The 142,740-nt window shown below is 41.1% G+C and overlaps 4 protein-coding genes and 22 non-coding genes across 31 annotated transcripts in view; all 26 read left to right on the forward strand.

Annotated features, from left to right (window-relative positions):
• Positions 1-12,963: 12,963 nt before the first annotated feature.
• carm1l (coactivator-associated arginine methyltransferase 1, like) lies at positions 12,964-31,489 on the forward strand. Of its 4 annotated transcripts, none has more exons than XR_004021343.1 (15): positions 12,964-13,074; positions 17,354-17,480; positions 18,543-18,668; positions 18,762-18,916; positions 18,990-19,094; positions 19,883-19,993; positions 21,452-21,629; positions 21,791-21,881; positions 23,373-23,454; positions 25,679-25,764; positions 26,240-26,329; positions 26,508-26,645; positions 27,219-27,308; positions 27,910-27,984; positions 31,446-31,489. XR_004021343.1 is itself a non-coding variant. In XM_030753233.1 (14 exons), exons 1-14 carry the CDS (start codon positions 12,964-12,966, stop codon positions 27,414-27,416), a joined length of 1,506 nt encoding a protein of 501 aa, XP_030609093.1. In that variant the 3' UTR covers positions 27,417-27,556. The 4 variants fall into 4 exon arrangements, 2 of the variants coding, with proteins under 2 accessions (XP_030609093.1, XP_030609104.1); XR_004021344.1 differs by having other exon boundaries at positions 12,964-13,062; XM_030753233.1 differs by lacking the exons at positions 27,910-27,984; positions 31,446-31,489 and adding an exon at positions 27,401-27,556.
• Positions 31,490-47,079: 15,590 nt separating this feature from the next.
• On the forward strand, positions 47,080-47,151 carry trnat-agu (transfer RNA threonine (anticodon AGU)). Its single transcript has one exon. It is a non-coding gene; the product is annotated as a tRNA-Thr (tRNA).
• A 798-nt stretch (positions 47,152-47,949) lies between these two features.
• trnat-cgu (transfer RNA threonine (anticodon CGU)) lies at positions 47,950-48,021 on the forward strand. Its single transcript has one exon. It is a non-coding gene; the product is annotated as a tRNA-Thr (tRNA).
• Positions 48,022-48,572: 551 nt separating this feature from the next.
• On the forward strand, positions 48,573-48,644 carry trnat-agu (transfer RNA threonine (anticodon AGU)). Its single transcript has one exon. It is a non-coding gene; the product is annotated as a tRNA-Thr (tRNA).
• An 805-nt stretch (positions 48,645-49,449) lies between these two features.
• Positions 49,450-49,521, forward strand: trnat-ugu (transfer RNA threonine (anticodon UGU)). The gene has a single exon. It is a non-coding gene; the product is annotated as a tRNA-Thr (tRNA).
• Positions 49,522-49,942: 421 nt separating this feature from the next.
• Positions 49,943-50,014, forward strand: trnat-agu (transfer RNA threonine (anticodon AGU)). Its single transcript has one exon. It is a non-coding gene; the product is annotated as a tRNA-Thr (tRNA).
• An 818-nt stretch (positions 50,015-50,832) lies between these two features.
• On the forward strand, positions 50,833-50,904 carry trnat-agu (transfer RNA threonine (anticodon AGU)). Its single transcript has one exon. It is a non-coding gene; the product is annotated as a tRNA-Thr (tRNA).
• A 1,198-nt stretch (positions 50,905-52,102) lies between these two features.
• trnat-agu (transfer RNA threonine (anticodon AGU)) lies at positions 52,103-52,174 on the forward strand. Its single transcript has one exon. It is a non-coding gene; the product is annotated as a tRNA-Thr (tRNA).
• Positions 52,175-52,596: 422 nt separating this feature from the next.
• On the forward strand, positions 52,597-52,668 carry trnat-agu (transfer RNA threonine (anticodon AGU)). Its single transcript has one exon. It is a non-coding gene; the product is annotated as a tRNA-Thr (tRNA).
• Positions 52,669-53,466: 798 nt separating this feature from the next.
• trnat-cgu (transfer RNA threonine (anticodon CGU)) lies at positions 53,467-53,538 on the forward strand. The gene has a single exon. It is a non-coding gene; the product is annotated as a tRNA-Thr (tRNA).
• A 551-nt stretch (positions 53,539-54,089) lies between these two features.
• trnat-agu (transfer RNA threonine (anticodon AGU)) lies at positions 54,090-54,161 on the forward strand. The gene has a single exon. It is a non-coding gene; the product is annotated as a tRNA-Thr (tRNA).
• Positions 54,162-54,966: 805 nt separating this feature from the next.
• Positions 54,967-55,038, forward strand: trnat-ugu (transfer RNA threonine (anticodon UGU)). Its single transcript has one exon. It is a non-coding gene; the product is annotated as a tRNA-Thr (tRNA).
• Positions 55,039-55,459: 421 nt separating this feature from the next.
• Positions 55,460-55,531, forward strand: trnat-agu (transfer RNA threonine (anticodon AGU)). Its single transcript has one exon. It is a non-coding gene; the product is annotated as a tRNA-Thr (tRNA).
• Positions 55,532-56,349: 818 nt separating this feature from the next.
• trnat-agu (transfer RNA threonine (anticodon AGU)) lies at positions 56,350-56,421 on the forward strand. Its single transcript has one exon. It is a non-coding gene; the product is annotated as a tRNA-Thr (tRNA).
• A 422-nt stretch (positions 56,422-56,843) lies between these two features.
• On the forward strand, positions 56,844-56,915 carry trnat-agu (transfer RNA threonine (anticodon AGU)). Its single transcript has one exon. It is a non-coding gene; the product is annotated as a tRNA-Thr (tRNA).
• A 798-nt stretch (positions 56,916-57,713) lies between these two features.
• On the forward strand, positions 57,714-57,785 carry trnat-cgu (transfer RNA threonine (anticodon CGU)). The gene has a single exon. It is a non-coding gene; the product is annotated as a tRNA-Thr (tRNA).
• Positions 57,786-58,336: 551 nt separating this feature from the next.
• trnat-agu (transfer RNA threonine (anticodon AGU)) lies at positions 58,337-58,408 on the forward strand. Its single transcript has one exon. It is a non-coding gene; the product is annotated as a tRNA-Thr (tRNA).
• Positions 58,409-59,213: 805 nt separating this feature from the next.
• trnat-ugu (transfer RNA threonine (anticodon UGU)) lies at positions 59,214-59,285 on the forward strand. Its single transcript has one exon. It is a non-coding gene; the product is annotated as a tRNA-Thr (tRNA).
• A 421-nt stretch (positions 59,286-59,706) lies between these two features.
• On the forward strand, positions 59,707-59,778 carry trnat-agu (transfer RNA threonine (anticodon AGU)). The gene has a single exon. It is a non-coding gene; the product is annotated as a tRNA-Thr (tRNA).
• An 818-nt stretch (positions 59,779-60,596) lies between these two features.
• Positions 60,597-60,668, forward strand: trnat-agu (transfer RNA threonine (anticodon AGU)). Its single transcript has one exon. It is a non-coding gene; the product is annotated as a tRNA-Thr (tRNA).
• Positions 60,669-61,090: 422 nt separating this feature from the next.
• trnat-agu (transfer RNA threonine (anticodon AGU)) lies at positions 61,091-61,162 on the forward strand. The gene has a single exon. It is a non-coding gene; the product is annotated as a tRNA-Thr (tRNA).
• Positions 61,163-61,980: 818 nt separating this feature from the next.
• On the forward strand, positions 61,981-62,052 carry trnat-ugu (transfer RNA threonine (anticodon UGU)). The gene has a single exon. It is a non-coding gene; the product is annotated as a tRNA-Thr (tRNA).
• Positions 62,053-62,474: 422 nt separating this feature from the next.
• trnat-agu (transfer RNA threonine (anticodon AGU)) lies at positions 62,475-62,546 on the forward strand. Its single transcript has one exon. It is a non-coding gene; the product is annotated as a tRNA-Thr (tRNA).
• A 12,323-nt stretch (positions 62,547-74,869) lies between these two features.
• Positions 74,870-84,240, forward strand: cnot9 (CCR4-NOT transcription complex subunit 9). The gene is made up of 8 exons (XM_030751418.1): positions 74,870-75,001; positions 78,461-78,640; positions 78,847-78,962; positions 80,261-80,370; positions 80,530-80,639; positions 80,812-80,910; positions 81,000-81,091; positions 83,373-84,240. The coding sequence occupies exons 1-8, from the start codon at positions 74,984-74,986 to the stop codon at positions 83,539-83,541; spliced, it is 894 nt and encodes a 297-aa protein (XP_030607278.1). The 5' UTR covers positions 74,870-74,983; the 3' UTR covers positions 83,542-84,240.
• Positions 84,241-89,107: 4,867 nt separating this feature from the next.
• Positions 89,108-133,019, forward strand: plcd4a (phospholipase C, delta 4a). Of its 2 annotated transcripts, XM_030748973.1 has the most exons (17): positions 89,108-89,202; positions 91,125-91,172; positions 91,408-91,566; positions 92,066-92,294; positions 96,703-96,832; positions 96,983-97,214; positions 97,378-97,579; positions 98,816-98,960; positions 106,940-107,092; positions 114,213-114,362; positions 117,727-117,753; positions 124,324-124,480; positions 124,603-124,719; positions 127,840-128,018; positions 128,124-128,256; positions 128,372-128,521; positions 131,914-133,019. In XM_030748973.1, the coding sequence occupies exons 2-17, from the start codon at positions 91,148-91,150 to the stop codon at positions 132,003-132,005; spliced, it is 2,280 nt and encodes a 759-aa protein (XP_030604833.1). In that variant the 5' UTR covers positions 89,108-89,202; positions 91,125-91,147; the 3' UTR covers positions 132,006-133,019. The 2 variants fall into 2 exon arrangements, with proteins under 2 accessions (XP_030604833.1, XP_030604825.1); XM_030748965.1 differs by lacking the exon at positions 117,727-117,753 and having other exon boundaries at positions 114,213-114,380.
• An 8,693-nt stretch (positions 133,020-141,712) lies between these two features.
• The window catches only part of slx9 (SLX9 ribosome biogenesis factor), a 10,226-nt gene continuing 9,198 nt past the window's right edge, over positions 141,713-142,740 (forward strand). Inside the window, exon 1 of one of the 2 annotated variants that reach the window (XM_030751640.1) lies at positions 141,713-142,191. In XM_030751640.1, the coding sequence (XP_030607500.1) occupies positions 142,015-142,191 (177 nt within the window). In that variant the 5' untranslated portion in view covers positions 141,713-142,014. The remainder of the gene's footprint in view (positions 142,192-142,740) is intronic. The other variant, XM_030751646.1, reaches the window with a different exon arrangement.

The following is a 142,740-nucleotide window of genomic DNA, read 5'->3' on the forward strand; positions in this document are numbered from 1 at the left end:
CTGAGCTACAGTCACCCCAGGCTGTAGCTCAGTAGGTAGAGTTAGTCTGCCTAAACAGTTCAAAGTCTGACTTGCTCTTGTGCTTCAAGTTTGATGCTGTAAAAACCAGCAGTAGTCACCATCATGTTTGCGTTATAATGCCCCTGGTACCTGGTTTCATTTCAGAGGTATCTTGATGGAACCTTTCTCCATGTTCATCGCTCACATCACCAAATTGGGTGGAAAGAATTCAAGATGAGAGTGAAGGACGTGAATTTTAAGTGACATTCTGCAGCCCATGTTTGAATGATATGAGCATCTCGTCAACTAGTTCTTCATAGTTTGTGGTTGCCCAAGAAATTCTGTCCCACCTGAACAAATGATTCCCGTGCTCCTAGTTCAAGGGTCTGAGCTTAGAAGGAAAGTCTTTGTCTCTAATAAGCTCACAGACTCGGGGTCCATCAAAGATCCCAACTTTAAGCTTGGCATCACTTTGGACTGCCCCAGAAACACTATTCATCACTTGATGTAGGATTAAAACTTTATTATCTATTGACAGATCAAAACAGTCACTATAAGAACTTGCAAATTTCTGGCATTGTTGATCCTCAATATTGGCAGTTAAACTTTAGTTGATTGAATTTTAATGACCATATTTGGATTCAGCCCCAAAATCACCCAAATTATTGCCAAATTCTGTTCAATTTCAAAATTAGAAAATCTTAGCACACTCTACATTCGTGTGAGAAGCACAAGATCAGCAATACATTAGCTAAATATTAACATGTGCATAACTCAAGAACCAGATGTGCTAGAGAAATTCTGATTATAGATTTGGAATCAGCATACCTGAAACACCTTATGTCAGGTATTTTTCTCCAGGTAGCAAAATCATTGTTGACTAGTGTTATGTATGGAAGGCGTGTATGAGTAAAAATTTCTGGATGTGATGTTGGATCATAAAATCTGCTGGAAGCTTCGTGTTAGTCATGTGAAAGCAAAAAATAGCAAAGAGCATCACACATTCTAAATGAGCAATCATTGCATATTTTATACTGTTGAATGGTGTAATCTTTCTTGAATTACTGTGTGGTGATATGGTTTAACACATACAGCACACTACAGCCACTGTCAAGAAAAAAAGAGCAATAAGAATAGTTAATAAGGTTGGATATCTGGAGCACACAAACCTTTTACTTTTAAGGTCAAATATGTTGAAATTTATAGATCTAAAAACTAAAACTGGTCAAATAAAGTACAAAACAAGAAATAATATGTTACTGGAAAATATTTTTAAAAATGTTCACATACAGAGAAGGGGGTTATGAGCTGAGAAAAGAGCTCAATTTAAAAAAAACAAAGTTGTGCAGAGAATCTGTGGAATAATTTGGACGAGAATTTGAAAAGATGAACTAATATAAATCAGTTTAAAAGATTATATAAAATAACATAAAGCACTATATGAATGAAGTAGGTTGTTAAATATTTACATGGTTATACTATACATAAAAATTGGATAACTGATTATTATGGCATACTATAAAAAGCAATACATATATAGGTACAGTTAAATAATTATTGATCACTTCATAAGATAATATAACAAGGGACTGTGTATTAGATAGGCACATATGTATATTTCAGATTCTATAATCAGAACAAATAAACGATAATTGATAAGCAGCTGCTTCCTCATTGTCTTTTTTGAACAGGAAATTGTAAAAAGAAATCTCACCAATTGCATGTGAAATAGATTTTTTTGTGTATTACTTATATGTTCAAAAGAAAGAATTGATTGATTGATTGAGTGATTATTTCTTCCTATTTAGGTGGAGTAGGAGCCAAATATGGGCTTGGTCTATGTGTTTGTGTATGTGTGTGTGTGTGTGTGTGCGCATGCATTGGCACCAGGACTGTAGTGATGTGTCGTTGATAAAAGAGCCGGCTCTAAGCGCCGATGCTTGGTAGTGAATCAGAAGAGGCGACTCCCCAATTTCTCATTAGCTCTGCTCACAAACCTGAGGACAGAGGCAGAACTGATGGGCACACTATGTAGCCAGTCACACAAGGGGACATGGGATTAACCATTATGTTAAAGCAGAGGGGGAGATAAATGCTCCACCGTGTGTGGGTGTAATCCAGGTACAGACAGCAAGACGGCGGGAGACAGTGGTGCAAAAACACAGGAATATGAGTAATACACGTAAAAGAAGCAGCATTTGGCTGCAATTTAAGGAAATTGGAAATAGCAGAGCAGAGTGCTGTCATTGCAAATTACAGTTAATAATTATAATAATAATAATGCATTAGTCTTATATAGCGCTTTTCTAGACACCCAAAGATGCTTTACAATTTCATGCACTATTCATTCACACCTCAATCATACCTGGTGGTGGTAAGCTACTAATGTAGCTACAGCTGCCCTGGGGCAGTCTGAGCAGGTTCCACCACAAACCTGCACCAACACATAAGAACTGTCCATCCCTTGGTGCAGTTGGAGGAGAGAGGGCAAGCTAGGTCTCTGTCTACTGACCCCGTAGAGTCTGGTCCTGAACAAACAACTGTTGTGGCATCCACCGCCCTCCTCCTACTACAACACAAAGCAACATAAGTCAGTGTGTTTGTTTGTCCTGTGTTCCATTAAAGGTTCATTTAAAATGTTAAACAAAAGTAAGAATAACAGGACAAATACACAAAATAAAGCAATTATAAAGTTTATCATAAAAGTACTGAAGGCAAAAGGGCTTCTCAGCACACAAACCATTTGTTTGGCTAAAATATGAGGCTGCAAATGATAACAAGCAAAGAGCCATCTGGGAGCCTAAAGAGCCAGCTCTTCTTTGGGAGCTGAGCCTAAAGAGCTAAAGAACTAAAGAACTTCCCATCACTACTGGATTGGGGATTTGTCACGGTGGGCATGTTTTTTGTGTACTCACTTGTTCATGTGTTAGCGGCTGGAGTAATGGTGTGGGTTGAGCTATGGAGGGAAATTTTTTGTTGACCATTTGTATATATATATAGGCATTGTGTCTCTGTCTGAGTTTTAATATGTGTATTTGTATGGACGTTTTATTTTAGCTCCTTCATTATTACGAGACAAATAAATGAAACACGGCCTTAAAGGTAATCATGAATGTTTTGTGTGACCATCAGCAATTTTCTCCCATGTTTAGCCCACGGCAGCTCATTGATTTTGCTTGTCATTATTGAGCTGCAATAGGTAGTCATGACGCTAATTAAATATTGAATGAATCTAATTAAATATTGTGAAACTATCTGCAAATAAAGGTCTGTGTGCAGAAATGGCTGTTTTTGCATTGTATTTCAAAGGACATATTAGTTATTGAAAGTCCACACAAACAAACTGATGATTTCACACACAAATTACAATTTTATAAAAGTAATTATCTTTTGCTGCATTTGTAACCAGTTCCTCAGCTGCCACATCCAGTGATGATCATAATCATGAACCTAATATGCCTCCATGAATCAGTGGATTTATGTTTAATTATCTAATGAACACATCAACAATAAGATTAAACTATATCAAATAAATGGCAAGTTTTTTTTGTTTAACAATTAACCTGCATCCATGTACATTATTGTCAACAGGAAGAAAGAATCTAAATCTGGAAGACTGTGAATGCATGTTTGTGTCTTTCCACTGAAAGGCTCCCCTACGAGTCTCTGCTGAACCAGAGCAGAACCATGAAAGTTATTGGACCACATGATGGGCTTAACCTCGAGAAGTCATCCTGTTATCCTGTTACTATTTCACTTACTTGAATTAGTTAAAGCAAGTGATTAACAGTAGTTAATTTGTTCTGCATGCCACTTAAAGCTCATTTGAGAATGTCCTTTACTTGATTGTTATTCTGAAGACCTGATGGCCCTTTGAAATGATAAGCATATTTTTTATGTTCATCCAGCTATTCAGTGTCTATCTGTTGAGTGTCCATCATTCTTGCTATGTATATTTCAATCAGATGCTGCACAGGACACCCCTACTGACGTGGAAGATGCATGACATGTGTTATAGCGGACAGAATAAGCCACTATCTCTCAAACATGCTAACAGTGCTGTCCCCTTGTAATATGGTCCAGTCAGAGACATGAGACGATGTCACATCAGGTTAGAACTTTATTTTCTGTTGCCACACAACAACCAAAAGGTAACATTCAAATATTTCCTTTAACTAGTCAACATCTATTCAGCATGCATCATGGTCACACAACAAATTATCCTAACCCTATGGGCAGTGAAGGAAAACAAGGAGAGATGAGCACAGAATCATTACAAGGGGGAGAAATCTGTCATTTGATGGTCAACACTGCCCTCTGCTGGACAAAAGAATTCAATCGCGTGTCCCTCTGACATAGGTTAACATAGAGGTTGTTGTTGGCATCAACAGGTGTAAATATTACAGTTAATATTAGTTTTCCACAATAACAATCACCAGCAATTCTAGCATACTTGTATATGCAACAACATAGCTGCTCTTACACTAACAGTAGTAACAAGCATCAAACATGGCTAAATCTACATGGAACAAAAAACAACAAGCACAATCCTCACAAGGTGAAGTTACTAGTCCCATGAACGCACACAGGCCAGCCGTAGTCCAATTCTATCTGAAAGTCCAATAACCAGCATGCAGCCACGACTCCGTCAGGCTGAGCCCACTACCTTGACAGTTCTGATCCTGGAAAGGTTTCTGTGATCAGTTCCACAGGCCATAGTGCACGAGGAAGTGGGGATCAACAATCATAACTTTGCCCACGAGAATGTCAGGAGTCTCTGCTTGCCATTTGTGTCTGGTCTGCAGGCTCGGAAGATAATATGTATAAAATGCTTCCAGAAATGTTCAGTCGATACCTGGCTGTGACGCCATCTTCGCTTACTCAATATGTCAGATTCAGGATAGACAACCTGGGGAAGCGCTGCACCTGGCTGCCCCAATCAACAGAGAGTTTGGAGTGACTGGGGCCACGTCAGCCACACCTGAGGATACGTAACCCAAGGGCTTTGAATTCAGAATCCCTTCAACTTCTCTGAAGACAGTCTGCAGAACCACTTCTGTTACAGTCTGTGCACATAAAGTTGTCTGTAGGGCCTGCTTCAAGGAGTGAATCTCTCTCTCCCAGCACCCACCAAAATGGGGGGGCTGGTGGGTTGAAAGAAAACCTCACCTGCTGAGCAGCAAGCTGTGCCTGTAGTTCAGGCTGCAGGGCATTCAAAGCTTCCTTCAACTCTCTCTCCCCACCTCTGAAGTTAGTACCTTGATAAGAAAGCAGTTCAAATGGTTTTCCCCTGCTTGCTATGAATTGACAGAATGACATAAATAAGGAGTCTATGTCTATGGTGGAGAAGAAGTCAAGGTGGACTGCTCTCATGGTGAGGCATTTAAATATGATGCCCCATCGCTTCTCATTTCTTCAGCCAACTTTAATAATGTACAGACCAAAACAGTCCACACCTGTTGAGTAGAATGGAGTTGGATGAAGCCGGAGTCTTGCAAGGGGCAAGTCTGCTATCTTAGGTATCTCTGGTTTGCTTCTTCACTCCCTACAATTAAGACACCCTCGTTGGTGTTGCTTAACTCCCCTGCAATATCCAGTACTGCCGGCTTCAGCAAACACTCGTTCTGCTCTGGGGTGGCATAAGGTTTCATCCATATCCCTAATAATTAACTGAGTGATCTTGTGTTTAGGATCAAGCACAACTGGATGAATAGTGGCTTGTTCGAAGGTGGAGACTGTGACAAAGATGACCCCTATGCAGATGTGTCCTTTAGTTGTATCCAGAGCCAGAGTAATCAGATGGCTGGATTTCAGAAGTGGGTTTCCTTTTCCAAGCAGGCCAGGTCAGAGGGAAAAACAGTCTCACTGCAATTGTCGTAGCAGCATATTTTCTGCCCTTTGATAATCATCTGCAGTAAGAGTGGCATCTGCTGGCTCACTCAGAACTTGTTTCATCAACAAGGAGCTCCTTGAATGTATGGAACTGCTCTGGATCAGGGAAAAGGCTGTTTTGCATGGCATGATGACATGTAGACAGAGGAAGGGCTTCCGTAGCTCCTTGTCATTAACAAGATGTAAGATGTGGTTTCTCAGTCCTCTGATCTGGAGACTCACGAAGGAATGGCGGACCTTGGCACCAGCGACCTTGTTTACCTAATTCAGACACGTCTTCCCTTTGTAATGTCATCTGCTGGGTTGTCAGGTTGGTAGTAAGTACCTTTGCTAACTTTGCCCCTGTCAATACTGCACATAGTTCCAAGCGAGGTATGGTCTGTTGCTTCCGGGGATACTACTCTGGAATGTGCGTCAACACAGAATGACTGCATCACAGTCTCACAGACATCCTCCCCTGGATGGGAATGGCTGTGGACTAGCACATGTTTCTGTAGAGCAAAAACAGTGCCGCATGGGCAGCATGTGGAGCCAAAAGGGAAATCAAAATATTCTTCTGAGCTGCAAGGGTAGCCCCAGGATGGTTCATGATAGTCCCTTCCTAAAAAGGGGAACCCATCAGGCGAGTAATCACCATGCCTCCTTCTAAAGTGTCAGGTGCAGGTGCTGATCTTCTCCCTGATGTGTAGGTGATCCCTTGAGAACAAATAGGGTACCTTTCAGTAGAGTGACTGTGGGCTGAAGCGTTGGCTTGGCAGTAATCTGGATGCGGTGCTAAGATGAATACAGCTGACTAGAAGGTTCCTTCAGAGGCACGTGATGTGGCACTCTGGGATTTGAATCCAGGACTGTGTGTCCCTTCCCTTCTCTGGTAGAAGCTGCATACTGTTCCTCACCACCATCAGAATCTGCTCTGTTGTGGTTGCCAGGACTGGTAGACCTGCCAAGCCTATCCAGCTGTGCAGACTGGTCTCTCAGCTCCAGTGGTGGAGTAGGCAATGCATTGTAGGCACTCTGCAGCAGATTAATAGCTGAAAAAATTAATAACTGAGATGTTTTTAATTAATAACTGAGATGTTTCACCTGTTCACATGTTGTCTCCTTTGCAGCTTGGCTGTGAAGCACCTCCATCCTCTCTTCACTTTTCTCTGACAGCTCCTCATTATGTAGCCTCAGCTGGAGCATGGCTTGAAGATAGTTGTGGGTGGGGCTGTGGCACCTGGGAAGGGAGCTCAGGACTGAATTGTAAATGGGGAGAGTTGGTGTCATAATCCACCTCCTCTGTTCAGTGATGGTCATTCACAGTGGACATAAGTGTCTTCTTTAAGTCCTCTTTCAAACAATCTGTCTTCCTGGTCAAAAATGTGAACGTTGGCATGCTCAAAAGAGTGACCTTTGACCTTCAGATGCAGATGTACATCTGAGTCTTGTCCTGTCGAGGTGGCTCTTCTATGTTGTGCCATTCATTTGTGAAGTGGCTGTTTGGTTTCTCCAGTGCAGAGATCTGAGCACTCCTCGCTGCGCTGCACAGCATACACTATGCTGCTTAGCTTAAGATTGGGAGATTTATCCTTGGAATGAACCAGTTTTTGTCTTGGAGTGCTACTGGGTCTGAAGTAGACTGGGATGTTATACTTGAAAAAAAATTCTTCTGAGTTTCCCTGACAAGCCTGCCACATAAACGATGACAATGTTGTTTCAGCCTAATATGATTAATAATTAGAAGCTGCAAAAGAAAAAGCAGATAATTAAGATGATAAAATAATTCATTCGTTCATTCATCAGCTGCTGAAAAGGGCTCGTAAAATATTTAGAGTTGTGACACACTATGTTTTTAACGTATGAGCGGATGTTGTTACGCTTGTAGCACTGGTTAAGACAACTAAACTTCCCAGGAGCAGCAACAGCTGCAGCCGAGGGTGGTGGCGATGGGAGGAAAAAGGGGAGCACACCGTGTAGCCGACCACTGAGGATGTAAACCCAAATTTTATATTTATTAATATTTTTTTTTAATTCTCTTAACAAATGAGTTTTTTCTTTTTTAATTCCCACTGAGTTTCTGGTGTAAATATATCACAAGCAACAGAAGAATACAAGTTCACTGTAAGCAAAACCTCAGACTGCGTCAAACGTCATGTCCATGTCACAACATATGGCATCCACAGCAGTATAGGTTGGGCATAAAGTTAAGGAAAGTTTTCATTGTGCAGAAGTTGCTCAGTGGAGGATGGTGTTTGCTCAGATTTAAATACGTATTGGTCAATGTGAAAATGTGAAAACGACTGTTGTGATTTGTCAGAGTTAGCCCATGAAAATTTATTAAGTGTTAGCATTTTTAAGAAGGAAAACACATTTAGTTTGTTGTCATTATTAAATATTTATTTTTGGATTAACTGAAGATACAGTGTAACCCTACACCAGATTCTAGCTTTGTTTGACAGTGTGAAGACCAAACCTGTTAACACTATTCACAGAATAGCATTATCAAGATGTGGTGATAACCAAATTGGCCAGCAGATGTCACTGTGGAAATGGGTTTCAGAGTGTTTTGAAACTTCAATACAGTTTGGCAGAATTGCTTCGAACATTTCAGTGTTTTCCAAAGCCTCACTTTAACCATCACTAATATGCAGAGCAGGGCAGGCACAAACTAGGAAGATGGAGCTGAGCTACACACAGCCAGACAAGGAACAGAATATCACCATAAACCTAACCCAGAAAACCACAGCTTTACCAGAGGGTATAAATATCAAGAAACCAACATGGAAATATCTCTAAAAAGATATGAAACTGCAAAAACTACAGTCAACTAAGATTGAACAGTAACATTAAATAATAAAAACTGAAAGTCCAAAACTGAAAATGCTGGGTCACAGATTCAGGATCATGATAGCAAGGTGGAAGGTGGTCCCCCATGGTAATTGGAACACTCGGGACTCTGACCCCCAATGGCAATGGCTCCGATGCATTTTCCAGATTCTCTCAGCTTCACTTTTTTTTGTTTTTTCACCTATAGACAGCTCTCTGGTTTTCATGTTGGTTACTCCTCTAACTATAATGCACACAGTCTGAAGTGAGGAACTGTGCTAAGTCCCTATTTCCAAACTTCCCTCAACTCAATTAATCAAATCTGGATGATCTTCTCAAACTAGACCCCAAACAGTGATCACTTGTCTCTAAAATTTATAATATTATTTTAACTTATGATGCTCATCACACTACAAGGATTAAAGACACCTGGGAGCAAGAGCTGGGTCTGACTCTGGCTGATGACTGGTGGGATTTGGCCATAAGCACTATTCACAAGACCTCCATATGTGTTAGTCTGATGCTTATTTAGTTCAAAGTTCTTTTTAGATGCCATTATTCTAAAACTAAATTGCCAAGGATATTCCCAGGCTCTGTGAATATTTGTGACTGGTGTAGTGCCTCTCCCTGTCACCTCACACATATGTTCTTCTCCTGTCAAATTCTAGTAAATTTCTGGCAGGCTTATTTTGATACAATGTCCAAAGTGCTCTCTGAATCTATTGATGTCTCTCCACATGTAGCAATCTTTGGTCTCCCTATTAATTATTCCCAGTATTCAGTCTCACAATTGGAGGTCATCCTATTTACCTTTCTAATAGCTAGACGCCACTTGCTTTTGCACTGGAAGGTTGAAAGGAACTCTTAATGCTTCAGCATTTCACAATATTTTCGACAATTTCATGCTTCCAGCTTGACTGCACACCAGTGTGCAAAGCAGGTCCTTAAAGACAGGAATGAGCAACTTTGACTGGCCTTCACAAATTCCTGACCTCAACCTAGATAGAACAACTTTGGGATGAATTAGAGTGGAGACTGTGACCCAGGCCTTCTCATCTGACCTCACAAATGTGCTTCTGGAAGAATGGTCAAAATTTCCCATAAACACACCCCTAAAACCTTGTGAAAAGCCTTTCCAGAGGAGCTGAAGATGTTATGACTGCAACGGGTTGGCCAACATCATATTAAACCCTGGCACTGTAGCCAGGCTGACAGAGGGTCAGCGCTCTCTTGAGCTGAGTATTCCTATAAGTTTAACTAGTAATGACTTCATTAATTTCTTCACAATCAAATTTTAAATATTAAAGAAAAATATTATAACTAGCTCAAAGACATATCTTTATGTACAGCTATTTTCAGTACTACTGATATTTATTTAGACTCTTTCTCTCGAATTGATCTTCCTGATTTTACTTCTATGGTTACTTCCCCCAAACCATTAACATGTCTATAAGACCCAATTCCTTCAAAAGTGCTTAAAGAAGTCCTACCATTAATTAATGTTTCATTATTAAATATGAGCAGTCTATCCCTATTAACTGGCTATCTACCACAGGCTTTTAAGGTGGCAGTAATTAAACCATTACTTAAGAAGCCATCACTTGACCCAGCTGCCTTAGCTAATTATAGGCCAATCTCCAACCTTCCTTTTCTCTCAAAGACTCTTGAAAGAGTAGTTGTAAAACAGCTAACTGATCATCTGCAGAGGAACGGTTTATTTGAAGAGTTTCAGTCAGGTTCAGAATTCATCACAGTACAGAAACAGCAATTAGTGAAGGTTACAAATGATCTTCTTACAGCCTCTGACAGTGGACTCATCTCTGTTCTTGTCCTGTTGGACCTCAGTGCAGCTTTTGATACTGTTGACCATAACATTTTATTACAGAGATTAGAGCTTGCTATAGGTATTAAAGGTACTGCACTGCAGTGGTTTGAATCATATTTATCTCATAGACTCCAATTTGTTCATGTAAATGGGGAGTCTTCTTCACACACTAAGGTTAATTATGGAGTTCCACAGGGTTCTGTGCTAGGACCAATTTTATTTACATTATACATGCTTCCCTTAGGCAGTATTATTAGAAAGCACTGCATCAATTTTCATTGTTATGCAGATGATACTCAGCTTTACCTATCAATGAGCAGATGACACACATCAATTAGTTAAACTGCAGGAATGTCTTAAAGATATTAAGGCCTGGATGACCTCTAATTTCCTGCTTCTAAATTCAGATCAAACTGAAGTTCTTGTTCTCGGCCCCACAAATCTTAGAAACATGGTGTCTAACCAGATACTTACTCTGGATGGCATTACTTTGGCCTCCAGTAACACTGTGAGAAATCTTGGAGTCATTTTTGACCAGGATATGTCCTTCAATGCACATATTAAACAGATATGTAGGACCGCTTTTTTGTATTTGTGCAATATTTCTAAAATTAGAAACATCCTTTCTCAGAGTGATGCTGAAAAGCTCATTCATGCATTTATTACTTCTAGGCTGGATTACTGTAATTCATTATTATCAGGCTGTCCTAAAAGCTCCCTGAAAAGCCTTCAGCTGATCCAAAATGCTGCAGCTAGAGTACTGACAGGGACTAGAAAGAGAGAGCATATTTCTCCATATTGGCTTCTCTTCATTGGCTCCCTGTTAAATCTAGACTAGAATTTAAAATCCTTCTCCTCACATACAAGGTCTTGAATAATCAGGCACCATCTTATCTCAAAGACCTTATAGTACCATATCACCCCAACAGAGCACTTCTCTCTCAGACTGCTGTTTTTACTTAGTTCCTAGGGTAGGTAAAAGTCGAATGGGAGGCAGAGTCTTCAGTTTTCAGGCCCCTCTTCTGTGAAACCAACTCTTAGTTTGGATTCAGGAGACAGACACCCTCTGTACTTTTAAGATTAGGCTTAAAACTTTCCTTTTTGATCAAGCTTATAGTTAGGGCTGGATCAGGTGACCCTGAATCCTCCCTTAGTTATCTTGCAATAGGCCTAGGCTGCTGGGGGAGTATTTCTTTTTCACTCACCTTTCACTCTCTGTGTTTATACACCACCCTGCATTTAATCTCTGTTGCTCTTCCACAGTGTGTCTTTTGTCCTGTCTCTCTCCCCTCAGCCCCAACCGGTCATGGTAGATGACTGCCCCTCCCTGAGCCTGGTTCTCCAGAGGTTTCTTCCTGTTAAAAGGCAGTTTTTCCTTCCCTCTTTTGGCAAGTGCTTGCTCATAGTGGGTCATTTTGATTGTTGGTTTTTTCTGTATTAATGTACCTTACAATATAAAGCACCTTGATACAACTGTTGTGATTGGTGCTATATAAATAAAATGGAATTGAATTGAATGGATGGATGAGAGGAAGATAAAGTGCTTGAAGTGTCTGGAAAAAGTACTGTATGGTTAAAAATGTAGCTTTTACCTTACCAATATAAAGCGCCTTAAGGCGACTGTTTGTTGTGATTTGGAAGTATGTAAATAAAACTGAACTGAACTGAGTTAAAAATGCAATAATAATGACTAATGCTGACATAATTTTACGGAGCGCAGAATAACACATTCACAGTACTTGTCTTGCCCAACCAACAGTACAAACCTTAAATGGTTGAACAGCAATCTAAATGATTACCATAATTAAGAGAACAATCAGCAATTCGCCCACTTTAAGAAATCCTGTAGATGGGTTGGTGGAAGTGTGAATGATCTTCAGCTCCAGGTCAGAAAAACAAAATGATTCTCTTTAGCAAAATAACTGCATATTCAGCTCAGATGCAAGGGTGTTGGTTCTGAGGTCTCAAATTAAGTTTTAACTGAGACAGAAAAGATGATTTAACATCTCTGTCTAAAAATAACACTCAAAAACCAAGGCTCTTTCCATACCCACACTTCCTGTAGAAAGTGGAATACTATATGCAATATTCCAAAACATGTATCTGCTTTGAAGCCTCTCAGTATATCAGAACCTTATGTAATTGCCATAATTGGATAGTCTTTCTTATCATGTATGACTATTCTATGGGACAAAATGTAAACTGGCAAACCAACTTCCACTTGTGAATTGGCTTGATGTCAATAGAGATGTTCTAAATCCAGAACTAAATGCAATAAATGTTGTGTTTAGTTCTAGATTCTAAGTAATTTCAGTTCTTTGCTGTGCTCTCTGTATTCATTTCTTCATGACTCCTCCCCCTTTCCTCCATTCCCTCTGTGCCACCTCCTCCCCTTTTCTACTTTCTTCCTACAGAGCAGCTTTCTTTTACACTGAAGAATGGAGGAGAGGACTGAGAATTCGCTGGCTTTCCCTGTCAGGGTCTTCAGTCTGCAGGAGGAGATGAGAGCTGAAGCGCACATGGATACACATGAAGAGGTGATACTAGAGGTGACAGAGGGCACACTCATATTACTGTTCTAATTCTTTCACACTCAGTGATATTGGGCTGTCCCTGCAAGTCTGCATGAATGCAATCTGCTATTGCTTTTGAGGTGCAAACAAACAGGCTACTAGCCTTGAGCGTGTAGATCAACTATGTATCAGGGGTATAATAATTTTGGATTTTACATTATAGTTTAGTTTTATTTTGTTATCTTTTTTTCTCTAATTCAGTTAGTTTTAATTAGTTTTTAGAGTGGTTTTGCTCATTTTTATTAGTTTTTATTTTATTTTATACAATACAGCTTTCAAGATTGTGTGTGTTTGTATTTGTGTATGTGTCACACAGTCGTGTGGACATCCCAGCCTCAATGAACCATTTATCAGTGCATCCTCCCGCTTGTGGTGTTCCTGTGTATTAACTAGCCAGCAGTTATTTTTTTGGCTGAAAAACATTCCGTTATGGTTGCTACATATCCAGATGCTGGCTCTCTGTTGGAGCTGCTCAGAGACGCTAGCTTGTTAGATACTCACTATTGAGCCTGAATTAGTCTTCATCGCTGGGTCTTTGCAGGGGGGCTAAGTGCATCCATCCATCCATCCATCCATCCATCCATTCACTTCCGCTTATCCTGATACACAAGTGGCCAGTGTCTATTGTGTGTTGATTACCTTGTGGCTGTGTCCCAGTGTTTATCTGTGGTCCCAGCCGACAGAAACAAAAAATGCTGGGACTTTTGGTTTCTCGCTCTTTGTGGTTAGTTCATTTTTTTCAACTGTAAACATAATTGTCCCTCTAGTTTTTTGTTGTTGTTTTTTTTCACTTTCTTCATTCCTTGCCATCCATTCTGACAGTTTTCAGCAATCTCCCTCCAGGAATTTGTGATTCCTTATATTGATGCTTTTATTATCATTCCTGATAGTTTTCTCTCACTCATGAATTCAAAAACTGTGGCAAAAATAGCCACAAATCCACAAGATGATAAGTGGTAAATGGACTCATTTTATATAGTGCTTTTCTGCTCTAGCTTAGCACTCAAAAGTCTTGAGGACCCGGCAGTGCTGAACAGGCCAATCACAATCATCTCAGGCTGCATAGACCCGCCGTGTAGTTACATTTCTTGTGAAGCGCAGGTCAGGTTATGTCATAGGTTACTGCATAGGTTGAGTGGGGTTTCTGTTTAGCTGGCACTCCCAGCTAAAACTGTTACAGTGGAAAAAGTGATATATATAGCTTGTAAATAAACTGAAAAACATAAAAGGATATTTTATCTATAAGTTCAATTGTTTTAGTTAGTTTGTAAACACACAATAAGTTTCAGTTATTTTTTTTTTCCTTTTAATTACCATTTTTATTCATTTCAGTTAAAGAAAATGTTTTTCAATTTCAGTTTTCATTGTTTAGTTTGTTTTTGTTAACGATAATAATCTTGCTGTGTATCACTCTAAAATATTGATTTTCTGTTCACTATCTTTTAAGAATTAGTGTGGTCCAGTTACACTAGAACTGGAATAAAAATCAGTGGCAACAAGTCCTAAATTTTTAGTTTAAATCATCATCAGTATGTATGAAGGAGGTCTGGAAAAAGGCACATCAGTGAATGTCTAGCATCATTTGTTTAAGACGGCGGAGGCTCTCTAATCTTTTGTGGTTGCATTAAAGCCAGAGATATTGGGGAGCTTGTCAAAACTGATGGAATTATAAACGCAGCATATTGGATGGTTTTCCAGATGTTATTGCATCCAGCATGCAATACCATCTGGAAAGCACCTGCTTAGCAACAGTTTCATTTTTTATCATGATAATGATCCCAAATCCAGTAAAACTATACCCATATAGAAAAACACACAATGGAACAGTATCATTCAGGGATTGAAGCAGTGTAGGATTATCTCAAGAAAGAACAGAACAAAAAGCAACCAGCATCCAAAGAGCTTTGGAATGTCCCTCAAGAAGCCTGGGGAACTATTTCTGAGGGCTGCTTAAGGAAATTACAAGAAAGCTTGGTTAATACTATAGTCAAACTGTCAAGCGGTGGCTCGAGACTTTTGCACAGTACTGTTTGCACAGCATTTCTGAACACACAAGAAGATGAGCTACAGCTGCAAAAGACCACACCGGGCACCACCCCTGTCAGCTGAGAACAAGACACTGTTAGACTCCTCTCCAAAAGCACTGGAACAGTGAGGCCAGTCTCCTTTATTTTCATCCATTCATCCATTGTCTTCCACTTATCCTTATGGGGAGGGGGGGGTATCCCAGCTGTCACAGGGCGAGATGCAGGGTATACCTGTACAGGTCACCAGCTCGCAGGGCTAACACAGAGAGACAGACACCATTCACATTCAAACCTATCGGCAATTTAGAATCACTAGTTAACCTAACCCCAGTAACTGCATGTCTTTGGACTGTGGGACGAAACCAGCCAAGGTGGACTCGAACCCAGACCTTCTAGATGTCATTCTAGCTGTGAGGCAGCAGTGGTAACCACCACTCCAGTGTGCTGAAAACATTTGGGCTTGACATTAAAAAATTAATATAAGACAAAAGATCAACAGTTCAGCTTTTATTTCCAGGTATTTACATCTGGATCTGACACACAGTTCAGAGGATTGCACCTTTTGTCTGAACCTACCCACTTTTCTTGTGCACAAAGTATTGGAACATATGACTGACAGGTGTGTTTTTGTTGCCCAAGTGTGTCCTATTACATTAATTATTCAAACAATAAATATCACTGAATATTTATCCTCAGTTTCAGACTTGGGTTTAGGGTTAGGGTGCAGATTGTGCACTTACAGAGTACAGAGACAAGACTCAGAAATTCTGGGACAAAGTTTTATGGACTGATCATCATCATCATCATCATCATCAAGCTTTATTTATCAGGCACTTTAAAAAGCCACAGCAAATACAAAGTGCTGTACACCAAATAAATAAAAATATTAAGAGAAGAAAACAAACAATTAAAAATAAATAATTAAAAAAAAAAAAAAGTAAAACATTAAAATAGATAAGATCAGTGTCTCATGCTGGGTTAAAGGCCAGAGAGTATAAATAAGTTTTAAGATGAGTTTTAAAAATAGACAGTGAAGGCAATTCATTCCTCAACTTAGGGGCAATAATGGAAAAAGCTCGGTCCCCTCTGAGCTTCCGCTTAGATCTCTGTAACAGCATCTGATCAGATGACCTGAGATCTCAGACTGGAGTGTAGGAGCAAAGCAGTTCAGAAAGGTAAGGAGGAGCAAGGCCTTTTAAGGATTTAAAAACAAATACAAGGACCTTAAAATGGATTCTAAAGTGCACAGGCAGCCAGTGGAGTGAAGCCAGGACAGGTGTAATATGCTGTCCTTTACGCGTTCCAGTCAGGAGACGTGCAGCGGCATTTTGAACCAACTGGAGACATGAAAGAGAAGACTGGCTGACTCCAACATAAAGTGCGTTACAGTAATCAAGCCGAGATGTAATAAAGGCATGTATCACTGTTTCTAGATGCTGCCTAGAAAGGATAGGTTTTACCTTCTTCAGTTCCTTAAGCGAAAGAAGCTAGACTTCACTACTGCACCGATTTGACTTTCCAATTTAAAATCACCGTCCATTATAAAGCCCAGATTTGTGATTATGGACTTAACATATGAGGCCAAAGGGCCCAAGTCAACCTGGGGCGGAGGCTCACAAGAGCTACTGGGTCTAAGCACCAACACTACAGTCTTTTTTTCATTCAAATGTAGAAAAGACTGATGAGACAAAAACTCTGGCTTTGGCCACAGAAAAATCAAAAATAAATATAGGGGTCCCCTAGGGAAAAAATGCCATGGGCTCTTTGTGGGCACGCCCTCTCGGGGCCTGTGTGGGATAAGCATGGGTTTGCCATGCCCACATAGCCCCACAGTTTACCCACATCTGCACACTGTAAGCCCACATGGGCATCTTTGCTGGGTTCATGCTCTTATGGGTGGCATCAGAATGACCAGCTAAACCTCCAAATTGGTTGTTAAATAGAAAAATATCATTCTCCCAGTCAATTGCTTTTCACAGTACTTGTGTGCCAAGCATATCAATTTGGACGTGGAAATTCCCATCGAGTGGAACTTGCAATGGTTGAAGCTTTATCCAGTGAAAAGAGGCAAAAAAAAGGTTTTATGTTTTCCTCCATGCAAGATAGACATTGTTCATTTCTGTTCAGTTATCAAATTCTACACTGTAACTGGTAATACAATTTATTTGCAAGAGAACTTAAAATTTAGAAGACAACGTTGAACATTTTGCTCTGGTTATGTTCTGAAGGGGGACCAGGGTCCGGGAGAGGTGAGCAGAGGGCAGCATGTGAGTGTATTAGGACAGAAAAGCGACCAGGAGCTCACTCTTCTTCTCACCACTGGACTAGAGGTTCAGCAGGTAACTGTGCAGGATGGTAAGTAATGAAGGAAAACAAATACATTCACACTATGCTTGTTTAGAAGGTTTGTAGCAAATTGGGAATGCTGATGAGGTGGCTAGGAGACCTTGATCCTTGTCACAGATCTTTCCTAAGTCACATTCAAAGTTGCATCCTAAGACACAATTTTCCTCAATGATGTCATGTGTTTTGGAGCCTTTCAGTCTCACTCAGCCAGGGCTGATCATACTCGGTCTTTTGTTTCAGAAGCATCATTTGAATAATTTTTCTTGATCCAAAGTTACCTGGAAGCCCTTGCTGCATCCTCCGTGGTGAACTTAATGGTTTCATTTTTGTAGCCCCATTGATGTCAAGAAGAGTACAAACCTTGTGCAGTGAATGACCAACAAATCCTCTGCACCACACTTCAGTTAGCTGAAATCCATCCTCTCCTGATCCACAAGGTCCTGGTGTTTGGACTGTTTTCATTCAGTCCCTGATTCTGTATGGCCGTAGTAAGGAACTGTCAGCTCTCTAAAAAGCACATGCTTTGAAGAGGTTGATTGCAGCACCATGTCTGGTCTCAGTGCAGTTGCCATGACATGGTCCTTAAATGACTCACACCTGTGACCTAGGGTGTACTCACTATGAGTCAAAGCTTTTCCAGGGCAAAGAGTATACTGGGGAATAATTTTTATCTCAGATATGGAGGTATGGAGAAACATACGCTGCTTATATCAGTAGGTTTTAGGTTCCAGGTATCAATCCACAAGATCTCCTTTTAAAGTCCATCCTCCTATCTTGTCCTGTTGCTATGTACCCATTATTCTGCTAAATGTAGTGGAAGTACAAACATCAACTGCAAATAATCAGCATTCTGTACTTGGAATAACTATTTAGTAGATATTTTTCACTTCTGCAGCTTGTTCTGAAAACTAGGGTATGAAGCCTGTGCTAGTCCACCACTGTCACAACTAAGCAAGAATACAACAAGGAATCAAAAACAGACAATGTGGAGAAAAAAATCTTAAAGCTTTGATTGCAGTGTAAGTGCCTCAAACTCAAAATGTCAACTTCATGTGTGACATGTGTTTTCAGCCAACAGAACATTGGTTTTCCAGTTTACCGTTTCAGAGGAGATGGACTGCTGCCAGGTCGGAGGTCAGTCCTTCTTGGTCACCAACAGCAACTTGAGCCTTCTGTTGCAGTTCAAAACTCCAACTGGTTTGTTGAGTATATTCTTAAACAATACTTCTTACCAGGATGGGGAGTTCTGATGTGTAGAACACTGAAAGAAACTTGTCTTTGACTCCTTAGATATGAAGAACTTCCAGAGGTTATTGAAAACAAGGGCTGATAAAGAGAATAGGAAAGGTTGGATTGAAGTACATGAGAAAGGAAACGAGGATGCAGAGAGAGGGCCGGCAATGTTTGAAAAAAGGAATAAAAAGAACCCTGCACAGTGCTACCAGGTAACTGAACCAAGAATTTTATCCTTAAAATTTGAAACTCCAAGTACAATTTAATTGTTACATGTATTTGTAGTTCCACAGCTGTCTGACCCAGCAGCGCAGTCTGCTTCAGGACTACTTGAGGAATGCCACCTATCAGAAAGCCATTTTAGTCAATGAGGCTGACTTCAGAGACAAGGTGGGCTTCTTTACATGGATAGTATTATAGCTCGTTGTTATGACCATGAAAAGTATAACCATAAAACCTACTCTTAAGCAGGACCCAAGCGAAAACAGCTCAAAGTTAACAGGTTTTATTGGCACAAAAAGTGTTTCACAAAAAGTGTTTCACAAAACAAATGTTAAACAGGATGGACTCAAAAAGGAGTCTCTGGTAAGCTGGAAGAGAGGAGATGAGGGTTAGACCCAGCACAAAGTTTGAGTAAACATGTGAGCAGGATGACTGGTTCAGGATTGAATTGTGAGCTCTTATTTGGGAGTGATGTGAGGTGAGCTGCAGGAGGAGCCTCTGGTCAGGGTCTGAGGGTGAGTCTGATCTTGCTGGGATGTTTTTTTTAGAGACACAACTTGCGCTCTAACACAGAAGCAGAGTTGTTCCAATCTAGAAGTGGTTCCACGCATTTCTATCGTAAAAAGACTGGGACTGTTGCAAAAATAATGGCTACAGTTGAATCGGCTTCAACCAACACTTTGATTTCTGACACTTTCATTTTGTCTTTTCACTTTTGCGCTGATATTTTCACAGATGATTTACTTGAAATCTGCTGAGTCAAAAAATGAGACAACTTTACTGGACTGCTTTACTATTTTGAAAGTGATTATCTTTTAGAACAAAGCTGCAGGTCATCTGGACTTAAAGAAATCTGGGGATATTGTAACAAAATTACAGGCGTATTGTTTTTTAAATTTTTATTAGAAGCTGCCAGCAGCCTGACTGGGTCTCTGCTTCTTTTCTTTTCTTTGTAGGTGGTTCTGGATGTGGGCTGTGGTTCTGGTATTCTGTCTTTTTTTGCAGTGCAGGCAGGGGCTTCCAAAGTGTATGCTGTAGAGGCCAGCCCCATGGCCAAGTATACACAGGTCAGTGCGTTTAATTGCTGTATAGTTTATTTTTTCCATCACATTGTTGGTCTTAAAACTGTGTAAGATTAGCTGTCTGTGTACGTTCAAAAACATTTCTTGCAATAATGAAGCCATGGTTTAGCATTCTCTGACTAAACTACAAGCAAAATTTGAATTTTTTGAGTAAGGACAAAAAAAACAAAAAAAAACAGCAAAAAAACAGAGTTTGGAAAACAATGTATGTGTATCTTGGCTTTGCTAAAGCTTTAAGAGAGACACACACACACACACACACACACACACACACACACACACACACACACACACACACACACACACACACACAGGGTACATACATAAGATGCAGAGCGTGGCATTCTGGGGAGTTAATGGATTGCGGCAACATCTGGCCCAGAATTTAGTAGGGTAGGGGCTCCAGGATGCTGATGCACACAGTACAGGCTTAGACCAATACTAGGAATTACTGATTGAAGAAATATTCAGTACAACTGTCATGTAAAAGTTTTAAAAGGTAAACACACAGCAGCAGTAGGAACAACCATTCATGAAACTCTTATGGTTAAATATTTGATAAAAACTTTAACCACTGTCTTAGAAATGCAGGTTCCCTTGCTGCTTAAAATGTGACTTAACTTGCTTAAACTGATTAATTTGTTCAAAGTTATCTTATTGATGGCGTGGTGACGCAGTGGTTCAAACTCCAGCAGGAGACTCTCTATGTGGAGTTTGTGCATTTTCTCTTTGTGTCTGAAGCTTGTTCCAGAGTATTTGGAGAGATTTTCTCCAAATACTCTGGCTTCCTCTCACAGTCCAAAGACATCCGTGTTAGGTTAATTGGCAATTCTAAATTGGCCATGCATGTGAGATTAGATAAGTGCTTAAAATATGCAGACACAAACATTGTGTGAATGCAGAGTTAAATGTGGCTTGTAGTCTAAAGTACTTTGCACTCAAAGTGCTTTGACTACAAGCTTCAGACTACCAGGAAAGCAGTCTATGACTGCCAGTCCATTACACATACAAATGAGTTTCAAGTTAGACAAACTTAAGAAAACAATGTCTCATGAACATAAGATGGAAAACTGCTCCTTGTTATGCTTATTCTCAGTTTAAAGAACGGGTTTTTCAGATTTCCCAAATATTTTATAACAGAATCCTCACTTGCTCCCAGTTACGCCAGGATCAGTGATAAGTTCATGGGGACAGGATCTCAATTAAGTAGCAGATTTCATGATGGTTAAAATGTTTAATTATTATGAAAAGAATTAATCATGAGTGGCATTACAAACATGAGACAAATGGAAAAAGTGGCCTATATGCTAATATGCTAGTTTCTAGAGTTGTGGACTGCACAGTACAGAATGTAGTACAGTGTCCTGGTGTATGGTGGGAAACTGATATTGTTTAATAGCTGCGTAGTTTACAGTGAGGAAATATTTTCTGTCTCCTGGTCAGATCCTGGTCCAGAGTAACCAGCTCTCTGAGCAGATCAGGATCTTAGAGGGGGAGGTGGAGCAAGTCAGTATTCCTGACATGGTGGATGTCATCGTCTCTGAGCCAATGGGCTATCTGCTAGTTAATGAGCGGCTCATGGAGAGCTTCTTGTTTGCCAGGAGATGGCTGAAACCCAATGGTAGGAATCTAGATAAACTGTTCCTGTGAACATTTGCACCTGGGGCTGCCCTCAGTTCATGCAGTGGAATAAAAGCTGTCTTTGATTTTTAATGTAACTGTAACTTTCACTTACTCATTTTCTTTGCCTCTCTACCATCCTCTGCTTCTCTTGATCTCCAGGTCTGATGTTTCCCTCCTACGGAGACATTCATGTGGCTCCTTTCAGTGATGAGCAGCTGTACTTTGAATACTACGCACGGGCCAGTTTCTGGTCTCTCTCTTACAAACATATGCACAGACATAAATCCATGCCTGAGAACGCAAACGCACTGCCTCTTTTTCTCTCTCTCACATGCACATCCACACATGTGTACACACACATTTGACATCAGTGAGGCATATTTCCTGTTGGGTGTAAAAATTCAGTCCAGTCCTGACAGGCCAAAGAAGGATTTGACCGTTATGGACAGGTTTCTGTAGACCTTTAAGTGTCGTTGAGGCATTTTTAAAGAAAATTGAAAAACTTTTGTTTCGTTTTGTTTTTTAAATCTTACTCTCTGAAACACAACTGGACTCCAGTTTTTTTAAACCAAAAACCATAAACAGTTGTGTACTGGTAAAGGTAGGAACATTACTAATGCCCTACACCAGTCATCTTACCAAAGAACTGATCTTAAAAGTACAAACAACAGGAAGATCGAGACATTAGAGTTCAGGACTCCACTGTGCTCACTTCCATGAACTTAAGAAAAAGTTTGTGGCTATTTCTGCAGACTTTCTGTAGTGCTTTAAAGATGCTGTACAAAGAGAAAGAATCACTTTCATGTTGGGATGCTGCGCCTTTTTGAGTATTTAGTTTTATAACATTTTTAATTCCTTTATTTGATGTGACAGTGTAAAAGTTAACAGGAAAATATGGGAATGATGTGCAAATGATATCAATGGTCCTGCCTACCAAGGATTATACAGGGGACTCTCTGCTCTGAGTACCTGCCCCATGTGGTATACACCCCTAATTACTTGGCTCTCAGGCCTGGCACATCATGTTTTACAGTGCCCACATGGCAGGGCTCCTAACCTAATTTAAAATAAAGCTCTCATGAAGACGGCAGAAAGTGCAGAAAAATGGGACAAAAGACAAAAACAAAGTAGATTTGAAAATAATTTGTGGCTTTGTTTTAGATCCGCTTGTCTTCATTACTTCCACACCTTTGATTCATATTCCTGTAATTCCTGATTCCTGGAAACCACTTCTGTTCTGGAGTTTGCATGTGCATGCATGCATACTGGCGTGTGTGTGTGTGTGTGTGTGTGTGTGTGTGTGTGTGTGTGTGTGTGTGTGTGTGTGTGTTGTATGCTCCGTTCCCCTCACTGCTTCACCACTATGTGCAGGTCGAGCTCAGTCAGCAATGAGGAATGAATCTCCATCAGTTAATAGTTTATTTTTTCCTCACTTTTAAGCAGTAATAATAAATAAATTTCACAATATGAATCTTTTTTAATTCAACATTACTTTTCATTGTTCTGCATGTGTGTAACAAGAACTATTGTTAAAGATTTCGCTCAAACAATTTTAGGAGTTGAGGGTACAAATTATGGTACTATGTCACAATCTGTGTTTGATCTAATAGTTTGAGAAATAGTGCAGGATGTGCGTGACTAACTGAAGCAGCATCCTGACAGCACTGAGAGAGTGAGGGGTAAGATGACCAGCATTAACCAGACATTGCTTTATATCTGCTCTTTACATTTTTCTCCTCAGGCATCAGAGGAGCTTCTATGGTGTGAACCTGAGTGCTCTTCACAGTGCTGCAGTGGAAGAATTTTTCAGGCAGCCTATAGTGGTACGGTACTCTGTATGATACAAAACACTTACTGTGGCTCAAGTTACACTGTTGTGTAACATGAAGCACGGCTGTTATATGGAAATACTGGAATAACATACATTTTCAGAATAGTGTACTGATTTTCATTCTGGCTCACTGCAGCCGGATCAGTGCTTCCTGACAGGTCGTACTCTGTTCCACATTAGCAATCTATAATAGGTGTTATGATCTGGATCGGTGAAAGATTAAAGAAGAAAAACAAAGTAATTTGGTCAAGAAACACACTGAACAAAATCCTGCTCTGTGGCATGCACACGTGTTAAATAGCATTTATATAGCACTGATCACTCAAACCACTTTAGACTAAAAGTTATATTTTTAACCATACATTGATACAATACTTTTTTCTAGACACTTCAAGCACTTTATCTACCTCTCATCCATCCATTTAGAATTCAGTTCAATTTTATTTTATTTATAAAGCACCAAATAACAACAAGGTGCTTTATATTGTGAGGCTAAGACCATACAGTAATACAACCCCCTCCCCCCAACAATCAGACAGCCCCCTATGATAAAGCACTTGGTGACAGTGGGAAGCAAAAACTCCTTTTAACAGGAAGAAACCTCAGACAGAACCAGGCTCAGGGAGGGGGGGTCATCTGCTGTGACCAGCTGGTGTTGAGGGGTGAGAGACAGGACAAAAGACATGCTGTGGAAGAGAGACAGAGATTAATAATAATTAATAATTAAATGCAGAGTGGGATATAAACAGAGTAAAAAGAGGTGAATGAAGAAGAAACACAAAGTACGTCGTGGAGTCCCTCAGCAGCCTCGGCCTACTACACTGTAACTAAGGGAGGGTTCAGGGTCACCTGACGCCACTGTAAGTATAAGCTTATCAAAACGGAAAGATTTAAGCCTAATCTTAAAAGTAGAGACTGTTTCTGTCTCCTGAATCCAAACTGGGAGCTGGTTCTACAGAAGGACCCTTAAATGACTGCAGATCAATCCCCAGTTCTTCAGAATGACTGTCTTTGTCGTCATCCTATAAGGAAACATAGGGTGTTTATCTTGTTGTGTTTCTGAGACCTCATTGAACTGCTGAATAATATGTTGTAGCCTTCACAGTCCCTTAATCTCAGCACAGTTGAGCACTCTCTGCCACCATCATCAAAACAGGAACATTCAATTCAATTCAATTTTATTTATATAGCGCCAAATCACAACAACCAGTCGCCTCAAGGCGCTTTGTATTGTGGGTAAAGACCCTACAATAATACAGAGAAAACCCAACAGTCAAAATGACCCCCTATGAGCAACACTTGGCGACAGTGGAAAGGAAAAACTCCCTTTTAACAGGAAGAAACCTCCAGCAGAACCAGGCTCAGGGGGGGGGCGGGTCATCTGCCGCGACCGGTTGGGCTGAGGGGAGAGAAAGACATGCTGTGGAAGAGAGCCAGAGATTAATATCAATTAATGATTAAATGCAGAGTGGAGTATAAACAAAGTAAATAAGGTGAATGAGAAGAAACAGTGCATTATGTGAACCCCCCAGCAGACTAGGCCTATAGCAGCATAACTAAGGGATGGTTCAGGGTCACCTGATCCAGCCCTAACTATGAACTTGATCATAAAGGAAAGTTTTAAGCCTAATCTTAAAAATAGAGAGGGTGTCTGTCTCCTGAATCCAAGCTGGGAGCTGGTTCCACAGAAGAGGGGCCTGAAAGCTGAAGGCTCTGCCTCCCATTCTACTCTTAAGTATCCTAGGAACCACAAGTAAGCCAGCAGTCTGAGAGCGAAGTGCTCTATTGGGGTGATATGGTACTATGAGGTCTTTGAGATAAGATGGGGCCTGATTATTCAAGACCTTGTATGTGAGGAGAAGGATTTTAAATTCTATTCTAGATTTAACAGGGAGCCAATGAAGAGAAGCCAATATGGGAGAAATCTGCTCTCTCTTTCTAGTCCCTGTCAGTACTCTAGCTAACATGAGGGAATGTCTTTTTGAAGTATGCTTTTAGAAACTTAGAGTTAGAGCTCTAGAGATGAGGAAAGTTAGTGCAAAGGAGCCCTCAAAGGAAACGATGGGCCGACACCTTACTGGGACATTTGGTTGTCTTTTCCTTTAATTTGTCATTACTCTGTGTGTGTGATAATTGGCATTATCTGCTTAGGTTTCTCTTCCCTAAATGTTGTACTGTGATCAAAAGATTGTAATAAATGTAAATGTCTTTTCCAGGATGCATTTGATGTTCAGGTCCTCATGGCCAGTTCTGTCAAGCACTGTATCAATTTCATGGAGGCTAAAGAAGAGGATTTACTCAGGTCACACACACACTAATGCCTCATCAGAAACACTGTATCTACACATCATCTATACAAACATTGTGTCATATTATTGATGTTTCAGGATATAGTTGGACTATAGCTGTAGGCAGTTAGAAGATTAAAAACAGACAAGTGATTATATGAATAAAATAATCTTGATGAGTATGTAAAACAAAACAATAAACACTTTAAAACTAGTTGGTTTTGTTATAGGGTTTTATAAATGATAACTTTACCATTTGAAGGTTTTTGAATGTTTGAAGTTAAATTATTCACTTCTTTTACCTTTTGTTTTATACTTAATTATGTTATAAGTATGTTCTTACTTAATAATATTTTACATTTTCACCTTGGAAAGTTATACAAAAAATATTACAGCCCACTGTTTGAAAGTCTATTCCCAACAGCTTTGAGAAAAGCACAATAACATTTGAATGAACATATAATGAAACATGCAATGCTCTGGTTGCAGAATAGAGATTCCCTTTGTGTTCACCCTGCTCCAGTCTGGTCTGGTACATGGACTTGCCTTTTGGTTCGATGTGGCATATCTGGGGTCCAAGTAAGTAATCCTTTGCCTTCTTTCTAAGAGTTAATTGAGCCATGATTTTCAGTGCAGAGTGAAAATCAATCAGCAGGAAAACCTGGATTTTGGAAACACAGACAGAAAGGTTGCATCATATAGACCGGTCACTTAAAGTTGTTGAGTATGGATCTCTTCTCTCTCACTCTCTTTGTAGGTCCACAGTATGGCTCTCTACTGCCCCCACAGAGCCTCTGACCCGCTGGTCCCAGGTCAGGTGTCTACTTCAGACACCACTCTTTGCCAAGCTTGGACAGACTTTGTCTGGAACAGTCCAGCTGGCTGCTAACAATAGGTACAGCTGTGCTGTCCATAAGGCTTTATTACCTGCAAGACATAGAGGGGATAGCCTGAATACCCTGCTTTACTTTCACATTAGCTGGATCTATGTAATTTGATTGATCAGAAACCTCTCCAAAATTTAAATAAATGGAACACAATTTTAACCATAACTTAGGATTTATATATTTTATAAAGATTTAGATTTAGTTTATATTCAGCTCATTTGTTGCACAGTTTGTTGCTGTTTTATCAAATTGCTGTCATCATTTTCAGCCTGTCAGTCAATTAACACATAGAAACTGTCAATAAAAAACTATAAAGCTGCAAACAATTATCTTCAATATCAATGTGTCAAAAAACACATTAATGTACTCAAGTTTGTGTTTTTCTCCAATCAACACCGTCAAAAAAGTTCATACAGAAAAACACAGAAAAATACATATCCAGCAAATTCACAGTGCATTATCACTTAAAAATATACATTACCAAATAGTTGTCACTGACTAACTTCCTTCGGGATCAATACAAACTTCTTTTTTTAGGTTACAATTTGTTAATGTACCAACTTTTATCTTTCTCACTCCAGACAAAGCTATGACATCCACATCACAGCTACAGTGGACCAATCAGGCTTCAGATCTGGGAACATCCTGGATCTCAAGAATCCTTACTTCAGGTCATTTCTCTCTACTCTATGATACATACACGCTGATTATTTGGTAACTGTTTTGTCCATAAAATTATTATTTGTTTTTGTTTTTATTTCAGAAGTTTCCCAAGCTGAAATCTTCAAAATTCATTTTGCTCAACTAACAGGCTGAAATTAAACATGGTTAAGATGGTCAAAGTGAAAAGCAGTTCATAATAAAAAATCTGATGCCATAAAAGACTTTTCATCAAAAATTAGTTAATTTTCTGTCACTCAACTACGTCGTTAGGTTTTATTTGTAGATTTTTAGGAATTTCATGTATATTTATATATCATTTTTTATAAAAATTATAGGCTAAAATCTGATAAATATAGTGGAGTAAAGGATTTTTTTTAAGTAATGTACAATTGCCCAAAATTTGTACCTACACAAATTAAATATCTTTGTGGAATGCCACTTCTGTGTGGAGCTGTTTTAAGGTTAATACGAGCCAAGACTCTTGATTTTTTTCTAACCATGTATTTTTTGTTACTATAGTCATAAATAGATGAGCCACTGTTCATCTGTGTAGTAAAGGAAATTCAATTAAAACAAAAGGTTTAGATACACAACTGCCACTCTGTACAGGATACCTTCCTGGTCCCACAGCTGAGAGCGCAACACTTCTGCTGAACTGGAGAAAGGCCAGAGCAGTACACTGAGGTAAACCTGAAACTGGTGCACTGCATGTTCTAACCCTGTTATTGCAGGATCAAAAATGCAGTTTCCATATAGCAGGCAGAGAGCACTGCTTCTTAAAATGGGGTGAACAGAGCAGCTTTAATCACAAATAAATCTATGCTTGTCAGGTCAGAGATTCTGATCATAACTGCAGCTCACAGCAGACAGCACAGGACATGTGACAAATGAAATCAAAATTATCAGTTGAAAAACAACATTGATATAATGTATTTCATAATATTGGTACAAGTTTGGAACCTTGCTGATTGTTTCTCATCAGTTTTCTGTGCGTATTGCTGAGCTGGCAGAAACGGTTTGTGTTCTATAAATCAAGTTCAACAGGGTTTCTTTGCATTGGCAAAACCTAAACTCTCAGGTACAAAGATGCTGCTTATCAACAACTGTCAACCCAGGCTTTCTGCTTCAGGCTCCATGTGTGCTCGCACATAAAAATGGGCATTTGCCACATCATTTGACTCTTGTTCTGCTTAAAATCGATCAACTGAGCACCGCCTATTTCAGTCAGAGACATTATCAGAGGATAGAGATCTGTAAAGAACATCAAAATATAACAGTAAAATGGAAAACCAGTGCTCCAACTACGACGAGACAAATTTTTAATCCTGTGAATTCATTCATCACAAGCAAACCGAGCAGTAAAATAAATACAATAAGTTGAATTTATATATTTATGTTACCTCTCAGTGCTGTTGATGCTGCAGTTTATTTCTGACAATCTTTCCCCCATCTCCTGTCTCCATAGACCGTTGTGGCAAAAAAGTAAAAAAAAAAAGCTCTAACTTGAAACATTTCAATGTAAAAGTGTGCTCAGTTTGCTGCTTTAGTTTGTCACCAGCTCATTTTGTTGATAGGTATTCTTGGTGATAAATACCCAACAATGTAACTGATCAGTTTTCACATCTATGTTCTAGTCACTGCAGTTCCAGCAGGCTGGGAAACTTCTCAGATATCAGATTATCTGGGCTTCACTGAGTGGTATTAGTAAGACATGACTCAGTGTTTTTCCCCATTAGACAATCTATATAGCATTTAAGCATAAATAAAACATTAGTCAAAATGTGCCGATTCAAGCCTACTTTAAATGTAACTGGACAAAAGTGTTCAGTATAAGTTACTGGTCATCTGAACAGGTACATAGAAACCAATGGCGTGGCTGTAGCTCAGGAGGTTGAGGAGATCACCTACCAATTGTAAGGCTGGTGGTTCAATTCCTGGTTGCTCCAGTCTGTGTGCCAAAGTGTTCTCCAGTGTAATTGTCAGAATGTGTGCGAGTGTTAGCTAGAAAGCACTTAAGCACAGAAAGAAGTGCTTGTATGAAGATGACAGCAAATGAGCCATAATGTATAAAGTGCTCAAAGTACAGTGTATCCCAAAAGTGAGTACACCCCTCACATGTCTGCACATATTTAAGTATACCTTTTCATGGGACAACACTGACAAAATGACACTTTGACACAATGAACAGTAGTCTGTGTGCAGCTTATATAACAGTCTTCATGTAGAGCAACAATTCATCTTTAAGATCCTCACAGAGTTCTTTGCCATGTTGGAACTTTCAGTGAGCAGTATGAGAGAGTGTGAGAGCTGTACTACAAAACTGAACACACCTGCTCCCTATGCACACCTGAGACCGAGTAACACTAACGAGTCACATGACATTTTGGAGGGGAAATGACAAGCAGTGCTCAATTTGGACATTTACGGGTGTAGTCTCTTAGGGGTGTACTCACTGTTGTTGCTGCTGGTTTAGACATTAATGGCTGTATATTGAGTTATTTTGAGGGAAGAATAAATTTACACTGTTATATAAGCTGCACACAGACTACTTTTCATCAAAGTGTCATTTTGTCAGTGTTGTCCCATGAAAAGGTGTACTTAAATATCTGCAGAAATGTCAGGGGTGTACTCACTTTTGTGATACACTGTAGAGTAGAAACGCACTAAATAACCAGTTCATTTATCACCTTTAAAATTTCAGTGGATTCGACATCAACACCTACTGACGATTCAATTCTCTGGAAAAACAGTGCTGCTTCTTCTGGGATCACTATATGTGGACAGGAAAATGGCAAAAAGTTTTAAAATCAGTGCACCTGCTTGTATTTGTTATCTTAACAAATTTTCAAGTGAGCTAAGCTGACTATGAATGATGTTTTTATGTTTATATGTATTCTTTACTGGGTCTCACACTGTTAAACATCACCAGGGTTGCTGAAAGAAAAGGGTAAAACAGTCTTAAGCAGATCTAAACATTAATTTTATGTAATATGCAAATGTGATCTCTCAGATCTGAGTGCTATGATACTGATAAGTCTGTTGACACAGTTTAGAGCTTATTACTACAGTAACTCTTTTCCAGTCTTACTAACCAAAGCTTTTAAAGCACACCTACATTCATACAGTGCTTTAAATAACATAGTTTTCCTTTAAAACACATACTGCTGCTTTCAGCATGTATTATGTGTTTAACTGCCTCATGTCTAATATGTCCATGTTTGTGATTGGTCAGATGCTGCCAGTTCCACTCCTTCCATGTGAACATATTTGTATAGCTAGATTGCTTTGTGTGACCACTTAGCCTGATTGCTAATGTTAAGGTAAGTGAGTCAAGATAAGAAATTAAAAAAAAAAAATTTCCTTGTATCTTAAACTTGGGTTGAAGTAAAGGCCCGTGGTTAGGTCTGCAGCATGTCCTTAATGTCCATGACATTAAGGAGAGTGGGACAGGTATCAGTGCAATCTAAAGAGCATAGACTTATTAGGAAATATGTGATTTAGGGATTTTGGCCTGCTTTTGGGTATGTTGGACATGCTGTTTTCATCATAGTAAATAAGCCAATTGTAATTATATATGACAATTATGCAGCATATAGAGTTGTTGAGCCTCAATATAGTAATATCAAATACAGGTGGTCAGCAATCGGTCCCAGTGCTACAAAAAGTGCACTAAATATGTTATTACACTGTTATACCACAGAATGGCGTGGTGGCACCCCATGATCACAAATGAGACATAAAAGCAAGGTGACACAGGTAACAAGGCACAAGAGGAAGGAACACAGATGGAGGACTTCAACTACAGCACAAAGAACAGAGACCAGGACTAAATAAATTCAACTGGAGAACAAACCGGAAACAATGAAACATCAAACAGAGGAAACCAACCAGGAATTACCAGAAAAAGGCAAAAAGTCAAACTCCAAAAACACAATGAACTGGGAATCAGCCAGCGACCTTAACCCTACAAACTCAATCGTGTCCTCAGAGACAGAGCGTACTTCAAATGTCTCGCTGTTTGCAGACTTAAGGCAACAATTACGTAATAACTCTATATTATCTGTGAAGCGTAATTTCATTTTTTTTTTCAGAAACCATTTGAATTTTTCTGAAATATTAACTATCCCTCTATTTCTTTTCCACAGAAACCTGACAAGGAATCAGTCGATGACAAACCTACATACACCACAGCTCTGAAAAACATCAGAGTTGAAGCTCTGAAAGTAAAAGTTCTGTTTAATAAAATAAGTCAGTTTTAAAGGTGACGTATAGATATCTGTAATCTGCACGCACGCATTCATAGATTTGGCTAAAAACTTGCATTACATATTGAAGCACCAGCAGCTTTCTGTATTTCCATTTAATTTGCTGTGAATTTTTTCACCCACTGAATTCATGGGATTCGTTTCCTCTTTCGTACAGATGTGCTGCATGTTTGTATTAACAGTCTGCATTTTCTGGAATGACACCAGACATGAAATTTAAAAGTCTTTGAATTTATATCATCAAATGTAAATACAATACCATACACACAAGTTTTAACATGTAAAATTTATTTGGTAAACTGTAGAAGATGCTCACAATGAGTGCAGATCAAAAGTAATGGTTTCAGCATAAACATGAAACAATAAATGTCCTGCAATGATCTAAAACACTTTTTTTGTATTATTTAACATTATGGTGTATAAGCAGAGTAAAAAGAAGTGAATGAAAAGTAATATTCAGTGCATCGTGGGAACCCCCAGCAGCCTGAGCCTATAGCAGCATAACTAAGGGAGAGTCACCTGATCCAGTCGTGACTACAAGCTTTATCAAAAAAAAAAAAAAAAGGAAAGTTTTAAGCCTAATCTTAAAAACAGAGCGCGTGTCTGTCTCCCAAATCCAAACTGGGAGCTCATTCTGGGAGCTGGAGCCAATGAAGAGAAGCCAATATGGGAGAAATCTGCTCTCTCTTTCTAGTCCCTGTCAGTACTCTAGCTGCAGCATTTTGGATCAGCTGAAGGCTTTTCAGGGAGCTTTTAGGACAGCCTGATAATAATGAATTACAATAGTTCAGCCTAGAAGTAATAAATGCATGAATTAGCTTTTCAGCATCACTCTGAGAAAGGATGTTTCTAATTTTAGAAATATTGCACAAATGCAAAAAAGCGGTTCTACATATTTGTGTAATTTGTGCATTGAAGGACATATCCTGGTGATTTCTCACAGTGTTACTGGAGGCTAAAGTAATGCCATCTTTTCTGTCTGTTTTTCCCTAGTTTTGCGTTAGGCTAGGGTCAGTGTCACTACTGGTAGCATGAGGCAATCAATACCTGGACCCCACAGAGGTGCACAAGTAGTCCAGCTCCTCTAAGATTGCACATGTTGATGCGCAATCTTACACGAGAAGGTTTGCTGTGTCTCAAGAGCATGGAGAAGATTCCAGGGGACAGGCAGTTACTTTAGGAGAGCCAGACAGGACTGGAGAAGGCCCTTAACCCATCAGCAGGACTGTATCTGCTCCTTCGTGCAAGGAGGAACATGATGAATGCTGCCAGAGCCCTAAAAAATAACCTCCAGCAGACCACCAGTTTGAAAGTCTGACCAAGACAGGTGGCCTGAGGGCCTGATATCCTCTAGTACAGCCATTCCCAAAGTCAGGAGTGCTGCGGCTCACAAAACAGAAAATCTCATGGGGCCCTTCTAATCTTAAATCTTAAACACAAGCTGTTGGCTATAAATTGCTAATGTTATCCAGTCATATGTAAACTGTTTAGGCCAGTGTGTGACCCGCCTACCACTGGGACACTTTAATACAAGATGTGTAAATTTAAATTAGAATAATTAGTAATAACACAAACTAACCACCGTCTGTTACAAGTTTTAATTTACTTTAAATGTAAATAAATACATTTATATAGTTATGTAATTGTACATATGTGAATAATTTTTGTCTGTATTTTTACTACTATGTGCAGCCCACCTGCACTACCTTTGCACCCCACCAGGGTGCCCTGGCCCACACTTTGGGAATCACTACTCTAGTGGGTCCTGTGCTCACTGGCTGCCCCCATGGAGCCCAGTTTGCATTTGCCAAAGAATACTGGAATTTGCAGGTCCACCACTGCGCAGGTTGACTCTGAGAGCCTATGACAGATATTCAAGAAGTTTATTGTCATGTACACCGCAAAACACTGTGGTTATGCTGAGCAATGAAATTCTTACTTGCGACTGCTTTACAAACAATTGAAATAAGCAACTAAGTTAAAATAAAATTTAAGAACTAGTATATTAGGAAAGTAAAAGTAGAAAATAAAAATAAATAAATAATAAAGCAAGTGCAATATATACAGATATATACAGATGAAAGAAAGGCAGGTAATCACAGTTTGGTAATCAGTCAGTGGTTCAGTAGCCTGATGGCCTGTGGATAGAAACTGTTTTTTAGTCTGGTTGTTCTTGCTTTTACACTCCTGTAACGTCTGCCAGACGGCAGGAGTGTGAACAGTGTGTGCTGTGGGTGGGTACGGTCCTTGATGATGTTGTGTGCCCTCTTTATTACCCGGGTATTATAAGTGTCCTGTAGTGATGGGAAGGCAGCTCCACAGATGAATTGTGCTGTTTTGATGACACGCTGGAGAGCCTTCCTGTCCTGACTTGGCAAAGTTTCTGGGGAAAACCTGGTCTTGTTAGGAGAGACGGCATCCATCCCACTTTGGATGGAGCAGCTCTCATTTCTAGAAATCTGGCCAAATTTATTAACCCTCCTAAAAACTGACTACCCAGGGTTGAGACCAGGAAGCAGAGTTGCAGTCTTACACGCCTCTCTGCAGCTTCTCTCCTCCTGCCATCCCCCCAAAACCCCATCCCCATAGAGTCGGTGCCTGCTCCCAGACCACCAAACACCAAAGCTAAAATCAGCAAAAAGCTATTTAAGCATAAAAATTCAAAAACAATAAATAATACAGCTTCATCAACTGCACCAAAAAATAAAACAATTAAATGTGGATTATTAAACATTAGGTCTCTCTCTTCCAAGTCCCTATTAGTAAATGATTTAATAATTGATCAACATATTGATTTATTCTGCCTTACAGAAACCTGGTTACAGCAGGATGAATATGTTAGTTTAAATGAATCAACACCCCCGAGTCACAGTAACTGTCAGAATGCTCGAAGCACAGGTCGAGGAGGAGGATTAGCTGCAATCTTCAATTCCAGTTTATTAATTAATCAAAGACCCAGACAAAGTTTTCATTCTTTTGAAAGCCTGACTCTTAGTCTTGTCCATCCTAATTGGGAAAATCAAAAACCTGTTTTATTTGTTATTATCTATCGTCCACCTGGTCCTTACTCAGAGTTTCTGTCTGATTTCTCAGACTTTTTATCTGATTTAGTGCTCAGTTCAGATAAAATAATTATAGTGGGTGATTTTAACATCCATGTAGATGCTGAGAATGACAGCCTCAACACTGCATTTAATCTATTGTTAGATTCAATTGGCTTCTCTCAAAATGTAAAGGAGCCCACCCACCACTTTAATCATACTCTGGATCTTGTCCTGACATATGGCATAGAAACTGAAGACTTAACAGTATTCCCTGAAAGCCCCCTCCTGTCTGATCATTTCTTAGTAACATTTACATTTACTTTAATGGATTACACAGCAGCGGGGAATAAGTTTTATTACAGTAGAAGTCTTTCTGAAAGTGCTGTAACTAAGTTTAAGGATCTAATTCCTTCATTGTTATGCTCTTCAGTGCCATGTGCCAACACAGTGCAGAGCAGCTACCTAAACTCTGCTCCCAGTGAGGTTGATTATCTCGTCAATAATTTTACATCCTCACTGCGTATAACTTTGGATACTGTGGCTCCTCTGAAAAGGAAAGCTTCAAATCAGAAGTGCCTGACTCCGTGGTATAATTCACAAACGCACAGTTTAAAGCAGATAACCCGAAAGCTAGAGAGGGAATGGCGTCTCACTAAATTAGAAGATGCTCATTTAGCCTGGAAAAAAAGTTTGTTGCTCTATAAAAAAGCCCTCCGTAAAGCTAGGACATCTTACTATTCATCATTAATTGAAGAAAATAAGAACAACCCCAGGTTTCTTTTCAGCACTGTAGCCAGGCTGACAAAGAGTCAGAGCTCTGTAGAGCCGAGTATTCCTTTCATGTTAACTAGTAGTGACTTCATGGATTTCTTTACAAATAAAATTTTAGACATTCGAGAAAAAATTATTCATAACCATCTCAAAGATTATTCTTCATGTTCGGCTGCTTTCAGCACTGCTGGTATTTGTTTAGACTCTTTTGCTCCAGTTGATCTTTCAGAGTTAACTTCAATAGTTACTTCCTCCAAACCAGCAACATGTTTGTTAGATCCCATTCCTACTAGACTGTTCAAAGAAGTCTTTCCAATTATTGATGCTTCAATCTTAAAAATGATCAATCAGTCTTGAGTAGTTGGCTATGTACCACAGACCTTCAAGGTGGCTGTAATTAAACCTCTGCTTAAAAAGCCATCACTTGACCCAGTTGTCTTAGCTAATTATAGGCCAATCTCCAACCTTCCTTTTCTCTCAAAGATTCTTGAAAGAGTAGTTGTAAAACAGCTAACTGATCATCTGCAGAGGAACGGTTTATATGAAGAGTTTCAGTCAGGATTCAGAATTCATCACAGTACAGAAACAGCATTAGTGAAGGTTACAAATGATCTTCTTAGAGCCTCTGACAGTGGACTCATCTCTGTTCTTGTCCTGTTGGACCTCAGTGCAGCTTTGATACTGTTGACCATAACATTCTATTACAGAGATTAGAGCATACTATAGGTATTAAAGGTACTGCACTGCAGTGGTTTGAATCATATTTATCTCATAGACTCCAATTTGTTCATGTAAATGGGGAGTCTTCTTCACACACTAAGGTTAATTATGGAGTTCCACAGGGTTCTGTGCTAGGACCAATTTTATTTACATTATACATGCTTCCCTTAGGCAGTATTATTAGAAAGCACTGCATCAATTTTCATTGTTATGCAGATGATACTCAGCTTTACCTATCAATGAAGCCAGATGACACACATCAATTAGTTAAACTGCAGGAATGTCTTAAAGACATTAAGGCCTGGATGACCTCTAATTTCCTGCTTCTAAATTCAGATAAAACTGAAATTCTTGTTCTCGGCCCCACAAATCTTAGAAACATGGTGTCTAACTAGATACTTACTCTGGATGGCATTACTTTGGCCTCCAGTAACACTGTGAGAAATCTTGGAGTCATTTTTGACCAGGATATGTCCTTCAATGCACATATTAAACAAATATGTAGGACCGCTTTTTTGCATTTGCGCAATATTTCTAAAATTAGAAACATCCTTTCTCAGAGTGATGCTGAAAAGCTCATTCATGCATTTATTACTTCTAGGCTGGATTATTGTAATTCATTATTATCAGGCTGTCCTAAAAGCTTCCTTAAAAGCCTTCAGCTGATCCAAAATGCTGCAGCTAGAGTACTGACAGGGACTAGAAAGAGAGAGCATATTTCTCCCATATTGGCTTCTCTTCATTGGCTCCCTGTTAAATCTAGAATAGAATTTAAAATTCTTCTCCTCACATACAAGGTCTTGAATAATCAGGCACCATCTTATCTCAAAGACCTCATAGTACCATATCGCCCCAACAGAGCACTTCGCTCTCAGACTGCTGGCTTACTTGTGGTTCCTAGGATACTTAAGAGGAGAATGGGAGGCAGAGCCTTCAGCTTTCAGGCGCCTCTTCTGTGGAACCAGCTCCCAGCTTGGATTCAGGAGACAGACACCCTCTCTATTTTTTAGATTAGGCTTAAAACTTTCCTTTATGATAAAGCTTATAGTTAGGGCTGGATCAGGTGACCCTGAACCATCCCTTAGTTATGCTGCTATAGGCCTAGTCTGCTGGGGGGTTCACATAATGCACTGTTTCTCATTCACCTTATTTACGTTGTTTATACTCCACTCTGCATTTAATCATTAATTGATATTAATCTCTGGCTCTCTTCCACAGCATGTCTTTCTCTCCCCTCAGCCCAACCGGTCGCGGCAGATGACTGCCCCTCCCTGAGCCTGGTTCTGCTGGAGGTTTCTTCCTGTTAAAAGGGAGTTTTTCCTTTCCACTGTCGCCAAGTGCTTGCTCATAGGGGGTCGTTTTGACTGTTGGGTTTTTTCTGTATTATTGTAGGGTCTTTACCCACAATACAAAGCGCCTTGAGGCGACAGTTTGTTGTGATTTGGCGCTATATAAATAAAATTGAATTGAATTGAATTGAATTGAATTGAATTGAATTGAATTGACTGGTGCAGTTTCCATACCACACCGTGATGGAGTTTGTCAGGATGCTCTCCACAGTGCATCTGTAAAAGTTGCTGAGGAGCTTAGGGGATAATCCGAATTTACTCAGTTTCCTTAAGAAGAAGAGTCTCTGCTGAGCTTTCTTGACAGTCTGTGTTGTGTTGTAGGTCCAGGTGAGGTCTTCACTGATGTGGGTGCCAAGGAATTTGAAAGTCTTCACTCTCTCCACCTGAGTCCCGTTGATGAATAATGGAGCATGCTGGTCTCTTCTCTTCCTCGGGTCAATAATCATCTCCTTAGTCTTCTCTGTATTTAAGGAGAGATTATTTTCCTGGCACCAGGACACCAGCTGGGCCACCTCTTCCCTGTAAGCTGCTTCCTCTCCCCCAGTAATCAGCCCAATGACGGTGGTGTCGTCAGCAAACTTGACGATGGAGGTGTTGCTTTGGGAGGGGATGCAGTCGTAGGTGAAGAGGGTGTACAGGAGAGGACTAAGCACACAGCCTTGTGGGGTCCCAGTGCTCACTGTCTTTGTTTCTGATGTCCTGGTACCAACTCTGACTGCCTGAGGTCTGTCTGTAAGGAAGTCCAAGACCCAGCGGCAGAGGGAGGGTGGTATTCCGAGGGTGAACAGCTTTTCAACCAGCCTGCTTGGGATGACAGTGTTGAAAGCTGAACTGTAGTCTATGAAAGGATCTGGAGACGCCGTGGAGAACGTTATGCTGCCTGTAACGTCGTTCAGTATCACTAGTTTGGTGGTGGGCAGTGATGGTCAGAGGAGGCATATCCATGGAGGGACACACAGACCTCTACAGGTTACACTGTTAAAAGAAAACATCAGTAATAATGCCATAGCCTTATAAAGCGCTTTTCAAGGTACTCAAAGCGCTTTACAATTCCGTGCACCATTCATTCACACCTCAATCATACTTGGTGGTGGTAAGCTACTAATGTAGCCACAGCTACATATATTTACATATATATATATGCGAGTGCGCACACACACTCGCATATAAACATACATGCAATATGTACTATTAACCATTAATAAATTAATAAATACTAAAAAAAAAATATGGCATTACAGTTTAGGATGTGGAGTGATGGTAGAGACCCATGGTGCCACAGCAGTGACTTGGGCAAATGACAGCAGCAGTAAGTATGTGAAACAGCAACATGGATGTATGCAGAATTGTGCAAGAGCAGTCCAGCTACACAGCCTCACCTGCTCTTGATGCTGCACAGCCTCCTGCCTGAGGGGAGAGGAACAAAGAGTGTGTGTGCTGGTGTGTGTGGGCTCCTTCAGCATGCAGGTGGCCCTTTTCCAGCATCTGGAGGTGTAAATGTCTGTGGTGGTGGAAAGCTGACTCCAACAGTCCTCTGTTCGGCCTTCACCACCCTCTGCAGAACTTTCTTCTCTGCTGCAGAGCAGCTTCTGTGCCACACAGTGATACAGGAGCCCAGGACGCTCTCCACCACACATCTGTAGAATGAGGAGAGGACTGAGCTTCTGAGTCCAGTGTGCCTCAGCCTCCTGAGGAAGTAGAGGACCACTTCCACCAACGTGCAGGGAGAGGAGTGGGTATCTGATCCTTCTGAAGTCTACGATCATCTCATTTGTTTTTGTCACACTGATGCAGAGATTGTTCTCTATGCATCACTGTTGGATACATCATTGTTAGCGATGTATCCGACCACTGCTGTGTCATTTGCAAACTTCACAATATGACAGCCTGGGTGTTTTGCTGAGCAGTCATATGTGAGCAGGGTGAACAGGAGAGGGCTCAGCGCACAGCCCTAGGGGGAGCCAGTTCTGAGGATAATGGAGGAGGAGGAGACGTCGTGGATCCTCACAGATTCCAGCCTGTTTGTCAGGAAGTCTGGGACCCAGTTGCAGAGGGAGGAGCTCAGTCCAAGTGTGAACAGTTTGTGCACCAGGTTCTGTGGAATGATGGTGTTGAAGACTGATATGAAGTCCACAAAGAATATGGACATAGGAGTCCTTTCAATCCAGGTGAGTGAGGACGGTATGAACCACAAAGGAGATGGCGTCCAGTTCTGGACCAGTTCTTCCGTTATGCATATCGGTGTGGGTCCACAGTGACATTGATGGTGTCCTTGATGGGCCAGCAGATTTGCAAGGATGTAGAAAGAGGTATTTGTAAAAACAATGAAATTAATGAATAATATGGCAAAACATTGTCGTAATACATTTAGAAGTTATTAGTTCGGTTTTATAATGTAATTTTATGTTTAAAAATGTTGTCCATAATTAATGTAATAAAATACCACCCATAAAAAAATCAAAATATTGTTGTTAAACTAGTAATTGGCTTTCTAAATATTCTACTGTACTCAGCTGTACAATCAACATTCATTAGCATTATGTTGTATAATAATGAAATATTACTGCTGTAATATGGCTCCAGTAATAGAACACTACTTGGGTTCAGATCAGACATGAGATTACTTCCAATCAGGCCCCTCCAGGTCACACTGTCATTGCCCACATGAGCACTGTAGTCTCCCAGTAGGATGATGCAGTCCTTGAGCACCCTGCCCAGTGACTCCAAGGAGGCTGGGTACTCTGAATAGGACAACAGTTATTAATTACAATATTTATATATTTTTAATGTTACAAACTTTTTAGGTATATGTAAAAGTATATTGATAGTATTTTTAATGACTCAAGTCTGTAATTACACAGGCATGGAACATATACTGCTTATACTCAGTACATTTGTGGATATATTAAGAATATCATAGAATGTGCATTTCTATTTTTATTACTTTCCTGTAATTTTACAATTTTTGGTAAAATAAAATACAGCATCTGTGAAATTACCATAATTATACCTTTTGAGAGTTTATTACAGTATTTCTGAACTGCTAACTCACATTTCATGAGTCCACCACCCATTTTCCCAAAACCTTAAACACAAATCCAAAAACTCAAGCTAAGTTCCTAAAATCCCAGACTTTCCCATCAAAAATCAAGTAATCACTGCAAAAAGCAGTTACCTGTGTGCAAATAATAAATCTATTCAAAGACCATCTGTTACACACTACATCAAATAATTTAAGACACAGCATCCAGGGCATGTAGTCAACAGAAAATATTTATTTCAAGTGTGTACAGTGAACACTGCCATAGTCAGAGTGACATGACAGTGCTGAATGTAGACAAAAAAAAAATGTAAATTAAAAAAATGAACTAAAATAACATACAACAGAAAGCACATCACCGTACAGCACATTCATTCTGCACCATCATGTCTGTGTGCGTGGTCCAGCCAGAGGACCTCATCCACATCACATCCAATGGGGGAACCCCGCCTTGAGTGCCAAATCCAGACTTTACAGGACTCTACAATAACAAGCCTGTTCCATTGCTTCCAGTATATTCTCCCTGGTGCAGGACTGTCGGTCAAACACCTTCCACCTCCACGCAGAGAAAAACTCCTTTATTGGATTGAGGAAAGGGCTGTAAGGTGGATGGAACATGTTCATGTAGTGCTGGTTGTTTGTGAGTCATCTGGACGGCACGGTGAAAGTTCACATTGTCCCAAACTATGACCTATAGAGGAGGCACTGCTTGCTGATCCAGCTGTTCATGCGCTGTATACCACCCAGGAATGTGAGGAGGTGTCCAGTGTTGTATGGCCCCAGGTTAGCATGATGGTGGAGGACCCCCCCCCAGTTAACAATGGCTTCACAGTGGGTGACATTGCCACCCCACTGACCAAGGACTTCCACATGTTGCGTGAAAAGGGTGCTGCTGCCACCCACATGTGGCTGTTGTTCAATTCTGGGAAAGGGGGAGTGCACTTACGAATGTATGTTGCCAGTGGACAGTGCACTGTAATAAACATCACAGTACCTGCAGTGTGGCAGACTGTGTGTCAAATGCTGTACAGCATGAACAGTGAATGTCCTGATGATGCTGCCACAGAGAATCTGCTCAGATTCGGTTGGACCCTTTGTCCTGCTTCCCTCATGGTCATCCTGTGGACGAAGACAATGTGTACAATGGTTGCCCATATCTCATCAGTGATGATGGTTCTTGGTTGTCCTCATCACCTTCCTCTTCGTCCGGTACCTCTCACACGCACTCTTCCTCCTCTGCCTCTCTGTGTGTGTCTGTCCATTGCAGATGCACACGTGCCACCGACACACTAAACTGACTTTTCCTGCCCAGTTGGTCTGCTCACATCATTGGACACGTGTGTTCAATTGTGAGTTGCTGTATACAACAGATGACAGCAGTGTTGGAGTTGTGTTCACATTTTGGTGCCAGTGTTTATGGTTTTACAATGCAGGTGTGAATGACTGAGAATGTGTTTGCTGTTTTGCAATAGAGAGTGATTGAGTTGCACTGGATGTGTCTAAGTGCCTGAACTGTATTTGCAGTTTGGTCAAAAGAGTGTGTGATTCGGGATATTCAAACCAAAGGCGAGAGGACAGTCCCCTGTGGTGCACCAGTACTGCTGATCACAGTCAGTCCCTGAGCCTGTGGTCTGCCGTTGAGGTAATTCATAACGATGATCAGTGAAGCAGTTTTATACCAGAACAGCCCGTTGGAAACTAACATTGCCCCAGACAACAACGTACCTGGGGTGGCTGTGGCTCAGGAGGTAGAGCAGGTCAGCTACTAATTGGAAGGTTGGTAGTTTGATTCCTGGCTGCTCCAGTTTGCATGCCAAAGTATCCTTGGACAAGATACTGAACCCCAAGTTGCATCTCCAGTTCAACCATCAGAGTATGAATGTTGGATAGTAAGCACTTATCTGTAGAAGGGAGTGCCTGAATGAATGGGTATGGTGCTAAACTAATCAATTTACCTGGACTGCTCTGGCTTAGTTGATGTCTATGAATGATATAGTCCAGTGCAGATAAACTCACAGAATGGTTATTGGCAAATGTGACATTGTCTGTAATGATGTATTTGTTGGAGGTGTATGCTGTTGTCTGCTCTGCCCATGTTCATGATTTCCTGTTTCTGCTCTGGGGTGAGCAGCCGTCTCCTTCCTTTAGTACAGGGTAGTCTTGCAGTTCTGCAGAAACATTATGTGAATGTTTATTAGTGTAAAGTAAAATTCTACTGTAAATGATGATCTGGCACTACACTGCAGTATACAGTTGTGGTGTATACAGTTCAGTAGTATGGCATAGGTAATAGGTTTACTTACCTATTCTTATTCCAAAAGGTCCGTATAATATTTGCTACAGTATAACAGCTCTGGACCCTCTGCTCAACTCATCTAATTAGTAATAGTTGCTGGTGGTGGAGCTGGTGCTGTGCTCGTCCTCTTCTTTGTCCTCTTTCTCCTCCATTTGCCTCCATTGTTGTGCGAACCAAGATGTGTAACCTGTGACCTCTTTTATGGGGCTCAGGTTCTGATTTGTGATTTGTGAATGTGTCAAATCTTTCCGACCAGCTGCTTCACCAAAAGCCGGATCACATGAAGCCCCGTTTTACCGCTCGTATAGGAGTGCTGACATCTGCTGGACATTTGCAGAACAAATGCTGTACAGCAAATGTCCAGAGCCCGTTATGTTACTGTTATGTTACATGTTGGCTGGGGGATCTTTTAGCATAATTATGCAATTATGTCAAAATCTTGATTTGAGGTATTGTAAAACCAGATTAATAAATAAATCTATGCTGATTGTGGTACTGTATATCGGAAGTATAAATAGATCAGTAGTGGTATACCAATAAAGTACTGCATATAAACTGTGTCTGTGTGTTTGTAGATAAACAGTTACAGGAAGAACTTTGTTTGAGGTGTTTGTGGTGGGAATTCACTGATTTTTATTCACAAGTAAAGGAAATTTTGACAGTGTTGGGGCTCAGGCGATTCCTTCTTTTGAATATATATATGAAACTGATGAAGTGCTGATGCAGGTGAGGATACAGGTGCTTGTGATTATGTTGCTATAACAGTGGACTCACTTCAGATCATGCAGAACACTTCCTCTATTTCCCACGTCTTTTTCAGCAACTCCAATCAGATAATCGGCAATGATCGGGCCCTCGCCCCAGGTGCATTCCCACTAGGTGGCGCAATGACTTTCATTAAATATTATCACATGTATGTGTTCAGGGGTGGACCCTCATCCTACTGAAGACGTTTGGTCCAGACTGGACTATGTAGGTGTGAATGACAGCCAATTAAAATTATTTATTTATTGATTTATTGAAATTCCATGTGGCTTAACAGCCACCACCTGCACCCCCCCAATATGTAAATTTTCACCAGACCTGACATGTGTGCAAAATTTCATGAGTTTTTGAGCACGTTTAGGCCCTCAGAAAAGCAATTAATTTGCCTGAATATTCAAAAGCAAATTTTCTGTGTGTGTGTGTATGTGTGTATGTGTATATTTTAAGGCAGCTTTGGTCTTTGTAGTAGTTTTTGTCCCTATTTGAAGTAGTTTTGTGTCTCATTTGTGTGTATTTTTTTCAGTGGCCATTTTGTAGTTGTGTTTTGCTTTGAAGTAGATTTTAGTATCGAGATGTCTTTTTAGTATTTTTGTGTCTATCTTAGGTCTTTTTGTGTCTCGTTGAAATGACAGTGTTAAGTGTCTTTGGCTGTTTTGTATCTTATTGTCATCATCTTTTGTGGTGCTGTACTCGTTCTGTTGCCATTTTTACTGCTCATCAGTTTTACTCTCTTTGCATTTCTTTTCATCCGTCTCTCTCTCACCCTTTTTCATTTTTTAGGTTTGCTGTTTTTTGTGGTAATTTTACATCTTTTAAGTGCTGTTTTTATCTCTTTGCTGTTAAATCATTTTTTCAATAAGTAACGCACTGCTCCACAAAGAAGCTCAAGGAAGAAAGTTACAGTACATGGAGATCTGGCTGACATGTTTTAATCTGTGGCTGGAACAACAGACTCATTTACTGACCACTGGACCAGATTCTGTAAAGCAGACTCAGAACATCAGGAGATGTTAGAATTCTTTCAGAGGGCTTTCTCTTTAATACTGAATGCATCAAACTAAGTCATGTTTGACTGACATACACTATGTGGATGATACATCACACATGCATCTCTTTTTACTGTACTATATCCCCAGTTACACCACTCAGTCTACTGCTTGTGCCCCGGGCAGATCAGACTAAAGCAGTGGTTTGTCATCATGCTGCTAAATATACAGTATATTGCTGTAAATGAGTGCCTGAGTTCATTTCACTCCTGTTTATTTTGAGCTGTTCTCCATCTCCTGATGCAGCCTGCAGGCTCAAACACATTCACACTGCTCTATTGTGGGTGGTTGTAGCTCAGGCGCAAGTGTTGGAGTGTGAATGTTAGACAATAAAATCCATCAGCTGGTTACACATGGAACTGCTTGTAGGAATGAGCAAATGTAAATGTGTTGTATAAGAGCTCAGAAAGAGTAGAAAGGCGCTGTATAAGAACTTGTCCATTTATTGGCTTTTTCTTGGTGATGGCCGGTCCTGGGCTCGAGCAGGTGGCACCCAGCTGCACTGGAAAGTAACAGTGATGGTCTGAAAATCTTGTGATTGTTTCAAGCAGTTTGTTTACTTAAGCCTTATCATAGAGCATTTATTTTTGGACTGTTTATTATTATATTTAATTTAATAACACTAAAAGGCAGGCTGAGATAATTCTTCATATCTGCCAACTCAAGCTTTTGCATATTCAGTATCTGATCTGAGTGTTTCAACCCCTTAACTGGCGGTGCCAAGATCACCAAAAACTCCTGAAAAAGCATACCCAAATTAAATCAGCTGCTGTTCCTGAACTCTTTGGAGTACATGCAAAAGCTTGATCTCTTTGTAAAGAAGACAAGCTATATTTTTCATTTCTGCAGTCAAAAATGCTGTAACTGTAATGAGATTGTAGCTATTAAGTTTGGAACACAGAAAAATTAGACAATTTTTACCTCGCCTGGATTTTTCCTGTTAGTTTTTATCTAATTAAACACTGAGTGTAGAAGGTATGGATTGGAAAATATAATGAAGCTGTAGAATCAAGTCTTTTTACCATGTATTTCAAATTTTATCAAGATAGCACAAAAACCTACTGTTTTGTAAAGGTTTTTGTGTGTTGATCTCAGGTGTGGTCTTGCTTGTGCCATTTGGAGATGGCCAAGTGCCACATGTGAGCAGCCTTTGTTATCCAAACTTCAAATGTCTGTAACTCATCAATGCTTCAACATAAGGTCATCAATGAGGGCTCTAATCAAAGATACTACCCTGAGGAATCCTCTGATATACACAAAGTTACTGATAGTACAAATTAATTACAATTATAGACATATAAATCAGAGGTTGCCCTAATTTGAAAAAGAAGAAAATGTTAGGCCTTCATTCACAAACCCCCCAGTCTATTTTCAGTGATTCCTTCACACACCCAAAATAAATAAATTATATATTGATCAAAAGTTACAGTAAATGTAAACACTACATATACACATAAAATAAAAAACCACAATCCTCCCAACAGTCCTTCTCTGATACACAACTTACAGCCCCCCCCCACCCCCACAAACAAAGCGTACACAAAGCCCACCACAAAGCATCAAGCTTTCTGTAAAACTTTAGACACTTAACTGGTCAAAAAGAAGCTCTGAGCCTTTGTCCTCCTCATCCTCATTACATCTAAACAGCATATAATACGACGATGAGCTGAGAATAAAACGTAACACGTACCGAGGTTCGCCGTTGGAGTACAGCTGTTCGTTCGGGAGATTCCGTAAAACCGGTCGAATCAGCGATTAAATCCTCTAATAAACAATAATCCACTCTCGTGAGTCATTTCGTCACTTCGTTGAATAAATATAGTCTGGTTTTGGTGCATTCCGACAATCCGTTGGCGAGAAAAAGATTTGTAAACACTGTTTACGCACGACTACAAACACACTCTCACTTCCTGCTCAGTTTCACGCACGGAGGACGCACTGGTTACGCAGGGAGTTTATGGTTTCATATGAAAACCCACCCCATAGCGCGATATACCCACGTGTCAGGAATTTTATTGGCTATACATCTGTGGTTTCGGATTTTGGGTCAGAGTCGACCAATCAGAACGATTGGACAAGATTTTGGGGCAGGTCCAGAAAAGTCACATGACACTGTCTGTTTATTATTGGCTCTGGAGAACCCATTTCATAACATGATTGGACAAATGAGGTGTCAATCCAATTCTGAGGGTCTAATCTGTCATATAAAAGCATCGTAAGGGCAAACGGTAGCGTTACTGTGACGCTATGAGGCTTCAAAGTCGGAAATCGCTACAGAGGGCCCGAGAGCGGGCCCTTGCCAGTTAAAAGGTTAAAGGATGCTTTCAGAGCCAGTGTACAAAAAAGAAACAAACAACAACAAAACAAAGACTTTTATAAAGGATGCAGAGGTGCCTTAAAGCTGCTTAACATCTTGTTCTAATGGACATCAGTTTGACTGCTGTTTGCAATGAAACAACCCCCCATTTTTTCACTTTAAGCAAGGCATGGTGGCCAAGCGGCAAGGCGTTGGTCTAGTAAACCAAAGATCGTGGGTTCAAGTCCCATCCGTGCCTTCAGCGTGACCTTGGATGGTAGGTGCTTAAGTCACTGCTCAAAAGTGTTAAGGCTGCCTCCTTTCTAATCAGTTGTTAGTGTCACTCCACCTTCCATGTGTCTGTTGTAGGACTGTCTTGCTTGAGGCTCCTCTGCAACTCCACACGGTGATCTGGGGGTGGTGCTCCTCTTGTTTGTGACATGAGGGTGTCCTCCAGCTATTGAGGGATCACACTCCTCAGCCTGTTGCAAGAGTATGGGGTGTCTGGTCCATTGTTGTGGTGACGGCTGAAGGCATTGGGAAATTGACAGACTGGTTGGGGCTGGGTCTGCTCTGATGCATTAGGTGTGTATGTGACCATAGATGTCTAGCAACATTAAGAACAGAATTGGACTCATTTCAAAGGAGGGCAATGGTCTTGTAAGCCAAATGTCTTGGGCTCAGTGACCATCCATGACTTTAATGTCAACTGGAGACAATGTGTGGAAAGGCCATTTCAATGTGTAGTCATGGCCTGTCCAAACAGATGCAAGCAATTGTGGGGTCTAGAAGGGGAAACCAGCTAGCTTAAACATGCATTCTTTCTAATGACTAGCAGAGGTCACTCTTCATTCTCTCTTTCTATTACCACTGGTCAGTTTAAACACTGATTGTGACATGTGCCTTTGCTACTTTTAAGAGACGGAGATGGCTAGCAGCACTGACAGGATCAAAGATGATGATGTCATGGAATGTGAGAGATCTCAAAGACTGGAACTGTAAAGTGATTTGAGCCGAGTCGATGTGATTTCTGTATCTGCCTTGGATGTCCAAGTTTGGCGTGGTGGCCAAGTGGTAAGGCGTTGGTCTCGTAAACCAAAGATCATGGGTTCAAACCCCATCCATGCCTTTAGTGTGAGTTTTGTGTTACTTCTGAAAGTTGCCTTTCGTCTTTTTGTGGTCTCTGACAATAGACTTATCTCTGTGCCTGTCCTGCTACACCTCAGTGCAGCATTTGTTACTGTAGACCATAACAATTTACTACAGAGATTAGAGCTTGCCCTTGTTATTAAAGGTACTATGCTGCAGTGCTTTGAATCAAGTGTATTCCAATTTGTTCATGTAAATGGGAGGCCTCTTCACACATTAAGAGGAATGATGGGTTCCGAGCTGCCACCAAGTTACATAATCCATGCCTCCCTTAGGCAGTATCATTAGAAAGTAAAGCATACACTTTCATTGCCTTTGCTACCTGAAGCACATGTGTTTTTACCGAAATTACGTTTCTTTTAAAGGATGCTTTCAGAGCCAGTGTACAAAAAAGAAACAAACAACAACAAAACATAGACTTTTATAAAGGATGCAGAGGTGCCTTAAAGCTGCTTAACATCTTGTTCTAATGGACATCAGTTTGACTGCTGTTTGCAACGAAACAACCCCCCATTTTTTCACTTTAAGCAAGGCATGGTGGCCAAGCGGCAAGGCGTTGGTCTAGTAAACCAAAGATCGTGGGTTCAAGTCCCATCCGTGCCTTCAGCGTGATCTTGGATGGTAGTTGCTTAAGTCACTGCTCAAAAGTGTTAAGGCTGCCTCCTTTCTAATCAGTTGTTAGCGTCACTCCACCTTCCATGTGTCTGTTGTAGGACTGTCTTGCTTGAGGCTCCTCTGCAACTCCACACGGTGATCTGAGGGTGGTGCGACTCAAGACCGGAGGGTGTCCTCCAGCTATTGAGGGATCACACTCCTCAGCCTGTTGCAAGAGTATGGGGTGTCTGGTCCATTGTTGCGGTGACGGCTGAAGGCATTGGGAAATTGACAGACTGATTGGGGCTGGGTCTGCTCTGATGCATTAGGTGTGTATGTGACCAGAGATGTCTAGCAACATTAAGAACAGAATTGGACTCATTTCAAAGGAGGGCAATGGTCTTGTAAGCCAAATGTCTTGGGCTCAGTGACCATCCATGACTTTAATGTCAACTGGAGACAATGTGTGGAAAGGCCATTTCAATGTGTAGTCATGGCCTGTCCAAACAGATGCAAGCAATTGTGGGGTCTAGAAGGGGAAACCAGCTAGCTTAAACATGCATTCTTTCTAATGACTAGCAGAGGTCACTCTTCATTCTTTCTTTCTATTCCCACTGATCAGTTTAAACACTGATTGTGACATGTGCCTTTGCTACTTTTAAGAGACGGAGATGGCTAGCAGCACTGACAGGATCAAAGATGATGATGTCATGGAATGTGAGAGATCTCAAAGACTGGAACTGTAAAGTGATTTGAGCCGAGTCGATGTGATTTCTGTATCTGCGTCACAGCCCCGGTTTTTCAGCTTAAGCAAGGCATGGTGGCCAAGCGGCAAGGCGTTGGTCTTGTAAACCAAAGATCATGGGTTCAAATCCCATCCGTGCCTTCAGCGTGATCTTGGAATGCTTTGCGTTTGCGAAGGGCAAGCACTAAAACCTTAAGCCAGTACTCAAAAGTATTAAGCTTGGCATCTTTCTAATCATTTGTTAGCTGAGGCATGCATGCTTTTACTGAAATTGAGTTGCTTTTAAAGGATGCTTTCAGAGTCAGTATGCAAAAAAAGAAACAAACTACAACAAAACATAGACGGTTATAAAAGATGCAGAGGTGCTATAAAACTGCTTAAAATCTTATTCTAATGGACATCAGAGTTTGACTGCTGTTTGCAACGAACAAAACAACAACAAAACAAAGACTTTTATAAAGGATGCAGAGGTGCCTTAAAGCTGCTTAACATCTTGTTCTAATGGACATCAGTTTGACTGCTGTTTGCAACGAAACAACCCCCATTTTTTCACTTTAAACAAGGCATGGTGGCCAAGCGGCAAGGCGTTGGTCTAGTAAACCAAAGATCATGGGTTCAAGTCCCATCCGTGCCTTCAGCGTGACCTTGGATGGTAGGTGCTTAAGTCACTGCTCAAAAGTGTTAAGGCTGCCTCCTTTCTAATCAGTTGTTAGTGTCACTCCACCTTCCATGTGTCTGTTGTAGGACTGTCTTGCTTGAGGCTCCTCTGCAACTCCACACGGTGATCTGGGGGTGGTGCTCCTCTTGTTTGCGACTCAAGACCGGAGGGTGTCCTCCAGCTATTGAGGGATCACACTCCTCAGCCTGTTGCAAGAGTATGGGGTGTCTGGTCCATTGTTGCGGTGACGGCTGAAGGCATTGGGAAATTGACAGACTGGTTGGGGCTGGGTCTGCTCTGATGCATTAGGTGTGTATGTGACCAGAGATGTCTAGCAACATTAAGAACAGAATTGGACTCATTTCAAAGGAGGGCAATGGTCTTGTAAGCCAAATGTCTTGGGCTCAGTGACCATCCATGACTTTAATGTCAACTGGAGACAATGTGTGGAAAGGCCATTTCAATGTGTAGTCATGGCCTGTCCAAACAGATGCAAGCAATTGTGGGGTCTAGAAGGGGAAACCAGCTAGCTTAAACATGCATTCTTTCTAATGACTAGCAGAGGTCACTCTTCATTCTCTCTTTCTATTCCCACTGATCAGTTTAAACACTGATTGTGACATGTGCCTTTGCTACTTTTAAGAGACGGAGATGGCTAGCAGCACTGACAGGATCAAAGATGATGATGTCATGGAATGTGAGAGATCTCAAAGACTGGAACTGTAAAGTGATTTGAGCCGAGTCGATGTGATTTCTGTATCTGCGTCACAGCCCCAGTTTTTCAGCTTAAGCAAGGCATGGTGGCCAAGCGGCAAGGCGTTGGTCTAGTAAACCAAAGATCATGGGTTCAAATCCCATCCGTGCCTTCAGCGTGATCTTGGAATGCTTTGCGTTTGCGAAGGGCAAGCACTAAAACCTTAAGCCAGTATTCAAAAGTATTAAGCTTGGCATCTTTCTAATCATTTGTTAGCTGAGGCATGCATGCTTTTACCTGAAATTACGAATTACGTTTCTTTTAAAGGATGCTTTCAGAGCCAGTGTACAAAAAAGAAACAAACAACAACAAAACATAGACTTTTATAAAGGATGCAGAGGTGCCTTAAAGCTGCTTAACATCTTGTTCTAATGGACATCAGTTTGACTGCTGTTTGCAACGAAACAACCCCCCATTTTTTCACTTTAAGCAAGGCATGGTGGCCACGCGGCAAGGCGTTGGTCTAGTAAACCAAAGATCGTGGGTTCAAGTCCCATCCGTGCCTTCAGCGTGATCTTGGATGGTAGTTGCTTAAGTCACTGCTCAAAAGTGTTAAGGCTGCCTCCTTTCTAATCAGTTGTTAGCGTCACTCCACCTTCCATGTGTCTGTTGTAGGACTGTCTTGCTTGAGGCTCCTCTGCAACTCCACACGGTGATCTGAGGGTGGTGCGACTCAAGACCGGAGGGTGTCCTCCAGCTATTGAGGGATCACACTCCTCAGCCTGTTGCAAGAGTATGGGGTGTCTGGTCCATTGTTGCGGTGACAGCTGAAGGCATTGGGAAATTGACAGACTGGTTGGGGCTGGGTCTGCTCTGATGCATTAGGTGTGTATGTGACCAGAGATGTCTAGCAACATTAAGAACAGAATTGGACTCATTTCAAAGGAGGGCAATGGTCTTGTAAGCCAAATGTCTTGGGCTCAGTGACCATCCATGACTTTAATGTCAACTGGAGACAATGTGTGGAAAGGCCATTTCAATGTGTAGTCATGGCCTGTCCAAACAGATGCAAGCAATTGTGGGGTCTAGAAGGGGAAACCAGCTAGCTTAAACATGCATTCTTTCTAATGACTAGCAGAGGTCACTCTTCATTCTCTCTTTCTATTACCACTGGTCAGTTTAAACACTGATTGTGACATGTGCCTTTGCTACTTTTAAGAGACGGAGATGGCTAGCAGCACTGACAGGATCAAAGATGATGATGTCATGGAATGTGAGAGATCTCAAAGACTGGAACTGTAAAGTGATTTGAGCCGAGTCGATGTGATTTCTGTATCTGCGTCACAGCCCCGGTTTTTCAGCTTAAGCAAGGCATGGTGGCCAAGCGGCAAGGCGTTGGTCTAGTAAACCAAAGATCATGGGTTCAAATCCCATCCGTGCCTTCAGCGTGATCTTGGAATGCTTTGCGTTTGCGAAGGGCAAGCACTAAAACCTTAAGCCAGTATTCAAAAGTATTAAGCTTGGCATCTTTCTAATCATTTGTTAGCTGAGGCATGCATGCTTTTACTGAAATTGAGTTGCTTTTAAAGGATGCTTTCAGAGTCAGTGTGCAAAAAAAGAAACAAACTACAACAAAACATAGACGGTTATAAAAGATGCAGAGGTGCTATAAAACTGCTTAAAATCTAATTCTAATGGACATCAGAGTTTGACTGCTGTTTGCAACGAACAAAACAACAACAAAACATAGACTTTTATAAAGGATGCAGAGGTGCCTTAAAGCTGCTTAACATCTTGTTCTAATGGACATCAGTTTGACTGCTGTTTGCAACGAAACAACCCCCCATTTTTTCACTTTAAGCAAGGCATGGTGGCCAAGCGGCAAGGCGTTGGTCTAGTAAACCAAAGATCGTGGGTTCAAGTCCCATCCGTGCCTTCAGCGTGATCTTGGATGGTAGGTGCTTAAGTCACTGCTCAAAAGTGTTAAGGCTGCCTCCTTTCTAATCAGTTGTTAGTGTCACTCCACCTTCCATGTGTCTGTTGTAGGACTGTCTTGCTTGAGGCTCCTCTGCAACTCCACACGGTGATCTGGGGGTGGTGCTCCTCTTGTTTGTGACATGAGGGTGTCCTCCAGCTATTGAGGGATCACACTCCTCAGCCTGTTGCAAGAGTATGGGGTGTCTGGTCCATTGTTGCGGTGACGGCTGAAGGCATTGGGAAATTGACAGACTGGTTGGGGCTGGGTCTGCTCTGATGCATTAGGTGTGTATGTGACCAGAGATGTCTAGCAACATTAAGAACAGAATTGGACTCATTTCAAAGGAGGGCAATGGTCTTGTAAGCCAAATGTCTTGGGCTCAGTGACCATCCATGACTTTAATGTCAACTGGAGACAATGTGTGGAAAGGCCATTTCAATGTGTAGTCATGGCCTGTCCAAACAGATGCAAGCAATTGTGGGGTCTAGAAGGGGAAACCAGCTAGCTTAAACATGCATTCTTTCTAATGACTAGCAGAGGTCACTCTTCATTCTCTCTTTCTATTACCACTGGTCAGTTTAAACACTGATTGTGACATGTGCCTTTGCTACTTTTAAGAGACGGAGATGGCTAGCAGCACTGACAGGATCAAAGATGATGATGTCATGGAATGTGAGAGATCTCAAAGACTGGAACTGTAAAGTGATTTGAGCCGAGTCGATGTGATTTCTGTATCTGCCTTGGATGTCCAAGTTTGGCGTGGTGGCCAAGTGGTAAGGCGTTGGTCTCGTAAACCAAAGATCATGGGTTCAAACCCCATCCATGCCTTTAGTGTGAGTTTTGTGTTACTTCTGAAAGTTGCCTTTCGTCTTTTTGTGGTCTCTGACAATAGACTTATCTCTGTGCCTGTCCTGCTACACCTCAGTGCAGCATTTGTTACTGTAGACCATAACAATTTACTACAGAGATTAGAGCTTGCCCTTGTTATTAAAGGTACTATGCTGCAGTGCTTTGAATCAAGTGTATTCCAATTTGTTCATGTAAATGGGAGGCCTCTTCACACATTAAGAGGAATGATGGGTTCCGAGCTGCCACCAAGTTACATAATCCATGCCTCCCTTAGGCAGTATCATTAGAAAGTAAAGCATACACTTTCATTGCCTTTGCTACCTGAAGCACATGTGTTTTTACCGAAATTACGTTTCTTTTAAAGGATGCTTTCAGAGCCAGTGTACAAAAAAGAAACAAACAACAACAAAACATAGACTTTTATAAAGGATGCAGAGGTGCCTTAAAGCTGCTTAACATCTTGTTCTAATGGACATCAGTTTGACTGCTGTTTGCAACGAAACAACCCCCCATTTTTTCACTTTAAGCAAGGCATGGTGGCCAAGCGGCAAGGCGTTGGTCTAGTAAACCAAAGATCGTGGGTTCAAGTCCCATCCGTGCCTTCAGCGTGATCTTGGATGGTAGTTGCTTAAGTCACTGCTCAAAAGTGTTAAGGCTGCCTCCTTTCTAATCAGTTGTTAGCGTCACTCCACCTTCCATGTGTCTGTTGTAGGACTGTCTTGCTTGAGGCTCCTCTGCAACTCCACACGGTGATCTGAGGGTGGTGCGACTCAAGACCGGAGGGTGTCCTCCAGCTATTGAGGGATCACACTCCTCAGCCTGTTGCAAGAGTATGGGGTGTCTGGTCCATTGTTGCGGTGACGGCTGAAGGCATTGGGAAATTGACAGACTGGTTGGGGCTGGGTCTGCTCTGATGCATTAGGTGTGTATGTGACCAGAGATGTCTAGCAACATTAAGAACAGAATTGGACTCATTTCAAAGGAGGGCAATGGTCTTGTAAGCCAAATGTCTTGGGCTCAGTGACCATCCATGACTTTAATGTCAACTGGAGACAATGTGTGGAAAGGCCATTTCAATGTGTAGTCATGGCCTGTCCAAACAGATGCAAGCAATTGTGGGGTCTAGAAGGGGAAACCAGCTAGCTTAAACATGCATTCTTTCTAATGACTAGCAGAGGTCACTCTTCATTCTTTCTTTCTATTCCCACTGATCAGTTTAAACACTGATTGTGACATGTGCCTTTGCTACTTTTAAGAGACGGAGATGGCTAGCAGCACTGACAGGATCAAAGATGATGATGTCATGGAATGTGAGAGATCTCAAAGACTGGAACTGTAAAGTGATTTGAGCCGAGTCGATGTGATTTCTGTATCTGCGTCACAGCCCCGGTTTTTCAGCTTAAGCAAGGCATGGTGGCCAAGCGGCAAGGCGTTGGTCTTGTAAACCAAAGATCATGGGTTCAAATCCCATCCGTGCCTTCAGCGTGATCTTGGAATGCTTTGCGTTTGCGAAGGGCAAGCACTAAAACCTTAAGCCAGTATTCAAAAGTATTAAGCTTGGCATCTTTCTAATCATTTGTTAGCTGAGGCATGCATGCTTTTACTGAAATTGAGTTGCTTTTAAAGGATGCTTTCAGAGTCAGTGTGCAAAAAAAGAAACAAACTACAACAAAACATAGACGGTTATAAAAGATGCAGAGGTGCTATAAAACTGCTTAAAATCTTATTCTAATGGACATCAGAGTTTGACTGCTGTTTGCAACGAACAAAACAACAACAAAACAAAGACTTTTATAAAGGATGCAGAGGTGCCTTAAAGCTGCTTAACATCTTGTTCTAATGGACATCAGTTTGACTGCTGTTTGCAACGAAACAACCCCCATTTTTTCACTTTAAACAAGGCATGGTGGCCAAGCGGCAAGGCGTTGGTCTAGTAAACCAAAGATCATGGGTTCAAGTCCCATCCGTGCCTTCAGCGTGACCTTGGATGGTAGGTGCTTAAGTCACTGCTCAAAAGTGTTAAGGCTGCCTCCTTTCTAATCAGTTGTTAGTGTCACTCCACTTTCCATGTGTCTGTTGTAGGACTGTCTTGCTTGAGGCTCCTCTGCAACTCCACACGGTGATCTGGGGGTGGTGCTCCTCTTGTTTGCGACTCAAGACCGGAGGGTGTCCTCCAGCTATTGAGGGATCACACTCCTCAGCCTGTTGCAAGAGTATGGGGTGTCTGGTCCATTGTTGCGGTGACGGCTGAAGGCATTGGGAAATTGACAGACTGATTGGGGCTGGGTCTGCTCTGATGCATTAGGTGTGTATGTGACCAGAGATGTCTAGCAACATTAAGAACAGAATTGGACTCATTTCAAAGGAGGGCAATGGTCTTGTAAGCCAAATGTCTTGGGCTCAGTGACCATCCATGACGTTAATGTCAACTGGAGACAATGTGTGGAAAGGCCATTTCAATGTGTAGTCATGGCCTGTCCAAACAGATGCAAGCAATTGTGGGGTCTAGAAGGGGAAACCAGCTAGCTTAAACATGCATTCTTTCTAATGACTAGCAGAGGTCACTCTTCATTCTCTCTTTCTATTCCCACTGGTCAGTTTAAACACTGATTGTGACATGTGCCTTTGCTACTTTTAAGAGACGGAGATGGCTAGCAGCACTGACAGGATCAAAGATGATGATGTCATGGAATGTGAGAGATCTCAAAGACTGGAACTGTAAAGTGATTTGAGCCGAGTCGATGTGATTTCTGTATCTGCGTCACAGCCCCGGTTTTTCAGCTTAAGCAAGGCATGGTGGCCAAGCGGCAAGGCGTTGGTCTAGTAAACCAAAGATCATGGGTTCAAATCCCATCCGTGCCTTCAGCGTGATCTTGGAATGCTTTGCGTTTGCGAAGGGCAAGCACTAAAACCTTAAGCCAGTATTCAAAAGTATTAAGCTTGGCATCTTTCTAATCATTTGTTAGCTGAGGCATGCATGCTTTTACTGAAATTGAGTTGCTTTTAAAGGATGCTTTCAGAGTCAGTGTGCAAAAAAAGAAACAAACTACAACAAAACATAGACGGTTATAAAAGATGCAGAGGTGCTATAAAACTGCTTAAAATCTAATTCTAATGGACATCAGAGTTTGACTGCTGTTTGCAACGAACAAAACAACAACAAAACATAGACTTTTATAAAGGATGCAGAGGTGCCTTAAAGCTGCTTAACATCTTGTTCTAATGGACATCAGTTTGACTGCTGTTTGCAACGAAACAACCCCCCATTTTTTCAGTTTAAGCAAGGCATGGTGGCCAAGCGGCAAGGCGTTGGTCTAGTAAACCAAAGATCGTGGGTTCAAGTCCCATCCGTGCCTTCAGCGTGATCTTGGATGGTAGTTGCTTAAGTCACTGCTCAAAAGTGTTAAGGCTGCCTCCTTTCTAATCAGTTGTTAGTGTCACTCCACCTTCCATGTGTCTGTTGTAGGACTGTCTTGCTTGAGGCTCCTCTGCAACTCCACATGGTGATCTGGGGGTGGTGCTCCTCTTGTTTGTGACATGAGGGTGTCCTCCAGCTATTGAGGGATCACACTCCTCAGCCTGTTGCAAGAGTATGGGGTGTCTGGTCCATTGTTGCGGTGACGGCTGAAGGCATTGGGAAATTGACAGACTGATTGGGGCTGGGTCTGCTCTGATGCATTAGGTGTGTATGTGACCAGAGATGTCTAGCAACATTAAGAACAGAATTGGACTCATTTCAAAGGAGGGCAATGGTCTTGTAAGCCAAATGTCTTGGGCTCAGTGACCATCCATGACGTTAATGTCAACTGGAGACAATGTGTGGAAAGGCCATTTCAATGTGTAGTCATGGCCTGTCCAAACAGATGCAAGCAATTGTGGGGTCTAGAAGGGGAAACCAGCTAGCTTAAACATGCATTCTTTCTAATGACTAGCAGAGGTCACTCTTCATTCTCTCTTTCTATTCCCACTGGTCAGTTTAAACACTGATTGTGACATGTGCCTTTGCTACTTTTAAGAGACGGAGATGGCTAGCAGCACTGACAGGATCAAAGATGATGATGTCATGGAATGTGAGAGATCTCAAAGACTGGAACTGTAAAGTGATTTGAGCCGAGTCGATGTGATTTCTGTATCTGCCTTGGATGTCCAAGTTTGGCGTGGTGGCCAAGTGGTAAGGCCTTGGTCTCGTAAACCAAAGATCATGGGTTCAAACCCCATCCATGCCTTTAGTGTGAGTTTTGTGTTACTTCTGAAAGTTGCCTTTCGTCTTTTTGTGGTCTCTGACAATAGACTTATCTCTGTGCCTGTCCTGCTACACCTCAGTGCAGCATTTGTTACTGTAGACCATAACAATTTACTACAGAGATTAGAGCTTGCCCTTGTTATTAAAGGTACTATGCTGCAGTGCTTTGAATCAAGTGTATTCCAATTTGTTCATGTAAATGGGAGGCCTCTTCACACATTAAGAGGAATGATGGGTTCCGAGCTGCCACCAAGTTACATAATCCATGCCTCCCTTAGGCAGTATCATTAGAAAGTAAAGCATACACTTTCATTGCCTTTGCTACCTGAAGCACATGTGTTTTTACCGAAATTACGTTTCTTTTAAAGGATGCTTTCAGAGCCAGTGTACAAAAAAGAAACAAACAACAACAAAACATAGACTTTTATAAAGGATGCAGAGGTGCCTTAAAGCTGCTTAACATCTTGTTCTAATGGACATCAGTTTGACTGCTGTTTGCAACGAAACAACCCCCCATTTTTTCACTTTAAGCAAGGCATGGTGGCCAAGCGGCAAGGCGTTGGTCTAGTAAACCAAAGATCGTGGGTTCAAGTCCCATCCGTGCCTTCAGCGTGATCTTGGATGGTAGTTGCTTAAGTCACTGCTCAAAAGTGTTAAGGCTGCCTCCTTTCTAATCAGTTGTTAGCGTCACTCCACCTTCCATGTGTCTGTTGTAGGACTGTCTTGCTTGAGGCTCCTCTGCAACTCCACACGGTGATCTGAGGGTGGTGCGACTCAAGACCGGAGGGTGTCCTCCAGCTATTGAGGGATCACACTCCTCAGCCTGTTGCAAGAGTATGGGGGGTCTGGTCCATTGTTGCGGTGACGGCTGAAGGCATTGGGAAATTGACAGACTGATTGGGGCTGGGTCTGCTCTGATGCATTAGGTGTGTATGTGACCAGAGATGTCTAGCAACATTAAGAACAGAATTGGACTCATTTCAAAGGAGGGCAATGGTCTTGTAAGCCAAATGTCTTGGGCTCAGTGACCATCCATGACTTTAATGTCAACTGGAGACAATGTGTGGAAAGGCCATTTCAATGTGTAGTCATGGCCTGTCCAAACAGATGCAAGCAATTGTGGGGTCTAGAAGGGGAAACCAGCTAGCTTAAACATGCATTCTTTCTAATGACTAGCAGAGGTCACTCTTCATTCTTTCTTTCTATTCCCACTGATCAGTTTAAACACTGATTGTGACATGTGCCTTTGCTACTTTTAAGAGACGGAGATGGCTAGCAGCACTGACAGGATCAAAGATGATGATGTCATGGAATGTGAGAGATCTCAAAGACTGGAACTGTAAAGTGATTTGAGCCGAGTCGATGTGATTTCTGTATCTGCGTCACAGCCCCGGTTTTTCCGCTTAAGCAAGGCATGGTGGCCAAGCGGCAAGGCGTTGGTCTTGTAAACCAAAGATCATGGGTTCAAATCCCATCCGTGCCTTCAGCGTGATCTTGGAATGCTTTGCGTTTGCGAAGGGCAAGCACTAAAACCTTAAGCCAGTATTCAAAAGTATTAAGCTTGGCATCTTTCTAATCATTTGTTAGCTGAGGCATGCATGCTTTTACTGAAATTGAGTTGCTTTTAAAGGATGCTTTCAGAGTCAGTGTGCAAAAAAAGAAACAAACTACAACAAAACATAGACGGTTATAAAAGATGCAGAGGTGCTATAAAACTGCTTAAAATCTTATTCTAATGGACATCAGAGTTTGACTGCTGTTTGCAACGAACAAAACAACAACAAAACAAAGACTTTTATAAAGGATGCAGAGGTGCCTTAAAGCTGCTTAACATCTTGTTCTAATGGACATCAGTTTGACTGCTGTTTGCAACGAAACAACCCCCATTTTTTCACTTTAAACAAGGCATGGTGGCCAAGCGGCAAGGCGTTGGTCTAGTAAACCAAAGATCATGGGTTCAAGTCCCATCCGTGCCTTCAGCGTGACCTTGGATGGTAGGTGCTTAAGTCACTGCTCAAAAGTGTTAAGGCTGCCTCCTTTCTAATCAGTTGTTAGTGTCACTCCACTTTCCATGTGTCTGTTGTAGGACTGTCTTGCTTGAGGCTCCTCTGCAACTCCACACGTTGATCTGGGGGTGGTGCTCCTCTTGTTTGCGACTCAAGACCGGAGGGTGTCCTCCAGCTATTGAGGGATCACACTCCTCAGCCTGTTGCAAGAGTATGGGGTGTCTGGTCCATTGTTGCGGTGACGGCTGAAGGCATTGGGAAATTGACAGACTGATTGGGGCTGGGTCTGCTCTGATGCATTAGGTGTGTATGTGACCAGAGATGTCTAGCAACATTAAGAACAGAATTGGACTCATTTCAAAGGAGGGCAATGGTCTTGTAAGCCAAATGTCTTGGGCTCAGTGACCATCCATGACGTTAATGTCAACTGGAGACAATGTGTGGAAAGGCCATTTCAATGTGTAGTCATGGCCTGTCCAAACAGATGCAAGCAATTGTGGGGTCTAGAAGGGGAAACCAGCTAGCTTAAACATGCATTCTTTCTAATGACTAGCAGAGGTCACTCTTCATTCTCTCTTTCTATTCCCACTGGTCAGTTTAAACACTGATTGTGACATGTGCCTTTGCTACTTTTAAGAGACGGAGATGGCTAGCAGCACTGACAGGATCAAAGATGATGATGTCATGGAATGTGAGAGATCTCAAAGACTGGAACTGTAAAGTGATTTGAGCCGAGTCGATGTGATTTCTGTATCTGCGTCACAGCCCCGGTTTTTCAGCTTAAGCAAGGCATGGTGGCCAAGCGGCAAGGCGTTGGTCTAGTAAACCAAAGATCATGGGTTCAAATCCCATCCGTGCCTTCAGCGTGATCTTGGAATGCTTTGCGTTTGCGAAGGGCAAGCACTAAAACCTTAAGCCAGTATTCAAAAGTATTAAGCTTGGCATCTTTCTAATCATTTGTTAGCTGAGGCATGCATGCTTTTACTGAAATTGAGTTGCTTTTAAAGGATGCTTTCAGAGTCAGTGTGCAAAAAAAGAAACAAACTACAACAAAACATAGACGGTTATAAAAGATGCAGAGGTGCTATAAAACTGCTTAAAATCTTATTCTAATGGACATCAGAGTTTGACTGCTGTTTGCAACGAACAAAACAACAACAAAACAAAGACTTTTATAAAGGATGCAGAGGTGCCTTAAAGCTGCTTAACATCTTGTTCTAATGGACATCAGTTTGACTGCTGTTTGCAACGAAACAACCCCCCATTTTTTCACTTTAAACAAGGCATGGTGGCCAAGCGGCAAGGCGTTGGTCTAGTAAACCAAAGATCATGGGTTCAAGTCCCATCCGTGCCTTCAGCGTGACCTTGGATGGTAGGTGCTTAAGTCACTGCTCAAAAGTGTTAAGGCTGCCTCCTTTCTAATCAGTTGTTAGTGTCACTCCACTTTCCATGTGTCTGTTGTAGGACTGTCTTGCTTGAGGCTCCTCTGCAACTCCACACGTTGATCTGGGGGTGGTGCTCCTCTTGTTTGCGACTCAAGACCGGAGGGTGTCCTCCAGCTATTGAGGGATCACACTCCTCAGCCTGTTGCAAGAGTATGGGGTGTCTGGTCCATTGTTGCGGTGACGGCTGAAGGCATTGGGAAATTGACAGACTGATTGGGGCTGGGTCTGCTCTGATGCATTAGGTGTGTATGTGACCAGAGATGTCTAGCAACATTAAGAACAGAATTGGACTCATTTCAAAGGAGGGCAATGGTCTTGTAAGCCAAATGTCTTGGGCTCAGTGACCATCCATGACTTTAATGTCAACTGGAGACAATGTGTGGAAAGGCCATTTCAATGTGTAGTCATGGCCTGTCCAAGCAGATGCAAGCAATTGTGGGGTCTAGAAGGGGAAACCAGCTAGCTTAAACATGCATTCTTTCTAATGACTAGCAGAGGTCACTCTTCATTCTTTCTTTCTATTCCCACTGATCAGTTTAAACACTGATTGTGACATGTGCCTTTGCTACTTTTAAGAGACGGAGATGGCTAGCAGCACTGACAGGATCAAAGATGATGATGTCATGGAATGTGAGAGATCTCAAAGACTGGAACTGTAAAGTGATTTGAGCCGAGTCGATGTGATTTCTGTATCTGCGTCACAGCCCCAGTTTTTCAGCTTAAGCAAGGCATGGTGGCCAAGCGGCAAGGCGTTGGTCTTGTAAACCAAAGATCATGGGTTCAAATCCCATCCGTGCCTTCAGCGTGATCTTGGAATGCTTTGCGCTTGTGAAGGGCAAGCACTAAAACCTTAAGCCAGTACTCAAAAGTATTAAGCTTGGCATCTTTCTAATCATTTGTTAGCTGAGGCATGCATGCTTTTACTGAAATTGAGTTGCTTTTAAAGGATGCTTTCAGAGTCAGTGTGCAAAAAAAGAAACAAACTACAACAAAACATAGACGGTTATAAAAGATGCAGAGGTGCTATAAAACTGCCTAAAATCTTATTCTAATGGACATCAGAGTTTGACTGCTGTTTGCAACGAACAAAACAACAACAAAACATAGACTTTTATAAAGGATGCAGAGGTGCCTTAAAGCTGCTTAACATCTTGTTCTAATGGACATCAGTGTGACTGCTGTTTGCAACGAAACAACCCCCCATTTTTTCACTTTAAGCAAGGCATGGTGGCCAAGCGGCAAGGCGTTGGTCTAGTAAACCAAAGATCATGGGTTCAAGTCCCATCCGTGCCTTCAGCGTGACCTTGGATGGTAGGTGCTTAAGTCACTGCTCAAAAGTGTTAAGGCTGCCTCCTTTCTAATCAGTTGTTAGTGTCACTCCACTTTCCATGTGTCTGTTGTAGGACTGTCTTGCTTGAGGCTCCTCTGCAACTCCACACGGTGATCTGAGGGTGGTGCTCCTCTTGTTTGCGACTGGAGGGTGTCCTCCAGCTATTGAAGGATCACACTCCTTAGGCTGTTGCGAGAGTATGGGGTGTCTGGCCCATTTTTGCGGTGACGGCTGAAGGCATTGGGAAATTGACAGACTGGTTGGGGCTGGGTCTGCTCTGATGCATTAGGTGTGTATGTGACCAGAAACGTCTAGCAACATTAAGAACAGAATTGGACTCATTTCAAAGGAGGGCAATGGTCTTGTAAGCCAAATGTCTTGGGCTCAGTGACCATCCATGACTTTAAAAACAGTGGCTAAGTGTGTAGTAGTGTGCTGTGTGGGTACATCTCAGTTTTGTTTACCTTTGTGCAGAGGTAGTCTCTCCTGGTTGCTCCGCCCATTTGTCAAGTACTCACCTGAAGCAGCTTACTCATTACTGATTACTCACCTGTTCCTCATGTGTGCTGATCAAGATGGGCTACTTAAGGCTGAAGGAGCCTCTCAGTTGTCACAGGATTGTTGTATCAGCATAAGGTGTGACTGGTGGCTCCAGTCATGGCTGTTTGTTTCCTTGTGGATGAAGTTCTCGTCTCTGCACAGACCTTGCCTGCCTCGGACCTTTTATAGCAGTCGGTGTCAGTTTGTGTGAGTCCACGAAACACATCAGCAGCCCTCATCCTGCTAACCATTCCCATGCATTTCTTCACTGAACAAACCAAGGTCAGTTTTGACTAAAAGCTGGTTCTGTCTGATCGACTGTTCAACAGTCTTTGTTCTTGGAAAATTCCATCACGGGCATGATGAGAACTGATCTCAAATGGAATATAAGGTAAAGTTGGATGGTTATAGGATGGTTAAAGATATTTGTCTGTTCCTGGTTACTTTTCCTTGCCTGTGGCAGAAACTAAAGCTCAGAGCTCAAAGAAAGTAAACTTCAGAGATGGGAATTTAAGTCAGTTTTACTGATCTAACACCAAATCACAACTCTGTTGCTCAAAGAATGTGACTAAACTCACTAGTGTGCTTAATAATATGATGGTGGGAGTTGTTGGTGTGGCTTTGCCATATGTCCACAAGTTGAACTACAAACATGCACCTTTGACCCTTTGCCTGGTATGTTTTCACTTTTCTGTGTTCTGTGGTGCTATGTGGACCTAGACAACCCAATGAAAAATAACACATTACTAAGGTTTCAAAGAGCGAGCCTATTAATATGTTGAAACGAAATGACTGGAATGCTCCTTATGATCCTGCACATGTTTTCATGTTCTGCTGTGGAGGTGGTCCACTTTAAATCTCACCTTCATTAAGACTTTTAACATCACTTCATACTGATCTTTTCAATAAAGCTAAGCATCTTCACATGTTATAATGTGCTTCATACAAATTAACTTCACAAGAAGCAGCTTTTCAAATATCAGTGTAACATTCAGAGGTCACCTGTAGGTTCAATATAAATGCTTAAAACCTGTTTTTATTATGGCATATTTACACATCACAGGACTGCATTATCTCCTTTCCTTAAATAAAGATGCTGCAGAGTTTACTATGCAAAAGCAGGTATTAAAGGAAGCACTGGGTCACTTTTTCCCTAATATTGGGTGAATTTGAGCAGCTTTTATTATGACTGCAACACTTGCAATATGTCGACTGTCAAACCTTTTAAATAAGGAAGATTGTGCAGTGAAGGTGGACAGACCACCAGCTGTAGTGACACACAAACAGATGGTCAAACTTTCTGCTAACACAATTGCTCATACAAGGTTTAAAGCAAAGCAGGATGTTTTAAGCAGTACAAAAATCTAATGATGGGTCCATTGATTTGTGATGAAATAAGGTGTATGCATGATTTAATAATTTTATTACCGCATGAGGTAAAAGGAAAACAAGGAACCTGGTTTAAAGCAAAAATAATGTTCAGTGATGGATTTATTAAAAATATGAAAGTGGGTCAAATCCAAACAAACATGTCTGAAAATGACGGTACTGGTAATTTGAATGTTGATGATGGTGGTGTTGATTATACTGATCCTAATGATTGTGTTTCCAATGTGGGTAAACATTCCAACAACAGTGTCATCAGTAATGGGTCAAGTACTGTTTCCTCTACACAAATTAAAGCAGCGGCTGAAGGGGCTGCACTTGATGCTCGAATGGAAGCTTTAAAGGAACGCCATGTACTGGAGGAACAGCTCATTATGGAAACTGAGCGAGTAGCATCTACTGCTAAGTTACCAGTTTTGGAGGCTTCAGATGGACAGTGTTTCTCTCTGGCACTTACAGATGGCATGAACTCTTAATTTGAAAGGAAACTGACATCGATCAATACTATTAATCCCACGGCAAAAGAATACAAGCCAGGAGCATGTGAAGTTAATACAGCAAAAGGACGTGATACTGCAAAACAAACTGCAAATGATGGATGTCGATGGGGGTGTGGGTGCCTTCTGGGACATGGCATGTGGGGGGGCCCTGCTGGTTGTTGGGTGGTGTCTGGGGCTCTGGGCCGTGCTCTTGGCTCAGGTGGCTGGCCTCTGGGGGGTCGGGCTGCTCATTGTCTCTGGTTTTCTGGGGCTCCTGCCCTCTGGTCTTCTGAGCTCTGTGTGGGCTGTGGATGTCCCGGGTCCCCTGGGTCTTTTCCTGTTTGCCTCTGGATTTGGGGGGGGGTGTTGTGGCTTCTTGCCCTCATTGAGTGCATCTCATGACAGAAACACACATACATTGCAACATAACACAGCAAAATTTTGTGTGCGCACTTGCGCTTTTTAAAAAAAAATTTTTTTAATTAAAATATTATATATATATATCCCATAATACTTTCTTTTCATTCACCTCTTTTTACTCTGTTTATACGTCACTCTGCATCTAATCATTAATTGATATTAATCTCTGGCTCTCCTCCACAGCATGTCTTTCTCTCCCCTCAGCCCAACCGGTCACAGCAGATGACCCCCCCTCCCTGAGCCTGGTTCTGCTGGAGGTTTCTTCCTGTTAAAAGGGAGTTTTTCCTTTCCACTGTCACCAAGTGCTGCTCATAGGGGGTCGTTTTGACAGTTGGGTTTTCTCTATATTATTGTAGGGCCAATACAATAATATAGAGAAATACAAAGCGCCATGAGGTGACTTTTTTGTGATTTGGCAATATACAAATAAAATTGAATTGAAATAAAGTTCTTTTGTTTTTTTTTTTTCTCTCTCTAACAAGTGTAGCCTAAAGAGAACCTATAGAGCTGCTCTTGTCAATCAAATATGTTTGGTACAACAATGCATTCAATACAAAAAAAAAGTTTCATTTAATGCTGTCAAAGAAAACATACAGAACAAGTTTTATTCATGCAGCTTCAGACAGTGTTTTAAAACAGAAGCCCTGCTGATCTAAGATCAGTATCCCTTTTGACTTTTTAATCCCTTTTGACTTTTACTGAGAAACAAAACAGCTGAAGGTTTCACTGTGCTCAGTATATGGTAATTTAGCCTTTGTACAGACAGATTCAGAATCATTAATAATTTACACTACTCTGCAATCTAGATATTTGAAATAGTTTACAAGCTTTGTTATTGTCTCTAAGTTTCTTCTAAACTACAGCAGAAAGAAACTCTGAATCACTCATTTTGAATGGGAGACGTGCATCTGACTGACATACAGCATCCCCTGGAGCTCCTGTGGCAGAAACTAAAGCTCAGAGCTCAAAGAAAGTAAACTTCAGAGATGGGAATTTAATTCAGTTTTACTGATCTAACACCAAATCACAACTCTGCTGCTCAAAGAATGTGACTAAACTCACTAGTGTGCTTAATAATATGATGGTGGGAGTTGTTGATGTGGATCTGCCATATGTCCACAAGTTGAATTACAAAACATGCATCTTTGCTATCTTTGACACTTTGCCAGGTAAGTTCTCACTTTTGTGTTCTGTGCTGTTGTGTGCACTTGGACAGCCCAATAAAAAATAACCCATTACTAAGGTTTCAAAGAGAGCCTATTAACATGGTGAAATGAAATGACTGAAATGCTCCTTATGATCCTGCACATGTTTTCATGGTCTGCTGTGGAGGAGCTTTAAATATGGAAGATTGTGCAGTGAAGGTGGACAGACCGCCAGCTGTAGTGACACACAAATGAGCAAACAGGTGGTTAAACTTTTTGCTAAAGCAGTTGCTCATACAAGGTTTAATGCAAAGTGGGATGTTTTCAGAGGTACACAAACCTCTTGAGAGGTTCATTGATTTGTGTGATGAAATAAGGTGTATGCATGATTCAGTTTTATTACTGCATGAGGAAAAAGACAAAACCTGGTTTAAAATAAAATTGATGTTCAATGATGAATTTATTGAAAACATGAAAGTGTGTCAAATCTAAAGAAAACAATGTCTGAAAATGACGTTTTGGTAATTTGAATGTTGATGGTGATCAAGGTGGTGTTGATGATATTGATCTTGATGGTTTTTCCAATGGGGGTAAACATTCCAACAAAAGTGTTACCAGTAATGGGTCAAGTTTCCTCTGCACAAGGTTAAAGCAGCAGCTGAAAGAGCTGCACTTGTTGCTCGAATGGCAGCTTTAAAGGAACACCATGCATCGAAGGAACAGGAACAACTGATAAAAATGAAAAAGGAACAGCTTGTTAGAAACTGAGCAAGCAGCATCTACTGCTAAGTTGGTGATTTTGCAGGCTTCAGATGGACAGTGTTTCTCTCTGGTACCTACAGATGGCATGAACTCTTAATTTGAAAGGATGAAGAGGAAACTGACATCAATGCTGGAAAGTAACACAGCAAAAGGACATGCTACTCCAACACAAACTGCAAACGATGGCTGTGGATGGATGTGTGTGGGTGCCTTCCAGGACATGGTTACGGAGCGTGGGATTACCCATCCCTACCACTCCCCACTGATTGCTGCTGTTTCCCCTGGGATGGGGTGTCTGTGGGTCCTGAGGTGTGTGGCCAGGTGTCTTGGCATGGCTGTTGGCCCGCTCCCTTGGAGGTTGTTACCTGGGGGTGGCTCGAGCCTCTTCGGCGTGTGGAGGGGGCCCTGCTGGTTGTTGGGCGGTTCTTGGGCCACGCTCTTGGCTTGTACGGGGGGGGGGGGGGGCTGTTGTCTCTGGCTCTCTGGGGCTCCTGGCCATTGGCTGTGGGAGCTCCATCTAGGATCTCTCTCCTTCCTCCTCTGAGGTGTGCACACGGTTATTGTTGGGATGTGTGACTGCAGGTCTTCTGAGCTTCTTGTGGCCTACAGATGGCCCAGGTCCCCTGGGTCTTTTCCTGGATGCCTCTAGATTCCAGGGGGCATTTTTGTGGCTTATCTCCCTCAATGAGTATATTTGATTACAGAAACAAACACACATTGCAACATAACACAGTAAGAGTGTGTGTGTGTGTGTGTCTAGGTCTGTCCCCTTTATGTCTTTTTTGTTTTCTCCTTTTTTCTTTTGCTCTCTTTAACTCTAACAGGAGTCTATAGGGAACCTATAGACTCCTCTTGTAAAATCAAATATGTTTAGTACAATAATGCATTTGGCTCATGATTCCATTTGCGAAAACTGCCAAACATGACAGGCTTAACAAAAAAAGTTTTATTTAATGCTGTCACAGAGAATCTATAGAACAGGTTCTCTTGTCTGTGTAGATTCTCAGTTATCCAGGTCATAGTAGTCTCTGGAGCTTGAAAAAAGGCGACTGGACTTCTTTTTGTTTCTTGGAGACGTTTCACCTCTCATCCGAAAGGCTTCTTCAGTTCTCAACCAAATGGTGGAGAGACCCAGGTATTTAAACCCCTGTGGGCGTAGTCCCCTGGAGGTGGTTATGACCCTCTATTGATCATGTGCTTGAACACATGTGCCCAGGTGTGAAGGGGGCGTGGGTCATATTTAATCAGTGGTTTCAGTTGAAACCAACTTAGGACTCCGCTCCATTGTTTCCTGTGGCCTATTGGGGTCACTGGAACAAAGGTGTGAATGGGGGTTGAGACGTCTGGGAAGGGAGCTCAGGACAGCACTGTAAGCGGGGGAAAGTTGGTGACGTAATCCACCTCCTCTGTTCAATGATGGTTGTTCACAGTGGACATAGATGGCTTCTTTCACTCCTCTTTCAAACCATCTGTTTTCCCTGTCCAAAATGTGGACATTGGCATCCTCAAAAGAGTGCCCTTTTTCCTTCAGATGCAGATGTACTGCTGAATCTTGTCCTGTCGAAGTGGCTCTTCTATGTTGTGCCATTCGTTTGTGAAGAGGCTGTTTGGTTTCACCAATGTAGAGGTCCGAGCACTCTTCACTGCACTGAACAGCATACACTACATCGCTGATCTTGTGTTTGGCGGGTTTGTCCTTGGGATGAACCAGTTTTTGTCTTAGGGTGTGACTTGGTTTGAAGTATACTGAGATGTCATGCTTGGAGAAAATTCTTCTGAGTTTCTCTGACAAGCCTGACACATATGGGATGACAATGTTGTTCCTCTTGTCCTTCCCATTCTCTGTAGTTTGTGTTTGGCCTTCATTCCTGTGCATCTTAGCTGATTTGATGAAGGCCCAGTTGGGGTAACCGCATGTTTTGAGGGCTTTCTTAATGTGTGTGTGTTCCTTATGCTTCCCTTCTGCCTTAGAGGGAACACTTTCCGCACGGTGTTGTAGGGTCCTGATCACCCCAAGTTTGTGTTCCAGAGGGTGGTGGGAGTCAAAGAGGAGATACTGGTCTGTGTGTGTGGGCTTCCGGTAAACTTCAATGTTGAGGCTTCCATCTTCCTCGATAAGCACCGCACAGTCCAGGAATGGTAACTTGTTATCTCTGGTGTCCTCCCTGGTAAAACGTATGTATTTATCCACTGAGTTAATGTGACGAGTGAAGGCTTCTACTTCTCGGGTTTTGATTTTGACCCAGGTGTCATCTACATATCTGTACCAGTGGCTAGGTGCCGTCCCTTTGAAAGAACCAAGAGCTTTACTTTCCACTTCCTCCATGTAAAGGTTGGCTACAATGGGAGACACTGGGGAGCCCATGGCACATCCATGCTTCTGTCTGTAGAATCCATCATTGTATTTAAAATATGTTGTGGTAAGGCAGAGATCTAAAAGTGCACAAATCTGATCTGGGGTGAAGCTGGTTCTGTTCAGTAAGGAATCGTCTTCCTGTAGTCGTCTTCTGACGGTCTCCACTGCCTCAGTTGTAGGTATGCAAGTGAAAAGTGAAACCACATCAAAGGACACCATGGTTTCATCTGGATCCAGTACAAGATTCTGGACCTTGTTAGTAAAATCTGTAGAGTTTTCAATGTGGTGGGGTGTGATGCCAACAAGCGGTGATAAGATGGTGGCGAGGTGTTTGGAAATGTTGTAGGTGACCGAGTTTATACTGCTGATAATGGGTCGAAGTGGGACTCCTTCTTTGTGGATCTTTGGGAGTCCATAAATGCATGGAGTGGCTTCTCCAGGGTACCGGCGGTAGTAAGTGGGGCGGTCAATGGCTTTTTCCTTTTCAAGTTGTTGCAGGCAGCAAACAACTTTTTTCTTGTAGTTGCTTGTGGGATCACGTCTCAAGACCTCATAAGTATTGTTGTCACTGAGGAGTGTAGTAATTTTGTTGTGGTAATCCGATGAATTCAGCACAACCGTGCACCTCCCCTTGTCGGCTGGCAGTATGGTGATGTTTTGATCCTTGCTTAGGGCTGTGATGGCCTTCTTCTCCTGAATGGTGAGGTTGGATGGAGGAAGTCTTGCACTGGCGAGAGTGGCTGAAACTTTCATCCTGATCTGTTCTGATACAGGATGAGAAAGTTTGTTATTTCTTATAGCGGTTTCTGTTGCTGTGATGAGGTCTACTATAGGAAGCTGTTGTGGGGCTATGGCAAAGTTGAGTCCTTTGGCTAGCACATTTTCTTCTGGTTTGGTGAGGACCCTGTCTGATAGGTTCTTCACCCACTTTCCTTGGTTTCCATTGCTTATCGTGTCGTCCTGTTTGTTAACAGATGAATGGTATGCCTTGGTTTGCAGAGTTTGAAATTTACGTAGTTGTCTTTCCTTGCCTTTGATGTGTTGTGCGAGCTGGGCTTTGTCCACAAATGTAGAAACTTCTTCTGCGATGGTGTGAGGTAAGAGTGATGAGAGTTTCTGCTGAGTCTGGTGGATTTTGTTCTGGAGTGCATCTATGGTGAAATGGACCTGTCTTATCCTTTCACTTAAAAGGTGGTTCTGTGCTCTCCATAGAATTTGGTCAGCTCTATGTCCTTTTACTGTGGACCCAAGGTGCAAACTCTTGGGAACCAGTCTGGACTGTCTGCATCTCAAGTTGAAACGAAGGTGGTTCCTGTAGTCCGCTAGCTTTCTTGAGTCCCTTTCATACTCCCGCACCAATTGAAGGGTGTTCCTCCCAAAGTGCAAGGCAATATGTCTGTGTAGATTCTCAGTTATCCAGGTCATAGTAGTCTCTGGAGCTTCTTCTTGGGTCTTCTGGGTCTCTCCTCCATTTGGTTGAGAACTGAAGAAGCCTTTCGGATGAGAGGTGAAACGTCTTCAAGAAACAAAAAGAAGTCCAGTCGCCTTTTTTCAAGCTCCAGAGAACAGGTTCTCTTCATGCAGCTAACCAGTCAGTGTTAAAAAGAGGCCCTGCTGGTCTAAGATCAGTATCACTTTCCCGTTTTAATCCCTTTTTGACTTTTGTTTCTCAGTAAAACTGCTGCCAGTTTCACTGTGCTCATTATATGGTAGTTTAGCCTTTGTACAGACAGATTCAGAATCAATAATAATAATATTCAGACTGCTCTGCAATCTGGATATTTGAAATAGAAACAATAACAAAGCTGAATGTCTTAAAAGGTTTGTGCTGAAAAAGAACTCAACATAAATTTTGACTCAATAGTTTGGCAAACAGCGTCATTTGGTTCCAGCTCATAAATATTAGGCTTTCTTCTCCATTGCTGTGCAGTGCTGAAAGCAGCCGAACGTGAAGATAAATCTTTGAGATAGTTTTTCTTCAATTAATGATGAATAGTAAGATGTCCTATAGCTTTACAGAGTGCTTTTATTTTTTAAATAGAGCGACAACCTCTCTTTCCAGGCTAAATGAGCATCTTCTAAATTAGTGAGACGCCATTCCCTCTCCAGCTCACGGGTTACCTGCTTTAAGCTGTGCATTTATGAATTATACCACGCAGTGAGAATGTAAAACTATGCACAAGATAATCTACCTCACTGGGAGCAGAGTTTAGGTAGCTGCTCTGTGTCGGTACATGGCACTGAAGAGCAGCATAATAATGAAAGAATTATGTTCTTAAACTTTGTTACAGCACGTTTGGGAAGACTTCTATTATAATAAAACTTATTTCTCACTGCTGTGTAATCCAGAGTATGATTAAAGTGGTGGGTGGGCTTCTCTACATTTTGAGAGAGGCCAGTTGAGTTTAATACTGAATTAAAGCCGAAAAGCGGCAGTTATCGGGCCCTCGCACCCGGCATGAGTTGAGCCGTTCTGCGCTCGTAGGTTGGTGTGGTCGGGAGCATCACGGGGTCACCTGGATGCTGTAAGCCGAGTAGGCTACTCATACCTTGCGTCATTTGGCCGCTGATTGTGTCCCGCACCCGCTAGGTGGTGGTGAGTGCACACTACTTACATGTCATGATGCTTTATGTAATGCCTGCACCCATCAATGAAAAGTTAATGCTCATGATTATCAGTATACAGGTGCTTTCCTTTCCCTACTAGATAGTGTTGAGTGTCATGGTGGATAGGTGTGTCCAGACTCACTCATGCTCTCATGAAGCATATGAAGTTTGGGACCGATTGGACAATGTACATTTGAGATGTGACAGTTTGGTGTCCTGTGGTTCCAAAATCAAAGTGTTTGTTATGGCAACAATGTTTGAGATTCTATAAATCCTGGGATAACCTTTGATGGTCTACTTGTGTAGATCAAGTCTAGCATTTGTAGATCTGGAGTGATTTTGGTGTCACTGGGTCAATTGCCACAGGAGGAGTTCTTTCAAATATGATGCCTGAAAATGGTGCAAAATGCTGCAAAAATGACACCTTAAATAGAAGACAGCTGACTTCATGTTTGGTTTTGGGTATGGCTCCAAGAGACTTTTTTGCATGTCTTGGAATGTTACATGAGCCTGCACAATTTCAGATATGTAGATAAAATGTAGCTCCAGGGCCATGTATGAAACTTTGTATTTTATATTTCCAGTTCCCACTAGGTGGCGCTCTAACTTTAAGTGACTCCTGAATGCATATCAATGTGTTCAGGACAGGAGGTTTATCAAAGCAGATTGGGCAATGTGGCTTTGAGTTACTGCCATTTTTATCATGGTGAAACATCAAAATTCACCATCCTGCCAGGATCGCACCCTTTGGTGAAAACTCACTTTTGAAAACAATGTAAGACCAACTCCTTAAGGCTTTCCAGACGAACTTTGAGATGGTTCTGCTCAACCACCTTGGCGCTGTACCTCAAAGTGTAAAACATGACACTTCCTGTTCCCACTAGGTGGTGCTGCGACTCATTAAATATTGTCATATGTATGTGTTCAGGGTGAACCCTGATCCTACTGAAGAAGTTTGGTCCTGATTGACCCATTTACACCTTCATATTCCAATCAAAATTTCCTGGCAAATGATCAAAATTCTGTGTGCCACACCTCCTGGCGAAAACTCACCAGTTTTGAAATTTAGATTACCCCTGGTGTGTAGATCACACTAATCAAATATTACAGTATTTCTAAACTGCTTTCTCACACTTCTCGAGTCTACCACCCATTTTCCCAAAACCTTAAATACAAATCTAAAAACTCAAGCTAATTCCCCAAAATCCAATACTTATCCATCAAAATCAAATAATCACTGCAAAAAACAGTGATCTGTGTGCACAACCAAACACTGTGGTCAAGTCACACACACAGCAAGTAATAGCAGGTTGCACTTTGGCCCTAATAAGGCAGTCGGGGGTGTTTGGCTTTTATCACATGATATTCTGAAACAATAGGGCCTTGACACAGGCTTCATTTGGAAACACCCCTTTGCTCTACACAGGCCTCGGGCCTTAAGTACTAGATAGAACATCACTAGTTGGGGTGGCTGTAGCTCAGTAGGTAGAGCAGGTCACCTAATGATCAGAAGGTCAGTGGTTCGATTCCTGGCTACTCCAGGATACATGCCAATGTATCCTTGGGCAAGATAACCCCGAGTTGCTCTCCGATGCAACCGTCAGAGTATGAATGTTAGATAATTAATGTCCTTAGCTTATGTAATCATGGAAGTGCTTGTATGGAGGGGTGTACATGGGCAAATGTGTTGTATAAGCGCTTTGAGTGCTCAGACTGAGTAGAAAAGTGTTATATAAGAACTAGTCCATTTACCATTTAGTCCTAAGGAATATGTTCAATTTGTAGGAGAAGGTTTTGCTTCCTTTCAGACTGAAGCTTGTGGTGAACCCCGCTTATTCTAATCATACCTGTCAGGGTGGGACTTTAAACTGGAGGCAGGTAACTAAAAGCAGGAGTGTGGTATTGTAGGAGGGATATTCCCTCCGAGATTATTTGTTTAACCTCCTTTTGCTTTGTCTCCATTTCACAGGTCGCCAAGTTGCTGCTGTGTGGATTTCAGCTGGCCAAAGCCATTATATTTATGATCATTTGTTTTTAAATTGTTTTAACCTGTCAACTTAATCCTGGAGACCTTCCCGTGGAGTGATTCTTGTATTTTTATTTATCCACGTTTTGCTCCCTTTGGCTCCAGTGTAGTTTGCCGTGCGTTTTGTGTTCTCTCTCGTTTAATCCCCCGCAGTGAATATCCTGTCTGGGTGTTGGGCAACTCATTGATGTGCAGCGTTATTTAGTGTGTGTGTGTGTGTGTGTGTGTGTGTGTGTGTGTGTGTGTGTGTGTGTGTGTGTGTGTGTTTAAGCATTTAACTTTTTTTTAAATAAAGCTTTCTATGTCATAACTGTGCATTTATATATTCAAATTGATCCCTTGTGAACTGAATGCATGCCTCCTTCTGTTTAGTGGTGTGTGTGTGTGTGTGTGCGTGTGTGTGTTGGGTCGGTGGTGCATTGATTGTTAGGTGGGCATTCGTTCGCGCCCGCTCCGCCGGCTCGGTGCCCTTCACGTTGCGTGGGCACATTATCCACTGTGAACTTGATTGGGACTGCGCTTTTAATTTGAAAGGACTTATCCGGAACTGATACAATTCTTCCGCCTTTGCTTGGTGTGTGAGCGGCGTACTTGTATTTGACCATGTTGGAAGACTTTAATCACTAGAACGCAGGTTATTAAAAAGGTATCGCTGGATTAAACAAACCTGCTGGGCACAATGTTGGCTACAGGGGCTGTAAGTGCACATCAATGCTAACTCTAACATTAGCTAGCATCACCTAAGCTTCAGCTGAGCCTGGATGTTAAAGCCAATGACCGCTTTTCCAGAAATACTTTGTTTTCAGCTACGAATCACTCATCTTTTTAATAATGTCAGACTGGATCTAGTTTATTTAGCCTTGTTCTGCGCAATAATATTAGTATTAAAGAAACTTCTTATTTAGAGAGTCTTTGAAATAAATACTGACAGACCTGAAATTTTAGTAACATGTGCTTTATAAACAATATTATAAATCTAGACTAAGGGTGTAACTGTACAAAACTCCACGGTTCGGTTCATTTGCATATATGAAATAGTTACTTATGTATAATCAAACGACAATTTCTGTGACTAAAACAAACACATTACTTAGAACATCTTTATTCCTTTCAAACAATAAACTTTCAATGAATATAAAAGCCACATTTGACTAGAAAACAAATGAAAATTGTGTAAAGAATAAATAACTTAATTATCAGTGTCTACTACATAACACCTGAGAGGTCTGTTAATGTTTCACTACTAAAATTCAATGCAACACAACATTCCTCAGAAAGTAAAGCTGACAAAAATAATCCTCTAATGAATCTAATGAGATTCATATGAACAAAATTAAACAGTATCCAAATATTACCAGAGGCATAACTGCATGTCACTTTATTATCACATGGTACTTGTTTATTCCCAATATTGTCACAATTACTTAGCAAAATGTCAAAGTAACTTAAAGGACCAAATTGTCATATTTTTGACATCAAATAAAGTTATGGAGTGATAATTTTGTACATTTTGTTTATTAAAGAAAAAATCCAGAAAATTAGTGAGTGAAAGGATATTTTTTATTGCATTTTTGTATTATACTTTTTGAACACTCTACCCGAAAAGTTTTAATTTGTTCTTGAGTGATTATTTTGTTCACTTTATTTAAGAAATTAATCCAGATATGACAGTGTATGGGGAAAATTGTTTTGTTACTGTTCTAATGTTTCAGAACAAAAACTCTTATTTTGATAAAGTATTTTATATTTACCTATAAATTTTGCCCAATTCTATCCTGGGTTTTAACTAATTAATGATCCAAAGGAAATAAAAAATCACAAAACACAAACTTCATGAAAATTCTTCATAATTATTAAACTGTATCGGTATCAGTATTGGCGATACTGGCCCTGTATTCACTCGGTATCGGATCTATACCAAGTCTTGCAGTATCGTACACCACAGTTTATGTATCGTATACATAAACTGTATCCCCGCCCTCGAGAGCGTGCAGAGGAGGGAGGAGGCGGAGCCAGTTGCCATGCCTTACTTCTTCTCTCAAAGCAAATACTTTAGTCCTTCTACAAGCTAGTTGTTACTGGTCTGTATTGGTAGCAATAAACCTAAAACACAGGTTTATTGCTATGAGGATACATGTTTACACATAGATTTTGGCAGACAGAGACACACAGCCTGATAAAATTGTATCCCCTCTAGCTTTTGGTAGGAAAAAGGAATAATCTCCAAAGTCACCCAGATTATTAGGTGTACTCTGTTTTATTTAGGATCTACAACCCAAGCTTGTTGAAGCGTGCAATTATTTGCTTTGAGAGGGGAAGCGTAAGGCATCGCAACTGGCTCTGCCTCCTCCTCTGCGCGCCCTTGGGATGCTGGGGGTAATGACACCAGCCAGAGTGTTTGAGGGGACTTCGGAGTAAAAACTTTAAATATTGTAAAATATTTAATATCCATTTTTTTTATTCCTGATTTTGTGTTGACATGATTAAAATATGTCAAAATATAGTGTGTTCAAAAACGCTGGTACGGCCGACCACTGTATCCCACAGTGGCTAATGCAGAGGGTTAAAACACAGACAGAACTCAAATTTATTTAGATCCTCTTTTTTTTGTTTGTTTTTTTAATTTTCAGTACAATAAAAGTTTGATCCGTTAATGGTTTGGTTCACCGAACCGTAGCTTCTATACAGCAGTTATCGGTTAACCTTGGTGAACTGTTACACCTTTAGTGTTGACCAGTATTATATTAATCATCCTTCCTGGATGTGCTGCCCCCCCCCCAAAAGGCATTTCCTAGCTAATATACCACAGAGCTCTACCCCAACATCTGTTAACATTGCCCCATGCTCCATGTATAGAACCAGTTTCAGCCAGTTTTCAGTAATACAAGGAGCCTTCGAATGCTTATTTGGTCCTCGGCTTAGAAGGCTTCAGCTATAATGCATATCTCCTAAAATGATAGATAAACCCATATATGGAGTTTAAAACACAGGCATATCAGATACCTCACATGTCCAGTCCAGCTTGCTGTCTGACCACAGTTGTAAGAGAGTTGTAGCAGAAGTCTGCAGTGTATAGGGTGAAGATAAGAGGGGCCAGCACTGTTCCCTGGGGTGCTGATCAGTGTCAGACATGGTGTCCTTCAGTCTGACTGCAGCCTGTCGATGAGGTAGATGGAGAGTCCAAGTGGTTTATCTTGAAGCATAAGGTGCTCGAAGGCACTTGAGAAATCCAAGAAGAGAAATCCACTTCCCTTATCCAGGATCTGAGATGCCCCATCTGTCCTAGCTGTCTGACAAGGGATCGCTGTTGCAGAGCAGCAGTCCCATCTGCTCCCGCATGGCTGATGGGGGTCTTTTGGGTCTGCCAGTGATTTCTGCTGTTTTTGTTTTTGATGTGAAATGTCTTTGCTTATATTGGGAAATACACTGCAGTCAACAGGATTTATGAAGGGCTTATATATAAAATGAAGAAATGACTGGTTTTGCAAGCATCTGTATGACTCTGCATTATTGTATTTACATTCTAGTCAATCCAGCCATTTTGGCCACTTCAAATATCTTTATATACTGTAAATGTGATGTTATATCTGTTACAATCCCTGCTGGCCTCTTGGCTAGATCTGTCTTTAAAAATAGATTTTTAATGTCAGTGACAGTTTTTTGCCTGATAAATAATATGTAAAAGTCACCGTGCCAAAAACTAATTGCAGCTTCTACCTTGTGACAGGAATGTTGTTGCTCACTCAAAATGACTTCATATCATTCATGAGAGATATGTTTCATACATGTTTCACAGATTTTAGGCCCAAAAGGCATTTACAGCAGTTTAAACACAACCGGTCATGTTTGGCAAATACCAGAAATCACTTTTTTGGCACAGGCCAGAGAGGAGGCCATAGCAGGCTAGTGACAAATGTTACAAATAGTTGTTTGAAGTGAAAGTTCTTGCACAGCAAAAGTTACTGAAGAATTTAATGTGAGTTTGTTATCTAAATAAAGTTACAACTAGTTTTTTCTGTCACTGTTTTATTGAGGTGAAACATGAAAATATTTCTTCCTGTAAAGTGGAGAATGATGGCACAGATCTGAGAACCACTGCTCTGTTAGATAGACCTGCCTACAATGGTGATGCATTTTCTTCTTTTTTTCTGTACAGGCTGTGACCACAGCACTGGCACAGGTGGACAGAGAAAAGATCTACCAGTGGATCAATGAGCTGTCCGGTCCAGAGACCAGAGAGAATGCTCTGCTGGAGCTCAGCAAGAAGAGGGAGTCCGTGCCAGACCTGGCGCCCATGCTGTGGCACTCCTGTGGAACCATAGCGGCCCTGTTGCAGGTGAGTATGCTGTGTCTCCCAGTGACAGTTGATATATTATCCTTTCTTTCTTTTTTTTAGCTTGGCTGTTGAAAAAGTTAAGGTATTGTCATAGCCTTGGCGTCTGTTCCACAAAAACTTTAACGTTTAATGATCCCACCTTCAAATTCACACCATAGATGCATCGATTAAAAAGAGCAACTTATGCACACTTTTTTTTTTTTCAGGAAATTGTTAATATCTACCCATCAATCAACCCCCCTACCCTGACAGCACACCAGTCCAACAGAGTATGTAATGCCCTGGCCCTCCTCCAGTGTGTTGCCTCACATCCAGAGACAAGGTACCTTAATTCCTTTCAGTCATAAACAAATACTGATTATTGTAAATCATGCACATCAGGTCATGGAATCTGACTGTAACTCAGCTGAGCTATGGGGGAAAAATAAGCTGCACCACAAAAGAGGCTATTATTTCAGTGTATCACTTATGTATATTTATAATCAACATTTAGGTGCATACTAGGGATGGGCAGATTTTTATTCTAAATATTTGAATAGTCAGCACGGTGGCGTAGTGGTTAGCACTGCTGCCTCACAGTTAGAATACCATCTGGAAGGCCTGGGTTCGATTCCACCTTGGCCCAGGCCTCTCCCTCTCTCTGTGTGGAGTTTGCATGTTCTCCCCGTGTCTGCGTGGGTTTCCTCCGGGTACTCCGGTTTCCTCCCACATTCCAAAGACATGCACTTACTGGGGTTAGGTTAATTGGCTAATCTAAATTGCCCATAGGTATGAATGTGAGTGTGAAAGGTCGTCTGTCCCTCTGTGTTGGCCCTGTAACAGGCTGGCGACCTGTTCAGGGTGTACCCTGCCTCTCGCCCTATGACAGCTGGGATAGGCTCCAGCCCCCCCGCGACCCTTAACAGGATGTGCGGAAGCGAATGGATGGATGGATGGATTTGAATAGTCATTAAGTAAGGTCATTAAGGAGTTCATGGTCGAGCCAGTGACTGCAAAACGAGTCCAAGCCATCACCACCGTGCTAGCTGGTTTGTACGAGGTGTTTGTGCTGATGGGCGGGATTTGGTTTTTGCCATCATGAACAAACATCTATACTTTGGTTTTGTCTTTTAGAAGTCTTGTTTTGCTCAGGTGCAACTTTCCAATTTTCCTGTGTGCTGGAGGGATTTGGAGGCCAGGTCATCACTTTAAACTCTTGATCACGTTGCCCACACATAGCCACTTGTTGCGTCATATTTTCCATTAATATGTGCCCTTCAAACAGGCTTGTCACTGTTATTTACTTTATCTTCCAATGGGTTAGTATTTTTTTCTTTTATCAGTGTTTATTTCTCTATGGCAAAACATAAATACCTGTCTTATTTGTTTGTTTTCTTTAGCTTAATTTCAGTGTGTGAGTTGCTAAAAGTCCGTGACGTAGCTTTCTAGCAGTTTTGTCTTTATTGCACAGTCAGCCAAAGTGGCAGACATCACATCAAACTGTGTCTGAGACTCTTATTACCAAAGGAAACAGAAGCGTATTGGTAACATCACCATTAAACAGTAATGTGGTTTTACCTGCAGTTCAGTGTAATAGCATTTTGCCTCGTGCTGCTCACGCTACAATTTTGTCTTTTACAGGTCAGCTTTCCTGGCTGCTCACATCCCACTCTTCCTCTACCCATTCTTACACACAGTCAGTAAAACACGGCCATTCGAGTACCTCCGCCTCACCAGTTTAGGGGTCATCGGTAAGACCTGTTCACTCCACTGAGCACTTCTAAGGAGAATACCAAAGAAACCTTGTAGAAACATCTTCAAATATGAGAAACTGTTGATTTATTGGATTGCTCAGCTCAGCTTGTTTAAAGGAATCATATCATTAAATGCATGTTATCATCTCTGTGTAGGTGCTTTGGTGAAAACAGATGAGCAGGAAGTGATCAACTTTCTGTTGACCACAGAGATAATTCCCCTGTGCCTTCGCATCATGGAGTCTGGAAGTGAACTCTCTAAAACGGTACCGTCCCCACTTCAGACTTATCACTAGGTGCTTTGACAGGCTCTCATTCTGAGTGCTTTTCTTTTTGGTTTAAAGAGACACTGTTTTGAAATCTAAAGAGTAAAGCTCCTTGTAGCAGAGAAAAGAAGCATCAGAGAAAAATAAAGGATGTGGAATTATTGTTCTGCAGGTTGCTACCTTCATCCTTCAGAAGATTCTCCTGGATGACACGGGGCTGGCGTACATCTGTCAAACATATGAGCGCTTCTCCCATGTTGCTATGATTCTTGTGAGTCCAATACATACTGTGAATAATGATTATAGAGTACATCTGAGTATGCGTGTTCTCTATGGCCTCAGTTTTCTGTGGTGTTTCAGGGGAAAATGGTCCTCCAGCTCTCCAAGGAGCCCTCAGCCCGCCTGCTCAAGCATGTGGTGCGATGTTACCTACGGCTGTCTGACAACTCCAGGTACTTGTATTGTAGGAAACTCAAGAAAAGAGTCGGGAAACATGTCTGCTTTCAGACATGTTTCATATCAGGTCTACTGACACTGTACTCAGCAAAATAACTGCTTTAATCTTCATTTTGTATAGTATTGGCCAGTATGCCAATATCTAAATTTCATATATGACAGGAATTTTTCAAACACTGTCATTACAGTGAACAGTCAAATTGTCCACTGTGGCTTAACTCTGTTATATTATATCACTGGCCACTAGTATTGTTGGACAGCGTGTCAGAGGAGACCTGTAGTAACTGTTTGCCTTTCTCAGTCATGGTTATAATCATATGACAGTAATATAAGACAACAATTAATAATCCACAACTAATTTTATTCAGCAGGACAAACATCATGGCACACATGAAATATTTCTAACACTAATTGCACATTTATCAAAATTACACCACTGAAGGGCATGTTCAATAATTATAAATTGCCAGTAGCATAACAGTCCATTAGATATGAGAGGCTACATTGCTATATTAAAGACAAATTGAGGATGAAGAAAACACTCCAGAGATATTCCAAATAACTTGTGACCAAGAGAGGAGCTGTTTGGACATTTTTCATTGCTTCACTTCATGGTTCCTGTTTGCCTGTGGGATTCCACGGTACTTACAACTGTCCTCAATGGTTATTCAAGATGGAAATGCCCAGACAGGCAGCAGCTTCTCGAGCACAGCAAGTTACTGATGTGTAGCACAGATCACCTCTTTCATAGTGATTTTAGAAATCCAATATTTTACTTTAATCCTACTTAGCAGAATTAGATTAATATAAAATCTAAATAAACGAATAAATTATAATCGGATTTAGCTACGGTGAATTAGCTCCAGCTCTGGTGTACACATTAATAATTCAACAATCATATAGACTTTGAAGTATATTTTAATGCAGCGCATTCTTACTTTTACTTCAATAAAGGTTTATTATTACAGAACGTACGTATACTCTAGCAGTACTACATTTATAGGGTTAAGGATGGGATACTTTTTCCACAACTGTAAAAAGCTGATAATCAGTATTTGATCAGAGCATTTATTCAATGTTTATAGAAACAATTAGCAGTAATTTTACTAATAACCACAGATCTAAGTATCTAGTAGAAACAGCACTGTTAGTCTCTTAATGAACACTATTAAGATTTGTAAATGAACAAATATGTGAACTTATTAAACTTTAAAAAAAAAAAAAAGCAAGCAAGAAAGAAAATTGTGCAAGAAATATTGTAGCAGTGACAGCAGCCGACAGTGTGGTGTTTCCCTGTGGTCTGCAGGTCCAGGGCAGAGACGGACTGATGGATCTACAACAGACATAACTAAAGTTAATCCACTGGTTAGCTGCACAGCCATAACTGCAAAGCATACCTGGCATGTAGCAGCTACAAGGATGGTCTGTAATGTAGTTATAAAAACCTTTAGATGTACACAAAATAATAGCAACAACTTTAACTGTTCTATCAGACACTGGTTCAGATCATACACATGAGCTACTTATTGTTGTTGTGTTGTGCAAAGACAGCCTATCACAGCCTGTTCTCCTGCCCACTCCACAGACTGTCTGTTCACAGAACCTGTAATATTACCTGGATGAACTATTATAATACAGCTTGAACCCACAGTGAGTGGCGCTCTGCAGCCAGATGTATACAGCTGTTTCATTAAGTGACCATCTGACAGCAACTTAAGCACATTTTATATTTGTTCACATTTTGGAAAATTGAGTTTACTCAACTTTTTTTTTTTTTTTTTGATGTGTGTCCTGGTTATAAATGTTTTTAACAAAAATCATAAGGTTTGTGATGCTGTAGAACAGATTAAAGGGACAGGAGTGCAGAGACTTCAGAATGTGCCTTTGAATCCCCCAGTTTTAAAGATTTATTCAGCATTAAAGTACTCTAGTGACAGTTAGTATTTCCACCGCCACACAGGAAACAGTATTGACAGGTAATTCAGCAAACGCAGTAATCTGAACTGTCCATCAAAGTGAACGATCACATTAGACTCCACCCAAAAATTCAGAGAGAGAGTTTCCCACGAGCATGTGGAACTGCAGCGCGCACGAACCGGACACTCGCGTATGCAGTGGCTGAAATTGACTGCAATGACCAAATACAGACACATTAAAGAGAATGATAGCACAGTATTAAAAGGTATAATTCATGTTTAGTTTTTGTGAGTATGTGTATATCTTCTGCAGGCAGTGTGTCCATTGCTGACCTGTGTTCCTGTGTTTTGTCTCGACTAGAGCTAGAGAAGCTCTGCGGCAGTGCCTCCCCGACCAGCTCAAAGACACCACCTTCGCCCAGGTCCTGAAGGACGACACCACTACTAAACGCTGGCTGGCCCAACTGGTAAAGAACCTGCAGGAGGGTCAGGTCACCGATCCCCGGGGTTTACCTCTCCCCCCGCAGTGACAGCTCCCCTCTTTCCTTCCCCCAAAAAACACACCAGCCAGAAACTGCCTAACAGACGACACGCCCATAATCACAGATGCATGGAGGCATTGTTTTTAAAGCCTTGAAGAGCCTGCTGCCTGGTTGTGTTTATGTTCAAGGGTGTAGACAAGCAGCTCATCTTCTGCAGGTCTGCATCTCCACTTTCAAAGACATTTACATTCATGGCCTCAAACTGTTGCACAGTAAACTGTTGCACAGTGTATAAAAGTGTCAACATTTTGTTTCTGCTGATATTATATATATTCATATATGCACATATGTACATATATGCAGATTACAAAGGGAAAAAATTGCCCCCACAGTGAGGGGAGTTATTCATTGGACAGTATCTTGCTGCCATAGTTTGGGTCCAGACTAAAGTAGTTATAATCACATGAAAAAGAACATTTTCACAGTTAATTACAGTCCTGTGAAAAATGAAGTAGACTCCAATAACTTGTAGAAGCACCTTTAGCAGCAATAAGTTGAAGTAATCCTTTAGATGAAGTAATCCTTTTCTATGACTTTGATCATTGTGGAGGGATTATGGCCCACTATTCTTTAATTCAATTCAATTCAATTCAATTTTATTTATATAGCGCCAAATCACAACAAACTGTCGCCTCAAGGCGCTTTGTATTGTGGGTAAAGACCCTACAATAATACAGAGAAAACCCAACAGTCAAAACGACCCCTATGAGCAGCACTTGGTGACAGTGGGAAGGAAAAACTCCCTTTTAACAGGAAGAAACCTCCATCAGAACCAGGATCAGGGAGGGGGGGTCATCTGCCGTGACCGGTTGGGCTGAGGGGAGAGAAAGACATGCTGTGGAAGAGAGCCAGATATTAATATCAATTAATGATTAAATGCAGAGTGGAGTATAAACAAAGTAAATAAGGTAAATGAAAAGAAACAGTGCATTATGTGAACCCCCCAGCAGACTAGGCCTATAGCAGCATAACTAAGGGATGGTTCAGGGTCACCTGATCCAGCCCTAACTATAACCTTGATCAAAAAGGAAGGTTTTAAGCCTAATCTTAAAAATAGAGAGGGTGTCTGTCTCCTGAATCCAAGCTGGGAGCTGGTTCCACAGAAGAGGGGCCTGAAAGCTGAAGGCTCTGCCTCCCATTCTACTCTTAAGTATCCTAGGAACCACAAGTAAGCCAGCAGTCTGAGAGCGAAGTGCTCTGTTGGGGTGATATGGTACTATGAGGTCTTTGAGATAAGATGGGGCCTGATTATTCAAGACCTTGTAGGTGAGAAGAAGGATTTTAAATTCTATTCTAGATTTACAACATTGCCTCAGATCACTTTTATTTTGTGATGAAACATTTCTGATGGGCGTGGTCTTTTCATCCATAGGAGACAGGAGGTGAGGATGAGGACGAAGGTGATGTGAATCACATGCTGTTTATTTCACAGTCACCGGGCCTATGAACACATATGGGAAGTTTTTGCCCAACATGTTAGACATTGCTCTCCACCACTATCATCAAATCACCAAATTTATTTGCAAGAATTGTGTTCATCCGTCCAGTAAAGCTCAAAGATTTGGACAGTTAATTCAGAGGAGCACAGCAGCTGTTGTGGAGTTATAAGGTGGCTCAGCACCCAACGTGTAGGTTTTTCTTTTATTTTGTCACTGGTCAACTTAATCATTTAATTGGTGATGTGTAGCCAGCCATCTGTAACATAATCTTGTGAATGAATAAAAAAGGAGGTCTAGGTCAGCTCTTTAGTAGATTATACTGAACTCATGATGTGCATTTTAAATAAAATTGATGCAACAGAACTGGACATACTGTTTTTTTTATTGTACACGCTCTTCTCCCTTTTCAGCACAAGATTGAACTGTGTTGTGTTAGCAGCAGCTAATGTACAGTGTAGCAGAGGTCTGATAAACTCACTTCTGACTCCACAGACTGTTTTTCACGTTTGTATTGGTGCTGGCAGTTGTCTGGCTCTGAAAGTGCCACACCTTGGATTCTCTCTAAAACCTACTTGTTCATGTTTAAACCTATGTGTGCGACAGCAGTTGGAGGAACCAGATTACTGTAGGCTGGGGGAGAGTTTTCAGCAGATGATGTGGGCCAGGAAAATGACAAAAAACCTTTCATTGATGTATTTACAGCACATAGCCTATCAGATCAGCTCATAGCTGCTCTCAGGAAAAAGAACATCACAGCATGGTATGTCTTGGTACATTTTTTTTCTATCCTCCTGCGCAATATAAAGCTGAATAATAGTGTCATCACACCATCTGTTTGTCCATCTGTCCGTGAGGTTTTAGCTTCCTGGTCTGTAGACTCTAAAACCACAAAGAGAAGAGCCGTGAAATTTGGCATATGTGTTCTTTACCCTTCAAACATGCACAGCATTATGCATTATGATATGCAGCCTCTTTCTCATGCCTGATTGGCTTAGCATAGTCATGTGATTGTATTGTGCTGTTTGATTGGCTATGCCTACTAGACCATTATTAACTGAAATGGACAAACATACATACAGTGAGAAACTGGGGATTCCCCAGATTTATGGTAGAGAGTCAGTCTGTTTATAAGAACATCAGTTCTAGGCTGCAGCCTTATTGATTAGCCTGTGATGCCAACTTATGATTGGCTGAGAATTGTGTAGCATGTTGGTCAGGGATGGATCATGGCCATGAATAGTACCATGGCTCATCATTGGGCAATATTAATGTCATACCTACTGCTCAGCAATATTGTCCAAATGTAAACAGCATGGTTCCATTATGTTTTATACACGGTTGCCTTATGATTATTGTGATGTCCTATATAATGCATTTATATTAATAGATTAGTATGGGTGCATTATGTAGTTGTAGTGCTATACACACATGAGTTTAATATGATGTACACTTGTACATATATGTTGCATCTGGCTTATTGTTATAGATTATATAAATAAAGACATTCACCCTTATACAAGAGTGCTACTTTCGCTAATTTGGTTACCATGGAAATGTGTTTTTTCTAGGTTGTGGGTATTTGTAGAAATGTTAAAAAAAATCACAACTATCAATTTTTTACAGCATGCTTAAAATCGTTTGTACTTAAATGAGTATTGTTAAAATTGGAAACACACACACACACACACACACACACACACACACACACATATATATATATATATATATATATATATATATATATATATATATATACACACACACGCACACACAGGTGCTGGTCATAAAATTAGAATCTCATGAGAAGATGGTGATGATGATGATACTGTATTGATCCCACAATGGGGAAATTACAGTTAACATATCATGAAAAAGTTGATTTATTTCAGTAATTCCATTCAAAAAATGAAACTTGTATATTATATTCATATTATATTCACGGGACTGTTACCCTACCCGGGATAGGGTTACCGGGGCCCCACCCTGGAGCCAGGCCTGGGGAGGGAGTTCGAGGGAGAGCATCTGGTGACCGGGCATTAGCCTGTGGTGCCCGGCCGGGTGCAGTCGGAAGAAACGACCGCCCCCCCCCCCCCCCCCCCCCTGTAGGCCTACCACCCTCTATAGAGACTGGCTATTCAGACATGGAATGCTACCTCTCTGGTGGAGAAGGAACCTGAGCTGGTGCGTGAGGCTGAGAGATACCGGCTAGATACAGTCGGGCTCATGTGACTATATCTAGTCAGGTGAGTCACAGAAAGTGACAGTATTCTCAGTGGTTTATATTTATTATAATTTTAGTATTTCTCAATCCTGGTTCTAACTTAGCCAACTGCTTTTGAATTGATACAGTGAATCAAGTCACTAAGGCTCATTTGCACCCCATTAAGATCTATTGAGACCTGGTAATTAGTAAGATTTTTAATCTCAGTGGGACCTTCCTGGTTAAAGAAAGATTAAATTAAATTATGTATTCTAGAACTTCTGCTTCCAGGGTATTCGTGCCACCTAAAGATTTTACTGCCAGGAGACTGAAGGGTAGCACTGGCGGCTGACAGTACTTTTTTTAAAATTTGGACTTCAACAATTGAACAGACTAGCCACCCCTTTTGATGTGTGGTCTGAATGCTTTCAGTTCATCTACCTAGAGCACTGCTGAGTTCTGTAGTTTGTGGTTAAGCTCATTGTGAGGGAGCCGATCCATTTTAGCATTGGCTCAGTGGGTGTAATTTGAGGTGTGGAGCTGAACTGATGCTATGAATTATTGATGCCTCTAAACCTGAGCAGGACCACAGGTGAAAAGCACAGAGAGAATATTCATATTCTAAAGCGACAGATATGTGTGGGAGCTCTCAGCTGCATAAAGGCATGTCAGCAATGAGTCCACTGGTAAACTGGGAAAGTTTATTCTTTTGAAGAGGAAACTTTCCCTGATGTGTTCTCTCCACAGGCTTGCTGCTAAATTGACTTGATCAAATTTTTATGCGTTGGGATCAGTAACATGACACAGGACAGAAAACGTGTGTGCTCTATGTGTTTGAGTTCTGCTGCTCCTCCACCTAGTATCACAGACAAGGAGGTCCTCAGCCAAATGTGAAGGAAACGGTCTGTGTGTAATTCTCTGCCAGGGAGTGTGGGAACTGACAACACTCGGGCCACCACAAAGAACTATTCAATGTTGCCAAATGATGGCTATAAAGAGTCTTATTAGACTTGATGCCATGAGTCAGTCTCACTTTAACAGGATTCATAAATAATTATTGAAAAACTAAGTTTCAATGAGTTGGAAAGCATTTTCATTCTTTCAGAATTTGTTTATGATGTAAAATGTAATAATCTGTGAACATTGATTTAATTTCCAAAGTGGAAATTTGAGCAGTTACATTTTAGGGTTAAAGGGTTAAAGAGGTTGAGAGAAATTGCTATCCTAAAATTTCTAGCTCTCTCTTTAAAATAATTGTGTTTTAAAGTAAGACTGAGGTAAATTATATTGTCAATAGGTTTGACCTGCAATATTACCTGCTGAATTCTCTCTAACATACTTATTTTTATGCATGTGTGATGTATGTGTGTGTTTGAGAGATTATCAAACTGGCCAGACCAGTCTAATATGTGTGCGCCATAGGTTTATTGTATAGAAATGTCATTAAAAATCTACAATGAACAGCCATATAATGCCATTAAAATAATTCATAATACTCACAAGTGTAATAACAAAGTGAGTCAAAACAATATTTATATGCTCATGAACTTTTTATGAGAAGTTTAAACATAGATTCATAATTAAACTGATCCTGTGCAGGGCTGTTAATAAAGCATGTACTGAATCCCTGCCCCTGCTTTCACCCTGACTCTCTGCTGTACAGCTCGTGTTTTTATGAGCTGAACTTTTGCAAATGCACAAAATAAACAGTGTGTCAAACATTTTCTTCAGCTTCAAAGTATGCTGCCCTGATTCTGCACATATAATCCAGGCACAGCTCACAGAACACTTTAAGAAATGCTCGACAGGGCGAACAGGTGAGGAAGCACACAGGGAGCAGTGGAGAGGAGGGGCAGGCGAGCAGCTCAGTGAGCTCACCCAGGTTTCACTTGTTCTTGCTTTTGTCATCGTGGCATGCAGGCAAACGGCAGCAGTAGAGGGGCTCGCAGGCGTCATGATCTGTTCTAACTCTGCAGCAGCCAGCTGGACTCAGGGATGATCATGCAACAGGTCAGAGTTACCTAAATATTCCAGTGTTTTCCTCTTTGCTTATGCTTTTTTTCTTCTGTGGCCTCTTTTAGATTCCTTATATATGAACATTTACATATACAAAAACACAGCTTGAATATTTGAATGGACTACTCAGCATATTTTTAATTTGGAGTAAAATGATATCTTTTATCACTTGACCAAAAAAAGTTTTGGAAAAAAAAACACCTTTCCTGTGTGCTTCCAGCATTGGATACCTTCCTAACAGCTATATGTAACACAGCAGCTGAACTGCTCTGCTAACATATATTTTCTGTTGCAACCTTTTTGCAACCCCCCCCCCCCCCCCCCCCCCCCCCACACACACACACACACACACTTAAAACTGCTGATCTCTGTCTATTTTGTTATAGTCTTGAGTGTAGAATAGCTGTACTAGTTGTTGAGGTAAGCAAAAGACTTTACTGCAGTTAGACAATTTGGTTTGGTTGGTTTGAGCTATTCTTGGAAAAGCAAATATCTTTGGTGCACCAGAGCATTCAGATCATATTCCGATTGTGAAAACTGCCAGACATGACAGGCTTTAAAAAATAAATAAATAAAAATATAAGAGACATTTTGGTTTGTTAAATTCTATTGTCTGTAGCTCTGATTCTGTGAAAGAGAGCTTTGTCAAAGTGACTGTCAGCTTGTAGATGAGTTGGACTGGTGCAGTCCAAAAGAAGAGATTCTTCAAGCTCAGCTGGATTAAAGAGCTTAACACAGACAGAACAAAAAGTGCCTGACGGGACAGAAAGCAGTGAAAACATGACAGACCAGCAAAATAGCTTCCAGCTTACTGATCTGCCTGATGGCAATGCAAACGGCACAGGACAGAAGGCTCAATAAGAACGTCTGTGCTTCTATAAAGTGCACTCACAGAAAATGAGTCTGCATTCATGAATGCAAACAGCTGGCCAATGGATTTAATTCTAGGACATTAATGCTGTATGGTAACAATTCATATATCATAAAGCCTAAGATGGTTTATCTTCAGCATCCGCTTTCCTTCTTGTTGCATTCTGTTAGCCAGCTAGTTGTCTTGAAGGTGATTTAGAGGTGCTTCTGTCCAAAGGGATAGGCTTTTTTTTTGCCTTAAAGTATTGAATACAATAATAACAATAATATGATATATGTTCCCATTCACTTGGAAATTACCTAGGATGTATACACAACCCCAATTCCAAGGAAATTGTGACATTGTGTAAAATGTAAATAAAGACAGAATGCAATGATTTGCAAATGTCATAAAACCTTATTTTATTCACAATAGAACATAGAAAACAAATCAAATTAAATAATGTATTTAAGAAAATTTGCTTTTTTAAGAAAAAAATTGATTTATTCAAAATAAGTTTATTTTGAATAAATCAAAACATCTTAGTTTAGCATTGTCTTGCTGAAATATGCAAGGTCTTCATTAATGGTGCCTTTCAAGATGTAAAAGCTGTCAGTTCCATAGGCCCTAATGCACCCCGATACAATCTGAGAGCCAGGCTATTGAACAAGCCAGATGGTCCCGCCTCTTTAGTTCAGAGGATGAGACGTCCATGTTTTCTAAAAAGAATGTCAAATTATGATTCCTCTAACAAAAGAACAGTTTCCCACTTTTCCTCAGTCCATTTTAAATGAGCTTTGGCCCAGAGAAGACGACAGTGCTTCTTGATCATGTTCACATATGCTTTCTTCTTTGCATGATAGAGCTTCAACCTGCATTTGTGGGTGGCACAGCAAGCTGTGTTCACACACAATGAAATTTTCCTGAGCCCATGCATTGATTTTCATAGCACAATCATGCCTGTTTTTAATGCAGTACTTCCTGAGAACCCGGAGATCATTACAGCCTTGTCCCTTGCACACAGAGATTTCTCCAGATTCTCTGAATCTTTTGTTTCTCTCATTAGATGGCAGAGTGAGAAGACAACAAATGGCTTCTACAGGAAATGGCCTCCGTAAGTCACCTCATGTCTAGTTTGTGCCTGCTGTGGTGGAGTTAACTTTGTGAAAATATTAGTGAGGTCAGTGATTATTCCTTTATTCCCCTTCATCTATTTATACGTATGTACGCTGGAGTTGATGTCAAAAGACCCAAACAACATATGACTGATTTTAGACACTTCAGTTAAAGCTTGCATTTGTTTAAACCATGCTTTCTTTTTATATGTAATGATTCTCTCTTCTTTTCAGGAATTCAGGGGGATGATAACCTCCAGTCCATGCTGGTGGGCACGGTGATGAGGAAAATCAAGTCTCGTACCTGGAAGAAGCCACGATACTTCAGGCTGCAGGATGACTGCATGACCATCTGGTACCAGTCTAAAAAGGCTGGCAATATTCACTCGACATGTAAGAAAACACAGTTCTGATTAATAATGTAGTTGAAAAAAAATGAAGCTAATAGATCTCCTTCAACACCGAGAGTTTGGCTTGTAAAAAATATGTGCAATCTGGCTCACTGTGACATTTAGTGGAACTGAGGTATTGTTAATGATTTGGTTAACAATACCTCATGGCTGTGCAGTAAGTACCGCACAGCTGTAACAAGTCAAAATATCTGCTGTGAATAGCCTGTTCTAAATCAAAATGGTCAGGCACCACCATGGCTTACCTGATTGAGCTGCTAAAGGCTACGCGGGGGCCGGGGTTTGACTCTGTCCCAAACCGTTTTCTGCATGTCATTCTCTTCCTGCTTTTCTGTCCACCCTGTACAGTGTCCTATCAAGTAAAGGCTAAAATGCCAAAAATCTTTTTTGGCAAACATTTTTTTTGGTTGTTTGTTTTCTGAAGTTAAAGTGCTCTATTTCCATGTATAAAACCTTCTAAGGTCCAGTTTTTGTGTTCACAGTCTCTGTGAATGATGTGGAAGCAGTTCGAGAGGGTCACCAGAGTGAGGTTCTGCTCAGTATTGCAGATGAATTCCCACCCAACAGATGCTTCACGCTGGTCTTTCGGGGTCGCAGGGGCAACTTGGATTTGGTGGCTGAGTCAGCTGAGGAAGCACAGTCCTGGATCAGGGGCATGAGGAAACTGATTGAGAATGTGGAAAACATGGGCGAGAGGGAGAAACTCGATCAGTATCCTTCACTCAGTGTTTACATACATATGCTGTCTGTGCCTTAAAGTTATTTGATTTAGATTAATAGACTTGTGCTCTTTCCCCTTTTTTTTTTTTTTTGCTCCCTTTCTCTCTCCCTTTTTCTTCTCTTTATTTTCCTCTTCTGCAGCCTGTCAGCTCTGGCTGTTACATAGTATGTGGAAAAATAACTCAGATAAATAAAATAAAGGGTTAAAACATCAACAAGAAGAGCCTATTGAGAACCTATAGAGCTCATCTTGAAATAGCAAATATGTTTGGCACAACAATGCATTCAGATCACAGTTCTGCTTGCAAGATCTACCAGACATGACAGGCTAAAAAAAAAAAAAAAAAAAAAATAAAGTTATTTGATTTGCTGTCCAACCTAACTATAAACAAGTAATCAGTGTAACACCTTCCAAAGTACAGGTGCTGATCATAAAATTAGAATATCATGAAAAAGTTGATTTATTTCAGTAATTCCACTCAAAAAGTCAAACTTGTATATTATATTCATTCATTACACACAGACTGATATATTTCAAATGTTTGTTTCTTTTAATTTTGATGATTATAACTGATAACTAATGAAAACCCCAAATTCAGTATCTCAGAAAATTAGAATATTGTAAAAGGTTCAATATTGAAGACACCTGGTGCCACACTCTAATCAGCTGATTAACTACAAACACCTGCAAAGGCCTTTAAATGGTCTCTCAGTCTAGTTCTGTAGGCTACACAATCATGGGGAAGACTGCTGACTTGACAGTTGTCCAAAAGATGACCTTTGACACCTCGCACAAGGAGGGCGAGACACAAAGGTCATTGCTAAAGAGGCTGCTGTTCACAGAGCTCTGTGTCCAAGCACATTAATAGAGAGGTGAAGGGAAGGAAAAGATGTGGTAGAAAAAAGTGTACAACAACAGGGATAACTGTACCGGAGAGGATTGTGGAACAAAAGCCATTCAAAAATGTGGGGGAGATTCACAAAGAGTGGACTGCAGCTGGAGTCAGAGCTTCAAGAACCACCAGCACAGACGTATGCAGACATGGTTTCAGCTGTCGCAGTCCTCGTGTCGAGCTGCTCTTGAACAGAGACGGCGTCAGAAGCGTCTCGCCTGGACTAAAGACAAAAAGGACTGGACTGCTGCTGAGTGCTCCAAAGTTATGTTCTCTGATCAAAGTCAATGTTGCATTTTCTTTGGAAATCAAGGTCCCAGAGTCTGGAGGAGGAGAGGAGAGGCACAGAATCCACGCTGGCTGAGGTCCAGTGTAAAGTTTCCACAGTCAGTGATGGTTTGGGGTGCCGTGTCATCTGCTGGTGTTGGTCTACTGTGTTTTCTGAGGTCCAAGGTCAACGCAGCCATTTACCAGGAAGTTTTAGAGCACTTCATGCTTCCTGCTGCTGACCAACTTTATGGAGATGCAGATTTCATTTTCCAACAGGACTTGGCACCTGCACACAGTGCCAAAGCTACCAGTACCTGCTTTAAGGACCATGGTATCCCTGTTCTTAATTGGCCAGAAAACCCGCCTGACCTTTAACCCCATAGAAAATCTATGGACTATTGTGAAGAGGAAGATGTGATACACCAGACCCAACAATTCAGAAGAGCTGAAGGCCACTATCAGAGCAACCTGGGCTCTCATAACACCTGAGCAGTGCCACAGACTGATCGACTCCATGCCACGCTGCATTACTGCAGTAATCCAGGCAAAAGGAGCCCCAGCTAAGTACTGAGTGCTGTACATGCTCATACTTTTCATGTTCATACTTTTCAGCTGGCCAACATTTCTAAAAATCCTTTATTTATATCGGCCTTTAGTAATATTCTAATTGTCTGACATACTGAATTTGGGGTTTTCATTAGTTGTCAGTTATAATCATCAAAATTAAAAGAAACAAACATTTGAAATCTATCAGTCTGTGTGTAATGAATGAATATAATATACAAGTTTCACTTTTTGAATGAAATTACTGAAATAAATCAACTTTTTCATGATATTCTAATTTTATGACCAGCACCTGTAATGTGTCATTGTAATCATATTACATTACTGCATTTCAGTAATGCAGTAATGTAATGAGTTAATGTACTAAATTCTGTAATCATATTACAGTTACAATTATGATGTTACTTGCGTTACAAAGGTTCTTCAGGTGTCTACACACCAGTTTAATAGAAAGAGAAAGAACATCAAACATATCTTTTTCTGAGCTACAATCAGTTGATTTTTGGTTTGTGTGCAGGGAGGAGGACAATAATGGAGGGGGCTACTTGAGGGTATTGCTTTGATTTTTATTGCATAAAAGGACATTGATAAAGTACAAACTCTGTCAAGCAAAGAAACCACAGTATAATGCAAACAAAATTTCAGCTCTTTTCTAACATCTGCAAAGACGGCATGTCAACACAAAGCTGGTAAAGATCACAGAGTGATGTTAACGCTCAGTGTATGACGACCCCGGTAACAAAAGCAGGCTTTTGGTATTTCATGGTAACAAAAGCAGGCTTGTCACATTATAGCCTCTGTTTCTACTTGTTCCTGTGGCAGTCGCTTTAAAGTCTCTTTGGGACGCTTTTGCATTTTGCTTTGTGTGTTGGTTTTGTGTTCAAACTTAAATGCTAAAAAGAGATTATATTTTCCTCTTCTTTGGGCCCCAGGTATTTAATAATAATAATAATAATAATAATATAATGATAGGGCAGCACAGTAGTTAGCACTGCTGCCTCTCAGTTAGAATACCATCTGAAAGGCCTGGGTTCAATTCCACTGTCCAAAGACATGCAGTTACTGGGGTTAGGTTAAATGGCCACTCTAAATTGCCCGTGAGTGTGGATGGTTGTCTGTCTCTCTGTGTTGGCCCTGCAACAGGCTGGCGACCTGTGCAGGGGGTACCCTGCCTCTCGTCCTATGTCAGCTGGGATAGGGCATTGCAAAGCTCAGAAGGGAGAGAGTTCTAGAAGGTGGGGGCTGCCACACTGAAGGCTCTGTCCCCAAAGGTATGGAGGCTGGTGTGAGGAAGCGTAGTCTTAAACAGAAGCCCTACACCATTCACCTCTGTAATCATTTTTCCACATTTGGCAGCACACCTGCAGAGGAACAAACTGGTTATTGGTGACTGTTTTGAAAAATGTGAAGCTAGCAACATCTGCAATGATAGATGATTGTCTTCCAGGGGCCAGAGCAGGCGACAAATTTGAAACTGATGGCTAAGGCTAAATATAAATTTTGAAAAAAATAATAATTCATGTTGGCAGTAATAACACCCTTTTATGCCAATCGGAAGTCACTAAAGTTAATATTGAATCGGTGTGTAACTTTGCCAAAACAACATCAGACTCTGTAGTTTCCCCTGGACCCCTCCCCAGTCCGACCAGGAGTGACATCTTTAGCTGTTTGTTATCCTTAAATTTTTGGCGGTCTGAGTGGTGTCCAAAACCGATGTGAGCTTTATAGATAATTGAGAAAGTTTGGGGGGGGGAACTTGGTCTTGTTAGGAGAGACGGCATCCATCCCACTTTGGATGGAGCAGCTCTCATTTCAAGAAATCTGGACAAATTTATTAACCCTCCCTAAAATGTGACTACCCAGGGTTGAGACCAGGAAGCAGAGTTGCAGTCTTACACGCCTCTCTGCAGCTTCTCTCCTCCTGCCATCCCCCCAAAACCCCATCCCCACAGAGTCGGTGCCTGCTCCCAGACCACCAAAAAACAAAGCTAAAATCAGCAAAAAGCTATTTAAGCATAAAGATTCAAAAACAATAAAGTAATGCTAATATTTATTTAAACTTTTTTCTCTCTGATTGATCTTTCTGAGTTAACTTCAATAGTTACTTCCTACAAACCATCAACATGTTTATTAGACCTCATTCCTACAAGACTGCTCAAAGAAGTCCACCACTATTTAATGCATCAATCTTAAAAATGATCAATCTGTCTTTATTAGATGGCTATGTACCACAGGCCTTACAGGTGGCAGTAATTAAACCATTACTTAGAAAGCCATCGCTGACCCAGCTGTCTTAGTTAATTATAGGCTAATTAACTAAGACAGCTATAGGTTAATTATAATTATTATTATCTCCAACCTTCCTTTTCTCTCAAAGATTCTTGAAAGAGTAGTTGTAAAACAGCTAACTGATCATCTGCAGAGGAACGGTTTATTTGAAGAGTTTCAGTCAGGTGTGTACTGCCAAAGCGGAGGTAAATCAGACAGCTAATTAACTGAATTAAAACATTAAGAAAATGGAATTAAAATGTGCACACTGAAATGACAATATAAAGACAAAATACATGTTCAATCAATGTTTTTTGCTTTTGTAATGCCGATTGTGGAATCACCATGTTCCCACATTGCAGTGGACAGATTATCTTGGAAACTTCCTTAATTGTTGTACTCAGATGGATTGGTGACTGGTTCAAGAAGGCAGACAAGAACAATGATGGCAGGATGAACTTTAAGGAAGTTCAAGACCTGCTGAAGATGATGAATGTGGACATGAATGAACAACATGCCCACCGCCTTTTTACAGTGAGAGGCTTGTACTAAAACAAAGTATAGACATTCCTGTCATTTAAATATTCATTATTAAAGATGTTTGTGTTCTTTTATCATAGGCTTAAGCCATCTTGCATTTTGATGCATCTGTCCACATGGACATATTTGTTTCTCTTTTCTTAGATGGCTGATAAGTCCCAGTCAGGTACCCTGGAGGATGATGAGTTTGTCATCTTTTACAAGATGTTGACCCAGCGAGAGGATATACTGAGGGTTTTTCAAGAATACTCAGCTGATGGTCAGAAACTATCCCAGAGCGACCTCGAGGACTTCCTAAGAGAGGAACAGCTGGAGGGGGATGATGTCCAACTGCACGCCAAGCAGCTCATTGAATGCTATGAACCCTCAGACACAGGTGAACACATTCTAAAGAATACACTGTATCTTGTTTTTGTTTTTGTATTTTGGTCCTAATGCCATAGGAAATTTGTATTCCATCTATTTCCATATTACATTTTATAAAGTACAATTAACACACTATGTTAAAAGGGCCTGACATAATCTTGCTGTTGTTCCAGCCAAGCTGCTGAATGCCATGACATTTGATGGCTTTTTGATGTACCTTGGCTCAGCTGAAGGTTCCATCTTCAACCCACGGCGGAGGGTGGTCTTCCAGGATATGACTCAGCCACTGTGTCATTACTTCATTTCCTCCTCCCACAACACCTACCTGATGGAGGACCAGCTCCGAGGACAGAGCAGTGTGGAAGGATACATCAGGTAGCAGTACTGGATTAAATTAACATGCTCTTATAAAATTCAGTCCAACATCCTTGTAAAACACGCTGTTTGGTGTATCCTCTAGCTACTCCATGAAGACCTAGGGTAGATACTGAACCACTGCTTCTGACAAGCTAATCTGCAGTATGCTAGCTAGGTGGTCCAGCTCTCTGTTAATTCATCAGCACTGTCAGAAGGTTTGGAATTGGGTAGTAGGTGCCCCCCCATTAATAACCATAGTCCAAAGTTACATTATCATCCATTTTGATGATAATGTAACTTTGGACAAGCTGTGATAAAAGCAGACAAATTAAGCCAGATAATGTAGTTGATTCAAAAATCTGGTCACTCTGGGAACCTAGAAAATGGAGATTTCTGTATTTATGTGGTTTTGGTGCCAGAGCTTAACCAAGTAGCCCAAATCATAAACATAAAAACAAAAGGAAACAGTGATTAAAAATAAAACTTGCAAAAATAATGAAGCTACTACTAATAGTCAAATTTAACATCTCCTGGGTAACAAAATTTTTGCCACTGTCCTCTGTCTGGCTTCCCTATGCAGATGTTTGTATAGAGTTGACACAGGCTCTTGGTGGTAGTGAACAGTTACCAGATGACTGGGAAAGTACTGTACAGCTGGAATGCTGGAATGTAGAGAAAAGCTGCCAAAAAAGTGTTTGGAGTATCCTCCATAAATTTATTTATTTATAATTAAAAAAAAGTTAATTTAAACTGGCAATAGAGGGTGGTTACTTTGTGATATTACTCTGGCCTAAATTTACTGCTCGTTTTGTTTGTGTCCCACTATCAAGTGGGTCACATATTGGCATTAGCACTTTTGAGTCACATATGATTGATTAGTGTTGTGTTGTTTGTGTTTTTTTTTTTTTAATCAAATTTTCAAGGAAATGCATCACTCTGTGTTGTGTTTTGATGAGAGTGAAGACAGGCTGTCAGTCACACTCTTGACTTTGACTTTGCTCTAGACAGAAGAAAGAAGACTTGGTAATAGAATGAGAAAATAGAGGTTAAGGTGAGATGATGGAGAGAGAAATATGCTAGCAAGTGAAGAGTGTGTTGAGAAGATGGAAGAAATACTTTGAGGCACTCATGAATGTAGAAACTGAGAAAGAAAGGGGGACAGGTGGAGGACATTTAGTGAATCAGGAAGTGCAGAGGATTAGTTAGAACAAAATCGTTAATGAATGAAGGATTTAATTTGTCTTTGTTGTTTAGGGCTCTGAATCGTAGCTGCCGATGTGTGGAAGTTGACTGCTGGGATGGTGCCAATGGAGAGCCCATTGTCTATCATGGACACACTTTCACCTCCAAGATACTTTTCAAGGATGTGGTCAGTGCTGTGAGCAACTATGCCTTCAAGGTAGCTGAGTGGGTTATTTCACATTTATAGAAAGGAATACCAGCATGTTGGTTGATTACTGTCCTACACCAAGCTAAATGTTATGACTATAAATAACTATCATTAATAAACTAATAAAACAAAACTGAAATCAGGACTGCTAGTAACACCGAACTCAACCAATTAAGAAAATAAACTGCAAAAAGCACCCAAGGATGAGAGCGAGAGAGCGAGACAAAGAACTATGCTCCACCTTCTCTGGCTTTATACAAATGCAAGTGACCCTTTCAGCACTAGCTAATAGGGATGATGAAAACAAGCAGTAATTGGGTGGTAGATGTGCCGACATTGAGTGTAATGGAACTAAAATGTTATGATTATGACTTCTGTTCCCTGAAGGAATGGAACGCAGTACAATGCGCTCAGTGTGGAATAACACCCTCCCGGTGTCCTAGCTGAAGACATCTCTATTCATTCCTTTAAGGCAGATGAACTGTAATGGCTTGTGAGGCCCTGCCCGCACATGTACACTCCTGTCATCACATTCAACCTTTAGGTTGCCATTCTTCATGTTCAATAACTGTTCTTCACATTTCCAGGTTGCCCCCACCAACTATGTGGTGGGGCAACCTGGTACTGCACCACATTCAAGGTGGCCGTGAAGACAAGTGGAGGTCTGTCATCACGTTGAGATTTCCACTAACGATACAGCTGATACACACTATGTACTTACTGGAGTGTGCTGAAATGAAACTTTGCTTTTTGAGGGGTGAATGATGAAGACAAACTGCGATGGATGTGACCACACCATACCTGGAATTCTTTTTTACGACATGTATATGTTGCATATAGGGCAGTTCAGAATTTTCCAAAATTAGTTAAGTGTTTTGGCTCATTTAACATATGAAGAAAACACTGCCAATGGAAGTGAAGCTGTTTTGTACATTGAGGAACAAGAGTAGAACAGGTGAAGTTAAAAAGAAGGCTAAGAGGTGTGTAAATATGCTTGCAACTTTGTCTTAAATTTGATCATTTCAAGTGTTGTTTTTTTGCTTCAGGCATACAATGATAGTACATGCAGACAGACACAAGCTATTCTGTGTATAAGTGAGCAACCACACCCAAAACCCTAACCCTATTCAATTCAATGCTTTCTAAACCCCACAATCCCTAGAGTTAGGATGTTGTCATAAATAGAGCAAAATAACTTCTGCACCAGACCAGTAAAATTTGTCAACAGTTAAATTGTATTTTAAACAAAATCCCCTTATAAGAAAAATTCATAAGCTCAAAATTCATACAGCTATGAGCTGCAGGAATAATTTTAGGTAAATATGAAACATTCAGGCATAATATGACCTTGAAGCCATCTGAATAGAACTGTGTGCAAGAAGGATGCACAGAACTGAATGTCGTATATCTGTGTAGATTCTCAGTCATCCAGGTCATAGTAGTCTCTGGAGCTTGAAAAAGGCGATTGGACTTCTTTTTGTTTCTTGAAGACGTTTCACCTCTCATCCGAAAGGCTTCTTCAGTTGTCAGAGAAACTCAGAAGAATTTTCTCCAAGCATGACATCTCAGTATACTTCAAACCAAGTCACACCCTAAGACAAAAACTGGTTCATCCCAAGGACAAACCCGCCAAACACAAGATCAGCGATGTAGTGTATGCTGTTCAGTGCAGTGAAGAGTGCTCGGACCTCTACATTGGTGAAACCAAACAGCCTCTTCACAAACGAATGGCACAACATAGAAGAGCCACCTCGACAGGACAAGATTCAGCAGTACATCTGCATCTGAAGGAAAAAGGGCACTCTTTTGAGGATGCCAATGTTCACATTTTGGACAGGGAAAACAGATGGTTTGAAAGAGGAGTGAAAGAAGCCATCTATGTCCACTGTGAACAACCATCATTGAACAGAGGATGTGGATTACGTCACCAACTTTCCCCCGCTTACAGTGCTGTCCTGAGCTCCCTTCCCAGACGTCTCAACCCCCATTCACACCTTTGTTCCAGTGACCTCAATAGGCCACAGGAAACAATGGAGCGGAGTCCTAAATTGGTTTCAACTGAAACCACTGATTAAATATGACCCACGCCCCCTTCACACCTGGGCACATGTGTTCACGCACATGATCAATAGAGGGTCATAACCACCTCCAGGGGACTACGCCCACAGGGGTTTAAATACCTGGGTCTCTCCACCATTTGGTTGAGAACTGAAGAAGCCTTTCGGATGAGAGGTGAAACGTCTTCAAGAAACAAAAAGAAGTCCAGTCGCCTTTTTCAAGCTCCAGAGAGAACTGAATGTCATTCACCTGCTTTACATAAGCCAGAGCAAGAAGATTTATTTGAAATAAACTCCATGTCTATATACTCAGTATGTTCAAATGGGGACCCACAAAGGGTCTCCATCCCCTGCTTATGAGAGGAGGTCCCTGCAGATAGGAATCTACCAGGGCCTTGCTGCCAAAAGAATGATAATTTCTCCAGAATTGGTGGTATAATTTCCACTGGGGAGAAATGTGTTAAGGCCCTGACTGTCTGGACACAAGCGTGGAACAGATAACCAGACGGTTAAAAGTAAGGATAGCAAAAGTAAAGATCTCCACAGCTGCTCAATAAAACTGTAGCAAGCCTTTGCTGGACAAACTGTAGTGTTTTCACTGGTTGTGCGTGCACAGCAGCAGATGGCACAGCTTTCTTTGGGGCACGTAGCAGTATTGCTACAGGTCTACAAGAAATTTGGGCTTCATATCATGCCTGGGGATGAAATCACAACTGGCTTTGAGTTATTGTGTAAAGAACCCAAATCAGCAGATAATGGTTTGTCCAAGTAAATTGCCCTGTCTCTATCTTGGACATCAGAGAAGGTCAGCCAAAAATGCTGCTGCACAGTAGCTTTCAAAGCCATCCCTCTCCTGTGAAAAATCACTGCACAGTAAGATGCATGGAGAATGTAATCCATGGTGACTCTGACCTTCTTAAGGAGACGTTCCAGTGGCTGTCTCAGGGAACCAGTGACCCAAAGCACCACCAGCCACATCGAGTGGCATATCTGGAGCACAGTGACTGAGCTTCTAGCGTGGGCTATGTCCACCTGAACCCAATAAATTTTGTCCAGCTGAGACTGTCATCGCTCACCTGGGCTCCATGAACTGAGCAAAGCTCCTTTCAAACTCGTTACATAAACTGGGGTCCCCTTCAGACATGATGTCCAGTGGTATTCCATGGAGCAGGAAGACCATGGTCGCCCACGTGTTGGAAGAGGGTCTGTTGCAGCCTCCGACGCGCATCGCTGGGATCCGCTATGGAGGAAGTAGACCGGCAGGCAGAGAGCTGGCAGACTTATTCTGTACACAACAGAACAGGCAGATACATACTCCCAAACATCCTTTATTAGAGTCAGCCACCAGAAAGAAAGTGTGGTTCTTACAAGGATGGCAAGCGAACTTAGAAGTGTGAGCCCACTGGATGACGTGCTGACAGATGCTGGAAGGAACATATTGATGGTTGGGAGGGCCCCCGCCAGGATCCAGCTCATCCTTCAGGGCCTCTCTAATCAGACTTTCAATCTCCCAGGTTACGGAGCCAACAATGCAAGCAGGCAGAAGCCTCCTTGCCTCCTTTGGGGGGGGGGTCATCTGAAGATGAGAACTGATGGGACAGTGCGTCGGACTTGGTGTTCTTAGACCCTGGATGGTAAGTTATAGTCAGATTGAAACGGGAAAAAAACAGAGCCCACCTTGACTGGCGGGCATTGAGTAATTTTGCCATCTTTAGATAGGCAAGATTTTTATGATCTGTCAACAAAACAAAAGGTTGTGCAACCCCCTCCGGCCAATGGCGCCACGTCTCCAAGGCAAGTTTAATCGCCAACCGCTCCAAGTCCCCGACATCATAATTACACTCTGCAGAAGAGAGATGGCGGGAGAAATAAGCACAGGGATGGAGTTTACCATCCTTTTGCGGTGAGAGGACTGCCCCACTCCAGAGTCTGAAGCATCAACCTCGACCACGAATTGCTTAGTCGTGTCAGGTTGAATCAAAACAGGTGTCGTAGCAAACAAATTCTTAATCGTGACAAAGGCCTTTTGAGCTATGTCATTCCATCTGAAACGGTGAACGGTGAGTGGAAAGACAATCTTACTGTTATTCCTAATGAAGCAGCGGTAAAAATTGACAAATCCTAGGAAATGCTGCAGGTGCTTGCGGGAAACAGGAATTGGCCACTCCACCACAGTTTGTATCTTTCCCAGGTCTGCTTTTATTTGTCTGTTTGCTATGACAAAACCAAGAAAAGACAAAATCTTGACATGAAAATTTTTCGCTCTTGACATATAGTTGGATGCTGCAGAACCTGGTGGATGTGGCACTGGTGTTCAGAGATTTCTGGAAAAAATGAGGATATCGTCAACATACACAAAAACAAAAATGGTTTAGAAAGTCATGGAGCACATCATTGATAAGAGTTTGGAACACAGCTGGGGCATTAGTTAACCCAAAAGGCATAACTAGGTACTCAAAACATCCCAGATGAGTGTTAAATGCAGTCTACCATTCATCTGCTTCACTCATTCGGATCCAGATGATAAGCATTAAACAGATCTAACTTTGAAAAGATGGTGGCACCTTGCAAAAATTTAAAAGCTGAGGTGCTTCCGGGGTATTTCCGCAGGAAGCCATGATGGCCCTTTGTTAGACATCCTGCGAATTGTAGTCCTGCAGCCGTCAGTGCACTTGGAGATGATCATCTAAGGGAATACACATGTTAATGAGGGAATAAAGTGCAAGAGGTAAGTCCTTTGTTACCAACTTAAACTTCCGATTTTTGGATAGCCCATTCAGAAAAACTGCCCTCAAGGCTTCCTCCTCCCAGCCTACTTCCTTGGCCAAAATCCGAAACTCAATGGAGAAATCTGCTACGCTCCATTTACCTTGATGGAGGCTGACTAGTTTCTGTGCTGCTATCTCAGGACTTGACCCCTTGTCAAAAACAGATTTGAATGAGCTCAAAAAGGACAATTTAGGGTGCATCTTTAACACTGCATCAGCCCATTCTAATGCTCGACCCCACAGTAACTGAACCGTAAAAGTGATTTTATTACCATCTGAGCAGCAGGTGTGATTTTGCTGTCTGAAAACTAACAGGCACTGAGTAAGGGATCCCCCATACTTCTCCAACTCAACGGCAAACGCTTCAGGGTTAGGGAGCGCCCTCTCCAGGGGTTCTGGGGAAGGATGTGTTGGAACTGCTGGAACAGCTGGATGAGCGGTTGTTGAGAAGAAGTGTTGAGAGGGGTCCCCTGAAAAGCTGGTAGCAAAGTTCTGGAGAGCTGACATCAACTAACTGGGAGGTAAGTAACAATCAGGCATTGAGTACACATCTTACTCCAAGTTAAGTAGGACTAGTGGTCACCTAAACCGCCACTAGCTGAGGAGATGGCCCAGATGCTTAGCAACTGAGAGCTGGAGGAGGACTGCCTCTACAACACAGGGATTGGTTCATGAACACGCACAACAGAATAGGAGACCCAGAGTGAGAGAGGCCAGCTGGGTCCATGACAGAGACACTGAAAATCTGCAGTGCTTGGGTATTAGATTTAAGGGGCCTTCTAGACCATGGCTGTGGGATGACACCAGATAAGCTGCTCAAGCTAGTTCAATAAGGAGAGATCATTGGGAGAAATTGAACAAGATTTATTGATAATACAAATAGCTGTTTGGTGATTAGACTCCGATGGCCCAGTGAAGCTGAAGGGAATCCCAGTAGAGATAGGGATTAGGCAGGACCCCAACCCCCCCCCCCCCCCCCCCCCCCCCCCCCCCCCAGAGTCAAGACGCTGGTGGTGGTGGAGACTAAGTTGGAGGCTTGGAAAGAGCCCTTGGGTGGTGAAGGGGAAGGGGTGGGAAAGACAGGTAAGCAGTGATATTTAAAGCACCCTGAGCGGAAGCTGATTGGCTTGAGGAAGGTGGGCAGAAAGATGATTGGACAAGAGGAGATGAGGTCAGCATTGAGTTTGACTGCATGGGAAAGTGGAGGTGATCACAGATAGAGAAACGGGAAAACACTTGGGAAAGAAAATAGATGAGTGATTTCAGATCTGCCTTATTGAACTTGCACCTTAGCTTCATTTCCATAGGTGGTGGACTAACTAAACCAGCATCAAATGCTGTCCATAAACAGGCACAGTGATGTGGGTAGACAGTGGTTTGCTCCATGTAGTGGTTAGCTCAGAGACTAAATCTGGGAACATGATTATAAGAAAAACCCCACAAACTGTGATGATTACTGAGCTTGATCAAAAAGGAAGGTTTTAAGCTTAATCTTAAAAATAGAGAAGGTGTCTGTCTCCTGAATCCAAGCTGGAAGCTGGTTCCACAGAAGAGGGGCCTGAAAGCTGAAGGCTCTGCCTCCCATTCTACTCTTAAGTATCCTAGGAACCACAAGTAAGTCAGCAGTCTGAGAGCGAAGCACTCTATTTGGGTGATATGGTACTATAAGGTCTTTAAGATAAGATGGGCCCTGATTATTCAAGACCTTGTACGTGAGGAGAAGGATTTTAAATTCTATTCTAGATTTAAGGAGCCAATGAAGAGAAGCCAATATGGGAGAAATCTGCTCTCTCTTTCTAGTCCCTGTCAGTACTCTAGCTGCAGCATTTTGAATCAGCTGAAGGCTTTTCAGGAAGCTTTTAGGACAGCCTGATAATAATGAATTACAATAGTCCACCCTAGAAGTAATAAATGCACGACTTAGCTTTTCAGCATCACTCTGAGAAAGGATGTTTCTAATTCTAGAAATGTTGCGTAAATGCAAAAGAAGCAGTCCTACATATTTGTTTAATATGTACATTGAAGGACATATCCTGGTCAAAAATGACTCCAAGATTTCTCACAGTGTTACTGGAGGCCAAAGTAATGCCATCCAGAGTAAGTATCTGGTTCGACACTGTGTGTGTTGTGTGGACATTGACTGAATGCTCTTTTCCTTCATTCTCAGATGAAACTTGGTCCCTAGACTCACAGATTGGAGAGTCAAGCTATGTGATAGCAGTCTTTCCTAACACTTTCTCAATAAAAGTCTGTCCAGGGTGCACACAGCTTCCTTAATGCTCTCCTAGCATGGACAGTCCTCCTGTAAAGAGAAGCCATGCCCCTGTGGACAGGGCAGACAGAGGACTTCTTCACTTGCTTTGGTTTTGTACTCATACCAAAACCCCAAAATATACCTCACTCAAAATTAGCACTCCACAGCTTACTGTATACACTAACTGATACAGTCGTGGCAAACACCAACAGTGGCAGTTAAGTTAACTTCAGGTCAGCAGACTACAGAACAAACAGCTAACTTGACTCAGTTGAGGTGTTCTTAGTAAGGTAAAGCATTTGAGAATTGATGGATGACAGTGATGATGTGTATATATATATATATGCAAGCAGGGACTCGTGGTGTCATAGGTCATCTGATCATGAACAGAGGCGTCTTCAGCCAGGACAAGCAGGATTTTGAGATCTCGTACTGTATGCATTATGCAGAGTGAACTGAATAAAAGGGAACATTAAGCCAGTAACTTCCTAGAGTCAGACTATTTCTTTTTTACATTTGTTGTCAGAACTTTTATTTCTTACAGTTCATATTCTTCACTTTATTGTTTGTACGGTGGTCTTTCCACAGACAATATTTTGGAATATTTATCAGATGGAGTAAAACTATAAAGCGAGCTGGCCAGGGATCTGCCATAGAATGCCAAACTCATGCCAAAAGGAACAGAAGCCAAGTTTCCATGCATGTGAGAGTCTGCTCTGTAATAGTGTTTCATGGCAACTGAAAATTGTGGCCTTGTGACCCCTTGTCCATCCATCTGCTAGTTTTTCAGCCAGCCAGGCACAACCCATGTTATAGGGCTGCAGGTGTTTTAGTTTTCTGTTATCATAATGCTCTCCAGTTTTAAATTACAAAATCACTTCACTTTTCCTCCTCCTCTCCCCCATCCAGGTGTCAGAATATCCAGTCATCCTGTCCATTGAGAACCACTGCAGTGTTGAACAACAGAGAGTTATGGCACAACATCTAAACCACATTCTCGGTGACAAGTTGTTGAAAAGCACACTGGATGGCAAGGCCCCCATCAGGCTGCCCTCTCCTGAGGTGAGCGCTGCATGCAATTATCCTACCCTACTTTATTCTGGGGCTTTTCATTACAAAAAGCCTTTAATCAGGATATATAGTTTTCTGAAAAAAAAAAAATTCAGCAAGTTGAATATACTATAAAGATGAATCACTACATCAAATGTTGAAATGGCCAAAAGATCACCTCCATGTTGGTTTTTGGCTTTCTGTGCAGTGTACAGAGATTTCTCTGAACCACTTATTGATACAGTTTGGTCCAGCAATGTTTGGATGGTAAAATAATTATTATGAATCTGCATACTTTCAAGTTAGATTTGAAATAAGATGCAGTTAAAGACTTTCAGCTTTACTTTAAGGAGCTGTCGAATACTACATTCACTATTATAGCAATTTTTATTTTATTGAATCCAGTGTTATTTATACATCATCAATTCACAACAAAAATTGTCTCAAGGCATTTATAAGGTTAAAAACCCCGCAATATTCGAAAGAACCCCAATGATCAGATGATCCTCTATGAGCAAACCCTGTGTAACAACAGGAAGGAAGAACCTCCAGCAGAGCCTCAGGGCCCTTTTTCCACTGACCGGGTGCCGGTGCCAGTGACTGAACTGTTCAGCATTTTTTTCCACCGCAAACGCACTTGGTCCTCGGCCAAAAAACTGGTTCAACTCTGGCACCGCAAGCTAGCTGGTCTGCAATCAAGAACGCATGACGCCGCTATTTCACTGATGGTGGGTATTACATGAAAAAAAGTGATGCGATTTTCATAGGTGTGAATAGTTTGGGCCCTAAGACTGAACTTGCTGCTTTGTATCAGTTCATATCACACATAAAATGACGCAAAGTGCGTACTTGTCTTCTTGCTCGTAATTGCTGTCTGTGTTTACTGTACCTTGTCCCACACACAGATACTGCAGTAGTTTTGTTTGGACTGTAAAATATGTTTGCAGCACATAAAAGGGAAGTGTGTTGGTTTGTGCCCTTTGGCTTCCATTTCCAGACGAGGACTGCGCTCTTCTAGACGAAGATTTTGGATGTCGTTCCTGGAATCTGCTGGAGCCATTCTCCCACTTTGGGGGTCACTGCCATGAGTGTCCCTGAGTGTTCCAATTACCACAGGGACCACTGTTACCTTCACCTTCCACATCCTCTCTAATAACTTTTCTTTCAGCCCTTGGTATTTCTCAGTCTTGTATTCTTTCTTCCTGGTGTTGCTATCACTTGGTATTACTACATCTATCACAACAGCCTTCTTCCCCTGCTTGTCCACCACTACCACATCCAGTTGATCAGCCTTCACCAGTTTGTCTGTCTGTATCAGGAATTCCTACAGCATCTTAGCTTGGTCATTCTTAACCATCCTTGATGGTGTATCCTACAGTCTTATGGTCTTCTCTTCATGCTTAGCTGCCCTGGAATTCAATGTTCTTTGAGCTTGGTACCCAATCTAAGAGTGTGGGGATGATGATATCGCCCCCTTGACCTGACATCCTGGCTCCACCTTGCCATAGCATTTGTGATGTACCTCATCATCCTCTTCTTTGTGATAGCAGTTGCTTCTTGCGGATGTTGGAACACTGAGTTACTAGTTGTTTCAACATCAGTTTAGATGTTGGGTGTTGAAGAATGCATAGGTCACACATCCTCTTTATTTCACTGGGGTTACATGTGTAGTAGCTTTCCCACAGTTTCCGGTTCTCATTTCATGTCCACTTATGTTGTATCCTTGTTCCAGTAGTCTACTTCTCAGCAGTATGCCCTGGTTCCTCAACACCTGACATGGACTTTGTTAATTTGAGTGACGTTCCAGCTGTTATGGCTTCAATTAAATGTTTCTTGATTATATTCCAAGGTAGGCATGGGGGGCCTAGCCTGGCCTGCTGTACATGACACAGGATATGTCCTTCAATGTACATATTAAACAAATACGTAGGACTACTTTTTGCATTTGGTCAATATTTCTGAAATAAGAAACAGCCTTTTTCAGAGAGATGCTGAAAAGCTAATTCATGCATTTATTACGTCTAGGCTAATAATTCATAATTATTATCATTATTATCAGGCTGCCATTAAAGCTCCCTAAAAAGTCTTCAGCTGATCCAAAATGCTGCAGCTAGAGTACTGACAGGGACTAGAAAGAGAGAGCAGATTTCTCTCATATTGGCTTCTCTTCATCCGGTCTTTAAGTCCGACGTCATTTCCAGGTCCAGATGCCCCTAAATGGACAGCAATGGCAGCTCAGTGACTGTTCACTATTACATTCGGATCGGTCAAAACAACGAGGGACACAGTATTGTGGCATATTGAACACAGGACAATTTGGCCCCCGAAATGTAATTCTACGTCATCACTTAACAACCATATTGGCTCCCTGTTAAATCCAGAATAGCCAAGCCAAGCCAAGCCAAGTTTATTTATAAAGCACTTTAAAAACAGCAACCACTGACCAAAGTGCTGTACATAAAACACAATTGGACAAGAGAAAATTAAAATTTACAAAGATAAAAGATTTAAAAATTTACACACAAATAAACAACTATACAATGCATAATTTATCCTAACAATAAATTAATAAAATAATACACACCAATAAAACAACTATAAAATGCATAATTTAACCTAACAATAAATCAATAACATAATACACACAAATAAAACCAATAATAAAAAGCATAATTTATCCTAGAAATAAATAAAATACAAATTTCAATAGACAGCCGCTCCTATTAATCAAAGGCCAAACGAAACAAGTGGGTCTTAAGAGCAGACTTAAACGTGGCCAGTGAAGAGGCCTGTTTAATCTCTATTGGCAAAGTGTTCCAGAGTTTTGGACCTGCCACAGCAAAGGCTCTGTCTCCTCTGAGCCTCCGCTGTGTCCTCGGCACATCCAGAAAAAGCCGATCAGCTGATCTGAGTGACCGGGAAGGGGTATGTACGTGCAGCAACTCGGAAAGATAAGGTGGGCCAAGGCCATGAAGTGACTTAAAAACAAATAAAAGGATTTTAAAATGAACTCTAAAATACACGGGCAGCCAGTGCAGTGAGGATAAAACAGGGGTAATATGCTCTCTCTTTCGCGATCCCGTCAATAGGCGTGCAGCAGCATTTTGAACCAGTTGCAGACGGGCTAGAGCAGACTGGCTAACACCAACATATAAAGCATTGCAGTAATCCAGTCTAGTGGTAATAAAAGCATGGATCACAACTTCAAAATGCTTCTTCGATAGTATATTTTTTATTTTTGCCAGCTGCCTCAAATGAAAGAAGCTAGATCTCACCACTGCACTGATCTGATCCTCCAATTTAGAATTCTCGTCCATAATAAAACCCAAATTTGTGACAGATGATTTTACATATTGTGATAATGACCCCACGTCCACGGGGGAAGATCCACCTGGGACACTAGGGCCAAAAACAACCACCTCTGTCTTTTTCTCATTAAAACTCAAGAAATTTAGAGCCATCCATGCTTTAATATCATCAAGACACTTAAACAGGGTCTGTAAAGAGTGGGTTTCCTTGCGTTTCAAAGGTATATAAATCTGAGTATCATCAGCATAGCAATGGAAAGCAATTTTATGCTTTCTAAGAATGCTTCCGAGGGGGAGCAAATACAATGAAAATAACAGAGGTCCTAAAATTGATCCCTGTGGTACTCCACATGTTAACGGAACAGAGGATGATTCAAACTCATTTAGATTTATGCAGAAAGACCTTTGGGTCAAGTAAGACTTAAGCCACTTCAAAACAGTGCCATGAAAACCAGCACAGTGCTCTAAATGAGAAATTAAAATATCATGGTCCACTGTGTCAAAAGCAGCCGTTAAATCTAAAAGCATTAAAATCACATGATCTCCTGTATCTGTAGTCAAAAGAATGTCATTAAACACCCTCAACAATACAGATTCTGTACTGTGGAGAGGTTTAAAACCAGATTGAAAGATCTCAAGAATATTATTTTTATCTAAAAAGGCTTTCAACTGGTTATAGACAACTTTCTCAAGTATTTTAGATAAAAAAGGGAGTTTAGAAATAGGCCTAAAATTAGATAACACAGTGGGGTCCAATCCAGGTTTTTTGATCAGTGGTTGAATTGAGGCATGTTTAAAAGATTTAGGAACAATGCCTAAGGATAAACTATTGTTGATAAGAGCCAGGACTAGCGGGCCTAAGGCAGCAATAGCCTCTTTAAAAAGTCGGGGTGGAATGGTATCTTTAGGAGATCCTGAGGGCTTCAGATGACTAACAGTCTCATACAGCAAAGACAACGTAATCGGCTCAAACTGGTACAAGGCAGTCGAGCAAGGAACCGAGACTGAAGGGTCAAAGGTTGGAGGTGATATGAGGGCCCTAACATTGTTTACTTTATCCACAAAGAACCTACAGAATTCCTCACATACCTCAGGTGAAGGCTCAATACCTGTATTCTGGGGGGCATTTAAAAGTTTATCAATAGTATTAAATAAAATACGAGGCTTGTGGCAATTTGACAAAATTATCCTTGATAGGTGCTCTCGTTTGGCATGTTTCACAACTACCTGGTAGTGATGCCAACAGTCCCTTAACATTTGAAAAGACACCTGTAATCGTCTGGCAGCACGAGTTGTGTCATTTAACCAAGGCTCTAGCTTAATTTTAGGTTTCCTGAGCTTCAATGGGGCCACTTCATCTAATGCAGTCTGGCAGATAGAGAGAAGCCAGGAATTAATCATCTCTGTGTCTAAACATACAGACTCCGGAATTCCGCAGTTCTGTTCGATAATGGCGGAAAAATGGGCAGCAGTGAGCTGGTTTACAACACGACGACTACGTGCAGAAACACAAGATTTCATACGGCCACAAGACACAGCAATGTCAAAAAGCACGGGCTTATGATCTGAAAAAACAGCATAATTTAACGACAAGTTAGAAATAGACAGACCATAGGATAAAACAAGGTCCAGAGTATGCCCACGTTCTTGAGTGGGCCCAGATACCCATTGCATAAAATTAAAAGAAGTAATCAAATTTAAAAAGTCCTTAACCAACGGTTTATCAGGACAACAAACATGTATGTTAAAATCACCAATAATAAGGACTTGGTCATATTTGGGCAAAATTTCTGCCAACAGTCCAGAAAATTCATTTAAAAAGTCCTTATTATATCCAGGCGGCCTGTAGATAATAACACACATCACGGGGTGAGAACGACCCAATTCAAATAAACTTACTTCAAAGCTGGAGACAGGTGATGATGGGAGCAGCGATTTACATTTATACATATTCCGATAAAACGTCGCTATTCCACCTCCACGGCCTGACATCCGGGGACAATTTATATAGTCACACTCAGGCGGTAAAAGTTCAGATATAACACTGAAATCACCAACATTCACCCAAGTCTCTGTCACACAGAGAAAGTCCAGTCCATTTGAGGTGAAGAAATCCTTAAGAATAAAAGTTTTATTTGAAAGGGATCTAGCGTTCACCAGGCCAAACCTCACGGACACCGGCGGAGTCGGGGCGTTAACACTGCAGACATCCTGGCGAAAGGTCCGCAGATTTCCCAGATCCACTCCCCGCCGCTTAGGACGGCAAAACCGCAGGTGGTAAGGGTGTGGCAGCAGGGCCGGTCCTTCAAAGTCAACAACAGGCGTCAACCAGGTGTACGCAGGGTCCCGAGAGCGCCAAGGAGAAAAGCAGTTATGAGGCACTCCATACACAGGGTACCATGAATATCTGTCAGTTTTCCCAGTATACTGTGCTAAGTAGGCCTTCATCCTCACCAACCTCCCACCACGTCTCCCACAGTAACGGGAACGTTTCCTCCGGAGAGGTGGACCCGAAGCGCACCTAAGAAACTCCGGAACTTCTGACAAAACCGGTGGCACGGTTTCTTGGTTGCCGTAAGTAAACTTTGTTTCGGCCAAAATAAGAAGATCCAAGACAGTTTGGCGATCATAGACCAACAGAGCGCTGACACTGAATTTTTGTAAAAAACACGTCAAAAAAAGCACCAGTGCAAGCAGGCAAGGCAGTGACAGACGGCAGGCCAGGCATCTCGGCGCCATCTTGTTGTCCCAGAATGTAAAATCCTTCTCCTCACATACGAGGTCCTGAATAATCAGGCCCCATCTTATCTTAAACCTCACAGTACCGAATCACCCCAATAGAGGAGTTCACTCTCAGACTGCTGGCTTACTTGTGGTTCCTAGGATACTTAAGAGCAGAATGGGAGGCAGAGCCTTCAGCTTTCAGGCCCCTCTTCTGTGGAACCAGCTCCCAGCTTAGATTCATGAGACAGGCACCCTCTCTATTTTTAAGATTAGGCTCTTATCTTTTTGATCAAGCTTATAGTTAGGGTGATCCTGGACCATCTTTTAGTTACACTGCAATAGGCCTAGGCTGCTGGGGGAGTTCCTATGATGCATGTCTTTTGTCCTGTCTCTCTCCCCTTCACAGCAGATGACTGCCCCTCCCTGAGCCTGGTTCTGCTGGAGGTTTCTTCCTGTTAAAGGGAGTTTTTCCTTCCCACTGTCACCAAGTACTTGCTCATAGGGGGTCGTCTTGACTGTTGGTTTTCTCTGTATTATTGTAGGGTCTTTACCTTACAGTATAAAGCACCTTGAGGCAACTGTTTATTGTGATTTGGCGCTATATAAATAACATTTATTTAAACTGATTTTTTTTTTATTAAAATGACAAAACATATGAGACCCTGAAAAAGTGACTGTAAAAATGGCTGTAATTTTTCAACACTTATTCCAATTCAGCTACGTGAATGAAAGTTAATATTCAGCACTTTAACTGCATCTTGATTGTCTCTACTGTAAGTGATGAAATCCTTTTGAAAGGCTCAGATTTTATAAACAATATACTGACCTACTGACCTTAACCAAAGTTATAAGATGCTTCGTGGTGTTTTTTTTTCTTTAAGCATTACATATTTTTTTCCTCAGTCTTTTCTTTCCTGTGAGATATATTAAATGAACAAACAAGCAAACAAAATGATAAATGAGTAGTAGTTATATTGTGTTTGCTTAGGAAATATAATCCCATAAAACCTGACAAAATTTACAGCGATCATAACACTTTAAACAGCTAGTATGTTGCTCTATATTGAAGATGACTGCAGTATATTTTTTTTTGACTTAAGGATCTTAAGGGGAAAATTCTTGTAAAGGCAAAGAAAAATGGTGGTTTAGAACAAAGTTTCAATGGAATGGTGGAAGATTCTCTGACCGGGGAGTTCAGCGATGAAGATGATGGGGCTGAAATTGATGAAGATAACCCACACCACGAGAGTGTCTGTCACAGACTTAAGGTGCGTCTGGATTTTTGACACACAGTCTTACAACATTTTGCCCTCAAACCCAAACAGCCCATTATACACATTAATGATCCAGTCCGATATAGATTCAGGATAAGCTCTTCTAGTCATTTTTAGACTGACGATACAACACAGAGGCAAATCAGAAAATGGACTTTGGTGTGTGAAAGAAACAGTTACTGGATTAAGCAGAGGTGGTAACAGTACAGATATTCTGTACTTAAGTAAAAGTACAAGTACTTGTTGAAAAAGACTTGTTAAAAGTCGAAGTACTGGTTCGACTTCTTTACTCAAGTAAAAGTAAGAAGGTACAGGCTCTGAAATGTACTCAAAGGAAGAAAGTAAAAGTAATTCTTCGGAGGACGTTTCTACCTGCTATTTTTGTGTAAAGCTAACTGAGCCACATTATATATCTATCCATCCATCCATCCATCCATTCTCTTCCCCTTATCCGGGACCGGGTCACGTTTCCATTATATATTATTGTAAAAATATAAAATAATACAAACATTATTCCAATCTAAATTTATATCCTAATGAACGTACTCAGCTTGAATCTGTTATGTAGGACATAAGCTGTGAAAGGGAATTTAAACACAGCTCTAGTCTCTGTGTCCTCCATAATAGATGGCGACTCAAAATGAGTCAAACATGAGGATACTCAGGGGTTACAGTGGGATTCAGAAGGTGGAGGAACCCTAAGATCAGCTGTAGTGGCTCTGCATGGGGAGAAGAATCACAGCTTTCTATTGTAGCTGCAGTAAATGATGTTGGTGTGCAGGCTGTGATCAGCTGACCTGCTGCTGCTGCTCTGAGGTTTACTGCTCTGTGTGGATGAAGTGAACTCACAAAGATGTAACCCAGTATTTCACAGCTCTCTGAGCTGATCTCCATCCCCTACACTGACAGCATACAGGCTGTAGAAATGTTGCATTCAGTGAATGAATCTCAGCATCAGCAGCTTTGATTCAAACTCATCTCGGCCACACTTCATGCTATATAAATACAATTTAATTGAATTGAATCCATGCACTCCAGAAATACAAACAGAATTGTTTTGTTTGTCTTTTTTTTTTTTTTCTAAACAGACTCCACGATAGACAGGAACACTTCATTTGTTTTGTTAAGACACGAAAACAGGGGGTTATGAGAAAACTACTACCTAAGAATTACTGCATTTACCAATCTCAGTTTTACCATTAGTACTAACAGTTTGTCAAGAGATAATCAGCATGTTGTCAGAATTATATATAATATAATATTGGTAATGCGTTCTTTTAAGGCCTGCCCTTAGGCCGTCTGTAAGTAAATTTTAGTTATGTGGAATTACGCCGTAATTATTTTTAATTACGCGGTAATCATTTTTACTACAGCAGAATTAAAAATAATTATGGCGGAATTAAAAAATGATTACAGCGGAATTAAAAATAATTCAGCCTTAGTAAATATAATTACGGCAGAATTAAAAATGATTACGGTGGAATTAAAAATAATTCAGCCGTAATAAAAATAATTATGGCGGAATTAAAAAATGATTACAGCGGAATTAAAAATAATTCAGCCTTAGTAAATATAATTACGGCAGAATTAAAAATAATTACGGCGGAATTAAAAAATTATTACGGCGGAATTAAAAAATGATTACGGCGGAATTAAAAATAATTACGGCGGAAATCAAAATAATTATGGTGGAATTAAGAAATGATTACGGCGGAATTAAAAATGATTACGGCGGAATTAAAAAATAATTACGGCGGAAATCAAAATAATTATGGTGGAATTAAGAAATGATTACGGCGGAATTAAAAATGATTACGGCGGAATTAAAAAATGATTACGGCGGAATTAAAAAATGATTACGGCGGAATTAAAAATAATTCAGCCATAGTAAAAATAATTAAGGCGTAATTAAAATGATTACGGCGTAATTCCACATAACTAAAATTTACTTACAGGATAGTTACGGCCTAAGGGCGGGCCTTAAAAGAAAGCGTTACCATAATATTTTTAAAACATAATTTAATATAGTGTTTAAATACTTTATGTGCATTGGTTACCTGATTTGTATTGTCTCAAAAAAGTTGCTGAATTCTATTTCAAATCTCTGCATTATTTCAATTCAGTTCAATTAAATCTTATAATGTAAGCTAAAGACCCTACAATACCAGGGAGAAAGGCCAACAATGATGATACTTTATAAGCAAGCACTTGGCAACAGTGGGAAGGAAGAACTCCCTTTTAACAGGAAACGACCACCAGCAGAACCATGCGCAGCGAACAGCAGCCACCTGTCTGGTTGAAGGGTGAGGGGAAAGAGAATAGAAAAAAAAAGAGACAAAAACAAGTCCAAAAGCAAAACAGCAAAGCCAAGGAAGCCAGCTCAGGCTGAGGGGCTACTGCAGCTGACTCAGACCCTGGCGAGGACCCAGACTCTGGCAATGGACAAGTTGGAGATGCCGAGGCAGGTGACTCAGACACAGAAGACGCTGAGGACACAGGTGGGGGATGAAATGATGCAGCTGGCAAATGATGTAAAGCTGACATTATCAAGGACTCTGCTGTAGATGGGGACTCTGAGGATGGATGAGGTGACTTAGATACCAGGCAAGTAGTAGAAGGCAAAGCACGTGTTGCGGTGGCTAAAGCTGCAGGTGCTGCAGAGGCCAAAGCTGCAGGTGAAGACACTGAGATGATACAGATTGAGATGACGTGACTGGCCAAGACACCGGAGCATGAAACTCCAGAAGATGTCACAGGGAGCCCGGCATCAGCAGGCACGGGCTGGGAGGCAATCTCTGGCTGCGGTGACTGATGTGGAGCTGCAGCTGAAAGCTCTGAAGCTGGAGACTGACGTGAAGGCTCTGAAGCTGGAGACTCAGAAGATTATGGTGATTGCAAGGTACACTCGGCAGGACACGTAGCTGTCTCCAGTGACAACTGGGGCTGCTTTAGGAGGGTCCTCTTTCACTCCTTGAGGCAAAAACCCAGCCGGACCATGACTGCCCCCACCCAAGGAACAAGAACAGGTGCAGAAGCGGGCCTGTCATTGGCCACTCCCACCTGTGGAAACAAATTGGGTGTGGGTGCAGGGGGTCTTTCAGGGGCATAGCTCTCAACCTTTTCAATGGCCAGTTCATTAGCAACAGTCTCTGAGTCCAAAGTCCTTGAATTGATAATTATGCCCAAGTTTCATAGAAAGAAACAGGAGCATTAACTGAATAAACCAAATCAGCAACAAAGTCCTTAATCACCGCAGGCAAAGAGCTCAAAAGCAAGGGAAAACTTTGAGTCAGTCCAGTTAAACTGTGCTCGATGGCTTTCCTGTCATGATGGCCGGCAGAAAACGGACCCAGACGCAGAGGCAACAGTGAACGGTACAGAGTCTTTAATAGAAAATAATACTGACAGGGAAAATAGGGGTTAGTGAGGGCTTTCTGGCAAGTACGGAGAATCTGAAACGGAAACAAAAAAGAACTGGGTCAAGCAGGAATTTAACTAACTAACAACTGTGATGGTTTGGGGGGGAAGGTGAGGTGGCTTACTGGGCTCTCAACCTTAACGGTCAGGTCGGGGATGAGGCTGGCGAGTGAGTCAGGGCGAGGTGGTCCGAGGGGCAGGCAGGCAGAGGAAGACAGGAGGAGCAGGACCGGGTGGAGGGGTTCCGGTGTGGTGGTGAAAACGCCGCTCACAGGTAGGAATCCAGAGCCGGGAAGCGAGGGCTGGTTCACTCGGGAGGATCACTAAACGGGAGGAAGGCAAGGCTGGTAAGTACAAGTAAACAACTTTAACTAGGTTTATCTTGTGTAGCCGGATTACTACCACGAAGAGCAGAGCAACAATCTGGCGACGAGTCAGCGTCTCAGCCCCTCCTATATACTCCCAACCTTAATGAGTAACCGGGAACAGCTGCCTGCCCCAATGAACCACCTGGAAGACAGAAAACACTCCCAACAACAAGGCCCGCCCCGACCCATGACATTTCCTACTCCCCTCACTGGGCAGTTTAAACCATTGTTCACACAGGTCCAGAACATAATCATAAATGTCCTGCTTAATTTCATTAACAACAAAATCAGTCTTAGATGGTGGGGATGAAGAGTAATATCCACCCACTGTGATCGCTGTCAAAACAGGCGATCAGCTGGGCTCGGGGCTGAGGTGGAGAGCAGCGTTGTAGTCAAGACCACCTAACCCGAGACCGAGACAAGACCAAGACCAGAGGGTATCAAGACCGAGACAAGACCAAGACTTTTAGGGTCCGAGACCAGTCGAGACCAAGACCGAGGGGGGGCGAGACCGAGACAAGACCAAGACCAGTGCCTGACACTACATGACACAATAAAATGTGAAACATGATCAAAATCACTTCTCAAATTGATCTGAAAGATCCGCATTCCCATAAAATTACCCTGATATTAAAAACTCACAGCTCAAATAAATATAACCATCTTTATTTAATACTCCTGGGTGACTTCCATCATTTATCACAGAATGTAAAACAATTATTCATAGTTCATCACAATAGTCTTAACTTTTCTCTGCCTTTCATAAACAATACATAAAGTTGTGTTGTTTTTAAACCAACAACCTTTGTAAAAATGGGTGCTTTTTCAAAACCACATAGCTAAATGTGTAAAACTGAAAAAATGGCAAACACTCATCAACAGTAAGAACTAAAGCCTTTAATCTTATACAGATTAAAGCTGCAGGATGTAACTTTTATAAAAAATCTGGTTTTTACATATTTGTTAAAACTGTCACCATGTCAGACAGTATGAGACCGATAATCTGCGAAAAAAATGGAGCTCCTCCACCTCCTCCCTGAACCGCTCCCAGTCAAAAACAACCAGTCAGAGCCAGGAGGAGGGTCTTAGCACTGTCAATCACTCCTGGTGTATGCTGCTCAATGTAGTTGTGTGCAACACTTCATAATTTGGTATCGATCCTATGTAAAGTAAACACAGGGCCATTATCACCGATACTGATACCAATACTTTTTAATAATTATGAAGAATTTCCATGAAGTTTAACTGGTTTGAGATTTTTTTCCTTTGGATCATTAATTAGTTAAAACCCAGGATAGAATTGGGCAAAGTTTATATGTAAGTAGAAAATACTTTATCAAAATAAAAGTTATTGTTCTGAAACAATAGAACAAAACAATTTTCCCCATACATTGATGTCTGGAATTTTTTTTCATAAATTAAGTGTACAAAATCATCACTCAAGAACAAATGCAAACTTTTTTCCAGGTAGATTTTTCAGAAAGTATAATAAAAAAATTTAATAAAAAATGTTCCTTCATTCACTAATTTTCTACAAATTTAAATTTAAATTTGATTTAAATGTTTCATAGCAAAATCCTTTTTTTTTCCCAAATAAAATATGTTATGCATCACATGACAGTATAACAAAACACTGTGGGGAGGGGAGGAGCAAAGTGCTCTGTGCTGTGACAGGAGCGACACTTAGACAGTCAGCTCGCATCTTTGATGAAACCTCAGCACTGCATACAGGAGAGAAACTGAAGCCAAAGTATCGATCTCATTAGACTGATATTGATCAATACCAATACAACGTTGGCATCCATATTATCGATATTAGGATCAATCTGCCCACCACTAGCTCAATGTACTGATGGCGGAGAAACAACTTACTTACTTCTCTGCTGTTACCATTGGTGGTGGCCATGGTAACTTCAGGGTTCTAGCAAGAAATATTTCTCACCCCAGCACTAATGCTAATGCTAATTAGTAAGCTAATACTAACCACCAAATGCCGCTCCCACTTGTTAATTGAGTGATGGGGCCTAAGACATAACCAGAAAGCAGTAATCAGTTTTTTTGGACGTGTAGTTACATTTCTCGAGGTGCATCTCAGGTTTGCTTCAGAGAGGATTTTCAGTTATACACAAAGGATCAATGCAGAACTCTAAATCAGGCCTTATCAGATCGATAGAATGATCATTTTTGCATATAATCCAGAAAAGTTACATTTATACATCAAGCATTTAATGTGTCCCAGAGTGCCGTTTCCTTCCACTGTGTTTGCAGAAATCACATAAAAAAATACACAACAAAAACATAATCCAGATTCCTAAGCTGCTAAAAGCATTTGCTACATTTGAATATCAGCCACCATATTTTAGTAATCAATTATTTTAGTAATCAAGTATTTAATTGATTACTCCGTCAATTAATCAAGTAATTGGATAAGAAATAATTTTTCATTTTAACAATTCATCAGCATATTTTAACTTCCGTACTGCAGATGTTTCTCTGTGTGAAACAAACAGGGTGGATGGAGCAGCTACAAAGTTCTCTGTTCTTCATGTTGCTGATCAGGTGGTTGATAAAAACATTTTGAAGGAGCCCCTCTGTACTGAAGGGGGTGGAGGGGGCACCGAACGATTGCTAGTGCTAATGGCAGCCCCCCTTTCCCCAGTACACTGTGGTTATAGATCTGTTCTGGTGGCTACAGCTGACGTAAAGAAAAAAATAACAGCTGACATCCTCTGCACAACACATGCGCACATTCAAACATGCGCACTCACAGCACAGAGAAGTAGGGGCGTGAAAAAACATCTCAGCGATCCACTCGTGTTAAAGGGTCGTTTTTGTTTTTTTTGGAAATGCTCCGCTTACACGGAGACACCTGAGCTGCAGAGCTGATACGAAACATCAAAGCAACAAATTTGTGTCGAGGATTTTTAATAATCGAATTGCGTTATTCCAAGAATCGTTGCAGCCCTAAAACTTGCATTAAATTTTTAGTTTGTGTATCAAAATACATGAAGGTTGGTATTTACCTTTCATGCTGGGATTTTTTTGTTGAATCGGAAGCCTGAAATGTTCCTTTGATCGTCATTTTCCCTCTGGGGCGGAGTCTGTGAGGTGCGCTCCTTTGAGAGGCAGAGGAGCGCAATCTTTGTGGGATTTGAATCAGTACGTTTTGCATCCAATAAAAGCAAAGATGTTAACAAATAAATTGGACAGTATTCTGGCAATTTAGTGATATTTCCACAGCTGTGGTCTTGACTGGTCTTGAAATAAAATCCCGAGTCCGCAAGGTCCGAGTCCATGACAAGACCAAGACCAAATGCGGTCGAGTCCATGACAAGCCCGAGACCATCAAAAAGCGGTCTCGAGACCGGTCTCGAGACCAAGACCGATCTCGAGTACTACAACACTAGTGGAGAGCAGCGTTGCTGGGACTTTTTCAACTGGCCGGCCCAGGGCCAGACCAGTGCCACTAAACTGTGACTCACATTCTGGGGTGAGCCAGGGCTTCCACCTCACCTTTTCACTCAGGTACTAGTCTGTAACCTGTTGTTGCTCTGTAGTCCATGAGGTCCATTTCCTGGTCGCATCTGACTGTCAGGTTTGCTGCTGCTGTGGCAAGCAAGGCAGAGGACCCCAATGCAGGACGTAGAGGCAAGAGCTAAATTTAAACTTAATCCTTATTGGGGAGCATTTAACATAAAGTGGGACTGGTCAGGTGCCAGCAGAATACACACTATACTCAGAATAATAAACAAAGCATGAACTAAGCATCAACACATGAACTAAGAACTATGGACATGACATTGTCATAGTCTGGCTCGAGGGCCTAATCCTAATACATAACTTACAAACACAACTCAAGAAACATAAAGCACACTGGGCAAACGGCCAAGGATCATGACAGGAGCTCAGTGAATTTCAGCGTGGTAACCATGATAGGATGATACCTGTGCAACAAGTCCAGTCATGAAATTTCCTCACTATTAAATACTCCACAGACAACTGTTACTGGTATTATAACAAAGTGGAAGTGATTGGGAACAAGAACAACTCAGCCATGAAGTGGTAGGCCTTGTAAAATGGCAGAAGTCAGCAGATGCTGAGGCACATAGTGCACAGATTTTGCCTACTTTCTACAGGGTCAATTGCTGCAGGCCACTTCATATGGCCTTCAGATTAGCTCAAGAACAGTGTGTAGAGAGCTTTAGTGAAGGGGTTTCCCTGGATGAGCAGCTGCATCCAAGCCTTACATTACCAAGTGAAATGCATCAGATGCAGTGGTGTAAAGCACTGGCCCCTTCCTTTTCCAACATGACCGTGCACCAGTGCACAAACCAAGGGCCATAAAGACATGGATGAGCAAGTTTGGTGTGGAAGAACTTGACTGGCCTGCATAGAGTCCTGACCTCAACCCGACAGAGCATCATTGGGATGAATTGTCATGTGCAGGCTTGCGTAGTGGGCAGGGTTGGACCCAATAGCAAGACGCTTAAGTACAGAGTTGAACTCAAAAAATGCAGGAGACTCTTGCAGAAAACAAAAATACAGAATAAAAAAAAAATAAATCCCAACCCAGGGCAGAACAGAGTCCATTATACGAAAGCCTTGGGGAGCAGAAGGGAAACGTGAAAAACTAGGAGCTTGCAGAAAACATAAACAAAAGACAATAGAAACCAGATAATAAAACTTAGGCAGAAACAATTTAAGAAACACAACTAGAGAAGTCAAACAATGACGGGACTAAAATAACAACAAAAAAAAAAAAAGCACTGCGCAAATGCCCAGCACCATGACATGAATTAGAGTGCTGGGCCTTCTCGTCCAACATCAGTGTCTGACCTCACAAATACATTTCTGGAAAAATGGTCAAAAATGTCCCAAAAAACACTCCTATGCCTTGTGGGAAGTCTTCCCAGTACAGTAGCCACAAGGGGTGGGCAAATATTATATTGAACCCTAATTAACAGTTGGATTAAGAATGGGATGCCACTCAAATTCATATGTGTGTGAAGGCAGATGAGTAAAACTCTAGGAACCTCAAATATGCCTGCATTATTTGCATCTCCTAGGGTGCTTTATTTGGATGATGTAGTGTTATGAGTTTTAGGATGCGATGGAGCCTGAATTCAAGAGCTTGTATGGTAGAGCAGGTCACCTACCAATTGGAAGGTTGGTGGTTCAGTTCCCAGCTGCTCTGGGCTGGGTGCCAAAGTATCCTTGGGCAAGAAACTGAACCCCAAGTTGCTCTCCGATGCAACCCTTGGAGTATGAATGTGTGTGAATGTTAGGTAATAAGCACTTAGTTTACTTATGTATGGAAGTGCTTGTATGAATGGGTGAATGCAAACATCTGGAACAAGTGCTTTGAGTGCTCAATTAGAGTAGAAAAGCTCTATATAAGAACTAGTCCATTTACCATTACCATTACTTCAGTTACAAATCACCACTGACACCCATCCACCCTGCCTGCACTCTCTTTTCCACCTGTCCTCTTCAATATCCGTTCCTTTGAATGGTTGACCACAGGTATTTAAACTCGTCTACCTTCACGATCTCTGCTCTGTTCACCTTTTCACCCATCTCTCATTCACACCCATGCATTGCCAATGAAGAGAACCTAATATGGAAGAAATATGTTTTCTCTTTCTAGACTCTGTTAGTACTTACACTGCAGTGTTATGGATCAACTGAAGAGGAAGATTTTAGAACATCCTGATAAGGAATTACAATACTACAGTCTAGCACTAACAAATGTATGAACTACTTTTTCAGCAACACTTGGAGATGGGATGCTTCCAGTTTTAACAAATAGTAATAATGGGGCACCATAGTATCCTAAAGTATCTGCTTAGACAACATGTAAAATTTTTAAGGCTAAGAAGAATAACTTGAGCTTTATCCGAAATTAGAAGCAGGGAACTTGAGGTCACCAAAAGGACATGCCTGTGGTTCAACTAAATGATTTATGATATCAGGCTTCATAGATAAATAACACACACACACACACACACACACACACACACACACACACACACACACACACACACACACACACACACACACACACACACACACACACACACGTATAGCAATAAAAAAATATGACATGTATATTATTCAATGTCTTACTTCATTTATCTTTGTGCTTTTCACAGAGGTCAAAGCAGCACCTATCTAAGGAGTTGTCAGACTGTGTTGTTTACTGCAAAAGTGTCCATTTCACTAGCTTCAAACACTCACGTATTCACTCCAAGTTCTACGAGGTGGCCTCTTTCACAGAGTCTAAAGCCCGAAAACACCTTAGAGACGCTGGTATGTCCAGTCACATCATTCTTTTCTGATTCAGATTTTAGATATTCAGTATTGTAAATTTGTTTTTTCACAAATTTTTAGATTATGTTATAAATTTTATGATTTTCATATCTCTATTTCAGGGGCTGAATTTGTTCACCATAACTCACGGCAACTGAGCAGAGTGTATCCCAGTGGTTTTCGAACTGATTCCTCCAATTTTAATCCTCAGGAAATGTGGAATGCTGGGTGCCAAACCGGTGATGCAACAATAAGACAGATTTGAGTCTATATTCTTATTGACTACTCTCAGATCATTTACATTACTTAGTTTATTATTAATGCTTTATGGTGCTAAAGTTTGCATGATGATAGCTTCAGCCTTAATCAAATTGGGATAATTGAGTTATTATTTTTATTATTATTATTTTGTCCGAAGGTAAGAAAAAAAGTTGGAATTACTGACATAAGATACAGGTTTGCCAATAAATACCTAATCCAGCAAATAATCCTCTAAACTGGGATACTTCCAGTCTCTTTAGACATTCCCCAGAGCAGGGCCTTAACTGAAAGTAACCGGTCGGGTGTTTTCACTTACACCTCCTACAGTAGCCACCATCTGAATTCTGTGTGTACATTTACAAGTGTGTACATGTACCTGTAGTAGAAAACCGCTTTTGTTATAGTTTTGATTCAGTGTTTCCAGATGGCAAAGCAGTCAGATATTATAGAAAAAAATGCCTTAACTATAAATAAAACCAACCAATCAATCAAAGAAGAGATTCAAGATTCAAAGAGCTTTATTTTCATTCTTCTGATATGAAGCATGACAGGAACAAAACTTAGTTTCTGAGGTCCCTCCAATGCAAGCTTCCTTTTTTTTAATTAAAAAGCTATTAACAAATAAATAGAATAATTTGAGAAATAGAATATAACTAACTACAGAGTAAAGTGCTCGGGTACCTGAGCAGTGCGCACTGATATTGCACATCATAAGAACCATTCACATGTCTGTGTAGGTTCTCAGTCTTACAGGCTATAGAGTCTCTGGAGCTTGAAAAAAGGATGACTGGACTTCTTTTTGCTCCTTGAAGACATTTCACCTCTCATCTGAAAGGCTTCTTCAATTCTCAAACCGAAAGGTGGAGAGACCCAGGATAAGACAGGTCCATTTCACCATAGATGCACTCCAAAACAAAATCCACCAGACCCAGAAGAAACTCTCATCACTCTTACTTCCCGTCATCATCGAAGTTTCTACATTTGTGGACAAACCCCAGCTGGCACAACATATCAAAGGCAAGGAAAGACAACTATGTAAGTTTCAAATTCTGCAAACAAAGACCTACCATTTAGAATCAGTACACAGATCATCTGGAAACAAACAGGAAAACACCATAATCATTGCAAACCAAGAGAAGTGGGGAAGAACCTATCAGACAGGGTCCTTACTAAACCAGAAGAAAATGTGCTAGCCAAGGGGCTAATTTTGCCATATCCCCACAACAGCTGTCCATTGTGGATCTCATCATGGCCACAGAAACAACAATAAGAAATAACAAACTATCCCAACCAGAAGCAGAACGAATCAGGAAGAAAGTTTCAACCACCCTCTCCAGTGCAAGAATTCCTCCATCCAACCTCAGCATTCAAGAGAAGAAGGTCTTCACAGCCCTGAGTAAGGATCAAAACATCACCACACTACCAGCCTACAAGGGGAGGTGCACCATTGTTCTGAATTCAGCTGATTACCACTCCAAAATTACTACACTCCTCAGTGACAACAATACTTTTGAGGTCTTAAGATGAGACCCTACAAGCAACTGCAACAAGAAAAGTCATCTGCTGCCTACAACAACTCGAAAAAGAAAAAGCCATTGACCGGCCCTACTACTTTCTATCATCTGTACCCTGTAGAAACTACTCCATGCATTTATGGACTCCCAAAGATCCACAAAGGAGTCCCACTCAGACCCATTATCGGCAGTATAAACCTGGTCAAACCCCCCAAACACAAGATCAGCAATGTAGTGTCTGCTGGCTAGTGTGCAGTGAAGAGCACTCGAACCTCTACAATGGAGAAACCAAACAGCCTCTTCACAAACGAATGGCACAGTATAGAAAAGCCACCTAGACAGGACAAGACTCAGCTATATATCTGCATCTGAAGGTCAAAGGTCACTCTTTTGAGGATGCCAATGTTCAGATTTTGGACAGGAAAGACAGATGGTTTGAAAGAACAGTAAAAGAAGCATCTAAGTCCACTGTGAACAACCATCATTGAACAGAGGAGGTGGATTACATCACCAACTTTCCTTTGCTTACAGTGCTGTCCTGAGCTCCCTTCCCAAATGTCTCAACCCCCATTTACACCTTTGTTCCAGTGACCTCAATAGGTCAAATTGGTTTCACCTGAAACCACCAAATGTAATGACCCATGCCTCCTTTCACACCTTGGCACATGTGATTATGCACATGAACAATAGAGGGTCATAACCACCTCCAGGGGATTATGCCCACAGAGGTTTAAATACCTGGGTCTCTCCACCATTTGGTTTGAGGACTGAAGAAGCCTTTCGGACCAGAGGTGAAACGTTTTCAAGAAACAAAAAGAAGTCCAGTCGTCTTTTTTCAAGCTCCAGAAACCATTCACATGAATTTGCTGCTGACCACTGTTACTTGGGTTAGACAGGAATTGCCTGTGGTGCTGCCTTTTTTGCTGAGCTACCTGCCTCTACATGGTAGACTGTCCATGGTGCTGTCGATGGTGCTGTTAGTTTTTCTTTGTTTCATTTTTTAAGCTCTATTGTTCTCACTGCTGTTATTCCAAGTACAAAGATACTTGCTTTTATTAGTTTTTTTATTCTGCTTTGACATGTACAAATAATTTAATTTAAATGCATGCTCCTTTACACAAGTACAGTGGTTTCCTGAGTTCTACCAAGCCTGCTTATACATGATTGCTTTTTTTTAATTACAATAATCATTTTAGTTCTATTTACTTCAATAATCCTGTTGACAGACAAAACTCCCAATCAGGCTACTTAGGCTTGAATTGATTCAAATGCAAAGGGACTTTTGTAAAACATTCCTTATGTATTTAAATCCTGATGTCAATGTGATACCAGAAAAGAGATCCTCTGGAAGAAAACCCAATGAAAATTATAAAACTACTTTAAGATGGAACAAATGTTCATCCTTAAAAAAAACATATGAAGTCTATCTATTGCAAAAGTTTAATCCGTACAGCTATAATAATAAATCAGTACAATGATAATTGCCCCAGCAGATTATGCACTTAATCAGAATTTTATCAAATTGAACAGACCAAAAATTGTCCAAAAATACAAAACAAACTCTTTCTTTTCTCTTCCACTCAGTTGCTTTAAACTTCCAGACAGCAGGGGAGGGGATGGATCTGAATGATGGACTTTTCAGTCAGAATGGCTACTGTGGCTACGTCTTGAAGCCCAGCTTCATGAGAGAGACCGAGAAAAGGTTCGATCCTGAGATGCCTCAAAAACGGGATGACTATCATCCTGTTGTCCTCACCATACAGGTGAAGGAAAAGTTTTTTCTTCATACATTTTTCAATCAAGGTATTTTAAAAATTATTGATTTGTAACAATCAACAATTTGGTGTTTTCATTGTATATAAATCAAGGTGATCAGTGGTCAGCAGTTGCCCAAAGTCAACATCAAAGAGGATTCCATAGTGGATCCTCTTGTGAGAGTGGAGATCCATGGAGTTCCTATGGACCAGGCCAAACAGGAGACGAGATATATTGAGAACAATGGTACATATTCACTTATTTCCCTGTAGAAATAAATAAAGCCATTTTGAATATTTGGCCCACTTCCACATACAGTTATGAATTTTGTGTTATGGTAAGCAGTTTGTCCTTTTTATAGGGTTTAACCCCATGTGGAATGACACTCTGCATTTTACCATTCACACACCTGAGCTGGCCATGGTGCGCTTTGTGGTGGAAGACTATGACAAGACATCTAAGAATGACTTTGTGGGCCAGTACACACTTCCTCTGAGCTGCATGCAGCAAGGTAGGGTTAAAAAGTCTGAATGGATCACAGGACAGTTTCTTCATCGTAACCAGCAAAATGGAAGAGAAGACAGACAGAAGACAGAACTTTGTGTTGTAAGAGGCAGTTAATATTGTGAATTCCAGCGCATGATCTTTTTTTAAGCTTAACCAAATTATTAAATTATTTTGACAAAAAAATTACTATTTCAAGAGTTCCAAAAACAACAAATGTTGGGATGATGTGTTAAACTCCCAAGCAGCTGTCAGTCCATGGAATGGCGAGTGCCAAAATACAGTGCCTTGCAAAAGTATTCAGCCCCCTTGAACTTTTCAACCTTTTGCCACATTTCAGGCTTCAAACTTAAAGATATAAAATTTTAATTTTTTGTGAAGAATCAATAACAAGTGGGACACAATCGTGAAGTGGAATGAAATTTATTGGATGTGTCAAAGTTTTTTATCAAATAAAAAACTGAAAAGTGGGGCGTGCAATAGTATTCGGCCCCTTTACTTTCAGTGCAGCAAACTCACTCCAGAAGTTCAGTGAGGATCTCTGAATGATCCAATGTTGTCCCAAATGACTGACAATGATAAATAGAATCCACCTGTGTGTAATCAAGTCTCCGTATAAATGCACCTGCTCTGTGATAGTCTCAGGGTTCTGTTCAAAGCACAGAGAGCATCATGAAGACCAAGGAACACACCAGGCAGGTCCGAGATACTGTTGTGGAGAAGTTCAAAGCCGGATTTGGATACAAAAAGATTTCCCAAGCTTTAAACATCTCAAGGAGCACTGTGCAAGCAATCATATTGAAATGGAAGGAGTATCAGACCACTGCAAATCTACCAAGACCCGGCCGTCCCTCTAAACTTTCATCTCAAACAAGGAGAAGACTGATCAGACATACAGCCAAGAGGCCCATGATCACTCTGGATGAACTGCAGAGATCTACAGCTGAGGTGAGAGAGTCTGTCCATAGGACAACAATCAGTCGTACACTGCACAAATCTGGCCTTTATGGAAGAGTGGCAAGAAGAAAGCCATTTCTCAAAGATATCCATAAAAAGTCTTGTTTAAAGTTTGCCACAAGCCACCTGGGAGACACACCAAACATGTGGAAGAAGGTGCTCTGGTCAGATGAAACCAAAATCGAACTGTTTGGCCACAATGCAAAACGATATGTTTGGCGTAAAAGCAACACAGCTCATCACCCTGAACACACCATCCCCACTGTCAAACATGGTGGTGGCAGCATCATGGTTTGGGCCTGCTTTTCGTCAGCAGGGACAGGGAAGATGGTCAAAATTGATGGGAAGATGGATGGGGCCAAATACAGGACCATTCTGGAAGAAAACCTGTTGAAGTCTGCAAGAGACCTGAGACTGGGACGGAGATTTATCTTCCAACAAGACAATGATCCAAAACATAAAGCCAAATGTACAATGGAATGGTTCACAAATAAACGTATCCAGGTGTTGGAACGGCCAAGTCAAAGTCCAGACCTGAATCCAATCAAGAATCTGTGGAAAGAGCTGAAGACTGCTGTTCACAAACGCTCTCCATCCAACCTCACTGAGCTCGAGCTGTTTTTCAAAGAAGAATGGGCAAGAATTTCAGTCTCTCTATGTGCAAAACTGATAGAGACAGACCCCAAGTGACTTGCAGCTGTAATTGCAGCAAAAAGTGGCGCTACAAAGTATTAATGCAAGGGGGCCAAATAATATTGCACGCCCCACTTTTCAGTTTTTTATTTGTTAAAAAAGTTTGACACATCCAATAAATTTCATTCCACTTCACGATTGCGTCCCACTTGTTGTTGATTCTTCACAAATATTAAAATTTTATATCTTTATGTTTGAAGCCTGAAATGTGGCAAAAGGTTGAAAAGTTCAAGGGGGCCGAATACTTTTGCAAGGCACTGTATTTGTTTGAATCTGTACATTGTATAGGACTGGCCCAGCATGTATCCATACACCTGTTAAACTTCAATCATCTTTGGTTTAAATCGGTCAAAAGTGACAAACTACAGGACGTAAATGAAACAGTTCAAACTTCTGATTATTTTAAAAATAAAAGCAAGGTTGGGAATTGGTATGTAACACAGAGCTTAACAAAGCTATGACTCTGTGTCAGCTTTCTGCTGAAAAGAAGCTTGTGGCTGTTTTTGCTTTCCTCTAGCAATCACGAATAGTCCTAAAATATAACAAACTTAAATTAGTGCAACACCACGTCGTCTCCAGCTTATGAGTGTCTGTGAGTCATACCGGTTAAATTTTTTTAATTCATCACTTTCTTTTTCATTTCACACACAGTGAGGCTGCGAGATAGTTAGTAAAATATTTAAGGTGTTGTTCTGCACTGTGTTCACACTGAAGAAAATAACAGGAGGTATCACTTCCCTAAATTTTGTTACATAGATATCTACTATAATAATATTTATTCCCCAGTGCTGTGTAGTCTATTGTAAAATTAAAAATTATTCAGAAATATTAAGACAAAAGAGGCTTTTCAGGCAATACTTTTAAATGTTTAGTTTCTATAACATACGTCTGGACCAGAACAAGACTGTGAGTTCATAGAAACAATGTCGGAAATGTTGGTTAGTGAAAATGTTGTAATTTTGGTTTAACGGCATAAAAACGTAAGAATTCAGTGAAGCCTCTCGATTGCTCCTCCTACGCTACTTGACGAGAGATTGCTTTCACTTTGATATGTTTTAATTGATGTCTATTTTTAGATTTTGCTGGACAGGCACTGCTTGCTTTGCTTGGCCTGATGGAAAGCCACTGACATAGATTGACTCTGAAGATGCTGTTGTTCAGCAGCCACAGAGGCTTCAGGTGTAATCGTTTGAAGAATTTCTTTTCTTTCAGTCACAAAAATGTTGGTAACAAAATTCAGGAAAAAAAAAAATCACAATATTCTTGTGGTTCTGCATACACTGCAATTCTTTAGCAGAGGTTGCTCAAACATTTGCTGTGTATACAGTAATTAAATGTCTATTGCCATATTTGACATATTTCAAAGTTTCCTAATGTGTTTTGCTGCACAAACATTTTATGAGTACAGATAAACGTAAAAAAATTACAATAATGTTCCTGCAGCTTTTCCACTTGAACCCCTAAAAAGCAAGAACTATGTAATGAGTAATGAAATGCAAATATACTGAGCAGAACATTTGCTTTGGTTTTCTTAGAGCCATAGTCTTTGTCTTCCAGCATCAAAGAGCTTATTTTGCACAGATGAAGTCCTTGAGGCCAAGATGCATGAACAGTTGAAAGGATGTGGTGAAACAGATGTGGTACCCTAACCTGGATTTTTCTGTACTGTCTCTAATCTGTGAGTGTGTGTAAGTAGGTAAGTGCACCTTCCTGCTTCCTAATCCCTCTCCTTTCCTTTTGTGTTCTTAGGTTATCGTCACATCCACCTTCTGTCCAAAGATGGAACCAGTATACCTCCCTCCTCCTTATTTGTTCACCTCAGGATCACAGATTTGGAATAAACTTTCTTTATACTTACAGATCATCATATTTATTGATGAGAAAACACACTATTAAAAATATATTGATGCCACTAATACAATGCCAAATGTTTAGTGGTTCTCAGGCAGAACAAGTATATCAGATCTACATGTTTGTGTTTTGTTCCCTGTAGTGTGTCTTGTAGTCATTTACTTGAACTCCTGTTTAGTGCATGATGAGCTCCGTAGGAGAATGTGCCACCCTAAGTTTAGATCGATGTACTGTAGATTTTCTTTTGTGGGCAGCAGGTCATGGACGATCTCTGAGGTCCTCAGCTTTCACTCCGGTCAAAGTGCAGCACTACACACTACATCTATGCAGAGTGGTTTTCTGCTTGGAAAGTTGAAGTTGGGAGGAAAAATACCGATTCATTTCAGCTCATACAGAATTTGTAAATTTGATTTTCAAAGTCTTTGGGAGTGAATTATTTTGAAATTAAACTGAGGTTTTAGTGATAATAACATATTCAAATGAAAGTGTAAATATCTGACTTTGAGTGGTTAGTAGTGGTCAGACTAGAAAAGCACTATATAAATGTAAGCAGATTAACAGCTGCTCAGTCTAATGCAGTACAACACAGCTGATGCATCAGCAGTTTTATGGGAATACGTCAGTCCATCCATTCATTTTCTTCTGTTTATCCAGTTCAGGGTTGCATGGGAGCTGGAGCATATCCAAGTATCCCTGCCTGGAATATACATTTTTTATACAAATAATTGAGTTTATCTCTCCTCTTAAATTTTAAAAATCTTCTTTAATACTGTTTCTGTGTTCTTGATAAACATGATTCATTAACCTGTCTGTTAACTGAACAAACTGAAAGGTGATAATTTTACACTTGTTATTGATATTTTGTCCTCAGTGCTAACATACAAAAGTTTAGGAATACAAGCTGTGAAAGTGAAAGCTTTGTAAAAGTAGAGTTTATAGTAGAGCTGTGGTGTTGGGTAGCATTAGAAGTGTTCCTTATAAAGCGCTCATTAAGTGTAAAAATGGTTATAAATGACTGATTATTAAAAAGTTGCTGATTTTGTTTTTTGTTTTTTGTTTTTTTATTGATTGGCTTGACAAAATTAACTAAATAACTAAAACGAGTTAGTAGCAAATTTCCTCTCTTTGAGTTTTGTTTCCTAAATGCAGCTTTGTATAATGGGGTGGGGGGGGGTGGACATGAAAAGGCATAACGGCGCCGCCCAAGAGTTTTCAATTCAAATCACAGAGTTGCGGATCCACGGCTGCGTTTCTGCACCTTCCCCATCCTGCTGCATGTTTTTCTTAGAAAAGCAAAAATGAAGTTCCTGCTGCAGCCTAAGAGTGTTTGCAATCACTGTTTCAGAGTAGTCTCATGTACTTTTGTGGTTTGTGCATGTTATCCAGTTGTGTGTTTCAGTATGTCTGTTTTTGTAGACATGGACACATCTGTACAGTGTAGCACACTGCAGTGCTGAAATGATTCTGGTTCTTTTTTATTGTAATTAAACCTCATGTTCATTTGCTACATTCAGCTGCAAATAAACATGATTTTCACTTAATGATCAGTATTATCTTTCATTTTCTTGGAGGCTTCCTTACTGAGCTGCAGAGCTGAACTGTACCAGGTTTACAGGGCAAATTATATCTTATGGTATTTTAATCATGAATGAATTCAGTTCAGTTTGATTTATTTAGCACCAAATCACAACAAACAGTTGTCTCAAGGTGCTTTATACTGTAAATACAATAATTAAAAAAAAATCAAAACTAATTTTCTTAAAGCCAAATGAATCCTGAGAAAAATACTTTCAGGGCAGTATGTGTAAGAGCAGGCAACCACTAGCTGCTGTAACTGTCTCCCAGCTACTCAGGAGTAGATGCAGATGCAGACTGTGGGGTGAAAGACTGCAGACCAGACAAGACGATGTTTCACAAGCTTTCTGATTTCCATTCCCTACACTGATAATATGTCTGTGTAGAATACGAATATGAATACCTTTATTAGTCCCACAATGGGGAAATTACAGTTAACAGAACACCCATCCAAGAAGTACACAGAGACAAACACAAACAGGGGGCACAGGTGTCTGAGGTCATGCAGCCGTTTTACTGGCGCTACCTTTAGCAGGAAAACAGAAAGAGATACACTGGGATAGGTAGGTTCAAAAAAATCATCTTGTACTGTGTTCATTGTGAACACCTTACGAGGTTCCAAAAAAACAGCTCAGCAAAGCAGCAGCACATTTAAAGCCTAGAGAGCACTAGGGTGGGTAGGGGAGGGGCTGCCAGTGGAGACCAGCAGGTTACTGTGATGGACACACAGCTTCCAGACCAGCAGTTCATGATAAGATGGTACAGTCAGCCTTGGTTGCCAGGATACCAGTTCATACAGGTCACAACAGGGGGCGGGGGGGTGAAGAGCATCTGTTTACATCTCCAGGAGATGATTTAGACAGACAGCATCCAAGGCCGTCTGGGAGCCAAACTCCAAATAGTGCAATTGTTTTGGTTCAGGTCATCATAACTATTTGCTGACAGACTTACAGTTTTCTGGTTACCTCTCAGAAGTCCAATAATCCGAATTTGGTTCTGCTCCGCCATGCAGAACACATACTCCAACACTCCTCCAGATGTAATCCACTTAGATTCAGCTCTACTGAGTCTGATTGAGTTTGTACTGTTTCTGCATCCCTCATAGGCAGCCTTACTAGGGCCTGAACAGCTGCCCGGATACCAGGTATCCCCAGGTCCAATTCGGGAAAAGAAATCATGGTATCAATATATATGCCACGTCCACACAGTGCAGCCAGGAACGTTATCTTCCATCCCCACAGGAATCCATAACATAGCCAGTCGGGTGTGTAGTCGGACCAGACGAAAGAGGGTTCCCCTTCTCCCAATCTCCTCGTGATGAGAATTTGGCCATCAGTAGTGTTGAGAGACCAGCTGACCAGATCCATAATTTGATTTCCAGTTCAGGGACGTGTGAAGAGATGCTCTAAGCAGCAAAAAGCAGGGGTAGATAGGGAAGGCTTGGGAGAAGAGAAAAATGCCCTCCGTCTCCACCGAGAGCAGGAAAGAAAAAAATCAGTCATCCAGGTCATAGTAGTCTGTGGAGCTTGGAAAAAGGTGACTGGACTTCTTTTTGTTGCTTGAAGAGAAACTATCCCAACCTGAAGCAGAACAAATAAGGATGAAAATTTCAGCCACCCTCTCCAGTGCAAGACTTCCTTCATCCAGCCTCACCATTCAAGAGAAGAAGCCCTGAATAAGGATCAAAACATCACCATACTACCAGCCTACAAGGGGAGGTGCACCGTTGTTCTGAATTCAGCTGATTACCACTCCAAAATTACTACACTCCTCAGTGACAACAATACTTATGAGGTCTTAAGATGTGATCCCACAAGTAACTACAAGAAAAAAGTCATCTTCTGCCTACAACAACTCGAAAAGGAAAAAGCCATTGACCGGCCCACTTACTACCGCCTGTACCCTGGAGAAACTACTCCATGCATTTATGGACTCGCAAAGATCCACGAAGAAGGAGTCCCACTCAGACCCATTATCAGCAGTATAAACTCGGTCACCTACAACATTTCCAAACACCTCACCACCATCTTATCTCCGCTTGTTGGTAACACACCCCACCACATTGAAAACTCCACAGATTTTACTAACAAGGTCCATAATCTTGTACTGAATCCAGATGAAACCATGGTGACCTTTGATGTGGTTTCACTTTTCACTTGCATACCCACAACTGAGGCAGTGGAGACCGTCAGAAGACGACTACAGGAAGACGATTCCTTACAGAACAGAACCAGCTTCACCCCAGATCAGATTTGTGCACTTTTAGACCTCTGCCTTACCACAACATATTTCAAATACAGTGATGGATTCTACAGACAGAAGCATGGATGTGCCATGGGCTCGTCACCCATTGTCACCCATTGTAACCAACCTTTACATGGAGGAAGTGGAAAGTAAAGCTCTTGGTTCATTCAAAGGGGTGGCACCTAGCCACTGATACAGATATGTAGATGACACTTGGGTCAAAATCAGAACCCAAGAATAGAATCCTTCACTCACCACATCAACTCAGTGGATAAATGCATAATTTTTACCTGGGAGGACACCAGAGATAATGGGTTACCATTCCTGGACTGTGCAGTGCTTATTGAGGAAGATGAAAGCCTCAACATTGAAGTTTACAGGAAGTCCACACACACAGACCAGTACCCACCACCCTCTGGAACACAAACTTGGGGTGATCAGGACCCTAGAACACCAGGTGGAAAGTGTTCCTTCTGAGGCAGAAGAAAAACTAAAGGAACACACACATATTAAAAAAGCTCTTGAAGGAAGTGAGTTTTATGAAGCTTCAAATATAATCATGATATGCATGTGCTTTTATTATTCTCACATTTATTTGCCTGAGAAACTTTGCCTTAGACTGTGAGGTAAATAAAATAGTTGCTTAACAGCAGTACATATGTTTGGTGGGGCAGGTACACTGTGTTCTTGGTGGGTGTGTGTTTATCAATTACAGATGTCCAAAGTTCTGACAATGGTCGGTCAAAATGGCACCCTGAGCAGACAAGAAGGAGACTAAACTGGGAGATAAGAAGAGACTTCGAGGCCATACGAGGGAGCAGCTGCTGAGATCCATCTTCTTGCACATTTCTTGCTTTGCATATGATGTAACAGAAGCTGATAAGCTCTGAGTATATGAGATCTGGACTAGGCTTAGATAGGTATCAGACTGTGCACCCTGATTCTACTTCGGTATTAGCTCAGTCATAGTTTACAGTTTGGTCCAGATTGATCTGTAACCTGTGTGTGATTGGCTAAGTAAATTTAATAATTGACTCCTTATTCCACTGTGTTGTGTAATTCCTGTTCGATAAATGAACACACCGGAACCTGGAAGGAATAAGCTGGTAGCAGGTTTCTTCACTCTCAAAACGTGTAGTTATCCCAACTGGGCCTCATCAAATCAACCAAGACGAAAGAAGGTCAAACACAAACTAGGGAGAATAAGAATGACAAGAGGAACAACATCATCATCGCTTATGTGGCCCCCCAAACACAAGATCAGCGATGTAGTGTATGCTGTTCAGTGCAGTGAAGAGTGCTCGGACCTCCACATTGGTGAAACCAAACAGCCTCGTCACAAACGAATGGCACAACATAGAAGAGCCACCTCGACAGGACAAGATTCAGCAGTACATCTGCATCTGAAGGTCAAAGGTCACTCTTTTGAGGATGCCAATGTTCAGATTTTGGACATGAAAGACAGATGGTTTGAAAGAGCAGTAAAAGAAGCATCTATGTCCACTGTGAACAACCATCATTGAACAGAGGAGGTGAATTACATCACCAACTTTCACCCACAGTGCTGTCCTGAGCTCCCTTCCCAGATGTCTCATCCCCCATTCACACCTTTGTTCCAGTGACCTCAGTAGGTCACATGATACAATGGAGCAAAGTCCTATATTGGTTTGACCTGAAACGAGTGATTGAAATGACCCACGCCTTCTTTCACACCTTGGCACATGTGATTATGCACATGAACAATAGAGGGTCATAACCACCTCCAGGGGACTACGCCCACTGTGTTTTAAATACCTGGGTCTCTCCACCTTTGGTCTGAGAACTGAAGAAGGCTTTGGGATGAGAGGTGAAACATCTTCAAGAAACAAAAAGAAGTCCAGTCGCCTTTTTTCAAGCTCCAGAGACTACGTTGATAATATACTGTCTATACTGTCTTTTTACTTGGCAAGATACAGTATAAAGGTTGAATTCAGTGAATGAGTCTAGGCATCATTTTAAATTCAAATCAATCTCTGCTACACTTGATGTAACCTGTAACTGACCATGAACACCACAGAGCTCTACTGTTAATGCATCACAGTGCAGCAAACTGACCTGTTTTTATTTGCATGCAACCTCTGAATAACACACATTTAGTATACTTCAGTTTGTTTTACAGGATGTTTCACAGTATGAAAAAACATAACTTCATTATATACAGATCCCACATCTGATTTAAAAATGGGGACATTACATGTAAGCTTTGAAGTTCCAGTATCACATGTTACTGAGCAGTCCTTACCTTTTAATACAAAATCTCTTCTTCCACCCTGTTCTCTTTCCTACAACTTTCTCCATCTCTGAGTTATCGCTCATTCTGGGAAATTCAGCAGGTGTACCTTTTTAGCTACCAGACACACTGTGTGACAAACTGCACACAAACAGTTTGTGTGCTTAGTGATATTTGGTGAGCTGATAGAAATGTTGCCTTTGAAATTACCTGCCACAACACGTTACTCCATGTATCCACGCTAACTAGATCCCGAAGTACCATGAACACAACTTACAGACGTCTGGGATTGTACTGGCCCACTTTAACCTCTGAGTATAGTTCTACAAATGATACATAAATTGTATGATTTTGTTGTTGATCTGTTTGTATACAATAGGCCCCGGTGATGAATTCACCAATACAAATGGATTTTGTGTTATTGGTCCCTCCAGTTAAACTCAGATTGGATTGATGTTTAAAGGCAACGATGGGAAACGAAACCTTCCCTCACATGTCTTAAACCTACAGTAACAAGACTGTTTTCAAAATGTAAGGAGTATAAAATATAAATATTTGTATAAAAATATAGGGATTAAAAATAAAAGTAGTCAGTCAAAATAAATACTCAAGTAAAGCTATGTGAAAATTCTACTTAAGTGCAGTAAAAAGTATTGGACTGGTTTCTTTTCTTTCTCATGAATTCAAACATTTCAAAAACAACCGTGAACCTGTTTTTCTAATGAGGAAAACATGTCTGAGATATTTGACCTGTGGTTGTATGTTTTAATTCTGAAATTAATGGCTGTGGGTGGCAGGGGGGCAGAAGCTGAGAAGGTTGACCTCCTGAGCCTCCTGAGGTCATCTACTAATTGGAAGGTTGGTGGTTCAATCCCTGCCTGCTACAGTCTGCATGCCAAAGTATCCTTGGGCAAGATACTGAACCCCGGGTTGCTCCTGATTTATTCATCAGAGTGTGACTGTCTGCTGTTAGATAGAAAGAACTTAGATGTAGAAAACAATATGCTTGTATGAATGTAAATGTGTTGTATAAAATGCTTTGAACACTCAAAATAGAGTAGAAAAGCACTATGTAAGAATTAGTCCATTTATAAATGTGACATCGACAGCAGTAATAACTAACAAGAACAATACTGTGAATGCTTAACAGCATTCACAGTAATAAATACGAGTAGAGTGCAGTAACTTTTACAGACATATCATTTCGTGCTGCCGGTGTTTTATACTTTTAAATATGCTGACAGCCTCCTGCACACTTCCTGCACATCTTCACCTTTCAGCACTCATTCCTGGCTGAAAAACTGTAAAATATTATTAGTAGTAAAATTAAATAAATATTTACTATATTACTAAATATTTATTATTAGCTGATAATGACAAGTAATCTGCAGTAATGCATCATATTCTATAAAATCATATGTTTCTAGTGTCTGCCTTATTTCTGAAAAAAACAGCTGCTAATGTGGTAAGAAAAACAGGCCTACACATTGATTTAAAAACCATATTAAATATCCAGCCATCCATTTTCTTCTGCTTATCCTTTTCAGGGTTGCAGGGGGGCTGGAGCCTATCCCAGCTGTCATAGAGCGAGAGGCAGGGTCACCCGCCTGTCACAGGGCTAACACAGAGAGACATTAAATATATTAATGATAAATAACATCACATCTGGAATAAAAGGCTTGAGCAGTGTGTGACATGGTTAACTGTATGTACCTACAGGGAAATTAAAAATATTAATGAAAAATGAAGTTGGTGTATTAGCAAAACAGCTGTTCAATTCGATTTTATTTATAGTACACCAATACACAGCAGCCACCTCAAGGTGCTTTATACTAGAAGGTCAAGACCCTAAAATATTAGACAGCAACAGCTGCTGCGCAGGTCAAGACCTGTGCACTAACCCGTTTTCCATGTTGCCAATGACACATTGATCAGTGGATAAAAACAGCGCTCAGCACTTTTTACAGTCACATTTAAGCTATGGACTCCCCATTCTCTTTAACTGCTTTGCTTATCTCCTCCATTCCATTCAATCCCTCTGGATTTACAAAAAAATCAAGTAGTTTACTCTGTTTTGAAAGTATCAATTTAAAAGCCACTTCAAATTTAACTCAGCATCTATGATAGCTCCTTTATGGAAGAATCAACTGTTTCATTAGAATTCCATCTTCCCTCTTCTCACCTGATTCGGTACTTTCAGATTAGACACTGTGCCAAAGTTTTATTTCCAGTCTCTCTCTCCAAACCATCTCACCTGCAGTGGAAGGAGTTTTTGACCTGTGACCCTCTTCGAAAGTCATACATCTCCAAAGTTTATAATGAAATTCTGTCTTTTGATCCCTCACCAACTTCTAAAGTTAAGGCAGCTTGGGAACTTGAACTGGGATTAAATTTGGAAGATGACTGGTGGGATAACGCTCTCAAAAAATTCATACAAGTTCAGTCTGCGCTTGGCTCTCACTTATACAGTCCTGTTCAGAGTCTTCCAGTTGATCACAATCGGCTTACTTCTAATCAATTAGACATTTACCTCTTTACTTGCAAGATGCCGTCTTCTTTTTCATTGGAAATCAACCAAAGCGCCCTCCAGCAGTCAGTGGCTTAATGACACTATGTCTCTTCTAAAATTGGAGACGATCAGATATTCATTGAAAGGCAACGTTAATAAATGCTGACATCTGGCACCCCTTTTTGGCATTCTTTCACTCTCTTCTGTCTCTGCTCCAAGACTGATGGTTGATGCCCCCCCACCACCACCCATTTTATGTCATAATATAAATCTTTTTGGAAGTGGCCTGTAGGCCTTATTTATTACAATATACAGCACCTCTTTTGTGCTAATATTCTTTCACCTTTATTTGTGATACAGAGGTGCTGTGTTTTATATTTTGATTTATGCTCTGTAACCAACACTGTTTTCTGCCTCATTGTCCTCCTTACTCCTAATAAAAATATTAACACAAAAAAAGTATCTTAGGAACCACAAGTAAGCCAACAGTCTGAGAGTGAAGTGCTCTATTGGGGTGATACCGTACTATAAGGTCTTTATGATAAGATGGGACCTGATTATTCCAGACCTTGGATGTGAGGAGAAGGATTTTAAATTCTATTCTAGATTTAACAGGGAGCCAATGAAGAGAAGCCAATATGAAAGAAAATTATCCAGTCCATATCAGTATAGATATCCAGCATGATTTTTTTCCCATTGAGATCTGATGTTCCTTTAATTTTTTTGAGCAGTAAATAACTAACCAACGAACCCAGGCAACCTTATGATCACTGCGGTTCTTCTTGTTAAGAATGCGTATAAACACTCCTCTCTCTCTCTCGCTCGCTCATCAAACCAGCAGTAGCATGTTTGTGTATGTATTATGGTCGGAGAGTAGCTAACTAACCAAGAACACGATTAAATATCATTTGCAATGTGCACCTGTCACAAGTACAGTTCGGTCCATAATTTCGTAGGTTTTGTCCATAGACATATATATATGTTTTGTCTATGATTATGCGGAACTTTTATTCCTCTTCGTGTTCCACCGAGGCACTAAACTGGTACACCAGTGTTCTTGGCAGAATTGTAAGCAAACGTCCGGTAGTGATCTTCAAAGTAAAACACATTTCAAGTGTTTCGTGTAGCCTCTCCAGCGGTTTAATAAGTCCTAAAGTCTTAGCGATGGCATGTCTTTATGAGCTACGAATTCTACACGCGCAGGCTCCTTCCGTTACTGAAATATTAACATTTTTGAAGCTAAGCATCGTGGACAACTTGTTTTTAATTTGAAGACACTACCAGTTATTTCCGGTGATGGCATAGACGACTTGACCAAAGTCCCACGCTGGCGCACGGGAATAGCAACACGAGAGAGTACGCGTGAGAAGCGGTCTTAAAGTTGGTTTGGTTTGATATCAGGATGGTTGGGAAAATAAAACATGTACGACAGAAGCTTCATCAGGAGGCCGTGAAGTTTGATGAGCCGATCGAGCCCCGCGGCTCCAGCTTACAGAAGAATCCTACCTCCGAACTACTCACAGCAAGTCTGAGACTGTTGAACAAGAGCAGCAACGACGCCTCGAAACATGACAGACAGGTCTGTGATAGAAACATGAATCTAACGTAGGGGTGGGATAATAATGCAGGCCTGTGGCAAAAACACAATGAGAGGTTTAAAATGCTGCGTCAAAATGATCACCCAGTCCAGCCAATATCCAATGGTGTGAATCTTGGAGCTGTGCCGCATTCTAACAAGGCTTATAATATGCTCATGTTAACTGGAAATGAAATGACAGCTTAGTTAGTAAACTTCATCAAAAAGTCATCTGACAGGTTCCATGTTCTCACTGATGAGAGCACAACAATGACAAAACATGCTTGATCCTCAACATCAGATTACCCTACAAAGGTGAGCTCTGTAACTTCATATCTCAACTCACTGAATTGCAGTCATGCACTGGGGGCATCATCATTGATATGCAGAGCATCCCTTACAACTGATGGAGTGACTGCTATAATGGGCTGATACAGAGGAGCAGCCACACTCCTCTGTGAAAAACCAAAGCTGTCATGTACTGCATGAATCACAAGTTAGAACTGGTTTCATGTATTTATCAACTCTGTACTCATGTTTTCTCCAAAGCAC

This window comes from Archocentrus centrarchus, chromosome 2, assembly GCF_007364275.1.
Source record: "Archocentrus centrarchus isolate MPI-CPG fArcCen1 chromosome 2, fArcCen1, whole genome shotgun sequence".
Classification (NCBI taxonomy): Eukaryota; Metazoa; Chordata; class Actinopteri; order Cichliformes; family Cichlidae; genus Archocentrus; species Archocentrus centrarchus.

Coding starts and splice junctions, on each gene's coding strand:
- carm1l (XM_030753233.1), top strand. CDS start 12,964: ATGGAGGAGAGGACTGAGAATTCGCTGGCTTTCCCTGTCAGGGTCTTC. Junction 18,669..18,761: donor GCAGTTCAAAACTCCAACTG/GTTTGTTGAGTA, acceptor TTGACTCCTTAG/ATATGAAGAACTTCCAGAGG. Junction 18,917..18,989: donor ACCCTGCACAGTGCTACCAG/GTAACTGAACCA, acceptor ATGTATTTGTAG/TTCCACAGCTGTCTGACCCA.
- cnot9 (XM_030751418.1), top strand. Junction 78,963..80,260: donor GCCTCACATCCAGAGACAAG/GTACCTTAATTC, acceptor TGTCTTTTACAG/GTCAGCTTTCCTGGCTGCTC. Junction 80,640..80,811: donor GAAGTGAACTCTCTAAAACG/GTACCGTCCCCA, acceptor ATTGTTCTGCAG/GTTGCTACCTTCATCCTTCA.
- plcd4a (XM_030748973.1), top strand. CDS start 91,148: ATGGCTTCTACAGGAAATGGCCTCC. Junction 96,833..96,982: donor ATGCCCACCGCCTTTTTACA/GTGAGAGGCTTG, acceptor CTCTTTTCTTAG/ATGGCTGATAAGTCCCAGTC. Junction 117,754..124,323: donor ACCCAGACGCAGAGGCAACA/GTGAACGGTACA, acceptor TGCTTTTCACAG/AGGTCAAAGCAGCACCTATC.